Genomic DNA, 119,976 nt, shown 5'->3' on the forward strand with positions numbered 1-119,976 from the left:
GCTGTAAATAGACCATGCTATGTTTTCTCTGGGATTGTGCGCCAGACTATATCTTGGTGAGATAGTGACTTCCCAGAGTCTTGTCATTGCCCTGAGGCTGCAAGGCCACCTGCAAACATTCCAAATGTGAGGCTCTACCATTTAAGCTTAGTTAAGCTAAATAGCCACCACCTGTGGCTTAATATTTAAGATACAGCCAAAACAGTGATATCAATCTTCTCGTCTAACTCTTGGCAAGAAAGTGAAAAAGAGTGGATTTTCCAAAATGTCAAACTGTCCCAGAGTAATGCAATATATATATACAACTGCCGCTCAGTCGTGGATCTTAAACTGACAGTCTTAAACTATCTGCTGTGTCTTCACAAGAACTAATTCTGTGTAAAACACTAGAAACGTAGAAACACACTGGCTCAAGATCCACAAAAAATCCTAGAACAATCACAGCAAGACGCCTCAGTTATGGAAAGCCATATCAAATGCTCAAGCAGCTTTCCGGACTCGGTTAAGTTTTACTACATTCTTAGATTTCAGGCAAGCCAGTTACAAGTCCTTAGTCTCACTAAAACTCTATTGTACTTTGAGTAAAACTGTCACAACTTTGCATGACTGAGAAACACAATGTGAATCAAACTTCATGAGTATGAATTTTCCCTAAAAGCTGCAGATGTGATCACCAACCACAGAACAAAAATAAACAGCTGTGAAACCTGATAGGACAAAATCTAGTGACATAAATTGTCATTTTTCCCACTATCCTGCCATGTCATGCGGTTTGGATTGAGCATTATGTAGGCCAGCAGTAATTACTGCTATATTAAGAGTGTGTGTGCTTGTGTATGTGTGTGTGTCTTTCAATTGAGAATGTAGCTTCACCTCTTTTGTCACAACCAACTGATTTATGTGAAGAAGAAAATAACTGCAGTCATCACCGTCTGGTTCACTGACATGGAGGACAGGATGACATGAGTAACCATTTATCCTTGTCATTCCACCACAATAAAAAACTTTATTTAGATGGTACTTTTATAAAGCAGAATTACAAAGTGCCTCAGTGTGATTATAAAAGAGCACAACACAAAATAAGAAAGGATAAAAGGAAACACAGATAAATCAAAGTTTGTACTTACTGCTAGGCTGCTTATGAACTATCTGACTGGGATTTCTTTTCATTGGGATTTTAATGAGGTATTAGGTATTAATTTTGTTTTGTTTTGTTCTCACTTTTCTGATATAAAGCTCCAACATCCATGGTATGAGCTATCATACAGCTTTATATGCTCAAGCTATAGTGTCAGGAAATCAAACCCAGACAACAAAAACAAAAGTAATAATTTTGGTTTGGTAAATTCTTACATTAAAAAGATTGCTGCTTGGAAGCAAACTCAACATTCAGTCTCAATTGCAGTTTCCTCCCAGCACACAAATGCACCATTCTGGAATTCTTTCCATACTTGCATCTGCCTTACCATTTAATAATAATGTAACATTTTTGAAAAGAAAACCAGACTTGATGTTAAATGTGATGGATTGCTTCTTTGAGCATGTTTCTGTTCTCTGCATGATGTTTTCATTTCAGACCACATTGAAATGAGAGGCTTCCTGGACATTATGAAAAGGGATTCAAACAAATAGAAGCAATTTGGCTGTATTTAAGATGTATAACATATATAGTTCAAAATACTAAAGAGTTTTGCTGCTTTGCAGTCTTACTTGGTGTGGTTTGACGAGTTGCTTATCATAATTAATGTTAACTAATATTAACATTGCTGTGTCAGTTCACTGACATTATGACTCTGTGAAAATGAAGCTGTGAAATCAAGTTCCCTCCCATGAACCTGCCCAACTCATGTGTGAATCAAATAACTAGTTAAAACCAAATTCATCAGAAATATAAGCACTTGAACATGCAGTATATCAGTCTGATAGGACTACCTAAAACTACAGAAACCATCTTTGGGAAAACATTTATTTGATGTGTACATTTTTCTTTTAGTTTGTGTGGTTTGTGTCCCATCTCTTAACATGGAAGGAGACGGGTTTATGACCTATACCGGAGCCAGCCACCAGGGGGCAATCATAATGTTTCAGCTTTACTGTTGGGGACCCTGACTCTTATGACATACAGTCACTGGCTTTGCATGACTCAGAAAAACATTTCAGTGGTTTTATCACAAAAGAGGAAGCAAAGACAGCATACGTTACCACAGGACATTAATTCCTCTTCATTTCCCAGAATTCTCAAGTCACAAATACAGCAACATTGTGGCAGAGAGTAAGTAGTTATCATTAGCCATCCAAAGCTGCTGGTCATACCAGACCGAATAAAGCTGTAGCAGCTGACCTCCTGGTTGTATTGAATTTTGCAACTATTTGTTGTTGTTCTTGTGAGAGATGTTGTGTATTTGTTCTTTCAAAAGTTACAAAGTATATGCCTGTGCCCTTCCAGTTGGAGGTACATTTCTTTGACCCCCAGGTGACTACTAACTCTCCTTTTACCTCCACTGTGGGAAAATCTGCCTTTGATTTAGTTCATATCAGTATCTAATACCCTGAGGAACACTGAGAGATTCTCCTAAGCTTCAGTCTGGTACAGTAAAAGCCTTGAGACAGTCTGCTGATTAGAAAAGAGCTGCTTAGGAGCCTCCTGATTGGCCACAGGGCAGGGATTGGAAATGAGGAGATGGTTACTTTGGCTCTGGGGGATTTAATGAGTGTGTTTCACCTGCATGGGGAGGAAGTGCTTGTGTGTCTGTCTGTGTGTGTGTTTGGCTGGCACACTTGGCCAGATTTGCGGCGGGGGGGGTCATGGCCAATGTAGGACTCAGACATGGAGTTGGCATCTTGGCTCAGGCAGACAAAACGGTTGTCTGGTCAGTGTGCTGATCCTTTACACAGAGTGCAGTTAATTGGATGCCTGTCTCAGTGTTAATAAACATGTCTGTCCCCATGCAGCTGTCCATGCATGTGTCCCTGTGTGTGTGTATGTATCTGAAAGTACATCCAGCACTAGCTCCATCTGCTGTGAAGCTTCAGCCATGTGGGGCACCTGATGTGTGTCACAGCAGAATTTTCTTATTAAAGTCACTCCTGTCACAGAAACTTTAAACTAAGGTGAAGTTAGCAGAATGTGGTCTTTGAAGATGTGGCCTTTGGAGGACTGGATTGGGTCAGACCAGTTATTTGCTTTTTATATAAGTCTGAAAGGAAATTCCTTTCTAAGCTCTTAGTAAATATATCTAGTTTTAATCTAGTGATGACTAAAATGGGTACCACCATGAAAAGTTGAGGAATTAATAGCAATGAACCGTATACCACAGATGTCACTGTATCATCTCATACAATAAGATTAAATACAGTATCGAACCTTCGTAGGTATGGCTTTGTTTTATACACACAGGGAATTAGTAGTATGGTTATGCAGTGTAGAGTGAATGGGATGCTCAGCCTACCCAAACCAGTCTAATTGTATTAGCATAATGTGTTGTACTTTGAAGTATACTTTGTTGTTTTCGTTAAACATAATTGTATGGGCTTACACTTAATTAAACAGCATTTAGATCAAATGGTCAGATATACCAACCATTTTAGCATCATTTCCTTTGCTCTTTAATCAAAAGAGGATACAGCGATTACTCACAAGCTAATGTTATATTTGTCAGTTGCTAGATACATTATATAGACAAAAGTATCCAGACAGTCCTCGTTATGGGCTGTTTTTCAGGGGTTGGGCTCGGTCCCTTACTTCCAGTGAAGGGAAATCTTAATGTGTCAGCATACCAAGACATTTTGGACAATGCTATGCTTCCAACGTGCCAACAACCTTTTTGTCCAGCATCACTGCCTGACCCCATTGTTGCTCTATTGCATGAATGGCCATAAATTCCCACAGAAACACTCCAAAATGTTGTGGAAAGCCTTCCCAGAAGAGTGGAAGCTGTTACAGCTGCAAAGCTGTCTGTGTATTTAGAATGCAATGTCATTCATCCCCTGTTGGTGTAAAGGTCAGGCAGTCCAATGCTTCTGTCTTTATAGTGTAGTTCAGTTAGTTAGGCAAATTGAATTTAGTAATGAAAATCACACTCCAGCCATGTTTGCAGATATGAAGAGCTAATGCAGCCCACCAGCAAATGTATACAAAAAGGCAGCATTTAAATGTGTCAAACAGACATTTCATATTGAAATCAGACTTAGAAGCATTGAAAGACCTTAAATATCAGTTGTTGTGAATCAACAAAAACAAAGGTTTTGTTGTATGAATGGATTTCTTGCTGTTACAACCGTCATTATAACAAATATGATAACAATGCTGATGATTTTGTTTTGACTCCTGATGATTTCACCTGAAGTATTACAAAGTGTTTCAAACTTGTTCCCTGCTCTTTGCCATAACAAATATGAGGTTCATATTAACCCCAAGACATTTAACCTGGCAAAAAGGCCCCCCTTCCCAACACACCTTCTAATCATGCTAAGCCTTGGAAACCTGCACTGGCACTGTGACGTGGTCTGTCAGGCCATGGGGTGACCAGGTTTAACGTTGTACTTTATGGTAGGAGGTATTAAATGAGTCAGACTCGGACTGTAGTATTAGTGTGCTGGTTGACGATTAGGTAAGTGGATGAGAGTTCAGCGAGAGCAGGGAGTCTGGGGATTAGCTTTAAAGCCACCATAACTAGCCCTGCAGGCACACATATAGCTGCAAAAACAAACACACACACACACACACACAAACAAACACTCACCCAGCCATCCCTGTGCTGATAGGATTTTACTTATTTATCTATTCTGGTTAAGAGTCCTCTGTTATTCTGGATAAAAGTCTGCTTTGCATAACAATCCCCTGTATTTATCCAACTGAGAGCACACACGCTCCTCTCATAAACATCCTGATGACTCATGAATGACCTCCAGTTCCTGTAAATCAGCATGGAGATTATTGTAGGTTCACTAACTTCAAGCTCCCTTACTCCAAAAGGGATGAGCACACATAGTGGTGGGTTTGTTCAAAAGCAGGCCAGGGTGAAGAGCTTCAGTTTTCCAGTTCTAATCTGTTTACCACTGCTCTTGGAAACAGTGGAACAACTACTTTATTCTTTTGCTGTCCATCACAATGTAATTAAATTAAATCTAGTTTGTGTAAAAGTATTGACTTCACAGAAAACAATCTGATGAGACAAAATAAAAAAAATTGGAAAATCATTGTTGATGGAAAATCATGGGGAAAAGCAGAAAATGAGAAAAATAAAGAGCTCCCTTTAAACACAAGAGTGTTTCATCACTCCAAAATATGCCCAATAAACTAAAGCTATTGTTCTTACAGTATTTTTCTCTGGGTTTCTCGAAAGTAGGAAATTCAGCTACTTCTACTGGGGAAATTTCACTGCAAGCTGTAAAAATTTCTCAGTACTTTATTGTTTCCGATTTGCAGTTATTTGTTGCTGCCGGACACACTTGTGCGACAAAGTTAGTGCATCCGTGTGTCATAGACTATAATAAGTCATCGCTGTGTACAACAAGCTCATATTCAACAAGGTCATATTCAGTGACATTAAACGGTAACCAACAGAAATTGTAATTACAGCCTATAAACTGGGAACTTCCAGCTTTTAAGGGAATACAGTGCTTATTTCCAATGGGGGTGGCAATGCAGAAGATTTGCTGGCAAGCTGAGCTTTCTTTAATTTCCTTTATAATTTTCCTCTTACTTTTGATTCACCTCTTCCTGTGAGGCAGACGTGTCACCATACTGACAACACAACGTCATTTAGGCAAATGTGCAGCGTGGTTGTAGCTTTACTTTGTGATTCAGTATGACAAGCTTGGTTTGTCTTTTTTAGGAGGTACAAAACAAGTAAGGTTTACTTTGCATAGCTCTTCACCGCTAGCCTGTGTCAGAGGAGTTCACAAAAAAGGGCCCATAGGATCTGTCTCACAAATCAGCAAGTTCCAAAACAAAACGATTTAAGGCAGCATACAGAAAACAAGAAAATAAGGAGAAATTGAACTGAACACTTTACGTACAGGCCAGCCCTCAGCCTCACTGTACCCGCTGGTGCATTTGAGCAATTGTATTTTAAAGTGATCTCTTAAAATTTTATTCATGACTTTGCAGTTCATTGAGAAGGATTAGTGTAAAACTTTATGGTGTCCACTCAGGAGGTTTTTCTGCACACAGAAAAGAGGCAAGAAAACTGGAAACACACACACACATATAGTTTCATGAAACATAGTCTATTGACCGAGAGCCAAAGTCAAATTAACAGCCAAGCATGGGACAGTGTTATGTCCAATCCCTCCAAGGTCTCTGCTGTGGCGTCAGCGACACGCTGGGTCTGTCAGTGGGGGAAACAGAGTTTAGAATAAGGCTGACTGGGCGAGTGACCACAAACACAGTGCTCCCTGTGAAATTCCGCTGTCAATAGGGGCTTTTTCCAGGCCTGGTGCACCACAACCCTCCGGAGACCCTGTGTTTACTGTATTTGCAGAGACTAGGAGAGAGAAAGAGACAGAGTTGTACTGCTTAAAAAATTCCCACTCACTGTACTTAGAAAATTATGTTAGAAACAAATGCAGCCATGACAATATAATGGGCAGTATTTTTACTGTACAGTACGAGTAAAAAAAGTGCATCTGTTGGCTATTTACTATGACAAAATCCTGAGCATAGCTGAAGCCTTAAAGGCCTCCAAGACAGGAGGTGATGGATTTCACAGTTCTGTTTTTTTTCTGTTATAAACAGAAAGGAAAAAATGATGCTCACCACAGTTATGTGAGCTAAGTTGAAGACAACAGAACTGAAAAATGAATGAATGTTGAGGGTCACTGAGCGACTTACGTGCAGACTACAGCTTATTGCATTCAAACAGTTTATATCCCCATAAAGCCTCCTTTGATTTCACCTACTATGTCCCCACCCTTATTCTGAGGAGGTAAAAAAGGCATTTTGGGAACTTTAAAAGCAATCTCCTAGAGTAATTCATTTTTTAAAGCCTGTATTTAAGATGTGAGTTTGTCTTTATGAAAAACAATATTTTCACCCTCTCAGATTGGTCAACCCTGCTTTCAATGAACACACGTGCAGCAAATGATGTGATTCATGCCTGAGTTTGTTAGAGGCTGAAACAAACAAGACTTTGTGTGTGTTCCATGTCATACTTGCCACTGCCCTGCGAGCCTCAGTTCACATAAATATTTGTACAAAACCGGAGCGCCATCTAGTGGTAAAAATTAGTATCTCTCCTGTATGGAGAGGCCGAAGAATAAGTCAGCATTTGCCACTTCAAGCTGTTTCAGCCTTAATTCATTAATTTAAAGGAGGAAGAAGGATCATTACAAGATAATCTTGGTTTCATACTAGATTTTATTCAATAGTTTAAAAACATGATTGAAAATTAAATCAGCACATAAATAAAAAAGACCAGAAAAATTGTGGGTGTCATTCATCATCAGGAACTGCCCATGTGATCACTTGATTTGTTTTTGGTTTAACTAATTTTAAGGACATGTTGAGAGGTTCTTCTTGCTTTATGGCTATTTTTATGTGAAAGGTTTATTTAAGTGCAAGGCCTTATGGGAATATGAGTTCCCGTATGGGGTGGTAATTGGGACGGTAATGGTAATTTAAGTTGAAACACTCCTGGCCTATTATGTCTTGTATAACCAGCTTAATAACCAGGTGTCAGGTGCTTCCTAATTCATACACTGATATCTCTTACAAATGCCTCACATTGCAAAGCGTAATCAACACTGTGCTGTAAGATGTCCTTGGCGTGAAAAGGTTGACAAATGAATAACAGCCAAAGGAAACAGAAGACCTTTCTTAAATCCTACTACTGTGTTTTTCCTTTTGTATTTACTGTTAACTGGAGGTTGAAAAAGCAGAAGGAGACGTCTGTGTCTGACAGTGAGTCAGAATTTAGATGAGAAATGCTAACCAGCACGGTAACCTTTAAGTTCTTTTCATAAGTCATGTACACAGAGCTTTACCACCACCCAAATGAAGTTTCTCTGACCTTAGCACACAATAAGCATAGCTCCATCCATCCATCCATCCATCCATTTTCTATACCGCTTATCCGTCAGGGTCGCGGGGGAGCTGGAGCCTATCCCAGCTGACTACGGGCGAGGGGCGGGGTACACCCTGGACTGGTCGCCAGTCAATCGCAGGGCCAACACACAAAGACAGACAACCACACACTCTCACCTAGGAGCAATATAGAGTAGCCAATTAACCTAATGTGCATGTTTTTGGTATTGTGGGAGGAAGCCGGAGAACCCGGAGAAAACCCACACAGGCACAGGGAGAACATGCAAACTCCACACAGAAGGGCCCAGACCGGGATTCGAACCTGGAACCCTCTTGCTATAGGCGACAGTGCTAACCACTGCACCACCGTGCTGCCCTCCACCCATCTACTAGGTAGAAAAACTTGCCTTTTCATGAGAGACCTTCACACGCTGCACTGCATCTCAATAAATGTGTCGGAGAAGGTCTAGCTGGGTGCTTCAGATATTGTTTTGGAGATAAACCAGTTTACTTCCACCTTTCAAATATACATGTACTGATTAAAGAAAAAACATGTCAATTATGTCACAGCATTTTAAAGGGGAATAGCACATTATTATTATGCATTTGTATGCTTAGCCCATTAAATCAGAGTGATACTTCATATTGAATTGGTTGGTTGGTTTATGTAACTGCTACAACCCTCAATTAGGGGTGGGTGATCTGTCCAAAACCAAATGTCAAACTGACAGTCCACAATCTCAGTCCTTTTTTCCCCCTGTCATTTTGAAATACTTTGTAGACTCAGAAGACTTAGAAGACTTCGAATAGCCTACAACTTCTCTATTTGCACCATTAAAACAAAATACTTCATTAGACAATCAAGGTAGTTCATTTGATGGCACCAGCTTATCATCAGTCATACTGCGCTGCATTACTTATAATACCTCATGCAAGGAGGAGCCCAATGAAGTAATTTGTCCGTCTGGTTGGCTACATTGCTCTGTTGGTATGTACATGTAGCACAGATCTACCAGCCAGCGAGGCGCCCCTTTCATGATCGATCACATTCTAAAATCGCTCATCCCGAAAATCAGTGAAGGGGTTCCTCCTGGAGTTCTGTGAAGGTTGCAACTTGTGGAAGTTCCTCAAGCTCTTTTGCATTGCGGTAACACGTTGTACCTTTTGGTTTGACATGATGCAGTTGTCACTGCTCGTTAGTAAAAAATGTGTTGACAAATCAAGACAAGCACAAGGACAGATAAGTCAGTAATTTGAAGACAAACACCCACACATGGCTCAAGCAAGGACGCTGGAACGGGCGAGATGCTATCGATAAAGCTGTCAGCAGAGCTTTTCTCCGCCGCGAGGCTCAACGATAGGCTAACCTTCACAGGTGAGATGTGCAGGGCAGACGGCTAAATGGACACTGGGAGAGGAGAGTTGTGTAGGCATTTTTTAATGTTTCGATATTTCCTCTGTGAAAAGGTAAGACAGCCCATCTGAACAGTCAAGGCGACAGCTTAGAATACATTTTCAAATTGACAAATATGAACATTTGAAACAACTGACAGAGACATCAGATTATAGCAGGCTTGTACCTGCACTGACGTGTCTTTGACAATACTAATAGCTGATGCTCTATGAAATCTGTAGAGTCAGAAGGACAAAACAACAATGACATGAGGTCTATGTCTATTGTATTGCACATACAGAGAAAAATGCTTATTCAAGTTTGCTTACAATGATTAACAAATATCCCCAAGAGAACCCTTGATAGAAGAAAAGCCAAAACAAAGTGTGACTGTGATTAGCTGAAACTGGATAGATAGAAGAGAAACCAAGAAAAAGAGAGAGAGAGAAAAGAAATTCGTATTTAAAAGAAAACATTTTCTTGATGTGGTGAGCTGTGGCTCAGTAAGGCCTCACACTGATGGTTTCAGTTTGGTTCCCTCCATGATCATACTGCTTGAGAATTGTGTGACAGGAGCGGTGAATGAAAACAAAGCTCATCAAGCTGTAGACGACCGTTAGGCTGGACAAAAACAGAAAATCCAGAACTCTGAGATTTCTACCAGGACACACAAACAATGCAAGCTACATTCAAGAAGCAGGTTTTGAGCCTTAACCTCTGAACTGCCTGACTATCTGTTTTGGGAATTAACCCAAATCTGACACAAACATGACCTGTGAGTAACAGCGATGCAAAGAGGCAGTGCAGTGGGATTTTTGCATATCTCCTCTCTGGGACAGAATACACGCGGTCTGAATTCATCTATAAGAAATGTCTTGTAGGCTCAAGTTGTGCAAATTCAATACTGTTCACAAATTGATCGTTAAAAAGGGTCCAATATTTTCACAAAAAAGTATTCAAGTTGTTCAGTTTGTCTTTTTGCAGATTAACAAGAGTCTACAGGTCTGCTAACATGCTAGTACTCAAATACATCAAATATTAAATATATATTTTTATTTCCGAGTCATCCCGCTAGCACAGGCCTCCTTCCACCTCCCACTGCTTTCAAACAGAAACATCCCGGTGCTATAAATTCAGTGGTATTTAACAAAAGCATTGAGCAATGGTTAAATATCACAATAAAGTATTCAGTTACTCGTCTTAACAGCATTTTATTGCTTCCGTACATATAAACTGAAGTCCTCCTCTAGAGTCCTCCAACTGCATCCATTGAGTCATGTTGCCTTGCATGCCAACACACTCCTCAAAAAAGCTGCCATGTAGTTAAACCTATAATGTCCAAGAATTAAAATTCGAAACTTAATCTTAAATATGAAAGTAAATCACATGTCAATGTGATCCACGGGAACTGTGGATTTCTCTGATTTGTCACGTGCGATATGGGATGTAACCAAACAGTGCAATTTAAGCCGCAGTGTGAATGTAGCCACAGCGTTTCTACCACTCAGACTTTCAGACCTAACAGCCACAAGCCACCAGCATAAATTCAAGGATAGCTTGTTTGTGGCCGACAAACCGGCTGCGGCTGGTGACAAAGCAGGATGTTCTTTTCCATTGAGAGACAAACATCAGAGCATGAACAATGATTAGTCAGAGTTACTGCAGCTATACTTTAATACAAAGGCAAAACGCTGGTACTGCTCTACCAATTCATCCGGCAGCTGTTTAAAAATCATAAAAGCTGTTGATGTTTCTGCTCAAGTGAGCCAGCAGAAGACAATCACAAAATGTTTGGAGAGTTGTTACTAACAGTGTCACTCCTTTTGCCCTCCGGACAAAACACAAGTCTGATGTCCATGCAGTAGTACAGTGCTAACAGTATGTTAGTATAACACAGCTAAAAATGGTTTAATTTGCTTTGTTTTGTCAGGAAGAAAAGAAAAAAAAAGTGAGCACTATCACTCATCCAAGCAGGTGTGACTTACAGCTGATTAAAGGACACTCCCATGATTTAGTATTTTATTTCCAGAAACTTGAGAGATAGATAAAAAATTTCCATAATGCATCAGGAGAGCGTCTTAAGTTAGAGCCTCGCTCACTGCTAATGCCCATACCTTTAAAGCTCAGCACCTTTAGTTTCCAGTGAAATAACATCGATGACATTACCACAATGTCATTAGGGTAACTTTCTTAGCCCCAATAAAGTTCCCACTGTTCCATAGATGACAGAATGGTTTTCACAGGCTGGGTAGGACGAACCATGTCACGTACATGTCTAAATGAGTGGAGTGTCCCTTAAGGCAAGATGTTTGATATTAACACTAAAACTCCTACCTCCTGTAGGATGTCAGTACTGCCACGCCCACTGAGCATCAACAGCCGAGTCTGCAGCTTTCTGCGGCCTTCAGCTGTTTTCAGTTCACCACTCCTCATAAATTCTAATCCCACATACGTAATTTGTAGGCAGCCATTTCACATAAACTGTACACAGATGAAAGTTCAACGTCCATCATCATCATCAACATATTTTTCTTTGAATTTCCTGAACCACATCAAGCTTGAAAAGGTGAGTGAATATTGGATTTACATTCATCAAGTAGCGAGATAAATGACAAACAGCCCTAAGCATCTGAGCCAAGTACATCAGGGCTGTGTCGCCACCCCATAGTGGTCTGGGCATCTTTAAGTGGTCAGTAATGCAGCTTTAAAGACCATGGGAATTTTCTTTCCCCAGATAGCCTGATGTGGTGGACTGCAAAGCTAATAATTATACAGGGGGGGAGAAACAATCTTGTCTCTGTGAGCTACATCAAATTGAAACATATCATATGGGCCACACACACACACACACACACACATACGGTTTTGTCTGCAAGATTCATGTGATCATTTTAAAAAAAGGCAGCAGTTACAGCTTGGATTGATCTAAGAGTTCCTGAATCTAAAAATAAAATCCAGAAGTCTTAGCCTAGCAATAAAACTAGCATCTTTCAGGACTTTAACCCTTTTTTGTTTCATCTTGTAGAAGGCACACAAACTACCACAAAAGTATTGTAATAATCTTCAAATGTGCAAAAAAAGCTCAGTTTACATTACTTCCTCAATACGAGAAAGGAAAAAGGAAAAGAAAAAAGGTGTTCAGTATGTCATTCTCTGCCGGCCCCTCCTGTTTCTGCGGAGGAGAAAAGGACTGCAGTGCAGAGTCCGGGGGCCTCGTCGCAGACATGTGCTTCTTCAGAACCAACACAACACCTCTGCATTTCATCCAATGGCACTTGGTTAGCATTAGTGTTGATACAAGAGCAGAGGCAGAGTCTGCATGTGCAGCATGATGTGCATATTCTGCATGTGACTGAAAGCCCTCACACCAGCATGTTGAGTCCCACAGGACACAGGGACATAAAGACTGGGTTCACTTGGAGAACAACCCAGCAGACCCAGGAAATACAATGACACATGATAGATGAACAAAAGCAGCACTTTTGAGTTTCTCCCTCATGTTTTTGCTCCTAAGTAGTTTTGTATCTCCACAGTTTGATTTTATTTCAGCAACAGTAGCTGTTCTCAAAAAGCTAACCAGTTATCCAGCAGCAATGAACCACCTCTGGTCCTTTTGTGTGTGCCTCTGTCCTCACTGCCCACTGCACCACACCTCCATCCATCCTCTGTGTCCTCATTATTCAGATGCAGGTGACGAGGTGGTGGTGGGTTGGGCTTGGAGGGCTTGTGGGTTGACAATGACCTGAATGACAAAGTCCTTCTGGATCTTAGTATCTTGCAGCCGAGTCTTGTCCGTGAGCAGCTTCCCGGAGAAGAACCAACGCTGGTGGGCAGCATCAATGTCATCCTGGGCCTGCAGCTGCTTCTTCAGTTGCCCTATGGTGTCGGCCATGCTGGCGCTGAGGCGCAGGTCCTTGCCTGTGGAGAGCCGTACCTGCAGGGAACAGGAAGTGTGAAAATTAACTGTGACTGAAAGTGAAAAACACAGATGTAAGCAAAATGCACCTTTCAAGGATAAAGCAAGATGGTAAAATGTCCGAGATTTCTGTCATGACCACAAAATGATAAAATACTTAAATATGTGTATTCTTATAAAATTAACATGGGATATATTTACATAACATATAACTATGCGATATTTATATTGTGTTATTGACTGTGATAAAGTTACTATCCACTAATCAGGTGTAGAGAAACGCTAACATCAGCGTTTAGCAGGTAGGACTTAGTTAAACTTATGTCAATGTGATTAGCTTCATAGGTTTTTGATTAAAAAAATTTTTGGAAAAGGTACCGAATTTCAATACCATCCAATTCTGGTTGCCGTTCACTCAAAACCAAAAATGTAATCCTCATGGTGGCACAAGTGAAAAAAAAAAAAAAAAAAAAGACAGGTGATCAGTAAGTAATGTTAGGATTGATCTGCTAGGAACCATGAATGTCAAAAAACTGCACAGCAATACATTCAATTACTCCAGTTACTCACTTATACATGCTGTTTGATGTGTGTGGATTAATACAGAGACACTTGACTCCAAACAAAATGAAAAAACAAAAAAGTGTCACGGCACCTTGAGCTGGAATTCTTTCTTGGGTGCTACAGGGGGTTCGGGGCTGTCGCTGGGGTCCTCTTCGCTGCGCTCTGAGATAAGGTTCACCGGTGGAGCCAAACAGTAGACGGGCAGCTGGTAGCGGTTCCCGAGTTCGTCGTAACACTCTGTGAGAGTACCTGAAGACAGGTGTGGAGGAGCACCGGTCAAGCTGCCATGTAAATGCACTAATAGAAAAAAATAATTTTCTCTTGTGTGGACTGTCCTCACCGTGTGGCAGCGTGATGCTGGCTCCGTCCACTATGGCCTGAGCCAGCTCGTGGTCGTTACATTCCAGGGCCACAGCTGCAGCTTTAAGGGCATCCCAGATCTCCTTGCGGCCCTCGAAGGCTGGCGCTGTGTCCCAGAACTCGTCTCGCTTGCTCCTTAGCTGGCCCTCTGTCATCGGGTAGTCGCTCTTCCACTTGGGACGATCTTTCTTCAGGGGCTCGTTACGTGCTGCGTTCAGAGAGTAAAGCAAGGGAGGATCGGTACAGTCAGTGAAAAGGTTTGTGATTTCTTTCGGTTTGAAATAATGCACAACAAGCGTGGTACAGTAGTGATGCCTGGAAACTCTTTGAGCATGAGCAGACTGAATGCCTTTGCTGACACGACGGAACCTTTCTGGTCTATGTACTGATCAAAAGAGACACAATAAGAGTCCAAGAAAGAACAAACTTGCTCTGATTAATGAATACGTTCCAATATCATTCACATCCTGTGCTTTCTTCTCTTGAACAGAGACACCATCAGAAAGAAACACTAGACGCCACAGAGACACAACATCCCACTCTGGCCCACTACGACATTCGAATCTAAAATTAGGTCATTCACAGTTTGCAATATGTATGAAGCATCTGTGGCCTATGGCTGTCTTGGCTTGTAACCTTACCTGTGTTTCCCACTATGCAATATTAACACAAAGCACACCTAGGTCAGGAGGGCACTCATATCAGTGAGAGCCTGAGCATCACATGTAAGCACATAATAAACTAGCATCAGGACAGTGAACTAACACCACCATGACCACCATTCAGCAGGTAAACATCTCAGCTTTCACTATGATTACCTGCCAAAGACGCCACAGTTTTATCATACCAGCAATTGTCCGAGAGCTGATGAAACACTTCCCAATGTGAGTAGTACATTAATAGAATGTGTTGTAATGAAATCCTGTGGTACAATAGTAAATGTTGCCAACTGTCAGATATTTCAATTTATGTTGTCGAAAAGCAAACAGGTTCTAAATAAGCCTAAGCTTTTCCACACGCCTGACAGGCACAGAAGTCAGTCACTGAGGAATGGAGGGATGGAAAATGAAGATGAGCATAAAGGAGACGGCACACATCCAAGAGCTTGCATTTCTTCCAAACAAATTATTTATAGTGCAGGCAACTTAGAAGGAGTAATTTGGAGGACATGTGGTGGTGTAAGATTAACACTTGGAGCGGAGTGAATCCCACAGTGAGGCAAAGGGGCTTCCTCATTACCAATAGTAGCAACACAGAGGCAGATTTGATGTGATTATTTTATTTCATCTTAACTCTGAACACCTGTTCTGATTTCTGGCAGTTCAACTTGCTTCCAGTTTGTAGCTATTTTCAATTTTAAACAAGTGACTAGACTAATTCAGATAGTTAATAGCAGCTGTCTTCACTAGAGCTGGACTGATAAACAGACCAGATATCATCTTATCATTGATATGCTGGCATTAGTGTATTTGCTGGCTGATTTGAACTCATTTAGAAACAGTGCCTCTATTAGACAGTCTGTCCTCCAGATAGCACCGAGAAGTTGATTCAGTCAGTATGCATCTCGTCACAATGAATTAAAAAAAAAACTAAAAAGGAACCCATCCATCCATCAACATACCCGCTTTATCAGGGTCGAGGGGGGGCTGGAGCCTGTCCCAGCTGACTATGGGCAAGAAATGGGGTTCACCCTGGACTCTTCGCCAGTCAATTGCAGGGCTGACACACAAAGACAGATGACCACACATGCACACACTCACACCTAGGAGCAATGTAGAGTAGCCAGTTAACCTAATGTGCATGTTTTGGGGAATTGTGGGAGGAAGCCGGAGTACCCGGAGAAAACCCATGCAGGCACAGGGAGAACATGCAAACTTTGTACAGAAGGGCCCAGACTGGGACTCAAACCTAGAACCCTCTTGCTGTTGAGGCAACAGTGCTAACAACCACACCACCCTACAAATGTTTTTTAATTGTTTTCTCCCTAAATGTATAACAGCATTAGCCTCAAAAACCCAGTATCAAAGAGGCTACAGTCTTGACATTTGGGTAACTGATGACCCATATCTCCAATCTTTATGCTAAAATCAAATGAAGCTAATCAGCTGCTGGTTGCAGCTTCATATTTAGTGAACACATGAGTAGTATCTACCTTCTGACTTAATCATGGGCAAGAAATGGAATGCCTTTAAAAGGTATGGCTCAAACCATTCCTTTAAATAACTCCCCCCTTGTTCATTTTACTGTGTGATTCCACATGCAGTTTGGTGCACATGGTTTCCTATACAGCACATTTTTTCTTTCTATCTTTTCTCACATATACATATGTGACGTGAATAAATGCGGTATCACCTGTGATATCATTAAAGAAAATTATTTCATAGTGCTGTTTTATGAGGTACCCTGTGATTCCCGATGCAGCAACTAATGACTCCTTTTCCTAAGAGTAGGTCTGACGCAACTGAACTCAGACTGGTTATCTCTTAGCGACACATTGAGTCAACATGACATCTACATAGGGTGTTTTCTGAACAGCTGACATGCTAGACAGCAAAAGACTTTTTGTGAAACTTGAAGTTTGACAAAAACCATCAGAAGGGAATTAGTTAAGAAGCAACACAAATCAGCAAAGCTCTCTCTTATTGCTTTAGGTGAACTTTAATTGAGTATTTTTTGAGTGTTCTCGAAGTAAGTAAAACATGAGCTGGACTCTTTGCAAAAGAAAATCCGCAACAGCTGCCAAAAAAACGAGATAAGACAGCCTTTACTGTCATTGTCACCAAGACGATGAAATTGTGTCAGATGTATTAAGACAACACTGCACAAACAAGGGGTTAGAAATAAAATGTAAAAAAAGTTTTTACATTTCACTGAAATAACTATGTAAGCAGTAACAAAAGTTAAGTGCTTGAAGAAATGGCCCCTGCTGTATCAAATCTGACTCACACAAAAACAGAGAGGTGAAGCAATGCATTGCTGACACATGAAGCAATATCAGGGTGTTTTCATCCAGCTGGCCTCATAAAAGCATGTGCCTTACTGTGACGAGGTTATTGTGGAGTGTGTTGCATTTATGAGCGTGAATGAAATGCACCATAAACAAAGTTTCTCTCTGCTGTACGTCAGGACACAGGTGGCTGTTAAGGGATTAGCTGCATGTGGGAAACGTTCAGCCGCAACACGTAACATTGCTTTGGCCCTGTAAAGACATTTAACAGCCCCTTATATTCCCCTGACATGAGGGAAATAATAAGCGTTGGATGTTTTCTCTGTTCCCCTTTAAAAGCAGACATCAGTAAACACAGCACTGGAGAAGATCAACAGCGGATACAAGGGAAGGGGAGTCTCTTTAACCGGACACACACTGAATCCATGTATGAGTGTATTTCCTCTGCACACACACTCCCACATACAGTCAAACACATACACATGAGCTCATTGGTACAGTTGTTATCTTATGAACACAATGGTGAGTTCAGTTCTCTGCAAATACAGATAAAACCACTGACAAAGTCCTGTTCAGCATCTATTATGCTACTTTTGAAAATATTCTCATCAGACCAGGAGCAAATGAAACTGATTCAATCACAGGCTGCACAAAATATTTCACAGAATAAACCCTTTTACCAGCAACCCTACCAGGGACTGCCTGACTTGTAATTATCCTCTGGAGCCGAGTGAACACCTCCACAGATTGGAGGCCCATCATTTTAAGGTTTCATCCAGGCAGTGCCCTGTGTCTGGAATCAGTCAAGGATCTTTGTTGTACATCTACATATTTCCTAATGCTTTTCACTGAATACTGCCAAAAAAAGGGTAAAAATATGCTAAAAAAAGATGCACCCACGTGATGTTAAAAACAGCATGAAGGAAACCAAAGAATGCAAAGACAGCTATTTTCTTTACAGGTAGGCCTACAACTCAAGGCAGAAATGGAGTTGTGTTCTACTGAAGTATATTCTGGTGTTGGAGATGCAAATGAGGCTTTGTATCCCTCTTGCGAAATGAGGCTCCGGTAAAAGCTACACATTATAATACAATAAACTGAGTTATTTCCCTCAAACAAAATGAGGACAAAATATTTACTGGCTGGTGAGAAGTGAAATCAGTAATCCCATATTGTGAAAAACCGTGTAATACAACAAGAGCCTTTGAGCTCTTCCCCTCATGTGTGTGTCTGTCTGTACGAGGGCGTGTCGAGCAGACTGGAGTCCCAGCAGAGAGGCCAGTCAATGACGCGGCAGGACATGATGTGACTTGTCCTTTCTGATCGAAGCCCAGCGTAGTAGGGAGTGTCTCTTTATACCAATCATGCAGGGAAATTACCATGAGCCACTGCCAAGGTTTGGGGGAATCTTGGCTATGATGGCTTTAACTTTAAATAGTCAATCCATTGGCCACTTTAGAGGGTAACCATGAAAGACACATTGTTTTGAAGGTCATATTTTGCTTGTAAAAACTTGTATCAGATGTTCATTTTGGAATACGACCATGTAGCTAGAGGTCAAAAACTCTAATTTAACTTCCCTGATACTAATGTACAAAGTTGGAGTCAACCTTAAAAATGTCCTGTCTTTGTGACGTAAACAGAAGAAAATTTCTGCTGAAGAAAGCCCGAAAAACTTTCCGTCAGTACAGATGGAAGAAATGAAGAGGACAGAACCTGCATCCAAATAACAGAAACTTAAGATTCATAAACAATTTGCTATAAAGGGAACTTTATTGCTCTGGCTATGATGACTGTGACTGCTTGAGTGTGTGGTAGAACTGACCAACTTAGTGACCTTAGGGTTCTTGAGGTCATTTCCCACCCTACTTGAGTCTCCAACAACATTCCTGTATGTACTTAAAGCCTGTAACCATTCAATAAAGAGTAAACATTTTCATAGCCAGTCATAAATTTAAAAAATATCATGCTAAATATCAAATTTGACATTGTTGCCTGGGATCAAAACTATGCAAAAATTCAGAGGGTCTGCCAGTTGAGCTATGCAGTGCCTGTGACATTTGGTTTAGTCTGACTGTAAATATAACATTCACTCTTGCTAAGTGCTGAAGCAGCAATCCAACTTCTATCTGTCACTATCAAACACAAGTGCAAAGGAACAAATGTGGCAGTTTGCCAGTGCTTTTCTGTCGATGAATGGTTTCCTCCGGGAAGATAAGTACCTAGTGGACCTGGACGTACGTCCCTGATGCGAGTAAACTGGCATATCAGCAGCTTTGGAAATCGCTGCTACCACCGCCTCCATGTTGCCATTTACAGTAACCACAATCCCCTGCTTGGTTGCTAACTCCACCTTAAAACTGCAGTGTGATATGGTGTTCACAAGGGTACCATAACACCACTTTAAAGATAGCAGTTGGCCCAACAAGCGCAACGTTGTGGGATTAAGTGTGAGGCTTGAAATTGCTGGGTGAGAAAATTGTTGGCCTTGTTATTGGCGCAATGTCAGGCACACGTAGGTGTAGTGTAGGTGAATTTTGCTGTAATCAGCACTGAGAGTGGGTCCAATAGCAGAGTTTGCCTGAATGCTACACACAGCACACACATACAGGCTCTGAATCTGCCTTGACATGTGAGATCAGATACATTTTTTTACTACCCATCCAAAATGCAAACCATTCATTGTTCTCCTGCTTTATTTGTTGTTGTGTACTTTATTAAAGCAGATATTTAAGTGGTAGAAAATGATCACTATCCAACTAACCCACACAGGCGAAGGCTTTGGTCCAAGCACGTTGATAGGCAGTTTTGTATAGAGAAGATATTAAGTTTTCTGTGAATGAAAATAAATACCTGAGCACAGAGCAAGATCACCCAGACTGATGTAGTGAACAGTGTCCCCACGTAGCAGTAGCAAGTTTCCACGCAGACAGCAAAGGTGAGCAAGAAGGTGAAACCCAATCACAGGAAGTCACCTGAGATGCATCCGAGTCTGATGCAGGAGTCAAATATGCCTGGATACAGTGAGTCTCTAAGCCACTTTTTTGTGCATTTTTCTATACATTTTTAAAGGGTAAGTGTAAGTCAGTGTTCATACTCATGTGGTTAAGTGGATCTGGACAGTTATCAGATGTCTAATGCTATCCATAGGCAAAGCACAATACACACTGGGTAATACACACTGAACTGGCAAAGGACGGCAAAACCGTTATGATTTCATAATCATTTAACGATGATAAAAGTACATCAGGCGAAGCTGTAAGTGCTGGTGTAACAAGAACAAGAACAGTCTTGAAATTACAAACACACACTGTCGTCTCACCTCCTCGGCCACCGTTCCTGGACGAGCCTCGGCTCTGTGTGTCTTCCCAGCCATCCCAGTATCTCCCCACACATCCTCCCATGGTTGGAGGGCTGTAGATCGTTTCCACACGTCCTCCTAGCTGAACAGAGGGCCCATTACGGGCAAGGAAGATGAACTACGTCCGACGAAGAGGACTGCTCCCAGGTCCAACGTTGCAAACCTGATAGACCTGATTGGGCATCCGTAGTGGTAAAGACGGGAGCGCCTGATGTTTTGTCGCGTTGAGTTGATCTATACCTGTAAGATCGTGGCTCAATGTGAGTCTTCTCTCTTTAAGTATCAGCACTGATCGTATTTAACACGAGCTCACAAGATTCAAAGCGCCTGGCCCGCATTAACGTTATAAGAGTTTGATAGCTAAACCAGCATACCACCACCTTATCTGCCAAACAGTTTTTAGTTGTAAATGTAGCGTTATCGAACAACGATAACTTGCCTGTTAAGTTGGGTCAGTCACAAATGTTGATGTACGGCTGTCCAAACAGCACGCACCTTCATCGCTAACAAGCTAACAGGGCCAACCAGCTAGCTACCTCAACATCAGGAAACACAAACTTCGGCGCACTTGCGATCATTTTCCCCTACACTGAGTTTTTTACAGACGCAATGGATAATTACACTGCCCCGCAGACCTCGGTGTACCACTTCAACTGGTTGACGCTGTCTGCAAACTGTTTTCCTTTTAACTCCCCCCCGGCGCTACTTCCTTTTCTGCTGGTAAAAGGTAACTAGCGTTAAAGCTAACGCCACCAAACTTTTTTACGCCTGCGCGAAAGCACGCAGGCAGGTGTTGGGTTCTCTTACATCTCGACTAAAACAGTTATGAATGGACGACGCTGCAAAATAAATAAATATATATAAAGACTCCGACGAAGGTAACTCATAGTTAATATGTATGGCTATTGTGTTTTGATGCAATTAATAATTAATTTGAAATAGATAACAGTACAAAAGCGCGATGTTGTGCCTCAGGAATATTACATCGAATTCCACTTTTGCAAGGTTGTACTCTTGGTTGTACTCTACAGTTCTTGGGAATTCGGACAGCACTTGAAGGCAGCACCAAAAAACTAAATATTGTGGTTTTAATTGCAACATTTTGCAGACAACGTGCACTTAACACATACTTCTGCAATTTAACATTGCGGTGTTCCTAAACGGTCACATTTTATGAACGTTTGTGTAAATGTAATTACTTTTGCGTTTCACTATTAACTTTTTGCGCATGCGTGGTTTCAGTTGAGTAAGAGGCACGATGGCTGCGGATAGTGCCTTGCTGCTGTCTCTGGTGGAAGAATATGTCTCGGGACTACAGGACAGCAAGGCCAAAGATACAGCAACAGGTATGCAAGCCTTTATCATATATTCCTTGACACCTTTCTAGAACTGTTTGCTCCGGAAGAACGCAGTGGAGTCCGCTAAGCAGCCGTTTCAAGGATGCGCAACACTGCATGATGGTTAACTAGCTAAGTTAGCGCCACAACATCCTGTGTGGGGTGACAACTAGAGGATACAAAAACACTCGCATTTGACACTGATCTGGTTGTTTCATCATGTTGCCAGGACAAACTGAATGCATTCCTAGCTTTTTATTGAATTGTCATTCGACTAGTGGTGAGACTTTTGATGCCAGTTCAGTGTGATTTCGCCGCATGTCTTTTGCTAGCTGCAGCGTTTGTCTCCGAATGAAAGCATCCTGTCAATGAACTCTACCTTTGGACTCCGCCGATGCTGCTAGTTAATCTACTGCGAAAGTACAAGCACATCATTTAGTTTTGCGCATGTGTCATGTGTGTTTTCTGTGTGTGTTTGTAGTTGATTAGCCGAGTTACAAATAGCTGAACTTGTCTCTCTGTTCAGGTGTCAAAGATGGACAGTTTACAATATTACAGCTAGTGGAAGCATTGGGGTAAGATATTAGCAATTTTTCTGTTATCACAGTAGTGACATGAACACGACAAGAGCACGACTATTCTCTAATTTTATTTTTTTACTTTATCTGACGTGATCTTATGACATTAACATCTAATGACATTAACATTTTAATTTCCTCCCCTAAAGACTGAACCTGACCAGCTCTCAGCCTCACACTCGAGCCAGAGGAGTTCAGCTTCTTTCTGAAGTTTTACAGGAGTGCTATGGAGTTCTTACGGAGAGAGAAGGTGCACATCTTCTCTCATATTTTGTAGAAAATCTGTCCTCTTCATCTCTTAGGGATGATGTTTTATTAGCTTGTCTGCCTGTCTCTTTTCTCCACAGTGGAAGTGCTCATTGCCTTCTATGAAAACCGTCTAAAAGACCATTACGTTGTCACACCGCCTGTTTTACAGGGGCTCAAAGCCCTGGTAAGTGTTTGTCTGTGACAGATTTTCATTGACAGCAACATCTGATACATCCTGCCTAAGATGTGATGATGGTGACTAACATGCACACTGCATATTGTGTGTGTTTACGCTTCATACGCATTTTCCAGACAAAATGTACAGTGTTGCCTCCTGGCTCAGCGGTATCCATGCTGAGGTCGTTGTTCCAGGATGTTCATGTTCAGGTGAGACTTGATACTGTGTTATAATGTTAAATGTAAATGTTAAAGTTGTAGCAGACAAGATTTTACCTTAACATATACCTGAGGAAGTTTGTTATTGTAAGAGGACCCCAAGTGCTTTGTGTGAGGGATAATTCCAACAAAGGGTTTAATCCAATAGTCAAGTCGCTGCACTTAATCTTATTGCATAGTTTATCTGTGAGTAACAGTAAGTAGCGCATCAACAGAAAAAACACACGAATAAATGAACAACAGCAATGTGTTATTTACAGAGTGAACGCATCAACTGCCTCTTGAATCCTGATATGCAAGCACACACCCATGCAATATTTGACCACAGACAGAGCTGAGAGTGTGTGAAGATGTTTTACTTGTTTCTCTCACGTTTGAGAAGCACTTCCTCATCCATTATGCTTTTTAGGTTGAGCAACCTAAATAGTTTTAAAATAAAGCTCATCTGGTTTGTTTTTCTTCAGTCTCTGATGCTTCCAGAGAGAGCTTGTGTCTACAATATGCTCATCAACCTCATGGAGACCAGAGAAGACGGTAAGAGACAGCAGGTTTGAGTCAGACTTACAGTGACTCAGTTAGCTAAGTAAAGCACCAACAGTGCCTCACGTTGACTGAGAGCTCTGCTGGAAGAAAATATAATGTTGTGTGTAGACTTGTTGTGTGTACACTTTTGTAGTCAAGTTGCCAAACTTCGAGTCAGAGTCCAGTTTTGAGTTCCCAGTATTCGAGTCCGAATCAAGTCCAAGTCATTTAAGAAAAATCTGAGTCGAGTCAAGTCCAATCCAAATATATTATTGTATAATTATTATATAATATTGAACTAAACATAGATATTAGTCTGAGTCAAGTCACAAGTCCTTAAAATTAGGGCTCAAGTCGGACTCGAGTCAGAGTCCTGGTTTTGATACTACAAGCCTGGTTTGATATGTAGATTGATCTGATCAATAGAGACTCCTTTGGAAAGTCAGATATTGCATCGGTTGCCTGACTAATCACTATGATCATTTCAAACCGCAGGGCGAGTAGACTCTTACCAGCCTTGGAATAAATGAGTTGTCACATCTTCTGTTTTGTTTGGCAGTTGAACAATTTTGCATGTTTTGCGTAGACCTGCTGTGTGGGATCCAAACTAAAGGCTGACAATGAAGTGTTTGCATGTGGCTGCCAGTAATTGTTAGAAACACACCAATATAAAGGGTGACACATAGTGATCTCAACAAGGTCCCCTCATTTTATACAGTGGTATGAAAAAGTTTGGGCACCCCTGATCATTTTCAGGATTTTCCTTTATAAATCATTGGTTGTTCGGATCAGCAATTTCAGTTAAATATATCATATAGCAGACAAACACAGTGATATTTCAGAAGTGAAATGAAGTTTATAGGATTAACAGAAAGTGTGCAACAATTACTTAAACAACATTAGGCAGGTGCATAAATTTGGGCACCCTTGTTGTTTTATTGATTTGAGTACCTTTAGCACTAATTATTGGAACACAAAGTTTGTTTGGTAAGCTCATTGACCCTTGACCTACATACACAGGTGAATCCGATCATGAGAAAGGGTATTTCAGGTGGCCAGTAGCAAGTTGTTCTCCCTTTTGCATCTTCTCTGAGGAGTGGCAACATGGGAGCCTCAAAACAACTCTCAAATGACCTGAAAACAAAGATTGTCCAACATCATGGTTTAGGGGAAGGATACAAAAAGCTGGCTCAGAGATTTAAGCTGTCAGTTTCCACTGTGAGGAACATAGTGAGGAAATGGAAGACCACAGGCACAGTCCTAGTTAAGGCCCGGAGTGGCAGGCCAAGAAAAATCTCTGATAAGCAGAGGCGAGGAATGGTGAGAACGGTCAAACTCAACCCACAGACCAGCTCCAAAGACCTACAACATGATCTTGCTGCAGATGGTGTCACTGTGCATCGTTCAACTATTCAGCGCACTTTGCACAAGGAGATGCTGTATGGGAGAGTAATGCGGCGGAAGCCTTTTCTACGCACATGCCACAAACAGAGTTGCTTGAGGTATGCTAAAGCACATTTGGACAAGCCAGCTTCCTTTTGGAATAAGGTGCTGTGGACTGATGAATGTAAAATTGAGTTATTTGGACATAACAAGGGGCGGTATGCATGGCGGAAGAAGAACACAGCATTCCAAGACAAACACTTGCTACCCACAGTAAAATTTGGTGGTGGTTCCATCATGCTGTGGGGCTGTGTGGCCAGTGCAGGTACTGGCAATCTTGTAAAAGTTGATGGTCGCATGGATTCCAGTCAGTATCAGCAGATTCTTGCCAACAATGTTCAAGAATCAGTGACAAAGTTGAAGTTGCGCCGGGGCTGGATACTTCAACAAGACAACGACCCCAAACACTGCTCAAACTCTACAAAGGCATTCATGCAGAGGAACAACTACAACGTTCTGGAATGGCCATCTCAGTCCCCAGACCTGAACATTATTGAAAATCTGTGGTGTGATTTAAAGCGGGCTGTCCATGCTCGGAAACCATCAAACCTGACTGAACTGGAGATTTTTTGTAAAGAAGAATGGTCAAAAATACCTTCAACCAGACTCCAGACCCTCATTGGAAGCTATAGGAAGCGTTTAGAGGCTGTTATTTCTGCAAAAGGAGGATCTACGAAATATTGATGTCATTTTTCTGTTGGGGTGCCCAAATTTATGCACCTGCCTAATGTTGTTTAAGTAATTATTGCACACTTTCTGTTAATCCTATAAACTTCATTTCACTTCTGAAATATCACTGTGTTTGTCTGCTATATGATATATTTAACTGAAATTGCTGATCCGAACAACCAATGATTTATAAAGGAAAATCCTGAAAATGATCAGGGGTGCCCAAACTTTTTCATACCACTGTACTAGCATAGACATAAACCTGATTATAGCACTTAATGATATATTGTATATTTATTGATTAGATAACATAAAATATTGATTTAAGAGAAATTAGGCTAAATAATGGTGCTTGCTGGTAATAGATTTAAGTAATATTCAGTAATGTCAGGTCAAAATTTGAGCAAAATTGTGTTTTCCTGTGTGACTCCTTCACAGAACTGAAGGGTTTGGGCGCAGACTTTGTGTTTGGTTTTGTCCAGTCAATGGATGGAGAGAGGGATCCCCGCAACCTCCTGTTAGCTTTCCAGGTTGCCAAGAACATAATCTACAGAGGTTATGATTTAGGTGAGAGCACATGCAGGATCTTTGTCTCCTGTTCTTTTCTTTGTCCCTCTCCGACCTTTTCTCTGACCAATCCATCCACAGTTGAAGCATGACTCTATTTAGCCTCCTACTAATTTCCTGTTTGCTGTCTCAGGTAAATTCACAGAGGAGCTGTTCGAAGTGACGTCCTGCTATTTCCCTATCGACTTCACCCCCGTAAGTCCCTGTTTACTCAGCTGCTTTTGCCTGAGAACTGACGAAAGCAGAGAGGGCAGCAGACAAAATTGTCATCACTGACTTCCTGTGACCTCAGGGGAACTGTGTAGAAAACAACAATACAATGTCCGCCTCTTCTTCTGCTCATGCACATTTCCCAACTCTGCCATCCTTTGTTTTTCGGGGGAAAACCAGTACATTGCCACAATTTTGCTCATATGATGCATGGTCTTGTGTGACATGAGCACAGTAACATTGTCTTCCCAGATAAAAATGAAACAAGCTGTTCAAGGACTTGATACACCTTTCACATTGTGTTTCAGTCTTTTGTTCTGAATTATGGCAGTAAGAGAGGTCTTGTGTGTTCAAATCCAACCAAAAAGCGAAGCGTCAAACAATAAACCATTTATTACTATTTAAGTTTAAGATAATATTCTAAAATTAATATTCTATTCAATGTGGAAGAGTCTCACTGAATTTCCAAATAATGATCTCATGGAAACTCAGAAACTGTTTCCACTTTTACATGCTTGTATCCAAATAATTTTTAATCTCAGTTGACGCTTAAATGTGCATCAGTGCTTGATTGATTGTTGGCTAGTGTTAGTTATTTGATGAATTGCAGACTTGTTTGACTGGACTTTAATCCTGAACTCTGTGGAGTTCTCAGATTGTCTGCAGAATACAGTTCCTTGCTGTTGTGGCTGAAGAGAACATGTTGGACAAAGAGTCTTCACTTTACCTGCAGGGCCTCTTGCTAGTGCATTTATGATTTCTGTTTCTTTTTCCTCACTCTTACACACCACTCACCTAACTGCCTCAGCCTCCCAATGACCCACATGGCATCACCAGAGAGGAGCTCGTTCTGACGCTGAGGGACGTCCTCACCGGGACGCCGCAGTTTGCTGAGGTACCGACTACCAACTCGACATTTTTCTTTTCGCTGCCATGGGGATGTTGTGACTTGAGAAGAATTTGATAACGTAAGCTTTCTGTGAGGGCTCAAAGAGAGTTTTTACGTTTTGCTGCAGTTTCTGTTACCTCTCATCATCGAAAAGTTGGACTCTGATGTTCTGAGTGCGAAGCTGGACTCGCTGCAGACTCTGGTAAGAAATCTCATCTCCACTCTTTGCTAAAATGTGCCATATACAAGTCCGGTGGGTTGACTATGAATGTGCCTGCTCATATCCTTAGTGTGTAATGATATATTGTAACTGTTGCTGTAAAAGCTGCATCTGATTTCTTATTTCACCACACCTGATATTTTCCAGGCTGCTTGTGTGTCACAATACGAACACAAGGACTTGGCAGAGTTCCTTGAGGGACTGTGGGCGTCGCTGCGCAGAGAGGTTTGTTTGATTGATTTGTTATTTATTTATTTTTTATTTATTTAGTAACGTCAGTGAAAAAAATGTTTTTTCAGTTATTTCACTCTTAAAATCTTAAAAGAAGCATCTCCAAGGCTGCATTCATATCAACACACTCTGCATCTGTATATATCTATATAACCTCTCATATTACAATAATAATGTGAGTCACAGTCTCCTAACAATGGACCTGATGATAGTTCATCAGAAATGAGGTTGTATTGAGAGAAAGGAAATGACCCAAAATACAAAGCTTTATGGGAAGAAAGTCTAAATGCAGTTTTCTCACGCTTGGAAAACCAAGAAAAACAAAACAAAGTGAAATCTGGCCCGTGGTGATCTTCATCAGTATTAACAGCTGTTTGTGCTCTGGGCACTGAAACTACATGAAATCTAAATGTCAGTGCCATAAATATGTCAAAATAAACTCCATTGCAGTTGAATCCTTTAGACCAAAGTAAACTAACCACTGATATTGATATAAGTTAAGTTAAGTTTAGTTAATCTGAAGGACAAACGATTATAAAATGTTCCCCTCTTGTTGTTTCACTGCAGGTGTTTCAGACATCTAGTGAGAAGATTGAGTCTGCTGGCCTCGCTGCTCTTACCGCAATCACTTCCTGTCTGTCACGCTCAGTCCTCAACTCTGACTCTGAAGACTCCCTCTGCAGCTTCCTGGATCTTGTTCTCAAAGGTGAATTGTAAATAAATACACATTCTGTTGGGAGAAAGCATAAACTGCAGGAGTGTTTAAAACATCCACACAAAGGACACATTTCCATGAGAGAGATACAGGTGATATTTTCCCCTGCAGAGTGGCAGTAAGGCGGTAAGAGAGAGAGAGTGCATATGTTAAAATAGTAGAAGTGAATGTGTCAGGGCTGTGGTAATGGGAGGGTGTACTGCTGCTCAAGAAGATGGCCAAGAAATTATGCCTTTCAGCGATTGTTCAGGCCTTTCATTTTAACCAGCTGCCTGTACAGTTAACATGTCACGTCAACAGTGTAGCAGATGCAAAGTTTCCTTTTGCCAAAGAGTCGTTATAGTTGGAGAAATGCATTTTGCTAAAATATAGACTTTTATATTCAGTTCATCTACGTGTAAGTGATTGTGAGGTTGCTGCTGTGGTTTGACTATCGTTGGCCAATACCAGTCGGTGTATTTTAGACTGAACTAATTGAAACTTTGGCTGATATATAAATAGTTTGATCCTTTCCTCAAATCCCTAACTGAAACCAGGCAATGAAACCTTAATGTAGCAGCACAAAACTGTGAAACATGGCCAGTCATCTTGTGTTTTACACAAAGTGTGATGTTGTTCCAGACTGCAAACATCACCTGTGTGAGCCGGACCTGAAGCTCGTGTGGCCCAGCGCCAAGCTGCTACAGGCCGCCTGCAGCGCCTCCATCAGGGCGAGCCACATCATAACTTCCGCTGTTATGCCCTCCATCATTGAGCAGTACAACAGCAGAACGCAGGCAAGCAATTAAAAATGACCGAATTCCACATTGTTTAGTGTACTATGAGCAAGTCTGATGGCTGTTGGATGATAGGGAGATGGGAGTTTCTCACTAGAAATCATTCACTGGAATCATACATGTCAATATAGTGAAAACCTCCAATTTGCTAGGAGCTACATTCATTACCAACTCTCAACTGCATTTATAACATGAATCTGGACAGAAGTTGATGTAAACTTGACTGGCTGGCAGAGACATGCAGCTGCAGAGCTGTAATTTAGTTTTCTCTTGGTACAGTGTTCCCACAGACGAACGTTACTGGAGGTGGTGCAGCGATTCATCCAATCAGTTAAAACCCAGCAGTCTTCAGAGAACGGCAAGTGTTGTTTATTGTTGTCTTACTGCAGGGCATCTTAATCACTCAAGACCCCTCATGTTTTACATCCCTTTCTTACAGCCTATTTCACTTTAACACCAGTTCATAATGACACAAGTCTTTGGATCCCATTTGAATCTGCATTTCCTTTCTTGATGTAATTATTTCCTGATAATAAAATCTTCTTGAAAGATTACCACCAATAACACGAATCGCTGCTCTGCTGTGCTGCAGATCCTGGTAAAATCTGCACATCTGAGACGTGTTAGTTTTATAGCTCATCTGTTCAATGCCGCTGTGCTGCTGGTGGTGCAGGGAGTGTGGTGTTTGAATTAAGTCGAGATAAAACGTCCCGTATGATGAGGACAATAAAAAACCTGCTGTGGTCTAACGTCTTTTGGCATAAAGGAAAATTATTATCTTCTTTTTATTTTAAAATACTGTGTGTTTTAGGTGTTTAAGTTGTATGTAACCATGGAGGATAAAGACACAAAACCCCAAATTTTAACTCATGTTTCTGTTTTCTCCTTGTGTATCGCCCCTCCACATTAGAAGAGAGTGTGCTTTTAGCCTTGCGTTCCGCTCTGTGCTGCATCGTGTTTGCGGCTCTGATGGAGAGTAATGCCAGTCTGCAGATCACAGCCGCGTCTGTGCTCACCTCGCTAGCTCAACACACAGGTGAGGTGAACACACAGCTGACAGCAGAGTGTGGCACTCGGCACTGTTTCCAGTATGACAGATGTACTGTGTCTCTCAGCTCTCCTGTCGGACTCTGATATTGAACTGGCTGTAGCTCACCTGACCAAACTGTTGCTGACAGAGGAGGACGACAGAGTCAGGTCAGCTCACGTTGAACATCTGTATCTCCTCTCCTTATGTTTTCTGTACTATACTCAGATCAGTTAAGTATAGCTCCCTTTGTTTTTCTTTTGCTTTTGGCAAAAATCTGAATCAGGATCTCTGAACTAAGCATCAGTTGTAGCTCTCTGTGTCTTCGTCCTGTTTTTGCCTCCAGTCTTGCTGTGGTGGAGTGTGTCGGAGCCTTAGCAGAGCTGCACCCGGCAGCCTTTATCACTAAAATGATCCCAAGGCTGAAGCAGGAGATGTTTTCTGGTAAGTCAAACACACATATGTGGTAACTCTATACAGATTCTAATATTTGTATGAAACAATATTAATAATCATCATTGTAATTTTTCACGTTTTTTATATGCCAATTTTTGATGCTGATCAGCGGAAATGTTACAGTAACATTCAGTCAGAAGACCAAGACATCAGCAATAAACCTTACAAAGTGTCTCCTCTGCTCAGAGTCTATGGATCAAGACAACAACGGAGAAGCTTCTGAGAAACATTCCCATCATGCAGTGCGCCAGCGGTGTTTGTCAGCTCTGGCTGCGATGTCCATCCAACCCAGTGTTGTACAGGAGAGCACACCTGTCCTCATGGAGGTCCTCAGCTCAGCACACACAGGTGGTCTGTTGTTTTCTGACTTCACATGCAGGCTCATTTCTTTTCATACCTGATTGTTGGACGTCAGCAGTCTATATAATCTGTGAAAAAGCAAAGAGCCATTCACCTTTAGAGAGATTTCAAAATTTTCTCATAAGTTGCCGCAGAGACGTCACAATCTCGCCATATCTTGACAGAAGCATTTGCAGTGTGAACTTTTGAGCTGTACGGACCAGATGTTTTCTTTGTCCATCATTTTAGCCGACAGACAGGTTAACTGACAGACCAAACTCAGAGGTTATGCATTTACGAGGGCGTGAAGTGAAATGATGAACAGAGCAGTCACTTTTCCGATGATGGAAGATATTGAGTTAACGTGAGCCTGGTGTGGACCACATAAGAACGCTGATCCAGATAATCCACTTATTATTTGTCTGTCTCCAAATACAGAAACTGATGGTCAAATAGGACAAGACATTACCCATCAGATGCTGACATCTAAGTGTCAGGCCTGTTAGCTCGTGTCAAATTACATGCGTCAGTTATTATTGTATACGTGTTTGGTGTTGTGCAGGAATTGTCACACATGTACATGCTAAAGAAAGAACAAAAAGAAAAAACTCAAAAGGTGCCAGATGAATGCCAAAGCAATTTCTTGTTTTTGGTTTTCAGGTAGCGTAGGTTTTTCAGTGGAGGATGTGGTGTTGGCGTGTCGCAGCCTCCAAAGAATAGCAGAGCAGGTTCAGGACACTGAGGAGACCGGACGATGCTTCCATGACATCATCATCCCGCGCCTGCTGTCTCTGGCTCTGCAGGCAGCACTGCAGGGTGAGCTGTTCGTCATCTCAAATGATGATAATCTCTAGCATCCAGTCTCACCACTAACCTCACATTTTGACTCACAGTTCCACCACACTCATACCCAAATGTTAAGTTTAATGGCTCCTGCTTCATAACTGCTGCCCCGTCGGTTTGTCAAATTGAAAAGCTGAATTATTCTCGCTCAAATTCTCGTGAATTTGCAGGCGAGGACTCGTCTGGTGTTCGTAGTCCCCTTCTGGAGGAGGTGGTCCTGTCTGCCATGGTCCCTGTCATCAGTACTTCCTGCTCCAGGCTGCAGCCCACGTCAGTACAAACTCTCTGAAACCATGAGGATGGTATCTGTATGTTTGTGTAGATCTGAACTGGTCATAACTCTGAAATGTGAAGGCAGACTAAGCCGAGTTAAGTTCTCTAATTAGCTGAAGAAAACAGTGTTGGAACAGGGTTAAAGGTATCGTAGATGATCACAACTTTGTATCGTACACCTCATTACTTGTTCTTACAGCTGCTCTGTCATCGCACCGTACCCAACCGTATTCTGTTGGGAACAAGCTGCTCAGTTTTTTTGTTGTTTTAATTTTTAAATCTGCTCTGAAGCTTTTCTAAAAAAAAAAAAATAATAAAAAAATGCTCTTAGTTCCTGTCTGTTTCTCACATCTTCTTATTTTGTCGGTCTCCTTTTTCATGAGGTTTGTGTGGTTTCCTGTCTTTAGGTTGGCGGGACAGACGGCAGCACGGGCTGCGTCTCTCTTCCTGGATGGTGATGTTTCATTTTTGCCTGACAACTCCTTCCCTTCACACATGCAGCTGCTCAAGGTTTGTCTACTTCAGACTTTGTCACAAAAATACAACAGCAATGCAGAATTATTCTTTGTATACCTTGTATCATTTATATTTCACAGTCATAATTTACCTTTGGATTTGCGGTACTTTTGAATGTCTCTATTCCTTTAAAAGTGTTGCTATTGAGGCTTGTAATGTTTCCCCAGAGGCAGCAGGGGGACTCGTGGAGCCAGTCCCAGATGGTTTGTCTGCTCATGGGATGTGTGTGTTCATTACCTCGCAGTGTGAGTCTCCTCTTGAAAATGTAATCATTTCACTGAAAATAAAAAGTTGTTACTGTAGCGGTACTGAGCGTTGTGTGTTGTCCTCTAGGTGGAGGTGCCTCAGATGGATCACCTGCTGTCACAGCTGGAGGAGATGAGCTGCACCTGCAGCCACCCGCTGTCGTACACCTCGGCTGCAAAGTGCTTTGCTGGCCTGATTAATAAAAGAGCACAGGGTCAGTTTGTGTCTTTGCACTCTCCTTCTGCTGTTGGTTGAGGCTCACTGTGTCAACTAAGAGCAGCTGTGATGGTTCTTCTTCAGGTGATTCCCTTGACAGCCTCATCGAGAAGACGAGGAAGAGAGTGTGCAGTGAGTTGGACTCCGCGGCTTCAACCGTACGCACTCAGGCTTTCACCCTCATGATCTGGGTAAGAGTCACCTTGCGCTCAGTGCATCTGCTGCTGATTGTCTGCATCATTGGTTTTCAAATTGTACTGTCAAAATGTTTTGTCAGATAGTTAAGATAAGTTGACAAATGTATATGTTAATATAAGAAGCAGCAAGTTGCTCTTGTCTCCAGGTTGCCAAGGCTCTGCTTCTCAGATACCACCCCCTGTCCACAGCTCTGACTGACAAGGTAAACACAGGAACACACAGTCATTGTTGTAGGTCCTATTTATTCCTGCACACACTGGACACACAACTTGTGTTTTCGAACAATGTGATTCTTTCAGTTCACAGCTTTTCATGCAGCGTGATAAACTGCACACTTATCCACGCTTGCAGTTGAAATGATCCCAAACTGTGTATTTTTGCAGCTCTTCTCCCTCCTCGATGACTCTGAACTGGGTCCGATGGCAGCAGACGGCTTCTCGCTGCTGATGAGCGACTCTGCAGACGTCCTGAACCGTAGTTGCCATGCTGATGTTCGCATCATGTACCGCCAGCGCTTCTTCAGCGAGAATTCAGCCAAGTTGGTCCAAGGCTTCAACGCTGCACCGGAAGGTACGCCCCACTACTGTGTAGATTGATTATATAAACTAACTTAAATTCTGTTGATTCACTGTGTATAATTTGAAAATTGTATTTTTTTTGATTGTATTTTATTTATTTTTATGTTATAAAAGGCGCTTTAACAGATCAAATGCATGCTGTTCTCCATTACAAAAAGTAATATTCAGAGCACAGCAAGTTTATACCAAGATTCCTGGTCCGTCATAATTGAATATATAGGGAAAAACAGGAAATGCAACCTTCATATCCATTCTGCTCTCTGGTGGAAGGCTTTTGAATGCTGATAAGTGATAACTTGCGATGTGGGTGTTGATGTGCATATGTAGAGTCAGGACTTTCCACAGCTGCTTGCTCTTGCTGTAAAACTCAAAACAACCTCTGTAGGACGTGTGAAGTGTAAAATCTCCAAAAAAGTACAAATAGTCTCCAAATGAAGAGATGGGTTTTAGGTAACGTGTTCTCCGTCTGTCTCCTCTACAGAGAAGAAGCCCAACTACCTGAAGGCTCTGTCTAACATAGTCAACAAACTGCCCAAGCAGGTTCAAGTCACTGAACTACCAGCGGTGAGTAAAGAGCGGACTTCTGCCGCCACTACGAGTTCATTTTCACGTAGTACTAAAATGACTGTGACTTCTGCCTGACTGCTAAAACCCAGAAAATGGTCAGCAGTAATGTGAAGGGTTTTTTTGTCCCCGTCCAGCTCTTGTCTCTGCTGCTGGAGGCCTTGTCATGTCCTGACCGGGGCGTCCAGCTGTCCACCCTGGCCTGCCTGCAGCCCGTCCTCATGGACCCACCACCGGCACTCATACAGCAGCTCGAGGCTTTGGTCAGCAGGCTGCTGGCCCTCACCTCTAGTCCAGCCATGGTTAGTGAGATATCATGCATACTGTAGGTTTCATATATGTTTTCTGGACTGACCTTTGGTTGGTCTGAGTTTATGGTCAAACTGTTATTAGCAGCATGGGAGGACTCAAAACTACTGCAAACTCTATTAAATAAGAGCAGTACTAAAGCAATTACAAATACATGTGCGGCCTTAAAATATTCAGACTCATCAAAACAGTCATTAATGTAAAGAACCTTGCCCGAGAAGAAACTAACAAGCTCATTCCTCCTGTCAGAAGATGGAATACTGTGTCTTTATCAGTGTTGTGTTGCAGTCACTAGTTACTTCTCTCAGAAGGTATTCATTACTTTATCAGTTAAGCAAACAAACAAGTTAGTTACTTGTCTGCTTCAGTTCTCTTTTTACTGACACATTGCTGTATTATTTTAGTGCTGCTGTGGCGGTGATTCATCCACCATCACCATAGTGATATGTGTAATTAATACTCATGACCAGCAGGGGGTAACAGTGACCTGTAAGCTTCATCTCTCGAATCATCTGCAGTTGTCCCTTGCTGTATTTTCACAATAGATAACAGTGAAAAAGTCACAACCCCTTTTAAAATTCAGTAATTGTAATGCTTTGTTTGATTTGAAAAAGTAATAAAATACGTCTTTAAGTTACAGACAAAAGTGGTTGTAAATGGTCAGATGAAGCTGCTCATTGTACAGCATGATATATCCATTAGCCAGAGCTCTGAGCGTTATTTTGTTTGTCTCTTGCAGGATGTGAGGATTGCCTCATTGCGGTGCATTCATGCTGTTTCCCACTTCCCCACACATGAGGTAAAACTTCAAACCCTCCATGTTTTTAGATGTTGGTAAATTGTAAATATTCAAAATCTCAAACCTGGGGTTTCTTTCTGGCTCAAGTAAAAATAAACTTCATTTTTCATTTAAAGACCACCTCTTTAATGAATCCATTTGGAGGTTTTTTTTTATATCATGAAGAAGAAATAATTTATTGTCTGTACAGAAGAGGAATCTAATCTCCGGTGTGTAGATTGTATGAGTTTAAAACTCCACAATTTTGGATTTTCTCAACTGAATATTTTTTATGAAATGTGCCTGCAGTGAAAAATAGTGGTTTACCATTGAAACACTGCGAATGTGACCCATTTGTTTAATTATTACTGTGTTACGGTTGTTATGGACACTGGAGGAAAGTCTTCATAAGAAACTGAGAACAAAAATTCAGTGATTCTGAGTAACTGTAATAACTACACATCTGACCCCAGAGTGAATACTGTCCCCCTCAGAGACACTATCAGACCCCTCTCCCAACCGAAACCTTTAGAGTCCACCGCACTCAAATTTACCTTTTAATAACTCTGGCTGTATAACATACCTGTCATTGTAACAGCATTCTGTTCATCTAAAACCGTTACAGTCAAAAACATAAATAAAGCTTCTGTAAATATTTTTGAGGTGCTGCCGTTCCGGGCCCGAGTGCTGCGAGCTCTGGCCCGACCTCTGGACGACAGGAAGAGGCTGGTGAGGAGCGAGGCGGTTCAGGCGAGAACAGAGTGGTAAGAATCAGAGACGAGCTGAAAAATCAGACTCGAAACACATGGGAACTCCCACGTTAAAAGGAGCCGGTTACTTCACTGTGTATTCACAGTCGGTTTTCACGACCAGGTGTTTCTTTCTTGTTTTCCTCATAGGTTCCTGTTAGGAAGTCCTGGGGGGAGGTGATTTTGCTCCTCAGACACAACCCAAGTCTTCCCTAAACTAGGAAGAATACAGATGCGGGAAAGTCAAAGTCCAGGACCGGGTACTGAGGATCTAAGCTGTGCAGTCCACACAACAGCTTCCCTGAGCAGAAATGCTTCTGTTGTAACTGTCTGTCTCTTCATGGAGGAACAAATAAGGAGTGCATGGACTGACTGTGAAGCTTTATCCAAGTTAAAAGAGTGAAAATGATCAGTTTGTTTAATATGTAACACGCACACGTTATGTTGTCTTTCTCACTATGTTTTGGAGTAAATCTACCATTAGATTGCGTGGAGGCATTTTGGTGATTGTGCATTTCCAGTCATGTCTTAAGAGCCCAAACGTTCTTTTAGGTGTCCTTCTCAAATGTATTCAAAGGTATTTTTTAATATTTAGTGTAGTTTCTTGATGAATAACTAAATATTATCAGCTGACCTGTCAGTTAGTCAACTAATTAATCCAAAAATTGATACTTTTTTGCAAGGTTTTTGCAAACCTGATCACAAAGTTAAATATAATTAAGTTCCGTGGCTCTTGGCTCTTGTTGAATGCACTTTGACTGTATGTACTTCTTTACAAAGAGAGAAAGCAAACACAGCACATTCATTCAGTGCAAAGTCTCTGTCAAGCTCATTTTCTATAAATGATGATCCTGAACTGCGCTGGCGACATTTCCTTTTTTTTTTTTTTTCTTTTTTTTTTGTGTGTATTTGAATTATTCAGAGAATTTAGGCTGCTGGAAACATCAAACATATCTGAGCAGCACTGAACCCGGCAAGCACTGACAGCCTTTTATCTTCTCATGTGAATGAATGTTTAACTGAGCAGTAATGTCATGCGTTTGATTTGTGTCACTCTGATGTGCCAGCTGGGTGGGTTTGTTGAGGCGTGGGAAAATGTGGACTTACCAGATGTCCCGGTAAACCTCCACTGACGTGAGGAATTTTAAGATTCATTTCACATAATTAAATATCTATGTTGATCTTAGTGTACATTGAATTATGATTGTAAGTTATGAGAACGGTGTCAAACACCTTCCATGTATTGTCTCATTTGAACAACTACTGATGCTATATCATAGTTGAGTCATTTGTTGGCTAACTTTGGACCTCACATCAACTTATGCCAAGGAAATAGACAGTATTTAAAATGTCTAACTTAATGTGTCATTAAAACTTTTCTTTGTAATTACACATAAACCGCTGAATGTCATTTTTGAATATAACACCACATAAAAATATAAACATGTCAAATATCAAACACATTTTATTTAAAAAAACAAAACAAAACTGGAGCACAGCTCCTATTGGTTACAAATGATATCACAGCTGTACATCATGTTTCTATGGCAACTACAGACCTCATCCATCATCAAGTTACTGGTATGAACATGTTGGGGTGGGAATTAAAATTCACAGTGCCCGACTGACGTATTTAAAGTGCCTCATTTTAAAGGCTGAACAACCAAACAAAGGCACACAACAATTTCTTTATTTTTGTCAAAGATTTAAGATGATAAAAATGAGTGCAGGAGTTTTCTTTCTGTCTCCACCTAAACTGGCAAGTAAGGAAAGAGTCAAGTCATTTTTTTAAGACAATTGAATCAAACTCCTGTTTTTTTTTTTGTTGTTGTTGTTCTTCTTCTTCTTCTTCAGCACCATCGGTTCACAGCAGTAGTTCTCACACACTCTCCAAAACACAACAGCAGAATATTTCAGGTATAAACATGCAGAGTAATAAATCTTAACACTTTTTTTTTTAAATCTCTCAGTACATTCTTTGGAACAAAATCAAAAATGAATTTTGAAAATATGGTTTCATCCCATGACCTTCCCCCCGCACATTAAGAAACACTTGGATATGTCCTCAGCCAAAGATAAAAAAAAAAAAAGTTGTTGGACAATGTTTAAAACCAAGACAGAAAACAAAAAACAAATCGCTTGCAGGTATGGTACTAGCTTTTGTATTTTCTCTTCAGTGAACCACAAGCACATAAATGCTGGCACATTAAAACAGTGTAAACAGATGAGACCTCTGAGAAGTCGCTCTACGTTTTATGTTCTCAGCCAACAAGTCAAAATTTGGAGGAAAATCGTCTGAACTGCTTTACAGAAAGAAACGGGAAGAAGTTGTAAAGTTTCGGGTGGGGGTGGTGAAAGCCAAATGGAAAACAAAACACTGTCAGATTTCCTAATTTTGGAATTTGGAAAATGTATTTGGAAATTTAATCTGAATTCAACAGCATTTTTTTCCAGCGCTATTAGTTATGCCATTGTTAAGACATCTGGATTTGTGAAGATCAACAGGTCATTGGGTTTTATGTCTTGACATAATGTTCATAAATAACATTCACCAAAAATAAGGTTTCCAGAGTTACAAAAACAACCAAAACCCACCCCTCTGTGATTCAACAAATTCAGGTTGTTCTGTCTCGAAAACCTTCTTCTCAAACAAATCAATAAAGGATCTTTGAACAAAAAAGAAAGGCAACGTCTTAAACACAGTCAGAGGTACCTCAGATATCAGTCAGCTGTGCTTGTTTGTTTTGGATGCAGCGGTAGAGGAAAAATATTCATGTAAGAATTGCTGATCCTGCTTATGATTTTAAAATTAACAGCTCATTTCCATCAAACAGAATCAAAACTGTGCCACACCAATATGAAATGCATTAACAATAGAACTGGAACAAGATGGCAACTACCATTAATAGTAAAGTTTACGATGTGCTGTGCTGATGTTTGAATCCGCAACGTACCTTTAAGATGATGTGAATGCAAGCTATGTCTTATGCACTGTCCATCCTACACATTTGTCAAAAGATGCTGTGGGGTCGGTGCAACTCTTTGTCAAGTCTTTACAAATGGGAGGAGGAGAAAGAGGTTTGGTCTCGACAACGATGCTGGCCTGCAGCACCAGTGGCAGGGTGGAGTCGGCTGGTGGCGAGGTCTACAGTTAGACCTGCTGTACAAGGTCTCCAGGTGGGATATGGTAACTGATCCACAGAGGATGAGTCACTATTAGTTGTATCCATGTGGTTCCCACTTGTAGCAGCGCAAACATGAATGCAACCAAAAAGGAAAAAACACACAAACAAAAAAAAAAAACCCTTTTGTACAGCCACAAGGCTTTTTTTTCTTATCAAATAGCAGCAGACTAAAATCGGATGAGCTGGGAGCTTCCCTTCATGTGCTGTCCCTACATGGTTACAACAATATGAAATGAGTCGCATTGCTTACGGTCTAAGTAAATGCAGATTAAAAGTTGTACATGGTCTTGTTCTGTCTTTCTTTTTTTTTTTTGGTATGGGTTTAGAGTAAAAGGGTGAAGATCAGATGGCCATGGGGTCTCTTCTGGTGAAGGTGCAGTCCCACATGATGCCGTCTTCGTTTGGAAGATGGCTGGAGGGCAAGAGGACCCGCGTGAACCAGTGACTGAGGAACAGAAGGACACATAGCCTGAACTACAGCAGGAAACAGCAAAGGACTGTTTCAAACATGTAGCGTGGTGTGTTAGGTGTGTGTTTTGGTTTTTTGGGTTCTTTTTTCCAAATGCACATTCACATAAAAGAATGCATGCATGTAATCCAGCATAATTTTATCACATCCGCCTCACTGTTTACTGTTCAGTGACTCTACAACACGCTGGAGATGTACCGTGTTACTGTTAATGCAAAACACAACATTCTCTGCTGCTGAAACAGATACATCATCTGGTTTCACCACAGTTGCCACGCGTGTTTCCAAATCAACCACAAATGAAATCTTTCATGAACTTCAGGGAACCATTCAGGGAAATGAAACTGGAAACTAGAAAGTGAACTCACCTCCTTTTTTCCACACCAAACAGTAACTTCCAATTGTTCAGTCTACCATGATGATATGGATTTTTGAACACCTGCGTGAGAGGGAGACAATTTTTAACAGTCTTAAAATTTAACACCGTACTCACTCTGCCCAGTAAAAGAAGTCATAAAACCCTCAGCAGTCTGATTTCATGAGGTGACAGTTCGTACCTTGCCCACCTCCCGCAGTCTTTTGGTCTCTTTGCGGTTGATGTGCCGCTCCACGCTCGTCTCTCCTCTGCTGATGAGTGTGACGTGCCACAGGGTGAGTCCTCCCAGAGCTACTGCCACTGAGCTGCATGGAGGGGGAGGACACACACACACACACACATGACAACCTGACCTGTCTATGTGATGCCGTCAACCTCTGTCTGATATTTAAACAGGGGGAAATATACATGATGAAGTGTTCCTTACCTGGTCAGAACCCACAGGAAGATGATACACTTGTGAGCGGTGGACTCTCTAAAGGTTTCGGTTGGAGGAGGGGTCTGATAGTATCTCTGAAGGGGACAGTATTCACACTGGGATCAGATGTGCACTTATTATAGATTCAGGTCTGATACGAGGATGTTTTTAGCTCATTGCTTATCTCATTTTGGCTCGGGAACAAAAGGCCTCTTACAATATGGGTCATTTACAAGTCTAACATCATGGATCCTGCTCCTGTTTAAGTGATCTTTGGGCATGGAGGACTTTCAAACTAATTGGTATGTCTGTTTGGCAGCTGGCACACAATCATCTCTGAGATAAGACCATCCAGGATCAGATAAATATGAGCTCAGAAAGCAAAGATCCTTTTTCGCGTCTCCTGTTTCGTATGTTATTTGCCACCTGAGCTTGAGGAGCATCTGCAAAGTGCCAAAGTAGGAAGCGTTTCATCTTAGCTCCTCAACTTAACTGGACACGAGCAACGCCTGGAGGAACCTCGAGAAAACACTCAATTATTCTAGTTACGTCTCATTTGTGGCGGTTACGAGGTGGTGGTGTTAGCCCTACATGTCCAAGAACAACATAGTTTATCTGTCCTCACCTCTATAGCACTATAAGCATCCAGAAACAAGTTCCTGCTGCTGATGCTGCAGTAGATGCAGCCCAGCGTCATGTACAGGCAGAAGGAGAAGAAGTAGCGGTGGTTGAAATGTCCCACACAGTTGTTCAACCAGGCTGGAAATATGTTCAGTTCAATTTAAACAAAGTGGAAAATTAAAAAAACAAACAAACAAACACTTAAATCAAAAGTAATGTATATATATATATATATATATATATATATATATATATATATATATATATATATATATGTATATGTTTTTCATGCATTCTCTTTCATGTTGCTTTTTAGAAGGATACGACAATGGTGGTCCATCTTCAAAACACATCTTTAATAAAACAGAGAGAGTTAAACATGAGGGATTAAATAGACAAAAACCTGAAAAGTCTGTAACAGAGACATCTTGTTTAATTATCTTACATGTTGCAGATGCTACAGTGGTGCGTCCTGGCTGGTTTGGCAGTGATGCATTTCTTACAGATGGACACTGAGGGAATATGAATTTTGTCCTAACAAAAATTAAAGGGACGTGTTATTGGCCGGTTGGAACAACAGGAATCAATTTAACCAAGTGTTTATTTGGTGGCAGAAAAAGGAGACAGAAACATTTTAGTCAGAAAATGCCAACGTAACATAATTGTAAGAAAATAGTACCAAAGCACAAGCAATTCTGGTGAAAATCACTTCAGACAACCACCATGCAAACTGATTTAGACTCCTTTATTTGCTACAAATCTGTCTACACCTTGTCAATATTTTCCAATCAACCTGTGAGGACTTTGGTACCTTGGGCGGGTGTCCAGGGGAGGTGGTGGTGGCCTTGTAGTAATGGAAGACCACCATGACGAGAAGCCAGTGGCCACAGCAGAGGTGCCAGACAGCCCAGTGAACAGGGTAAGCGCTGAGGATCGTGGGTAAGACGAACAGGTAGACGATGATCACAACTGATGTTGTTAGCAGTATGACTAGACAGACAAACACCTGAGAGAGAAAGAGAGGAGAGGGTGAGGATGATGGTTTGAAGGTGCAGAAACATCTGGAATGGAAATCAACTTACCACTCCAAACCAGCGGGTCACATTGTCCACAATCCAGTAGACGGGTTCAAAGGCACAGTCCAGCAGAGTATCCGAGTTGGTGAGGCTGTTGAAGTACAGTGACTTGAGCAGCAGTTTGCTGTAGCTCCACAGCTCCGAAAGCCTGTCGGTGATCCCGGGCTTCGAACCCAGGCCTCGGCTCCCTCTCTGTGGGCGGCACAGCCGGCACCAGCGCAGCGCTAGTCGCATGGCCCGGGAGAGCTGCCACCTCCAGCTGCTGCCCAAACGCATGCCACCGCCACCCGCTCTCCTACACGCTCTGCCTTCCAGACACACACAAACACAAAGACACACACACCAACAGTTGGAAACGCAGGCCGCGTAAAAAAGCAGCTCTTCATAGCGCAGCCTAAGGACCGCCGAGCTTTCCATGGTCGCCTCGGGCCTTCCACACGGGAAGTCCGAGTTGCAAGGGCTTCAGGTGTATTTAAAAACTGAACTAACAAGAAGACAAGTGAGCCAAGCCAAGATACAAGAGCAGAGGCAGGAGGCAGCACAATTAGAAAGCACGAGTCATGCAAGTTCGCTGACAGCATCCCTCCTGTGACTCAGGTCCATCCACAAAAACAAAGACAGGGGCCATCAGCAACAAGTTCCGCCCATCGGCTGCTACAAATACACGTCTCCTGTTAATAATTCACTGCAAATCCACAACTCCTGGCCAAAAACCTCTTAGGAACATCCAGGGGAGATGCAGAGTGGTAACCCTATAAGAGGGAAATGCAAAGGGATGAATGTCTTAAGAAGGTAATAAAGTGGCTACTTGATCCAGGGCATCTTTTCAGGAAAGAGAGTATCAGGTTCACAGATAAGGCTTCTTCAGGTTCGCCAAAATAGCACCGGAGATGCTAATTCAGGACAGACAGTAAAAATAAGGCTTGGAAACAGTCAGCCCTCTTTCTTTGAGATCAGCTACTATTTGACATATTTACCACTACAAACTGTTTTATATTATTATTTCTCACCCACAGTAAGAAGCCTGGAAGTGCAACAAGTGATCTAACAAAAACCTGTCGAGAAACACTGTGACGCATGTCCCATCTGTCAAGGTAACACATGATGACACAGATCAAGGTTGTCCATTCATTAAGAGGTCCAGCATGCCACATTAATAATTCACGACCACATTAATTGGATAACATTACTGTAATTACACAACTGCATGGAAGCCCATCTTGGGTAAAGAGTTTGGAAAGATTAAAAAAAGTCATGGTTTCATAATCAATTAATCTGCAGATCATTTTCTAAATTAATTACTCACTTTGAATGAAATATGTGTTTACAAATTGCAAGCAAAATATTCTGCACATCCCACCTTTAAGACGTTACTTAAATATTTTTTTGTCAAAGTCAAAATTATAGGATGTCTATATTCAAATCTGTAGTTTGTCTTGTGGATGAGTGTGTTGTTGTGATTTCCACTTGCTTTTGTTTCTTTTCACACAGGAAAAAATAATAATAACAATAATGCATCACTGAAGGCCACATGAGAACGTTCACTGATTGGTTAGATATTGTTAGATAAGGATGGAGACGTGAAAATAAAACCAGAAAAAAGGGTCCTGAAGGAGTTCCTATCCGCCCAAATATCAAGAAGGATACGTACCATCACAGAGAGTCCAGATCAGACTTTGATTTGTCGTCCGGCTGGCTGTTAGCAGCTGCTGATTTAACTCCCTCACATCCCAGAATGCAAATCCCAGCTGGCTACAGGCACAAACTGCAGAGGCCTCATTTGAGTGGGTTCAGATCACACTACTACTACAAAGCGTGACTGGACTAAAACCACTTCCTCTAAAGCGGTCTCAGGGAGAGTGTTTTGGTCCAATAAAACTGTGTTCAAATCTGCCAAATCAAATTGCACTTAGGGGGGAACACAAACCAACACGCTGTTCCACACGGCTTTGAAAACACCCTCAGTGTCATAATTTTAGCCTCACATCATGTTCATAATTTTTGTTTTTGTCATTCCAAACATTTTTGAATTTTTTTTTTCTGGCAGAAATGGTGGGCTTCCTCACAAATGAGACCTTTTGTCTTCACTCTTATTTGCGACTGTGCAGACCAGATCAATATTATGATGTGAGAGAAAATAAATCTGAAAAATGCACCAGCCTCTGGAGACACACACAGCAACACCTCTGCCTGCTGCACAGACAGGCAGACGGCAGACTAAAGAGAACCTTTAAAGGCGTAATATTCATTTCCATGTTCTGCACGAGGCAGAGACAGTAGGAACATGAGAGACTGGCACACAGCGGGGCACCCCAGTCTCTGTGACAACCCGCTGCCCTAAATCTGGGAGATCACTGCCTGTGTGTCTCACCGTAATAAGCTTTACTTCACACTGCTGGCTCACCATCTCCAAGTGCCAGAAGAGGAAGATGTGTGTGTTGATTTCAAAAACGTAGACAAACTTCAGACCTCAACAAGAGGCTGGTTCAGTATGACAGATTTCAGTACTCAATATGAGCTATCATCATTTATCGTTTCTCAATGATAATAATAATATCTGTCCCTAAGTCGTTGATGGAAAATGACTGCAGATGAGTTTACATTCATAAAATCAGTCGAAAACACAAGGCATCTCAGACTTAGATGCTTTTCTTTGCCATATAAAACACTAGAAGTCACTCTGGTACTTCGCGATCAGTATTTGCCACAAATTTTGAGATTCTATATACAGTACAGATGTTAAAACGAACCCAACTCGTTTTTTCCCCTTCGTTTTTCTTTCCAGGGAATTGAAATAAAAGGTCTAAGTCTTCAAGTCTTTCTTTGCAAGTCTAAAAGTCTTCAATTCGGTCATTACAAATAAACCAGATTACATCATTCACCTCTATCCATTACATTATATGCTGTGTAAACAATGTTTTTGTCATTCCACAGAGGATGTCACTTTTTTCGAAATGAAGTATGAAGAATTCAACAGACGAGACAAATCAAATTATGTCCATATTAACATAGTTCACACTGACTGAATTCTACTACCAGATGTAAGCATTCCTCCAATTAGCCGCTATATGTCATGCTTTATCGTTAGCGAACAGCTAGCTGCCTCCAGCACCCTTCATCCTGTCCATTTCAGGAGTCAAATAAATTGATACAGAAACTCTACACCAACTGCGATCAAACTTACGCTGACATACTGTACCTGATCAGGTGAACTGGGCGGACAAGCCTTCAGTACTACGGTTAGGTCATGGTCAGGGTAAAACGTTAGCTTGAGCCTCGGTTGACTGCTGCAGCAAAGAACGGTCGTACTGACAAAGATTGTCTATTGAACAACGTTTCCTCGAAGCAACAAAAAATAGGGAGATAAAACTCATCTTCCCGTCAGCTGGCCACTGGGTTAAGTGTTGTCAAGCAAAATGCAGCAGTGGGATAAACAACCTCCAGTTTTGCCAGTTTGGCTCCACGTATCTCAACAGACAACGGAAAATTTAGTTCCCGAAAATTAAGTCTGAAGTGGGACCTCGTCTGCTTCTTCTCTTTGGAAGCTGCTTGCCTCGGAGCGCGCAATGAGTCCTGGGAAATAGAGTTGTATTTTGATATAGTAATTCATAAAAATGTTCGTCAACCTACGCTGTTGTTGTTCCAAATGTGAAAATAACCCCGTATTTCGTATTCATAATGAAATAATAATGAAATGAAAACAAAAAAGACTTAACAGACTGCCAATATGAGACCAAAAACAGTGCTGTCTCAAAACTTTGGATATTCAGGAAGTACTGAGGTGTCACATGACGGTCGAAAAATGGCTGCGGTGCAGTGGTAAGATGCTCTTTTCTATTTTAAAAACACTCCGTATGACCAACATAAATCTGTTAAATCGTGTTTATCTATATTGTGCTCATTTTGAGAATGTACACGTTGTGCAAATGTGCATATCACGAGCTTAACTATCATTTAGCGTGTCAAATAAAATGTCAACTTACTTGCAGGTTTTCAGCATAACATTTCCAAATATTGTTATGGCTGTGGCCTTTAATCAAGCGTCTTCTTTGGCTGTCGTCTTTTAAAGATTATGGGAATGCTATGAGTTATTCAACAGGTTTTGTAGCACTGTTATTCAGGTAGTCTAGGTAGAGGTAGGTAAATATAATACTTCTGAGGAAGCCGAGTATTTCATTCCTTAGAGTAATAATAATAACTCATATCTTTGTCATGAGCTGATGTTTGCCTCCCATGATGACAACCAAAGACCTTCATCTTTGTGCTTAAAGCAAGACCTCAGATCTTAGTATGACTTAAATCAGTGCCTCTTCTAAAAACTGAGGCACTCCAAATCATACTCCCTAAAAGCAGATATAAGCCCACATGGTGATGCGAAGGCTCTCTATAGAAACAGCTGAACCTGGTCTGGTCTATCTCTTGTCTATCAAGGCGTTCCCGTGGCCGCAACTATGAGGCAGAGCTCCAGAGATGTCGTCCTGAGGCTGCTCTGGTTGACTTTGGAGAGTACCACCCTCTCAAACCCATCATGGTAGACCACATGTTGTTATCACTGTCTTCCTACTGTCCAGTCTCATCACAAACACCACTGTCAGCTCTGACTTCCCACTCTCCACCCAGGTGACGGATACAAAGTCCCGCCGTGGAGCTCGTAAAGGCAGCACCTCCTCATCTTCCTCTTCCTCCTCCTCGGCACCTGCGGACCCCCTCAGCTCCATGCTGGATGGGACCGACCCTCTCTCCATGTTTGCTGCGGCTTCAGCCAGCGAGGCTCCAGCCGTGTCACACAGTGCCTCCACAGGGGTCAGGTCCCGCTGCATGCAGACCAGTTGATATTTAATACACACATTAAAAGTAGAGAGAAGACATTAACCAAACTTGTTCTTTAATAGAGATTTTGTGCTTCCAGGACCTTGGCAGAAAGAAGAGGGAGAAAGAGGAAGAAGCGGTGGGACCAGATTTTGAGCCCTGGTCATCAAAACGAGGAGAAATCCTGGCCAGGTTCACCACCACTGAAAAACTCTCAATTGTGAGTCATCCTCCATCATAACAGCAAGCAGAAAGTTGTTCTGTTACTATAAGCTAAAGAAGTTTGTTTAATCAGCCTTGCTTTGTAAGACAAATGTTTCCTATTTCTTTGTCCTCATAGAACCTTTTCATGGGCTCTGATAAAGGTAAGACTCATTAAGCTTCACTTAATGGCACAAACATGTACACAAAAGAGATGTATGATCATTTGAAGCTGTATCTGCACCACTGGAAAAAGATTAAATCTGCTCTCATTAATATATTGCTGTTGTGAGTGGATTAAACAAATAAATGAAAGTGTTTAAAGGGGTCACTCGGGTGACAAGCCTACGAAAACAATCGCTCCACTGTAGTTCATCTCAGCTTTATGGAGCTTTTCAGCATCTTTCATCTCATTGCAGCTAAAGGAGGAGTTTATGGAGGCCAAAACAGAACTAAAAGGACACAAAATATTTGACTTTAATTCACTAGATGTAAATGAACAACATTTTGCTAATATGTTAGCCTTATTGATAACTTAATGAGGTGATAATACATCAGTTTTATCTTTATGGTCTCTTGTGCTGTCCAAAATGGCAAAATACTCAATCATTGCCACTTTAAATAATCTTAAAAAAAAAACACTACAGAGGCTGTAGTTTTCACGATGACCAAGATAAAAAAAAAAAAAAAAAAAACACTCCTGTTGCCATTGTAGGAAAAGCACCAAGTCCAGGATCAGCTGTTTCAGAGAAAGTTCGTACCCGTCTGGAGGAGCTGGATGATCTGGAGGAGGTATGTTTTTCTCTATCAAACAACAGATGGAAACAGGCTTGTATGTGTCTTAACTGTATGTGTGGTCCTGTTTAGCTGAATGTTCGCCACCTGTCTGCGTGGCTGCTTAAATAAGCTGCAGAATTCATCAACAGAATAAAGTTTTATTGAAGCTGAGTAAGCAGAGTGAATGTGTGTTTGTGTGTGTGTGTGTGCAGGGTTCCCAGAGAGAGCTGCTGAACCTCTCCCAGCAGGACTACGCCAACCGCATCGAGGAGCTGAACCAGTCCCTGAAGGAGGCCTGGGCCGCTGACCAGAAGGTCAAAGCCCTGAAGATAGTCATCCAGGTAAGTCCCAGCAATTCAAAACGCTCAACATAATGACAATGAAACCCTCTTGAATTCTGCGTGAAATCACTTGGTCTGATCTGTGGTCTGCCTTCCAGTGCTCCAAACTTCTGTCCGACACCTCTGTGATCCAGTTCTACCCCAGCAAGTTTGTCCTCATCACTGATATCCTCGACACTTTCGGTGTGTAGCCTTGCCTTGTGTTGTCTTTGTTCGGTGAAAAACAAATCAGGTTTTCTGATTGAAGCCTCACTTGTTTGTAGGGCGGCTGGTGTACGACAGAATCTATACCATGTGTTCAGACCCAAGACCCCTACCAGGTACGGTTGGGATGGTGTGTTTGTTCCCAGATCTCGTTGCATTTCATTTGAGCCTGTTGAAGCACTCGAGGTTATTGCATTTAGACTTGTTGCCTTTTCAGACTCGTTCACAGTGGAAGATGTGAACGATACAGCCAAGGAGACGTGCCTCAACTGGTTCTTCAAGATCGCCTCCATCAGAGAGCTTCTGCCCAGACTGTATCCTTCACCGCCATCACTGCTTAAATCTGTTCTCGAAAACACTTTACAGATGATCAAGACTAAATCCAGATCTAGTCTCTTTCTGTCTTTTGATTAGTTGCAAACATTTTTCTTTATCTGAGCATTAGTTTTACATTTAGAAGAACGCATAGACCATCTTGGAATAACTTGATTCACTCTTTTCGAGTCTTAACTGGACCTGGATTGGAAAAGGTTGTCATCAGAGACGCACTCCTAACCTCATGTATAAGTCTGACTCTTTGACCTCTGTGAACAGATACGTGGAAGCTGCTATTCTCAAGTGCAACCGCTTCATGAACAAATCGTACGTTTTTAACGGCTTTGTGACTCTAAATCTCTGATATAGTGAATAGTTTCAGTCATTTTTAAAATACCATGCCTTTACTGGTTCCAAAGATCTTCAGAATGACATTTTTGATTAGTTTTAGAAGAAGCAAATAACACCGGCTGCTTTCACCTTCCACAGCGGCATTCAGGAGACGCTCCCTCGGTTGACAGCCATGATCAGAGGGATCGGAGACCCCCTGGTGGCAGCGTACACCAGAGCTTACCTCTGCAGGGTGAGACCTGCTCACTTCTTACCTTTTATCCTGTATATTTGTTTGTCTTTCTCACCTGTCTCCGTTTCTGAACCTCTTCTCATCTCTTTCTTCACCGTCTTCACTTTTCCTATCTGGACAGCTGCATTTCCCTCCAGATTGACTTAAATTCTTGTTTTCTAATTTGATTCGCTTATGGGGAAAAGGAATAACATTTTCTGTGTTTCTTTGCAATTATTCCTTTGCATATACTTTGTATTATAGCATAATGTTCTCAATTTTATCTTGACATTTTAAATGTTTCCCAGTTATTCAGAGAACACTTCACTTTTTAGCATTGTTATTGTTTAAGGAAAAACAAGGTCTGGGGCCAAAGATAACAGATAACAAAGATAACTCTCTCTCTTCCCCCAGGTGGGCATGGAGGTTGCCCCGCACCTGAAAGACTGCCTGAACCGCAACTTCTTTGACCTGCTCAGCACCTTCCGACAGATCAGCGGGGAGAGCGTCCAGAACCAGCTGGTCCTGCAGAAGGTGGAGGTGCCCGAGTACCTGACGCTTTATTCACCCGCCATCAACTGGATCCTGCAGTGCATCGCCTACAGAGCTCCAGAGGCACGCAGTCACACGCACATTTTACATAGAGTTTATTTAGCTTTAGTTTTATTTCATTTCCGTGCAGGAGTCTGGCTCAGTCTAAACTGCTGTCTGTGTATGCATTTCAGCCTTTGCTGACAGAGATGATGGAGCGATGCAAGAAGCTGGGGAACAAGTGAGTGCTTTCAGAAACATAGCAAAGCTGATGTGATGTGTCAATTTGTAGCTTACTTGCTGTCCATGAAAGATAAGATTCTACAAGAGGTGCATCAGGTCTCAGTGGACGAATCTCTGGTAAACAAGAAACATATTTCTGTTACGCAAAATGATTCTTCTTTAGCTTTATTCTTATTGTGAGTTCTGGAATAATTTTGTTTGTGTCACATCAAATTATTCAGATAATTTCTTTTCAGGAGTCACCAGTCATAAAGCTTTGGAAAAACTAAATGAAAAATGAAAAAAAGACACAGAAGGCGTTCACAGGATAATACACTGTCAAAAAAAACAAAAGTTTTACTCAACTTTTACTCGGTCGTTTTGCAAAGATCCAACATGGTTTTTGTTTCCCACAGTGCCTTGCTGCTGAATTCAGTCATGAGGGCGTTCAGGCCTGAGTTTGTTGCGGCCAGAGCCACCGACTTCATTGGTATGATCAAGGACTGTGACGAGGCCGGCTTCCCCAAGGTCAGAGGACATGAACATTCACAATGTGAGGATCCAGTTAATGTAAATGTATGAATATTAAAAAAAAGCTCAATTGCCGTTTCCTCCCCAGCATCTGTTGTTTGGGTCTCTGGGTCGCAGTCTGACGTGTGCCGACCCTCCAGAGTCCGAGAGGCTGACGATCCTGAATGAAGCCTGGAAGGTCATCACCAAAGTCCGCAATCCTCAGGTACTGTGAGAGCCACGCAGCTCTCTCACAGACGTTTATTTCTCTTTAAAAAAAATTTTAAGTCATGACTGCGCATGTGATTGTGGTTTTTAGGATTACGTCAACTGTGCTGAGATCTGGGTGGAGTTCACCTGCCGACACTTCACAGTGAGTACAGCGCAGGAGAGATGGGGGTGGCTGCCTCTCTTTATATTAGCTGGGATTTAAAGCTTCTCCTTCTTTTGTTTATTCTCCTGCTTTCAGAAACGTGAGGTCAACACCATTCTGGCCGACGTCATCAAGCACATGACCCCCGACCGGGCGTTTGAGGACGCATATCCTCAGGTTAGCAGCTCATTGGCTAACAAGACAGCACATCCTGTTTGAAACTGAAGCTCTTTCTTCCTCTGCTCTGTAGCGACTCATTTTGTTTTGTTCTGTGTCCAGCTGCAGTCAGTGATCAGCAAGATCCTCATATACTTTCACAACTTCTCCGTCCTCTTCTCAATGGTGAGTACCCACCAGTTCGTTGAAACAACCGCTCCCTGGAGGCCTGAAATAACCGGCGATGAGTGACTTCCATGGTGCCACAGTTTCCCAATGTTCCCCAATGTTTCTGTTTCCCAGGAGCGTTTCCTGCCGTTCCTGGACATGTTTCAGAAGGACAGTGTGAGGGTGGAGGTTTGCAGATCCATCATGGAGGTCTTCATCAAGTGAGAGTTTGATGAAATAAGTGAAAAACAAGGCACACATTTTGCAAACGAATGTGTTAGTTTAAAATGTTTGTCTTCAGACACCAGGTGGAGCCCACCAGAGACCCGGTCATCCTCAACGCTATGTTGCACATCTGCAAGACCATGCACGACTCTGTCAAGTAAGCTGTGTGTGTGTGTGTCTCTGCGTTTTTGTGTTATATATACCTGTAATTAATTTCATAGTAATTGTCTTTTGCTTTTTAGTCTTTTTTATTAATTCTAGTCTATGTTTGTGATTTTGAGCACTTAGTTTTCCCCAGTTCATGTCGATTGTTGATAAGGACAGATGTTTCACCTGAGGGCTGCTCTGCTGATCAACAGCCCTGGCTCAGTCACCTGTCTGCTCTCTGCGTTGCAGTGCTCTCACTCTTGAGGATGAGAAGAGATCTTTGGCTCTGCTGATTATCGGCTTCATCCGCATGGTGAGTGGTGGTAATGGAGAAACATGCCAAACAGTCCACATCATGAAAGTGTTTTAATGGTTTTTGGACGACAGTGGAGCTCTTTGGCACAGAAAGGCATATCAGGCTGTGAATACACACACAGCACTTATTAGTAGGATCTTGGTGTCTTTTATGGGACTTGATGACAATAAGGAATGAGAATTTTCTCTTAAACCGTTTACTCCACTGGGAGATTTTTCTTTTGTTTCTTCACATTAGTAAATTACCTTCTTAATCTTTCCAATTTCTCCTCATGAAACTTGTTTATCCTACTGATGTAAATTTCTTTTGAGCTTGAAATGTTTTGAAAGTGTTTTTATTTTTGACCAGGAGACAGTTAGTCCTGTATTTTCCAACCAAAATGACACAATCCTCCATACTGTCGCCGCGTAAAAGAAGCTCTGTTTTCCCACTTCTTGTTCAGGTTTCCTTTGGTCGTGACTTCGAGCAGCAGTTGAGTTTCTGTGTGGAGGCCAGAGCCACCTTCAGTAACCTGGAGCCAGTGCTGGTGCAGCTCATCCACGTCAGTATACATCAGTGTGTTTCATTTGTGTGTGAGTGAGATTCGTGCAGCGCGTTCTCAATGTTTGCCTTCTCGTTTCCAGACGGTGAACCAGCTGGCGATGGAGACCAGTAGGGTGATGAGAGGGAGTCATTCCCGAAAAACGGCGGCTTTCGTAAGGGTGAGTCAATTACGCACGTAGTCTGATCCCTGCGGGCCTTCTCCCACAGAAAGAGGTTTCAGCGATGCCTCAGAATCAGGGGGAAGAAAGTGAGCCCGGCGTTGGCTGCTGATGTCTCATACCAATTCAATGAGTGCTTTGTTTCCCTCTCCTCCAGGCGTGCGCTGCCTACAGTTTCATCACCATCCCGTCCCTCAGCAGCATCTTCAGTCGTCTCAGCCTCTATCTGCTCTCTGGTCAGGTGGCGTTGGCAAACCAGTGTCTCTCCCAGGGTGAGCAGCTGCCTCCTTTCGGGTTTTAAACAATGATTAAAACATTCAGGTCACAGTCAACATTCAAAAGCGGAGGTGATGGCAAGTTGGATTTTTTCTTTGTCTCAGCACCTGACATTCTCGTTGTTTTTCCTCTCTTCTTCCCTTGCATCCTTCCCTCTTTCCTTTTTTGTTTTTTTTTTGTTTTTGCTTTTTTCTCTCTCTGATCTCCTTCCTTCATCAACATTACTTTTTCATACACCCATCTCATTACCTTCCTACCTCTGTTTCCTAACTTTCCATCCTTCTTCTCTCCCTTTTCCCACCTCCCATCCTTGTTTTCACACCTCCAGCGGATGCTTTCCTAAAGGCAGCAGTCAGTATTCTTCCGGAGGTTCCTCGCTCCATCAGTGTGGAGGGGAAGCTTCGCTCGTCGGAGAGCTTCCTGCTTGACTTCATCAACAACTTCCTGGCTACACTGCTGGTTGTCCCGGTAACACAGTCCATCCACTCCTCAGCCTTACAGTGCAGAGGGATGAGGAAAATCATCCAAACTGAAAACATTTAAGGCCTCCTCATCTCTCTGTTTAGTCAAAGGAGGAAGCAAACAGGATAATCTCCCTAAAACGTCCTCGATGGTTACATAAATGTTTGTGTGCTTGTAGGACCATCCAGAGCACGGCGTGCTCTACCTCGTCCGCGGTTTGCTCAACATGGTCCAGGATTACACCTGGGAGGACAACAGCGACGCTAAGGTGCGGGTTTACATCAGTGCTCTGCCCCTGCTGGCCGCCATGAGCCAGGAAAGCTACCTCTACGCCATCCCTAAAGGTCTGCACACATGAAAACATCTATGGTACACTGCAGGCCAAACCTCTGCTCATATTTCATATTTTTTCTCTTAAAGATAAAATCCAGATTTATGGATTAAATTTAATTTCTCTACACATTTAAAAGTTTTTAAGTGTTGCATGACAAGAGCTTTTACTCATTTTTCCTCCCATTTCCTGTTCCCAGTGGACTCCAATGAGACACTTTATGGAGGAGACCCCAAATTTCTATCGGAGATCAACAAGCTGTGCGAGACTCTGATCGGACAGATCCTGGACCACCTGAAGGCACTGGGTCGGGACGAGGTGTGTGGTGCTTTTCCTCCCCTTGCACTCTTTCATTTTTTTGTCGGCAGTGCTTTCCCCTCACAAGCAGCGTTGTATTCACACGTTCTTCTTGTCCCCTTTGCAGCAGAGCACACGGCGTCAGAGCACTTTAGCCTTTTCCCTGTTTGGCGTCCTGCTGGCTCACGGTGACCTGAGGAACAACAAGCTGAGCCAGCTGGCCGTCAACCTGTGGAACCTCAGCCACAAACACGGATACTGTGAGACTCGTGTCTCAGTGAGTTCTCACACACACACACACCTGTAATTGTTTAAATGTTTGTTGTACTCACTGCAGCTTACAGTCTCATTTATCTCAAAGAGCGGTGAACATGCTTCATGTGAGTGCAGCCGCAGTGATTTCCTCTCGTTTCTGCTTCAGGTCCGGACTCTGGAGTACATCAAACACCAGGCTCAGCAGCCTGAAATGACTCACCTGACAGATGCAGTCCAGAGGCTGGCACTGCAGTCCCGCACCTGAACTTCAGCAATCTTTGTAAAATATCTGCGACAAGTTTGTGTAAATAAAAGATAGCAAAAAGAAGGAAAAAGATGCCTTAATGTATTTGTGTGAACATTTGAAGGGTTGCAGATGGATAAAAAGCACTTTGTGTACCTTATTTGACATCAGTTTGGACCGATGTAAAGAAAAAAAAACAAACAATATTGATAAGTTGCAGACAACTAAAAATATTGATATTTTGACACAAAGAGGAAAAGAAAGCCATATCAGTAATAACATGTTGTCCTCTGTGCATTTGTAGAAATAAACATTAATCCTGCCATGTATTTAAATCATTCAGATTCACTATTTTCTTTCACTAACTATTTAAAATACACCTCATGATGCAATAAAAACAAACAGGACAACGTTAGTTTTAAGACATTCTCAAACTCTTCTCAGTTGTTGTTTATTTACTCAGTTACTTAATCATCAAAAAGGCAAACACTCCCCTTTAGTTCTCAAAGGGAAATAATGATGAAAAACAAAAACAAACAGCTGTAATGGTGGACTCAGAGACAGACAGGATTTTGGTCACATACCTTTTTCTTCACACCGCCAGATAATCAAACTCTTACAAAACTGACTTTTAGGTTAGCAAACAAAATGATCTCTGCACCCAAACAACAAAATAAAGCTTTGATGGTTGACTGAATAATAAATGTTGCGTAATACGAACAGTGAAACGTGCTCTCCGTTTACTGTTTAACTGGATGATCTCTTTGGAAAATGTGTGCTGTTGAGGAACCCTAAAAGTCAATTTTGCCCGGATTTCCCTTTACATGTTTGACCTCATTAGCTGAACTGGGAGGTCTGCAAGAAGAGTCGCTCCTCCTTAACAAACAGGACGTTTCATCACAATCAAACACAATACGGTTAAAGCTGAGTCATTTTAATTTATTTTAATTTGTTTGCAGTGTTTTGGGTTTTTCTTTTTCCAGTCTCTTGTGGCTGCTGCCGTTAACTCTGTCTGCCACATCGCTGGTGTCCTCTCATCTTCAACACGGCAACATAAGATGGAGTCAGAGCAGAGCGTGTACACTGACAACACAACACTATTCTATCTGTCCCTCTGTAGCACTACGACACTGAGCCAGCTGGTCTCATATGGTTTGCAAAAATGGCCAACGCTAAATTAGCAATTTATGAAAGATAAACATGTAAATAAAGCCATAAAATGAACCAGTAACCTGTTTATGTAATTAATTCATTTTCATTGAATTATTTTTTTTTTTTGGTTTATTGATTTCTTTTTCATTAATACAGGAACCTTAGAATAATACTCCCCAAAAATGATTTTTCTCAGGCAACATACTGGTACATTTACATGATTATCTATCATTATTTCTTATTTAGTATTGGTCATTTTGGTTGTTCTGTAAGTCCCACACAGATTTTTTTTTTTTTTTAAACAAGAAGTCAATAAAACATTACTCTACATTGGAAGACCTCTGGACTAGTTTCCTAGTATTAGACTGAATTCAACTTGATAGGAGAGATGTGACCCCTTTTAAGATGATCTGGAGCACAGGTTAGGGATTTTAAAAAGACAAAAATCCTAAAACAGCAGACTGGCAAGACCTGGTCTGAGTGAACCACGAGGACAAAAAGAAGCTGAAGACTGTAAATGATGTCTGGAGGAACAGGCAGATTGAGAGCGTTCTCTGAGGGAAGTTAACACTGATAAAACTGTAGCTGCTGCATGAATCACACTTCTGATTGTGCACTGGCTGAACTGACATCAGACCACTGATCCACCTCCAAGAAGAACTGTTTAACTGGAGTATAAAAAGAGACAACAGAGTGGGACAATAGACACAGCCAGAAGCCGGTTTAGCATTTTATAACATGAAAAGCAAGATTCACTCCAAACAGGCCAGGTTTCACAGCGTCCCATTTTGCTCTTCTAATAAAGATCACTGTACAGACATGGAAGGTAACCCCAACTTTGACTTTTTATTTTACATAGCAACACGTAGACAGCCAGAGCCAACAACCAGCAAAACACAAGTGCCTCAAACGCCTCATTGCCAGACATGTTTTTACGACTTCACAAGTTAAACAAAGAAAACGGAAAAATTGGATTTCTCCCATGAGTTTATCTTGGAAATGCAAACAAGCTCAGCAGCAGTTCAGCAAGTGCACAGTAAAAGTGTGGCCTCCGCACTGGAGCTGTTTGTATACATACAACCGAACGAGCAGAAATGTTAACCACCACTATGACCTGTGGAGGACACGCTGAGCAGAACAGGTTTGTTTGCTTGATGACCTCTGGGAAAAAAAAAAAAAAAAAAAGAAAAACAACTTCTTGTTGTATTTTTGTCCATACAGCTAATAGACAAATGAGAACCTGAAAGGTGGGGCTGACTGCAAGGAGCAATTTAAATTACTACTGAAGAAGATACTTAACAAAGTCATTGAAAAGTGCCAAAAAGAGCAACACTGTGGCTCTGATTAGGCTCCATGTGGCTGTCTGACAAATTAAACAATTGGATAATTGTAGTGAGTTGACTAAAACCTCTTACAATGATGTCCTCAACGCCATTATGAAGAGGAGATTTCATGTGTGATGCTATCCTCTCCAATGCGAGACTCTAACTCTCATCTCCTGAGAGCAGGTTTTCACAGGGACAGGACAGTTTGTTACGTTTAAAAATCGTACACCCTAAACAGAGAGCAAGAGTCCCAAACTAACAAAAATAAAATAATATAATGTTACAATAAGTCAGCACAGGAAGAGTTTGCAGTTTGGCGCAGTCAGTCCCGGCAGCGCCAAGTGGGATGTTTTGGCGGACTGATAAGTGCTCTGATTTTAGACTGGATGGGTGGGGGAGGGGTTTTTTGGAAACAGCACGCCTCTGAAAACACAGAGCAGCACCTCGCCCCACCCTCGTTGTGGAGGTGAAGTATGGAGGCATCGTAGTCTTCCTCTTTTTTGTGTTCATTTGTTCTCTTTGTCCGGGGCCTGGTTCAGTCCAGCTCTATGGGGCTGCTGTCCTCCTGGGCTTCTTCAACTGCGTCATCATCCTCACCAGAACCCATCAAGCTGTTCAGCAGGTTTCCTGCAAGATGCAAAATTACTTTCATTACTTTGTACAGAAATTTCTTTATCAGAAAGTTTTAAAATATCACATTCAGCATTTTAACAGTATAGTATAACATTTTGGCAAGCGCACTGCTTCAATTTCTTGTCAAGAAATACTGTAGTTCAGATTGATATCAGAGTCAGGAGGTCGTTAGCTTAGCTTAGCTTAAAGACTGGAAAAAGGGGGAAACAGCTAGCAAGGCTCTGCCTACTAGCACCTGTTAAGCTCACTACAACAGCATTACACACTCAGCTCTTTGCTGGATATCCGCCTGACAGCAAGACTTCAGGAAGTCACTGCTTCTGGCCAATGTTCAGCTCTATAACTGCTGTGTAGACATGAGTTGTATCTATACTCCATCTGATTCTCACAAAGAAAGGTAATGAGCATATTTCCCAAATGTTAAACTAATTCTTTCACATCTAGAATCATATCGTGATTATCGTGACGAGACTCACATCCACACTAAAACAATTTTGTTTTAAAACGGTTTCACAACAAAAATGATCTCTGTCCAGAATGTTTTGAGCACAGTTTCAGATCTGGTCTACTCACCTAACAGTCCACCGTATGATGGAGACTGTTTGGGTGGAACTCCAAAGAAAAGCTGTCCTATTCTGTCGAGATACTGAAGAGGCAGGAAGATGTCCAAAGGAGAAGGAATAAGAAGACAGAGAGACATTGCTGGGTGTTAGACAGTTTACAAAATTATGGCCAAAGACAGTTAGACAGTCTAAAATATTCCAACACTACATAAACAGGACATCATATATAACACACAGTCACACGGTCGTCTTTTTGATTAACTTAACCAGAATAAGGTCAAATAATGGAAGCATTTGTACATATGGTGAATTCCAGCCACAGTCACACTGATGCGACATTTAATACATGGGAAGAAATAACTGAGCATTCAGCCATTTTTTTTAGCACTCACCTCATTATACATGGGGTCCCTCTTCAGGGAAGGTTGATATTGCTCGCATAACACTGTGAAAACTGTTAATTTACCACTGGAGAAATCAAGACAAGAAACACTGAACATTATTATCCTCAGTCTGTCAAATTGATTTTTAACAACTGCTGTTCTGCACTGAAGAAGATGTCATCTAATGCTAACTTGAGGTTATTACATGCTCATGCCCCTGAAGGAGAATAAAACTTACTGAGGTCATAATTAAAATATATATGAGTAAATCTATAGTTTTTTGTGCAATCTTTCCTCACCCTTCCACTGCCAGCAGCAGAAACCAGATAAAGTTTAGTAGAGGCTGGACAAAGGGAGGTCCCTTCTCTATGGACGGGTGTTTCTCTGTGTATGTGCTGAACACCACGGAAGCGCTGTTTTTGTTCTTTAAGCAGAGGAACCTGGAAGGTGGAGGTACAGAGAAGGAACGGACATAAACAGAAGACAGAGGGACAGACGAGAAAAAGAGAAATCAAACACAGGAGACGTCAGACAGAAAACTGATACGACTGCCGGCCAACGGGAGGATGCATCGACACCAGTTTCTCCACTGCACAAACAGATTCTGAATTCTGATTACATTTACTGAACAGGCTAAAGTTGCCCTCATTTCCATTTCTTTACCGTTGTCACTTTGAGGGTTGTGGAGTTTTCTGCTCAACTATAAGGGGAGGGTAACTTAAGCTTTACTCACTGTAGGACGGCCTGCGCCACAAACATGTCGACCTCGCTGCGGAAGCCTCGTGATGCTGAATACTCCACCAGCATCTGTGCACAGCCCTCCCCGTCAGACGAATGCAGGAAGTGGTAACGAGACTCACTGTAGTTTTGTTCTGGACACACACACACACAAAAACAACAACATAATAATCAATGTTTAAATTGATATTAAACACCACTTATGCTATACAGATGAGAGACTTCATCCAGCAGTATGGCAGCTGGGATGCACCAATCTAGGGAGCAAAAGGAACAAAAATGGCACATTCCTGGAGCATCAACAGGAGTTAAAGCTGAGAAAGAGGCCTGTAACCTATTGTTGACGGGCATCATTGTTGTTATCCATACTAAATAATTAATCGATTACCTTTCCATAAGGTGACAGCCAGCAGCTGATGTAGTTTCGGGTGCCCCAACTTGCCAGATCCTCCTGTGGACCATTTCAAGGCTCTGGACACAAATGCTACTCTCTCAGGGGAGTTCTGGTCCATCAGGCTAAACAGCTTGGCCAGACTTTCTGCTCAACGCGAACAAACACACACACACACACACACACAAACAACCCCACCACATCAGAGAATGTTTCTTCTAATTTAAAATGGCTGAATTGTGCTGTCCTACTGAAAAGCAAACTTGACAATTTAATGACGCTTATAACTGATATATTATTTTTATGCAGACTTGAGATATCCTCAACAGTTCAGTACAGAATCAATGCCAATCAATAGTGGATCTGTATATTTGTCTGCTATACATACATACATACACAAAGTCCAGTCCATCATCCACTGTGATCTGGTCATGCCAGGTGTCAAATACGTCTCACTGCATTAACAGACTGGTACCTTTTAAATCAGGGCATGCTATAAATATCGAAGACATTGTGAATACATAATCTTTAACAGTGGCACTTTTTTGCAAAGGTTACATTCTTCCTCTGAAGCATTATTTACTTCCGTAAAAAGATAACTTTTATTGCTCTTAGTATTGCAAGTATTTTTGAGAATTAAAGGTACGGTGTTTATGTAGAACAAAAGTGACAACACATGGGGAAAATGTCCAGCACAGCTGTTGTTAATGTGACTTTCTCTTTCACAACTATCCACTCTTAAACATCTCATTACAAAATGTATAGGTTAGTCTCGTAGATGATCTGGTATCATTTAAAAGCTGAAGGCTGGCACTTACCTAATATTTCATCTTCAACTTTTGTCTCCGATTTCTCCAACACCTCCAGAACCAGCATGGACAGGTCTGCTGCACTGTTTTGCTAGATGCGAAAACACAACCAACTCTATTTTTTAATATCTTCACTCTTTAAAATCTTCAAAGAAATTTGAAATTCAAATCTAATGTAACTTGCATGTACCTGGTTATAGCTGAAGAAGAGTAGAGCACCATTATACATCAACTCCCTGGCCTCAGCATGTTTAGCCTGTGACATGTACCTGATAGAAGACAGGAGTGTCAGCATCACACTTGAGATTATACAACCCGCTTATCAGGAGAGACACAAGATTTGTTTGCATGGCCCAAAATTGCATGTGGCTACAAGGTAAGATTCATATGAAACAAGCTGTCAATGTCAAAATACTACAGAGACCACAAGGTGGTTGCAGTAGTTGTCTGTATGAGAAGAATGTATGAGAGGATTTCAGGAGTTAATACTGCAATCATGACTGTTAGTCACGAGAAAGAGCAAGTCAAAGACGAGGAAGGGTACCAAACTCACTCTGTAATATGGGGAAGCTTTGGCTTTAAGTGGATAGTATTCAAAAGAAATCACCTTATTTGGTAAACTATGCTCAAGGCAGACAGCCAGTTTGGCAGAACAACTAATCTGGTCATTACCCCTAAAGGCATCCAGGTTTTCTCACTGTAATGGAGAAGGCAGTCATGTACACCAACTACTGTGTCAATGTTCCTTAATGAAACAGGCACTGAAATACAGACCATAACTAATACTGACTAGACTTAAACTAGATTCTGTAAATCTGGGTAATGGCCATGTAAGCATAATCGACAGACAATAAAGACTGAATAAATATAATAGGCAGTAGTCAAAAACATGTCTAACCATCATTAACGTCAGAACAGACTGCGGCGGTGCAGAATGCGGCTAGCTAATCTAGCTAAATGCTAGCACAGCTGGACAGCTTCACTACTCGTTTAGGAAATGACAGCGTTGAACAAAGCAGTTGTCCACTATAGTCTCTTAATTTACAGGTGACCTTAACAATGACGCATAAACACAGGCTGTCTAACGGTCCAGTAACTCCGATTAGGCTAATATCGGTTGTGTTGCTAAACACGTAGCTAAGATAGCTAACTAGCCATACTTATCTGTCCCATTTTGTGACTGCGTTAGATCGACACTACAGCTGTCCACACAAACAGTCCGACCAGCATGAGTGGGTAGGTCTACGGTGAAATTCACCCAATCATGAACCACCAGGAATAGCAGCAAGGTTGACAGTCGAATGATCTGGAACAGACAGGCCCCAAAGCCAAATGGCAATTACAACTGCACATACGAACAAGAAACGAAGTCTTACCTAAAAAACAAAGTCCTGTACATCTGATGTGCTTCATAGTAATCCCCCTTTTCTACACTGGCTCGCAGTTTTCCTTCGACCCTCTGTACGCCTCCACGGTTTCTGGCACTGGAGCACCTCAGAGACTCCTGTTCCGACATTGTCGTTACTCCGCAGCAGCGCTCAAGCTATAAGTGTTGACAGAGGGAAACCGGAAAGCTTTAAACAAAACAGACCCTCTTCGCTTGCCGTAGCCGGTATGTTATGGTTATCTCTTTAGGGAGATAATAGAAACATGGACAGAACTTATGAAACCCTGTTACCGACTGAGAACCCCGAAGGCAGCATGGTTAGAGAAATGCTGAGGGAAATAATACTTAGTTGGCGATTAGCTAAAGAGATGGCTTCATGAGGTTTTTCAATAGTCTGCACTTCAAGCCAAATATTATTGATTTGCTATTTTCCATTATAGAGTGAATATGCCTGGCAGAACAGTGCTTCACTTTATGCCATCTAAAATCACAAAGACACTTTATTAAAAATTACTCAAAAATTAATTAAGTCACCATTTTAAAAAAACGTGAAATCTGGAAAGAAGTAATTTATTGATTTATTTATTAAAATTAAAATGATATGAAAGTGTAGTCAAAGGTCATCCTCGATAATATGAAGTATTATCCAATTACATACTTTTTCAAATGTGAAATTGGCTCGTTATAGTTTTTTTGTAATCTTATTATGTAATCCCGATTACATGTAATCCATTACCCGACCCCGGAGCTTTACTTGACTGTTTTCTTTCTGCGCAACATTAAAGCTATTTCAGCTACATACATATACTCCATTACAAGTAAAAGCATTAAATATTGAGCCAAATTTTCTCATTATAAACAAAATGTGCCAGTATTATAAGTACTATAAATGCCCCGATCAGATAGAGCTTGATTTGCCAACCTGTAGCTCTTGCCTCGTGTAGTATAACTAATTGGACACTAGATGGAGACAGAGTCTGTGCAGGGGGGTGTATGGCGTGTCATGTGCTGTAGGCTTCTACTTAAATTTATTTTCAGTTTCTTCAAGTTAAATACTGTTAGTATTATAGTCAAGACAGAGTTGGGCCTGAAACGTGGGCATAATGTCTGCTGTACTGTCTCCTGTTACAAAGGAAGAGTAATAAACTGGTTAGAAAGGTGTTGTGAAGGAAGTGGGTCTGTGCGTCCCAGGCAGAGGAGGGTTTTCCGGTTAAAGTTTCCTTTGTGATTCGGAAGTGGTAGTGTGATGCCAAAGCCGTTTATCCTTATTGACACAACGCACAAGTGGCGACCATGAAAAGTAAGCAATAATACATAAATTAAATAGATATCTTTACGACACTGGCTAGCGTCTCCATCAGGTAAAACCGCAACCTGACAGACAGGAACTACGCTAAACAGCTAGCTAGTGGTTAGAGTTAATGGCTGGCAGAAATAGCATGCTAACAGTGGCTAGCTAAGTTGGGGTGTCTGACTGTCTGCAGTCAACAGGGATGCCGACCAGGTTTGATATGTAGCCTGCGCTAGCAATAAGTGTCTTACACTAGCTATATAGTATTCCACGTTCATTATGTCATTCGTTTGCGATTTTACTCAGAAACTTCGCTTAAATCTGCGTTTATATTGTTCTGGGTATCTCCCACCCAGACAAGCTAACAATAGCTTAGCAGGTCTGTGTTTTTGACAGTGACAGCTGTAGGGTGCTGCCCCATGACATGTGTGGAGAGGCCTCAGGCACCGTGGATTCGTCCCGCATATGTTATCAGTTTTGATGATTCTTTTTAAGCTCTTTTACACCATAGTGGCCTTAAGCACGTGCTGGTTACACTGATACTGCTGCTTAATATCAAAACAGGCTTAGAATTAGAAACCCTTTACAATAGAGTAAAGGGTTTCTCAAGGAACGAGATATCAAGATATCAGTCCTACTCTATTGAAGCTTTACCTTTGCTTTTTTTTCAGCAGAACCATTCAAAGCTCTGTCCTGCTGAAATGGGAAAACCCCCCTTCAAGATTTAGTAATACAGGTAAGCAACATGCCGAGTTCATCAAGCCTAGTTTGTGACAGGAAAGATGGGAACCACATCCTTTACCTTGGTGCAGATAACTGAAAATGTGTTTTAATTCTTGGTAATGTTTTCGTGTATGATGGTGAAACAGATCAGCTGCCGGGATGTGTTGCGATTTGCATCTGAAAGGCTAGTGTGGGCGTGAAGAGAGGAATGCTGTAGTACTTTGCGTCTCTCTTCGTTGCATTGCTCAAGAATAGTATACGCTGCATGTTAGAACAGCAGCTCTCTCTTGGGAAAGTGGGGATGAAGCAACTGATGTTGTTGTATAATAATATCCAGGTCACTTTAAAGTCCGCCTGTGAAGCCTCACTATTTACACTGTAAAGATATAAAACCACACATAACATTCTGGTGTCTTGTTGTCTGGAGATAAGCATCTCAATGACGGAGACCATATGTTGTCTTGAAGCCGCTACAAACATCGTTTTGCTCATCACATTGCATTAGCTTGCACTGTTTTCAATTAAATGATGTGTCCTACTGTGGTTGCTAGTAATGCATTATTCAGTGTTAGTGAGGGCACAGGCTAATTTCTCTCCAGAAATTAGTTTTGCCACAATGCAGCAGTTTGACCTTATATTTTTTTAATCAATACTGCTTTTTAGCACTGCTGAATTTCACTGTTATTCTGTATCCTTCTCTTTCCAAACCATTTTTCTCAGTCTGATTGGAAAGGCTTGTCACTCCCTGAGCGAGACCTGTTTGACTGTTAACACCAGTAACATGTGATTTCACGATTGTACTATGAACAGGCTAAAATGTGCATGCTAAACACATGTCTGCAGGCTTTTGCTGCTGAGATAGAGCTCCTCTTGGGAGTGTGTGAGTTAGATAGCAGACATACACAAGAATTCGCTCACTGATGCTGTCACGACGATGTAATGGCCTTGATTGGAGGATATCAGGTGATGTTACATGGGTGGTCAAAGATTTCTAAGACTTATGCAATGATATTTGTTTTGTTAGAACTTTTACATTCTGACATAAGGTATGAAAAATATTATTTTTGTATTGATATCTAAGGTATCAGGTATAGTATTTGCACTGGTATCGAAATAGTTCAAATGATACCCTGTCCTACATGCCAGACATGAGAAATCCTTCTTATGTATTCTCTTTAATCCTGCTTTAAAAGCACAAAATTCAAAATATTGACTGTAGGGAGCCCAGCCCACTGTGTTTTGATATGTCTGCAGATATTCTAACCTCTGTTTCAGTTTGAAAAAAGAACTATGTTCTATTCAAACAAGCGTTGAAAAAGGTCTTAAGTGTTAAATTTGGTACGATAAAACTTGCAGATATCCTGAGGCCAGCAACATCAAATGCAAACTTAGTGCGGTTTGTGTGCTGCTAATCAGACATGTGTGCAGTGGTATTTGATTGTGAGAGAGAAGAGTGACATCTCAGACAACACTACCTCATTGTTTTCAGGCTCGCTATGCAGCAATGACAGAACCCCCATCAGAACCCCACGGCTAGGAAACACATATTTGCAGAGAGAGACAGAGAGAGAGCTCAACACACAGCACAGTGGCAGGCCAACCATTGGTGATGTGCTGCCCGAGTTACAGGGCCTGTTCAGCCCAGAGGAGTGTTTCATGAAGGAACAGAACCAGTTACACAGGGCTTGCTCCTGTAAATCAGGAAAATCTGTTCTACAAAGCAGGTGTAAATAAATTTGACTTGGGTTACAATGGATACAGGTAACTGAAAGCTGGTCCGATCTCAGACATGTTTGTGATCAGGCTTATGCTCATGTTGTGCTTCACTCAGCTTAACCAGTTTGTATTACAGATGTACCTGCCAGTCTGAAACGCAGTGTTCCTCCCAAGCAGTCACTCATTACTACATCAATGTTTGTACACAATTGGTGGCATTTTAATGTATTTAAATAGTGTGGGGTGGTAATTCAGTTCTAGTATTACATTTTTTTAAAATATGCTATTGTTTTAAAATGTCTATTTAAGACATAAAGAATTTGATCTCTCAAAATCAAAAAAGAGTTGAGTACAGTTCATTGTTTTGAGTCTCAGCTTATGTTTGATTTTGCATACAAGGGTATTTAAACATTGCAGGAAAGGTGTTATGTTGCTCGTAAAAGCCAAGTAGCCGAAGCTAAACTAAATGCAAAACATGTATTTTGTTGTTGGCCTTGTTGGCTCTTGCACACGTACATTGATTTAGTGTAGTGTAATTTAGTATATTCCTTTCAATACTTTTGTCATCACATATGTATGTGTAAAATGTGCTTAAACCTTCTCTTTAAGTCTCTGTTTTGAGGCCATTTAACTCTGATTCAGGTTGTTAGGCTCAGTAAAGTCAAGCTTTTCACAGTAAGCCCCATCTCAACATTCAACTCAACTTCAGCTTTACTTTAAGTTCACTCCCAAATGGGGGAATTTTGTCTTGTAGCCAGATGCAACACTGAACACACACTGTCACAAATATACACATCTCTGAGGACAAGTTGTTAGATGTGTTGAATGTATGGAAATCGCTTTGAGGTTGTTAAGAAGGAGAAAAAAAATTCATGAAAGAGTAAAAAAGTCTTTGTAAAACAACGGCCACAGCAACAGTTGCAAAAGCTTAAACATGCAAATTCTTCCATGATGGCTGATTGAATCCTCTAGCCTACAGCCTTGCATTCTTCTTCTTGCCCCAGTTGTTTGTGTATGTCTGTGAGGGAGACAGTCAGAGAGGAAAAGAGATGCATTCAGTTTCCTGGGACTGGCTTTTTGACTAGTGGAGGCCTGTAAATGTGCCCCAGGTATCATTTGTCTTTTTTTAATATCATGGCTGTGTTCAGTACTCAACTCTGATTGGCCAATATACACGATCTGATGTGGTAAATCTCTAAATACTTGTCACTTTTTTACTGATGAACTGATAGAACCAACCCATCCTGGGAAAGGTTTCTGAGGTAAATGAAACAAGTGTGGTGGTGGGGGCACACTGCTTAAGATGGAATTAGATGCAACAGCTTATTTTCCTAGTAACATCTCTTTCATTTTTCCATGAACTGGCAAATGACTGGGAAGGCACCATACAATGAAAATAAATTATGGTGCCTGTAAAATGTTATTGACTGTGGTGCTGTGATGACCTGATATTTGCTATTTTGCATCAACACTAGCCAGGGAGCTTATGTGCTCAATAGCAAGATCATAAGCTGCTTACCTGTCAGATAATAAAATGTCACCTCTGCATCAGTGCTGAAGTCTTCTGAGTCTGAAGCCCTAAAGATTATGAAATGCTACACTCATGTTCGAAATGAGATATTCAGAAAAGCTAAACCAAATTCCACAGCATGTGCTGGATGATTTTTTGGTTTTTTTTTTTAGCATTTTATTTTGTGCAAAGAACAAGTGAAGTATTACTGACCTTAAAATTAACAAATCCAGTTTATTCTTGGTAGCTGTTGGTCTAACTTCACATCTTTTGATGAGTCATCAAACTGTTAATGTCCTATTTTTACTACAGGTCTCTCCATCACCCTGGCAACGCTACACCTACAGAAAAGGGAGGAGCTGAGTCCCAGCAGCATGGAAGTCACGGGGACATCAGGCTTGGTCCCGAGCCCACAGAGCGAGGCAGTGGCCAGTGAGCTTCAGGAGCTGTCCCTCCAGCCTGCGCCCGACCCAGTGCCTCTGCAGGAGAGAAAGAATGGTGAGACCATGTTGCAAACATACTTTTTACTACATCAGTCACTGCATTTAATCCCACCTTTTGGTATTTGGTTTTGGATACTCTGGTCATCTGAGCAACCATGCAAGTAAAATACATTGCATTGCGAGTAAAATGGTCTCTGGTCCACACTCACCTTCTTCCCTAGTCTTTATTTGGTGGTCAAACAATATTGTGCTTCTTCATTAGCCATCATCTGGCGAGGAGCAGGAAAGACACTACCTGTCTAGTTTGCTTCTCAGCAGGTTAATCTGTTCTTGCAAAAGGGGTGTCATTCAGTGGTCTGTCTTAACCCAGTGTCCCATACAATTTTTCGCTTGAGCTCCTGGGTGAATTTAGTGGCAACACATCACTCCACAGACATTATCAGGAAACACTCTTGCTTGAATATTTTGTTGGAGCACTACTCATCCTTCACAGAGGTGGCCTATATCCAACATAAATTCCTCCCAACTGAAAGGCACACGCAGAATATGTTATGTAAGTTGAGGCTAAGCAGAAAGTCGTGGAAAGGCACTTATCCAAGCAACACAAGTTAAATGTCAGATGTGTCTAAACGTCTAGTTCATTTGTTAGCGGAGAGCTTACCTCACCGTAGAGGGTGAGACGTGGGGGTTTAAGTGCATAGTTGTGTGTGTGTGTGTGTGTTCAAGGCTGTGTGCGGTCAAGTCTACAAAAAGGAAGGGAGTGAAGAAGCTGCTGTACCTTACTGGCTTGCTCCTCTGTGCTAGCCTCCTGTTACAGTAGGTTAGAATGTGCTGCATGATTGCGGGGTAAGACCCTGTGGGCCTTTAGGTGTCTGGAGTTAGCCTAGAGCTTAGAGCACTTGGCTCTCTGTGCAACATGACATGCAGCAGCAGCTTCCATCAGCTTGAATCATGGTGGAAAAGTTGACTTTGCTGCATTTATCTGTTTGGTTTGTTTAGGTTCACGCAGCCAGGTTACAAGTACACAATAGCTTATAAAGGAAAGTTACAAGCAGTGATATGGTGTGTTTATTGGACTGGGTTTTGTTAACATGGCTAACATGAGTTTTTGGTCAAAGGTTTAAATAAATTCAACTCAAGTCTTTGTAAGTTAAGTATAATAACCTTTATAATAAGAAATAATAACTGAATATGGCCACATGGAGCTGAACTGAATAATTGATCTGTCATTTATAGTCATTTTCCAGCAGTAATGCCAAACATTTCATTCTGGCTTCACAAATGTGTGCATTTGATGCCTTTTCTGTATATAATAAATGAAGGTATGTATGCAAATTGAATTGTCTTGCTGTAAGATGCGGTACTGGTTAACTTGCCTTGTGAACTCACTATCTTTGAACAGCAGGTGGTGGACAATCATTAGTTTAGATCACAGTTAGTCCATGGTTTATGTTTATGGGTTTTTTGTTTGTTTGTTTTTTTTGTTTTAACTGTTGCTTAAAAATATAAACATCTGTGTCCTTATACCCTTAAAACCTGGTTCGAAATTGTTTCCTGTTGTAAGTTCCCATTGCGTCATGACATCTAAAAAAAACCACACCACAACTGGCTTGGAAAAAACATCAAAACAAGCATTTTGGTTGACTTACAACTATGTAGAACCATGTGAGATCAGAAAGCATCTTTCTCAACTGACCAAGCTCAGCTAAAGGTAAGCTGTGAACCCTCAGTTTTAGATCATACAATTGCCGGCTCATAAAAGTAGGTGCACTTTGGCATGTGCTACGCAATGTCTTCAGTAAAACAAAGCTTACAAATTGTTCTGCCACCAAGCCAGGTACCGTCTGTTGGATAAGGAGAGATATCACAACACCGATCAGAGCTGTTATAGGGTAAATGTTACGTACACATACACACACCTTGCGTTATCTGAAAAGTCAGCTACATTGGCTATTGTTCCCAGCTAGGTGTTGGGTCTCCTGGTTTCATGGAGACACAGTTGGTTAACTCTTAATTTGTCAGGAGAGGCAGATTAGCCAAAGCTGGACCAGTAAATGATTTATCATCTTTAGGAGGTTCGAACAGTGGCACTGTGGAATAAATAACATATCCAATAAAACTCAATGGTAATAAAAGAAGTTAAGGTACAGTACAGTGAACATTAACCATACACTAGACTACAATAGAGGTAATCAAAAGAGCCGAAACTTTATTTATGGTTCATGAACAATATTTCAAGCAATGTTTACATCATTTCAGAAATGTTTAAGAATAGTCCTGTGACAAGAAGTTACAGGACCATGTTTACCTCACAGAAACACACAAAGGCTCACACAGCCTTAGGACACCACTCCCAAATTTAAACAACCCTTGCTCTTGTTGGCCTGTTCCTTAAACACTTCATTCTGCTAGCCAGAAGCAGACATGTTGCTGCAGGCACTGCTGTAGCTTGTCTTACATGAAGATGCTTTCAGGGGACTGAAAAGATGTGTTGCATGTGACTGTGTACATTTGTGGCATTGAAAACAGAGTGGAATGCCCTCATAGTAAAGCTTATCTGTGCTTTATCGCTGACAACAGGTTATGCAATAAGTTTATTGCACAAGGTTCCTTCCTCTGTCATCAACAAACACAGGGAGATTTATTGATATACGTGTATGTGTGTGTATATATAGAGAAAGGTGTTTTTCAGGATGAGGACCAGAGACAGATGTTTTAGGTCCACATGCACTAATGTGTATATGTGTATATATGTGTGTGTGTGTGTGTGAGTGAGAAAATCAGCTTCGATTCAAGATAGAAATGCTGACAACAGAAAGGTCTTGGAATTCCCATTTCCTGTCTTCCCAGTCACAAATTTGCCTCTGAATAGTTGCACAGCAAACAAGGGAAGGTCACGCTATGATAAAGTGGCTGAGATCATTCAAAATTTTGAGGAGCTAGTTTGGGTGTGCGAGTGTGGGTTGCAGCGGCAGAAATAGGAGGAGGAGGAGGAAAGGGGAGAAGAGAGGAGGGGGAGGTCATGTCTGAAATTTTAGTATTGCATAACTTTTCAGTGAGGGAACTGAAGGAAAGCGAGGGAAAATGGAAAGCAAGAAAAGAGGGGACGTGTTACTTTTTCTTGAGGCTTTCATGAGGCTTGGCACCAGCTTGTTTTTTTTTTGTTTGTTTGTTTTGTTTTGTTTTTTTTTTACTTCCAAACTGAATGAGAGGGTGTAAAGGAGTGACCAAAAGTTAGTATTTTTCAAGAAGTCCATCAGAACAGGAGTGAGATGTAGTGCAGAGATCGAAAACCATCGGGTGGACCTTGTTGTTAACCGAGGAGCAGTAAGGGACAGACGCACAGACCTGCACACGCCCTCTCTGCCGGGGCGTGCACACACTTGCAGACAGACAGTCAAGAGAATGGGAATGTGAGGTGCACTGCTACCTGTGGAGTACCAGCTGACGGTGAGGGGAAAATGGGTTTAATGTGGCTTTTTCTCTTCCTGGACTTCTCTTCAGCCTTCTGCTGTTGTTGTGTTTTTCATTTTGCACACTCTTAATTGTGTTTGTGTCAGGAGTATGAATCACTAATCTTGCCGGGAGGGTGAAGCTTCCCTTCAGCATGGTGCAGAGGGATATGACTATCCCGTCAGGTAAAGTCCAACTGACTGTGCAGTCTTCTGCTTTCACATCCTCGTGTGTTTTCTTGAAAATGATGACAGTGATTGAAAGGTACAATTAAAGTAAGGTGATCTTTGCTGAGTGCAGGTGTGCTATGGGCTGTTGCATGTGTTAGTAAATGTTAAGTGTATTGACACTGCAGTCTCATGTGTTGGCTGCCCTGCGTTGATAGTTGCAAATATGGACTTACTAAATTAAGCTTTGTTTTTTTTTCTGGAGATATGTACAGTTACTATCAAAACCTGGTAGCATGTGGGATCACGAGCTGGTTCACTGGAAACTTATTATAACATATTTTAACTGCAGCTAAAATGGAAAGAAAATGTATTATGTATTACAGGAGTAGGAGTTGTAGTAAACTTTTAGGTGATACCAGATTGTTTAGTGATGGAGACTTTACTTTCATGAATCTGACTTAGTGGCAAAAAGACCATACAGTATGTAGTGCATAACTGTCGTTTTCAGGGCGTTTACCTCAGAGGTTCCCCAAAACAAAAGGGAACAGGCAGCGCAATGAGGCCAGGTTTACAGGGTCCCTCCTGAGCTGAACTGGGAGGGTGAGCGTGTTGAGCGGGTCAAAAGGTGTGGTTAGTGAATTGGGCTTTTCTCAGGATGTGACATCCCACCCCCTTTCACTCAGTGCTGCTGTTAACTGCCTGACCAGGGCACCGCTGCTCCCCGAGGACTGACTCTAGGCCAGGGGCCAGTATCCAGACAGCTGGCAGAACTGGAGGTTAGCTGAGGAAGGAGGAACGGAGAAAACAGCCCAGGCTCACTGAGCTGGAGGGGGAAAGTAGGTTAGAGGCGTCACAGACTCTGCTCCAGATTTAGGTGGAAATGACCCACTCTTTTCAGTCAGAACAGATTGTTCCAGATCATAACACACACTACTACTGCTGAAGCTAGAAGGTGGCTTGAGAGTCTGCAGGGTTTTTTGTTTTTTTGTTTTTTTTGTTGTTGTTGTTCCTGCATCACTACTGCAGCTGATTTCACTTAATCAAACCAACTGGTTGCTATAATGTGAAGCTTACATTGAAAACTGCAGACTCAAAAACACAGGGAAGTTAAAATGAATTAGTCCAGAGTATGAATAGCACACAGTGCCGGGAAGATGTTGTGTCTGTTTTCATTCTTATCACAATGAAGAAAATGTCATGACTGTTAAAAGGAAATACTGATCCTTGAACAGGATAACAGCTAGGTTACCAATGAGAATTTGTGTTTGAAAAAAGTGGAAGCATGATTGGATACCTTTTGAAAGTGATCTAAATGAACAAAGTGTTACTCTGAGTTTGTGGCTAAATGAAGAATGTGGAGCTGGCAAACTCCGGATTTGTCTGATTTCATCATCCAAGACTGTAAACAAATAGAGATAAAGATCACGTCCCTCTTTCGTCCCCACCCTGGTATAATGGCAATAGGTGGGCTGTAGCTTATGCCAGGGTAAGTGCCATCAGTGTGATTAATAATGTCTTACAGGTGCCAGAAATGATCAGTTTGCCATCTGAAATTAGAAATGCTAATGTAATCTGAACCCACACAGACAGATGCATTGCTGCTGGCCGGCATTTAAGATGCGATAGCAAGATATGTAGCCTGGCTGAGGCTAGCCTAGCCCAGCAGTGATTCAAGGAGGCTGACAGTACTGTTATGTAACAGATTGGGAGGCAGCCAGCAGCAGAGGCCCCACAGCACTCAGTCAGGCAGAGAGTAGGAGGAGAGAGAAAAAATGAGAGAGAAAAATGAGACAGCAAGACTGATAGATGGCAAGACAACAGGAGGGATAAGCATGGACAGAAGGGAAGAGAATCAAGACATGTAAAATTAGAGTAGTGGAATTAAAAACTAAGACCATGAAAAGTTCTGTGAAATTGGACATGGGGAAAGGTTGGGGGTTATGTTTCAGTCTAATCCAAACACACAGCTGCAGCAAACACAGTCCAGCTGCGTGGCTCCTCTTCTCTCTGCCAGTGAAATAATCTCCATGTTCCCAAGACAGTCAAAAACATGAAAAGAAGGAATAAAGCAATTCCAGGTGATAAAATGACACTGAAGACTTAAATTGATGACATCAAAATTATTACTTAGCATACGATTATAATGACAACACTAACGTGTGTTGGGAGGTATTAAAATGCAGCACAAGTGAAACAGACTGAATCCAAACATCAGGAGACCAAATCTCGTAGTTTAGGGTGATTGTAAACAGCTTTCAGTCTAATAAACATGCAGACAGAAACATATTTATGCAACTGAGCAAGTTTAAGTAAGTGTGTCAAGCACACACCCACAGACTACGCATGACTCACCAGCACACACACACACACACACTTCACACTTCACAACTCATGTCACTGTTGGGACCTGAACATGCACTTACAGGCTTTGGTAGCCTTCCATTTTCACAGTGTGTCCTGACAGCACGGCATTTCAACAAGAACTAACACACTCACATCGCTGATTTGTGATCCAGTAAATTCCTGTTAGATAATGAGAAGTGAGAGAGCCTTGTTCATATCTGTAGCCTAAAGGTAAAGAAAAGCGCTTTATCAGCTTCCTCAGTCTGCTCGTAGCAACAGGAACATGGAGCCTGCACACCCACAGGTACAAGCCCACTCATGTAGCTCAGTGATCTTTACAGACGCGCGCACACACACAGACGTGCGCACACACATCTTATAACCCGCACTGCTTCGGAACATGCATCCTCACGACAGCAGTAAAACATGCAGTATGGAGCTGCTGACCATGCAAACAAGTTTTCCCCACGCTTCACTGTGTGACTTTAAAGGTCCGTAAACACTTGTTTAAATACTTGTTTTGATACATGCAGCCTATGTTGTGATGTGTGGTTTGGGCCCAGCTGCAGCACACACATATACTCATTAAAGCTGAAAATTCATGCAGAATGTTTTGAACGCTACGCTCAACATGTGTTACGCCTTAATTAGATTTTCAGAATCACAGCAGTAGTTCTCAGTTGCATTCCATGATAGCACAAACAGGAGAGCTACAGCACGTTTGTGAAGGGGGAGATGAAAACATTTTACTTTTATCATAAAAGGTGGTTTTCTAACATACTCTAATACTCTGCTTTTAAAACCAACTCAACCCAACATTATCCTCTACAAACCCTCTACTTTTAAAATAAGCAAATGAGGGTTTTCAGATGTGTACTTAAACACACACACACAGGTAAAAGGCAACAAACAGAAGAAGTGTATCCTCTGGCTGTTTAGTTTGTGCCTCATCTCCAACACAACTCGCTCTGGTGTTTCTGAATAATAGAACAGCCATTAGCCTGTGACTCACCTTCTAACACTGAGTGAGGCACACTTATTGTTTGCTGATGAGTGTAGCAGAGGTCACTGTGAGCTGACGGGACTTTTGTTCCTTGGTTAGGGTGACTCAGATACCAAGCCATGAGCAGATGACAATTCAGAATGAGGTAGAAGCAGCATGGGCATTTTCTAGACGAACTCATATGGGAAACATATTCAGGCATTCATTAGTATTTTATGATTTGAGAAGGACAGGAGTAAAGCCAAATGGTTTAGTTTGATGTCCAAGTAAGTTTGAGAATCACCCTGTGTGTCTCAGACACGAACAGGAAACTTTGTTGTATACAGCATCAACAGTGTCACTAGATTCCAGGGGAAACTCCTGTGTCTTCAGCTTGTTACTGTCTTCCTTGTAGAACATGGCCACTGGTGTGTACCAGCTGTCAGACCAGACTAAAGAACACAGGACTGAAATGCTTGTGGATGTTAGGAACTCGTCATAGTCAATCTTAGTTCTCATACTCTTCCCAATGGTGTTGTGTTGTGCCTTTGTTTTCTACTTCAGTAATGTGGTAGCTTGGTGAAAACAAGCCAACTTTTAAGTTTTGAGTCCTGCGAAGGTGGTCTGTCACGGATTCTGCACAGGTTATCAGTCTGGTACATCAGACCTTCGAGTGAAAGTCAGATCTTCTTATCAGCAACAAAGCAGATCTGCAAATAGCACAATCTTTTTGGAAGCAGAGATACAGGACAAAGATGTGGAAAAGTGTAGCTGGCCTGGCGTGAAAGATTCTTTTTTACTAGTTTTATGTACAGAATGAAAAATAAAATAGAAACCAATGTCCCCGTTAAAGGTCAGTGTCTAATAACAACCCCATCAGTTTTGTCGCTGAAGCAAATTAACAGCCAGAATTTTGCTAGAAGTTACACACAGTAACAGAAAGAATGAAGGAAGTAGAGTCCTCTAAAACATGAAGGAAAACATTCGCAAGAACACACACACATTATCAGAGAAACTTTCTCATATCCAGTCCAATAAATCCTCTTTCTACAACACTCACATGCTGCTTACATGCATTCACCCTCATGTGTCCTCACTGGCTTTGACCACCTTTCTTTGCAGCCAGCATGCTCAGGAGTCTGTTGTTTTGAGACTGAAATGACAGCCAGTCATAGATGGGAAATGAAAGCAGTGTTGCCTCTGTAAGTGGGGCAGGAGGTTATGGGGTTCATTACAATAAGAAATGATTTTCAGATGTTGGAGTTATGTAACACTCTGTTACAAAGCCGTCATCGCCAGACAGGGAACACCACCCTCAGGCTCTGGTACCCTGTTTTTCCCTCTCCCCCTCTCTCTCAGCTTCTAATGCTCTCTGACAATCTCATTTGCTGAGCACAACTTCACCTTCCCTCCTCCTGTACCCCCCACCCCACCCCACCCCATTCTGGTTTACAGTGAGGGTTCTTGTCACCAGATGCTAACAGCTGCCAGCTGGGATATGCCTCCGTTTTTTCCTTTAACGCTTACATACGCACTTGTTTCTCCTTCAACAGCATACAATTAGACCACAGTTGGACTACTTTTTATTGACAAGATGTAATGGTTGACAGGTGCTACTCCAGACTGGTCATCGGCTGCTTAACAAAGAACCTTTGAGCATGTAGAAATTACTCTGTTACTTTGCCCAGTACCTTTTTTCTTTGCCCACAACAATACAACTGTTCATGTGGCTTTAATTTCCTAGTGTTCTATATCCATGTATGCATATTTTCTGAAGGCTCCGCTAATATTGATGTACTTGCTTTGTAGCTTATTGAAATTTTATTTTCCCTGTAGATTTCATTGAATTTAGATAATACATACAGTGAGTCTGATATTCGAACCCAAGACCCCACAGTATGTTAAAACATCAGTACATCAACATGGCTACATATTAGTAATAAAAAAGAACAAAGAGGTATCTCTTCTATTGGTTATGACAACATTGTACTCACCAAAGTATTTGGTGACATCTAGGAGCGTAAAAACATTGCTAAAAATAGGTCCAACAAAGATACGAACATGAGCGGCCAGGCGATCACAGAAGAGAGCATGACATTTTCCTGTGCAATGAGGGACTATTAGCTGCATTATATGTAAGAATAGTGCCCATGTTATAAAATAAAATATTGTTTAGACCCTGGACTTCTTAGAATAAAGTGAATGAGTGTCCTCAGTGTGAGCGACTTGGTTCGGATATCACCAACTAGATTTCTCAGGCTGTGACTCTTTGTAGTTCAGAAATGTCAGTAAGACATCTTGGGCCTGATGTCAGTGTTGAGTCACAGCCAAATGCAAACAGTGCTGGTAAATTCCACAGTAGAGTTGGCAGGAGGTGGGGGGAGTAAGGGGGACCAGGAAGTAAAGTGAAAAAAAAACACCTTCTGTTTTCTCTGCCAGAATGTTAATGGCTGCTCTGACCTGTGGTAGACTGGCACAGGGCCTGGTTATTCTCTCAGCAGGTCGGTTTGTTTGGTTCATTGTTTATCCATCTGTCTTGTCGGTAAACTTGATTGTGACTAGAATGTCACATGTTCATAACCCAGGAAATCCTGGGGAGCTGAATACTGCAAGTATGTTAGCAAAGTTTCTGTACAGAATAAAACAATCCTTTTGCTGATCCCTCAGTTTTATGAATATAAGCATTTTAAACCTTTTTTCTTTGAACAAAATATACCCATCTGTGCGTCGGTGCATCCAGCACAGTTGCTCTGTGATGTTACAGATATGTAGTTCAGTGCGTATCATTGGTTAATATTCTTTTAGTGAGCAATCAAAACACTTGCTGCCTGATGAGTTCATTGACTGAGATCTGGTTTTGACCATCAGATGCAGGACTTAACTTGTGCTGCAGCTGTGGTTTTCAGTGTCAACCATGGATAGTTTGATTTCTGAGAAGTTTCCTGTGTGGTTTACCAGAGTTACGCTTGTCCAGTCTTGTTTGTTAGTGATGACTGTGGGGAGGTTCGCAGAAAGTACTAATTGTTATGGGAAGGTTGTTGGAATGTGATGTGGTAATTGCTTTTAGCAGGTTGTGTCTCGAGGATATAAACTCTGTGACAAGAGGGTCTTGGTGTTCCACCACCTGGGTCGAAAGATAAAAATATTTGGGATGTAGTCACTTTACGTCCTCTCCATTTCTGAAGATAATAATAATAATAATAATTTGGAGGTCATGTTTTATTTTCAGAGTCATTTCACTATTTACGTATAGGTCTGATGTTTGAGATGTGACGGCAGGCAATCATCCAAAAAGAACAATGTACTGCCTTGCACACAGTTACACTTAGTGCCATTTTATAAGAGAAACAACCAATGTATTTCCTGTTTATGCCCCCAGTGGTCCAGGTCATGATGACCAGTTGGAAGCTCTAGGGGACATTTTCATTCATTTAAACATCCACAGGAAGTCTTGGAGTCACTACTTTGGCGAGACCTTTATACAGTAATTATAATCTGTCTGCTTGTACAAAAAGCAGTGTTTTTGTTTTAAATTCCCAGAAACGTTTGCGGCGACCGATAAAGACCCAGATAAGGATGCCCGAGGCCAAATAGTTTCATTGGAATGTTCCAGAAGGCAAAACAGTGACAGCTAATATTTTTTGCTAAAGGTTTACATCACTATCTACTTTAATGATTGTGACTAGAGTACTGTACACAGCAAGTACAAGTATCATCTAGTACCACTAGTATACATTATAAACACTGGTTACCATCCTGATAATAATTTATTAATACACATTATGCAGAACAGATTTCTAATACAATGGAATATTTCCTGACTTTTCCTCCCGCTCCATGATGTTCGTATTTGTGGTTTTGGGTGATGTATTTAAATTTGGGACACGTTCGTCTTTATGGGTGAACTATACCACCACCAAGTCAATAATTTGTCCAGTACTTTGGTTTTGAACCAAATTCCTGCAAGACTAATGAATTTCCATCATTTTCCTCACTTTCTTTTTAGTGCTAATTAGCAAATTTTAGACATGGTAGACATGGTAAACATTATATCTGCATGTAATTAATAATGTTATGGGCATGTTGCTGTGCTAGTTTTAGTTTGTGGAAGTCCTTCTCTACACTTCTCTACCCTGCAAACTTCTGCTTTAGCCTGACCTACCTCTGCTTTTCAAGATAACAAGGACGGTTATCAAATAGCTGTCATATAATCATATAATAATTTAGATGTTATTGTTAAGCTGTAAATTAACATCCTCGTAGCATTTTTATTCCATAGCAGTTAGGGCCCCATGTCTTGTATTGTGTAGAAAACACAGATGGAAATGTGAGTGACTGAAAATTGCATTTGCAGGAGAACTGAAGTGAAAATCTTAAAGGATTCAGGATTTTGAGCCATGAAGATGAAAATAAACAAACATGTTTGGCATGCTGTGTGTCAGTTTATGATGGGTGTGTTTCTGCGATTGGCTCAGCCCACACAGCAACGTCCTAATCCTAGTGCGTGTTGTCATCTCTGTGTTTCCTGCCCAGACTGTGAATCATAATAGCAGGTGGACTCTGATCACAGACTCATAACAGACAGTTTGTTCAAGGTGTCGCCTGTGTTTACAGGTGCACTGCGGTCATGTGTGTGTCACCTTTATGATACGAGTGTGCTGTAGTGGTCAGTCATGATGTCACACTGTGTGCCGAGTTTTCATATTTGATGCTTACACTCAGACCTTTGTTTTATTCATTGGTCAGTTCTTCTCTGTGCTATAGTGAGATGAAAGGTATGAAAACAATGTATCTCTCTTTGTGTCATGCCTCATGAAATATTGATTTAGTCCAAGCAAATGTGGCTTAAAACTTTACATGTATATTTGCAGGCCTCGATGTGTGCGTCTCAAAGTAACCTTACCCTGCGAGCGCACAGGTGATACCAAGCTGAATATAGCCTTATGGCCAGCTGGACTTGCTATTTAAAACATAGCGGGGGCGGGTGGCAGGGGTGCGTCCAGGGATGGGGTTTGCTATCATCATTCTGCAGGAGCCAGAGACAGTTTGGTGGTGTTTTCCAGTAGGATTAGGATGCACCAGCTTCACACAAGTCTCAGTCCTACTCAAAACATGCTTCATAGAGTCCTTGTCTGAGCGAGATGCCTTTCGTAAAAGACAGAGTGTTCAAACAAAAAAACATTTCACAATTTTACTGTGGTGATTGTGTATCAATCAATCACATCCCGGTATGAGATTCACTCAAGTGTCTTTGACAAGGGTCGATTATGTTGGCTGAGGTCTTCACTGAAAACACTCACTGCCCTTTCCAGCATGTCCAATAAAAATTACTCATAGACCGACTGAGTCACCGGTTTTGAGAGCGAGCCTGTGTCGTCTAGAAAGCGTTAAAGAACATATTGTGTCATTTTTCGTGCTGTGATTTGGTTCTGTGTGCTGTTTGTGTATATGTGTTGGATAGGGAGGAGGTTTTTGTATGTGGCAGCCCCCCTCAGCCTGTAACATTGAATGAATGGCAACAGCTGAGCAGGAGAACTTTGTCGGCAACGCTCCTACTTCTGTCTGTCTGTGTGTGTGTGTGTGTGTGTGTTTAAAGAGAGAGAGAGCGAGAGAGAGAGAGATTCAGGAGGAGCTGCAACCAGAGCAGTCTCTCTGGGCACTCTGGCAAGCTCACTGCTGTCCTCTCTTCCTCCGCCACTGGCCTCTTTTTAGTTTCGTCCCCTCAGCTCTCCCGTTCTTTTCATCCACGACTCGCCCTGTGGATTTCCCTCCCTCCATCTCTCTTGGAAACCTTTGCAGACTGGAGCAGTGCTGTCGTGACTCGCCGGCTGCCACTGCAAGGGAAGGAGAGAACAGAAGGAAGAAGAGAAAGAGAGGGAAGCTGAGACAGACCAATCGATTACTGTGATACAGACGAGAGAGGCACTGGAAGAGAAGAGGCGAGGCAGTAACAGCATTTTCCCGTGCAGGTTTAGGTTCAAAATGAGATTCTTTTTGACTTGTATGGGAGTTTTCCAAAGGATTTGATTCACGTTCCTCTCTTGGAAAGGACAGCTAATTAAAGGGACAGCTGGGGCAGTTTTGACACATACAGGACTCGTCTTTACTTCCTTTTCCAGCCAGAAGAGCCAACATTTGAGAGTTGTGAACAGGACCGCTTCTGAATGAGAAGTTCAATGTTTACAAAATAATTGATCTCCACTCTGACATTCTGAATGATAATGCTGGACACCAACCATTGCCTGTCCTTTGAACCCTCCCCCCCGGGCTCTCCTCCAATGCGAGAAGACATGGAGAAGGCAGGACTGACGTTGGATCATGACAGACATGTCTATCACAGCCTAAAAGAAGGTGGGCGATCAGTGCACAGTCAGTAGAGACACAAGATATCTGATATGATTTGTGTTTATATGACTCTGTCTGCAAGCTTATATCAGTGCTTTATGGCTTTATAAAAATAGTTTATGTGGCTTTGCTAAAGATAAGCAGTTTGGTTCGCTGGAATTTTCGCTAGGAGGAAACTCGATGTGGTTATATGTTCTCATCCTTGCACCTGATCAATAGAGTAAACTTGACCACTGTCTGTCTGTGTTAAAGTTACATGTTGCTTCAGTCGTGACTGAAGCAAGACATTTTCTTTCTCATAAAACAATTGCAAATTTGCATTTTTTTTTTTAACTTATTAGGAATTTTCTTCTTCCCTGCCATTGCTGTCACGTTCTTGGCTTGTTACCGCCCCCTGTACATCTGTGGAGTAGCATGAAACCATGTTTATCCCATCACCTCCTTGCACAATAACAAACATAACAAGGAGCCACCCATACAATCATTTCTACGAAACTACTTTTCAGAAACTCGACAGGGACCCTTTAAGTTATGACACAGCTGTATCTGCTAGCAAAGCAAAGCTAGATCAAATGTAAATGCGCACATTTTTGTATTTGGGTGTGCATATTACTGATAAAACGAGAGAAAAAGAAACAGTTTTGGGGCTTATAAAAATATTTTCCTCCACAGAAAGTGAAACATTAAGACAGCCAAAAGTAAATTAATATCAAAAACTGCAGATACAGCCTAATTTGAAATCGTTTATAATCAATGCAACAGTAAAATATGCTTCACTTTGTTTATAACACCAACTGAAATCAAAAGTTAGAGTCGTGTATGACCACAGATGAAAAAAGACATTCTTGTGAAGTTGCAATGATTTAAGATTCAGGAAGTCAGGAGAAAAGTGGGGGGAAAGAAGTTGTAAGGAATTTACAGTAGCATAACAACAGCTGACACTGTAACCATGCATACATGATACTACAGCTGTCAGCTGAGACGTCATTCCAGGTCTGCTTTTTTGCTAACTGTAGGTCCAGAGAATTAATTAAGAATTAAGAATCGCTTTAATGGCAGTATATATATATTTTTTAAATACACACACCGAATTTGTCTTTCTTTCCATTCTTAGTTGAACACACATGCAACACCCAGCAAATTACATGCACTGAAACACACAGGAGCAGTGGGCTGCTATTAAGCGCCCAGGGTGCAAACTGGTGTTTAAGTCCCTTGCTCAAGGGCTGATGTGTCCCTGAGCAAGGCACTTAAAGATGAGCATTTTTAATCGCTCCACCACACCCAAATCTTCTACCTCTAGGTCATGCCCCCCCCCCCTCCTTTTTTTTTCTTTTTTAAAGAATTGCTTTATTGAGAGTGATGGGAACAGCCAAAAAAGGTCATGAGAGTTGGGAATGTGATTCACCTTCCTTGAACTTTAAAATAATTAGTATTCACTGCAACCCTTCTTGTTGTCATTTGGCTTCCCAGCACAGTGCAGCAGTGTGAAAATGGAGCGAGTCCAAGGTGCAAATAGCCTTAACCTTGTATTGTTCTGCCCTGTAGTCTCTTTCCATTCTCACCAATGTGTGAAACATTTGCTGTGGTCAGGCGCTGCGTTCATCTCTCTGATCAACAGATGCAATCAAACTGTGCTACTGTGCAAATGATGAGCTCATGCCGGAGAACATTTAAAAGCCTTCCAACTTGAACATTTCCAACGGCATTGCCAAATGTTGGACATGTGTCGGTATGATCATGTCTGTTTCTGTCTTCATGTGCCCGTTTCCTCACCCAGTGTGGGCGTAGAGTGTTCTCTGTTCATGCATGTTGCTATGTTGGGTTAGCTGTGCCAAGTCTGGGGGTTCTTTGGGGACAGTGACCAACTCAGACATGTTTAATCAGATCTAATGACACATGAGCACTGCAGGATTAGCCTAGTTGGCTAGCAACAACTTGGCTCTACCTTGCTGTCCTCTTCCTTCCTCCCCTTGACCCTTAAACTTAACTTTTGTTAAGTTACCCAAGTTGTCTCAGGGTTTTTTATCAGTGTGTGCGTCCCTGTCTTTTTACTGTAAGGCTGGAAATTTTATTTTAGCATGTCATAATTCAAACAACTGCTACACAACTTTGTGTCATGTAGTTTGTAGCTACAAGATTGCTGTGCTGAGCTTGATAAACTCATTATTTGAGAGAGACTTCATCAGTTGCATTAAAAGGCTTGATATTTGGTTATGTGTTTATTTATCAGGTTAAAATAATAAATGTATGCTGGTTATGGCTTTTCTTTGATGCCAAACAAATATTCATACTTTTTGACATTACTTCCACTCAGTTCTGATCTGATCCGCATTTGTTATTGTTTGTGATATAGCAATTAAACATTGACTTAAAAGACATTTAAGATACACTATATGACATTGCATTCTAAATGCGTAGACAGCTTTGCAGCTATAACAGCTTCCCCTCCTCTGAAAAGGCTTTCCACAAGGTTTTGGAGTGTCTCTGTGGGAATTTTGCCCATTTATGCAATAACGCAACAGTGAGGTCAGGCACTGATGCTGGATAAAATCTCTGTTCATCCCAAAGGTGTTCTGTGGGGTTGAGGTCAGGGCTCTATGTGGGCCAGTCAAGTTCTTCCCCACCAAACTCATCCAACCATGCCTTTATGGACTTTGCTTGTGCACTGGGACACAGTCATGCTGGAATAGAAAAGGGTCTTCCCCCAGACTGTTGCCACAAAGTTGGAAGCATAGCATTGTCCAAAATTGTCCATTGTCTTGGTATGCTGAAGCATTAAGTTTTACCTTCACTGGAAGTAAGGGGTCGAGCCCAATCCCTGAAAAACAGCTCCATAAAGAGGAGCAGGTTGGTATAGTGGTTAAAACAAGCCATCCTATTAGGAAGAGAACACGGTCTCAAATCATTTAGCAAAGTGTCCTTGAGAAAACCAGCAGACTGTTGTTCACCGCTGCTGCTCTGCTTCATCTAAAAAGCTGTAAACGACGTAGCCGCATCTGCTGTCTTTCTGTGTCTCTCCCTCTGTGTTCCTTTGCTCTAACTTTTTATGACTGCAGAGACCTGTTTTGGCTGTGGCCTAGTATCCCAATAAAACTGCCCTGCCTTTTTGTCCTTTTCTTAAATTAACCAAAATGGCCCTCAAACCTGATTAAGATGTAGTATTTGGTATATGAGATTTTGGTATTTAGTGATCTTTTCTTCACATCAATTTATTAACAATCAAAAACCTCAACAAATCTTCAGCATCACTGCTGATTCCATGTACATGGACATATGCAACATTACTGTGAGAATATTTTTATATGCACTGCAGTTGCGTACTCTGCAATGAAATTGTTGTACACTGCTGCCACTGCTGTGCTTTCCTCTGAAGTCTATAACCTGCAAATGCAGAAACGACATTAAAACCCTATTTAAACATACACATGGCTAAGACATGGGGTCCATTTTTTGAGTCAATATCTAACTGTGTTAAATGGGGTGTCTCTTAATCCTTAGCCATAATTAAAGAAGTCTGGTTCGTGGTTGTACAAACTTTAAGAAATATGATTCTTGCAGATAGTTGATAATAGCAAGACTTATTACTAACTGTATGAAAACACACTCACTATCAGTGTATTCCTCACACTATGCCCCCCCCAAATTTTCTTAAGTATTTGGTTTCCATCTTCACGCATGTATTTCTAGATTGTTTAGTTGTTATGACTGCATGATATTTGTTTCCCCACATCAGCCTCCAGTTTCAACACCACTGCAGCTTTCCTCACTTAACACCTTCACCCGCATGTATGAGGTGTCACTGTGACACTTCTGCATTTCTTTACAAAAACAAATTGGTTTGACAATGGTGGCCGTAATTGTTTTTAACTCTTGGTATGTACAAACATCTTTGTTTAAGCAGTTTACTGGACTGATAACCTGGTGATAACAGCCATTACAAGCCTCTGTGCTCATTGAACTTAACAACAAGTGCTAGGACTTTCATTTCACTTCCTGCCTGACATTGGCAATAAATGGCAAAATGGAAAAGAAAGTGAAATAGAGAAGAAACACGTGAACTGGAGTGTCCTGTGAAAAAATGTAAAGAGGGAGCACAGAGATGTGAGGCTGCAATAGAAGGAAAGTGTAAGATTCTCTTTCCCAGAATAAATCTCTTCCCTGGAAGTGCCAAGTGGCTCTGCATCTTATCCTGCACTCTGCCATGGCACGGTCAGCGTGGCTGTCCTTCTGTATTTGTGTGTGCGCGTTCAGAAGACACGTGAGTCTCCTAAGTGCTTGCCCTTTTGTTTGGCACTGAGGGAGAATTAATCTTAGCAGCTGCACCGGTCAAACATATACATGAACTTGCCTGACTGTGTTTGGGTCTTTGTGTTTACGTTGCTGACTGTGAGCTGACATGTTATTGCTTCCAGAGGGGAGTCTCTAGCGCGAGTTCAATCCCCCAAGATGAAGTGCGTACACCCTCGTAAATATAACAGCTCGGATCTCCAACGAGGGTTTAGAGCCAAGGAGTGACATTTAGTTGCACAGGCTCTGACGTGAATTCACAGTGTTTCTTATCCAGGCCTGAATTGTTTGTCATAACAGAGGCCGACACAGCAGCAGCTACACACAGCAGCTAACGGGTTAGCTAGCCTGTGAGCGTCAATGATGTCACTTTCATTTAGTGGGAAGGAACAGGTGCTGCTTGTGTGGCAGGCACGACTTCATCCAGAAATGCTTGGGGAGCCTCAGTTGTGTGTTGCACTTTTTGCACGCACACACACACACACACACACACACACACACATACCTCTTCAACAGGACAGCTGGTACACATAAAACAAGAGTCTGGACCGAGTGGAGCTGAGCTGAATGCAAGTGTTGGCTAAAAGAGTATTTTATCTGATAAAGCACTCATCTACCTCTGATTTTATTAAACTCTGTAAACTGAACATGAGTGGTAAGTGTGTGTCATATCTACAGTTTTAAAATGGAAACATGCTGCCAAGAAGCACAGTGGAGGTTTATTACAGTAAAGCATATACTGTCATACCACCAACAAATGTATGCAGTGACAGCCCTGTAGCTGCTCTATATATTCTTGGCATGGTTGGTGTTATGTGTGTACTACTTGTCTGTATGACTGACTGAAGCTCACTTCCCTTAATTCTCACTGTGTTTCAGTGAAACTGTTTTTGCAACAAATGATGAAATGCACTTGCATGATCCTGCCCAAGTGTAAATTATTTATTGTCGTATTCTGTGAGAGTCTTTGTCTTGTTTTTAATTAAAGATTTAACAGTGAGAGTTAATAATCTTCCATCCCTAGGGTCAAGTCAAAAAATTTGGTTGAATCGAAAGCTCCAGTGTGTAGGATCTAATGGCATCTAGTGGTGAGGTTGCAGATTGCAACCAACAGAATACCCCCCGTCTCACCCCTCGGCATACAGGGGCCGCTTAAAATGCAAAAGACCTCTGTGGAGTAAGGGTTTTGTTTGTCCTTTCTGGGCTAGCTTAGAAACACGGTGTTGCAACGTGGCAGACTTCCCTTCCCTTCGTAGATATACAAGGCTTAACCTAAGTTAACAAAACCACAATATTTCTTTGTTGCAGGTGATTATGCACAAATGAAACACATGCTGGACATTTCAAAAACCAGGATGAGAATGACTGTTCTGCATAATGCGCAACAACTAAAATTATAGGTACACATCAGACATGGTCCAGCTCCTTTTGTCCTCTGCTCTGGTCCTTAAAACTCCCTCTCCCAGCCTCTGTGTTATGTAACAAGTGCTTCCTGTTTTGAAACGACGGCACAATCGTCCCATATTTGCTTTCCTTTTTTTTTATGAGAAATTAAGTCTTGTTTCAATCTGCACTCTAATTGTTTAATTTGTTTTCTTCCTCTGGTTTCTTTCTTCTTTGTTGCAGTGCTTGCTCTATCTCTCTTACTGAGTCTTTGTTTAATGCTGATTTCTTTTTTTTTTCACGCACATCTGTGCTCACTTGGCACACTCACAAAAAAAAAAAACCAGAAACAGGAAGTGTGTAGTAAGCCGCCCTCCTTGTACCTACCTCCTCTGTAGTTTGAAAGCATGAAAGACGAAGAGAGTAATGGGAGAATGAACTGGGTCCTCTTCATGTCTGTCCAAATGTGTCTGGGTTCTGGTGCGCCGTTATTTATCCAGTCGTGGTAGATTGACTACTCATCAGTGGACAATAAAAGACAATAAGAAGTAGACGCTTTAAGAGCTCAGATCTCCATCGCTGCAGTTGCGTACTCTCATCGACCGTCACTGACTTCGTTCTCCTCTTTTCTGTCCACTCGCCTCTTCTGTCTCCATGCAGTCCTCCAGCTCAAACTCCAACAGAGACGCACACGAGAGGAACTGGTCAGCCAAGGGATCATGCCACGTAAGTCTTTGCTTGAAGTCTGTGATTTTTCTCAATTCAAACTCTGCCAGCTTAAAATACTGTATTGTAAACTGTGTGATTAGTTCCATTTTAACATATGCACACTTATGGTACACTGTTACATCTCCAACTAGTCATGAACATGCTTAGTACACACTACAGACAACAACCAGGACAGTGTGTCTGTGTGTTTGAGCTGAGGTTGAAGTGTTAACTCCGTCCTGATACTACAGCATCAGACGGCAAGTCAAACCTTGTCAGAGATTAATGGGTTTGTTACAGAATACTACCTGTGGCTAAATGTGTGTGGCAGATTGATTCACAAGCACACATGTCTGATGATTCTCATCTTCTGTTCTGGATATCTTTGTTAATTGTATCTTTATGAGGACTCTTTTAAGTACTCAGTCTTAATTGTATCATTATGTGTGACATCAAACTATCTTCCTTCAACATGATAAGTTGAGTGTGTGTTTTTTTGCTGAAAATGTCAGTCCTTATCTGCATGTGTTATCTGTGTCTGTGTGTTCTGCATGTCATATTTAGCAGTGTATTTGCGGCACTTTGTGTTATCAAATAGGACAGCTTCCTCTTCTTCTGTATCCACTTCCTGTTTCAGAGTTCCGCACATCACAAGAGGCGGAGACACATTTCTTTTATATTTTCCTCTGTGTAGAAAGTAGCTGATTGCAGAAAATGTCAGGCTTTATTTAAAAAGACTCTTCTTAATTTCAGTATTAAGCCTTGTATAGGATATAAGGTAGTTTACCATGACCAAGTAATTGTAGAATAAAAACAACTGATCTCCAGATAGAAGTAGGTAACTTGGTGAGGCCGTGTTGAGACAGAGAGATACTAAGGATGTGGTAAATATTTTAGATCAGAAGGGGAGATGCAACTGTCCAAAATGAAAATGTGCGAGTAGAAACTATTTCTTTGTTGGATCCCTCGCCACTCATTGTCGACTGACAGATAAAGAAGCCAAAATGTGCTGTGTGTCCTTGAAACCTGAACTGTTTCCAGCTGTCGGCTAGTGGCTAATACACAACCTTGGTTGATTTAGATGGTAGTTCAGTCTGCTACAAATGCACTTCAAGTAACTAAGCTGGCTCAATGTGCTTTAAAAGTCTGGGTTAGACATGAGAGAATGCACTGGAATGGACACTCAGTCAGACCAGGTACTTGTTTTTCCGTAGGCAGCATGGAGTCCATTTAGTAGTTACAGTAAATCTGTCTCTGTCCTCCTTATGCAACAGGCCTCATGCCAGACCGCTGAATTGGGATCAGCATGTACCGACATGTACATTACTCTCAGTCTGCTCTTCTGTGGAGACACAAAGGCACAAGATACACAAGGAGGGAGAAAGCGAAGGCATGGCTTTATAAGCGATTCATCACAGATTGTCTTTGCGCTCAAGGATTTTCTAGAAAAAGCACTTATTTTGATTGTTGCCTCAAGAGGCAGCAAGGTAGTGCAAGGGCTGTTTAGCTGTTGAGGCCCCTGGCGAATTACATTACATGACACTTAAGATCATAGGAACAGCTAAGGGGCAAGGAGGGAACTTCACGATTTATCGAATTTCAGTGCAATCGTGTCATGATGCTGCAAACAAATTTTGTTAGTGTTCTTACAAAACTCTGTGGCACAATTCTGATAAATTCAGTTTTCACTGAAAACTGTCAATATAATTGATTGAAGTCTATGTATGTTACAGTTGAAAACATTTGATTCTGAATATACAGTTTCCAAATTGTGCATGTCAGTAAAATATTCTTAATGATCTTGTAATGTGCTTTCACCCACATTGTCTAGCTGCAGAGGTGACAGTGAGTGCTGGGAACTGATAGAGGGTCAGTTTCTGCTGCGGTGTCAAATCCTAACACTGGTTTTACAGCTGTAGGTGGTGTGAATGAGCAACTTTCCAACCTCCGTCTCTCTCAGTAACCACCATCTAGGTGTTGTTGAGCCAAGCACCTCCTCCCACCTGCTGTTCATATCAGTCCTGTCAATGTGAGGCAGGGTGATTCTGGACAAGGCAATAATTTGGCTGTAACAATGTTACTGTGCCTGGAGGTCAGTCATGTTTTTACAGTGACACGGTGTAGTGATTCTACAAAAAGTTATAGTATGTCTGACCTACTTGTTGATAGATTTGACTGCTTCAAAGATAAATATTGAACAACAGGTTCTCAGCCCCTGAGATATTGTGGAGATTATAGGGCCGCTGGTTTTGGAAGTCCTCAAGTTGTTTTCCCACTAATGAAAACAGATTGTGAGAAGGCTGCGTGAGGTCCTTGAATTGACTGATCACTTTTGATGTGGCCAATCGCTCATCTGTTTTCTGGCACTCGGTTGTCCAACACTAATACAGGTGTTATTTTTATTGTTTCTGCTAACTGCACTAGTTTAATATAATGATCTGTTCTGCCGTCATGAAGGCCAGCTGTGCAGACATTCATTTAAATCATAATTCAATACTGAAACAGAATAAAATGTCATTTAGAGGGTAGACATTATGAAATGGATTGCATGGAGACACAGTCCAAGCAGAAAGCTTCTAAATATCGCTGTGAAAGCTGGAATACTGCGAGATGTTAATAAATTAACAATTATACGTCATTGGAAAGTTCACAAAAACATTAGATAATGTCAGATGATGTCTGCCAAACCCTTATTTCATGTGTAATAAGGGTTCATGTGTGTAAGAAACTTTTCTTCACAAGTTCTCCAGTTTCAGCAGATGATGGCAACAGGATCCACTGACCAGTTGTTGGTTTTGTTGTGATCTTGACCGTTGGTTATGTCACAACTGGTATGTAGGTCTTCTGCTTTGAACAGCAGGGGTTGTGACATGAGAAATGCCTCCCTGACAACCACCCATCCACCCCCACTCACTCATCTGTGGCACAAATACAGCTGACGCCCTGCTGTAGCCAGACTGTCCAGAATGGCAGAGATTTCACCAGCTCTTGACCAATCAGACGTGTTGCATCATTGCAACTGCCACTGTACTCCCAATATCCTTCCCCTATTCTCCGCTATCTTTATTTGTGCCGTTGCTCTAATTTAAAACATATTACAAATCCTTTATTTGGATTGTTTGGTCATGTTATTGAATTGGAAACTGCTCTCTTGACCCAATAACTTGATGGAACCAATTATAGATTTTCTTTTAGATCTAAACTTCCAATTAGGAATAATAGACAGAATAAAATGTGTCAAACAATTTCTTGATGAAAGACAAAATTTTACAGGACCTAGGCTATGTAAAGAGATAGAAAGAATTAGCGCAATGATGAATATTCTACCAGTCTACACTCTTACTCCTTTTCAACAATCCAGACTGGTTATCAAGAACTGATGTCTCTCCGAGCTGCTGTCCCTCTCTCAGATTTACTTCAACACAGACAGCTGACTTTTAAACAGTTTGGGCAGTCTTCTGTCTCCAAATCTCTGCAAATATATCAGTGCATGTCAGTAGCATTAATTCATAAAACTATTCCGCATCACGAGTATTTGCCATGCAGAAAGGTTTTGCTGCATTACAGGATTTATGTGTGTTGGCAACCAACATCTGTCCTCAGTTCAGACTAAGAGAAAGAACACATGGAAAAACTGTATGGAACAATATGATCAGCCAAGCTCTCAGAAGACAGTATGGTTATAATTAGGCTTATGAAACTGCTGAGTAAAGGTTTGGGAAAGCATGGATACAGTCATGTGGCTCCATGAGGTTTGTCTGCATATTTGCTCCCTTGAAACTTACTAAACCTAAGCCACCGTCATTGGCTACAACACTTCCTGCAGCTGCTTAAATGATAACATGGCTTGGATCCCACCAGCACAGTAACCAAAGAACAACACCAAAGAAATCAGCAGCAGTTGTAATTTTCTTCGCGATAACCGTGGTGGCTTTGAGTGCAGAACAATCGTGCTTTATTGGTGCACACGCAGCTTGCTGCACCGTCATCGAAGTGTGTGGTTCAGAACTGCTGACCTTCTCAACCTGCAGCCACTTCTGCTTTGAGCCTGTCTTCCCCTAAAGTTTACTCTGTTCTCACATTGTCACAGGAGCATCAAGACTCTCATCAGAGTCTGTGTGAGGTGCATTCTCATCTCATCTCTCTCTTTCTCCCTCTCTCTGGTCTCCCGCCTCCATCCATCTCTCCCTGCAGCACTGAAGAGCCCAGCAGCCTTTCACGAACAGCGGAGGAGTTTGGAGCGAGCAAGGGTGAGCGTCTTAAAGTACAGTGATTTTCCTTCTTTCTCTTTCTGGACTGGCTTTGTTGAAGCTACGTGGGGGGAAAACATTTACAGTGTATGCTGACAGGAAGTCACAAATCAAAACTTAAGGTGCCATATAAATAGTAGTACTTTTCAGAGAAGGAGCTGCTATTAGCATGTTTTTTAATAACCAGAATTCAGCTCTACTTCTCGCCACCACCTGGAACTCCCATCATACAAAGTTGCTCAGTGACAATTCATAATCTGTAGTGATTAATGATTTATACGAAGAAATAGTAATTTAACCAATAAGTGTTTTATGGATGCTTTTAGTTGTAGCATTGTTAACATTACCAATGAGAACCATGTTTGCCCAACAAAGAAAAAAGTACCAATTACCAGCTGTAGAAACTTCCCCCTAAAAAAAATTAAATGAGGGCCATGTGACAGGTGGTCTCTCGGAAGTGTGGTGCTGAAACACTACAGCAACACAAAAACACAGCACAGCGACACAAACAACACATCTGTGTACTGAATCGTAACAAGTGTCCATTAAACTTCCCTTCACTCTTTTTTGTTTCTTGTCCTTTTGCTGGTGATCCTCCTTCTTACGCGGCTGCCTCTCCGTGATGTGTTCTCCCAGACCGAAGACTATCTGAAGAGGAAGATCCGGTGTCGTCCTGAGCGCTCTGAGTTGGTCAGGATGCACATTCTGGAGGGTGGGTTCTTTCCCTTCAAATGGAACTGGGTTTTGAGACTCAGAAGAGTCCTCTTACTGATGTTGAAAGTGTCTAACGAAAGCTTGAAGTTAAGTGAAATATGTGGAATTTTATGTAAAAAAGGAACTGTACAATAAAGAAAACAGAACCAGTTCCATGTGATCAAGCTAATGTTTAGGTCCCTAGTTTATACATAGAGTTAAATGACTTAGAGTTAAAATGTAATGATTGCAAATAATTGCATAAGCACTGTACAACGCGTTAGCCTGATTGATCCACATGCATCCACTGTTGAGTTATTTTAGAACCCCCTCTGAAATACAGCCTTTCCCACGCTCTGTTGTCTCTGCCTGTTTCATGACGGGACATGTTTATTGTTGCATTTTATTATTTCATATGTCAGCTTGACTTGATGCTGTCCCTTAACTCTTTCTAAACTGGCAGCTGCTGTGGTTTTAGTTTGGTTTTTAAATTGACTTTGACTTCAAACCCAGGAAATACCAAAAAGACTTAGAAACTCAACTTCCTGATTTTATTAACATGCTGAAAATAATTGAATGGATTATATTTCAGTTTACATCTTGTTGTGATCACAAAGCACCTACCTGGTGTTGTCTTCTTTATGCCACATAACAAAATGGGTCACTTGATGAATGAATATGCATGTAATGCTGTGTCCTCCACAGAGACGTCGGCAGAGCCGTCCCTGCAGGCCAAGCAGCTGCAGCTGAAGCGAGCGCGACTGGCTGACGACCTCAATGACAAAATCTCCCACAGACCTGGTCCCATCGAACTGGTTCACAAGAACATCCTGTCTGTCAGCTGCCCTGTGCACTCACCACTGGGTAACTACACGCATACACACACACCCCTTCACACATTCAAACAGTCAATGTTTAAATGTCCTCAGACATTCATATCTAAAAACAACATTCATTTGCTGCAGCAGAGATGGACAAAAAAAAACAACCTCATAGTGACATTTGCAATCATTAAGAGAGTTTATCCTCTCCTTAGCAGTCACTCTTCAGTCTGACTGCTGGGTTTTCGTGCTTGTTTTGAAGCAGGATGTAATTTGTTGCGTCTTAATAAAACATGGATGAGCTTAGCTACAGTGACTTCCTTGCTTCGGTTGCATTTCTAGTATTAATGAAACTGCAAAAATAAAAGGTGTGTGTGGTTAAGCAGACCAAGAAAGCAGTAGATATTGACAGTGAAAGTGAGCGAGGCAGATGAAAGGTTAGTAATTAAGCTGTACAGTTTAGCAGTGAATTTAAATTTTATGGCCTTTGTCATACAGACTCATCTCTTCCTCAACCAAATAGATGAGGTGATCCTCTCTTCCCTTAGTCCAAAACTCTGCCATTTCGACCAGCTGACTGTAACTGACTTAACCGGCTTTGCTGCGACCTGATCGACTGTCGAAACAGGTGACGCGCCTCACGTTCAGCCTCTGATAACTTGACATGCCTGGTCGCAAGTGTCGCCATCAGTCTGCTCGAGTCAAGCCCGAGACAGTTCAGACTGCTGCAACTTTCTGAAACGGTTTCATCTCGTCATGAATGGTCTGAAGTTTCCTTTACAGTCACACACAGAAAAGCACAAGGACAATGAGGAGCTATGAGTAACCACATAGCACAGTGTGTTTACACATACATTCAAACAAGCATGCTGATAGGGATGTTCCCACACACACAGACACTCTTGCGCGACATATCAGAAACGCACTTGCATTAATTCACATCGGATGTAAGGACAAACACTGGACTTTTTGAGCTGCATCCAGACCAAAGTGAATTTTTTTCGCCTCAATGAATTTTTTGGAGCCATGCAGCTTAGGGATGACTGCAGGTGTTGCACTCAAGTTAAAACTCGCTCACCTCTATTATTTCCATTGTGCCATTATGCTGCCTCTAAAATCTGATTTCCGTTCAGTCTGAACACACCTTTAGCTGCATAATTACAGCATCCACGTATCTACACGCTCCTGTAATACAATATATTTAACTAAACCACAACCTTTGCCTAGGAAATGACACAACAGCTTTGTTAAGACATCGTCCAGTTTTGAAACATGGAAGGTATACAGTATTGTATAACTTCTCTAAAATTAGTCAGCACTGTTTAGCAATATGCCAAACTAAGTGGTGAGTGTATTTGACTGTGTAACACACTGTGAGGAAGCCAGGAATTGAATAGTTTTACCCTCTGAAGCTTCACAAATTCATGAGCCATTTTCACTGGTTCACTGGCCACAGAAGTTTATAACAGACCACCATGACTGTATTTGTTTTCTGTCACAGATTCTCCAAAGGGGACTGGAGGAGAGAGCTCATCTTTAGATGAAGACAGCAGTGATGCTCTGTCACCAGACCAGCCAACCAGTCACGACTCTCCTCTGAGTGCCGTCCCTCAGCTGTCCCCGTCGGACGTGCTCACCCAAAACGGGGACATGTCCCCCTCACAGGTACAATCGCCAGGATGTCATTTGAAATCAAATCATTGAGAGACAACTTACTCGATGAAATAGAATTCAGATGAGATGAAATTCCCATGTTGATAAAAAGCAAGTAATGACAAACATGATCACACCATTAACCAAAGTGATATCTTCTCAGTTCCTTACACAGTCTCCTCCACCACCTCCACCACCCCCTTCCCAGGTGAATGGCTCAGACTCCTCCCCATTCCCGAAAATGACAAATGGGATGACGGGGACCTCTGTTAACTCCCGCACCTCTGCTGGACAGGTCAAGGTATGGAAATGCTGGTTAATTTCCTCCCCAGAACAGTGAAATATTTCTCTGTTTCAAGTTGATTATGAATAAATCTGACCTTAATCTCTATTTGTGGAGCAGCTATAAGTGGCTAAACCCTCCCTCGTCTCTTCATTTCCTTGCTCCCTCCTCCCCGACCCCATTTCTCACGGTTTCTGTCAGCAGTCTCAGGCTAAGTCGACTTCAGAACGGCCTCCACAGAGACCTAAGAAACCAAAGGACAACAAACCCAAGGTCAGCAAGCTCTTGGTTTCATTTTCATTTAAAGAGGCCCAACACAGGATTTATGGAGCACAGAATGTTCATCTTTAGTGGTCAAATCTGGGAGGTTGTCAGCACATGGTGCTTGGTGTTTGTCAGATTTACCCAGAAGCTGGAGTTCATAACTCATTTAGTCCATCCAGTTGTTCTTCCTGTGTTGTTGGTGTCAGTTCTCAGAATTTTAGAACCAGGGCCTCTTTCTAGATTCTGTACTGGGAAAGTTAAAGAGGAATCATTATAGAAGAGGAAGAGGTGCGATTATCTGCTACCACAGCATCCACAATGCAGCGAAATACAGACTCTTTCTCTGAACTGGAATTTGCTCTTTGACAGTAGTTATGTTATCACTGCTGATCTTTCCACCCATGTGTAGGTCAAGAAGCTGAAGTACCATCAGTACATCCCTCCCGACCAGAAGGCAGACAAAGAGCGTCCACCCCAGATGGACTCGTCCTATGCGAAGCTCCTCCAACAGCAGCAGCTCTTCCTGCAGCTGCAGATCCTCAGCCAGCAACAGCAGCACTACAACTACCACACCATCCTGCCTGCCCCTCCCAAGTTAGTGTCAAGCATAACTATGTGTGTGTGTGTGTGTGTGTGTGTGTGTGCACATGTGTGTAAGTGAGGATGACTGACTGCAGTGGTTATATGAGAAGGCTCAAGTTAGTTTGCCTGCAGGCAGTTCATTATTACTTCCTGTCTTTTCCCAACCTCTTCTGCCACCACATTAGTGGTTATTTTAGCTGAGTCTATAGCATAAAGCAGAAGTAATGTTTGAAAATAAGAGTGCCTCCCAGATTAGCTCCTGTGGTTAGACGATGGAAATGTGTGACTTATGGAATGTACCGAATTCTCAGATTTTAAATGATGCAATAAAACTTGAAATGCTAATAATGAAACCTGTGTTATGGTTTCTGGTTTTGCAGCTAAACTAAAATAAAATAATAACAATGAAACTAGTATCTTTGGTTTGTACAGATGAGTATATTATATATATGATTAGGGAAAAGTAGCTGGATAATTGATTTTCAAATACCCTATACAGCAAGTGACTGCACCACCACATCAAAGGACAAATGATAGTCATACTTCACTGTTTTCTGTCTTCCCTCAGGCCACCTAGTGAGCAGTCTCCCACAGCCAACTCTGGTCCTTCCCCCTCCCGCAGCGTTCCCACGACAACCACCCCCACCCCCTCCAGTCAGAGCGGGGCTGCCCGCCAGAGCCAAACTGCAGTGGGAGGAGCCAAACCAGGCACTCTGCCAGCCAACCTGGATGAGTTCAAAGTAAGACTGCGTCCACACTGACACATTTTTGTTTCAAAACAAACTCCCTCTCTGTTCACACTAACATCCTGAAAACACACCTCACATGACTAATCACGTACGCTGGTCATGAACATGCCAGTGTGAACAGGAAGAAGATTTTCTGCTCTGCCGTTGGTTGCTTAGCTGTAAAGTACTTTGGACGAGGCAGCGGATAATAGTGAGAAAATAAAATGCGAAATTTAACTCATAACAGCTGCTAGCACAGACAATAAGCTCAGCAGCTGCTGACAGTCAAGGGTGATGTTGTTTGTTTTCTTCCTGAAAATGGTCTTGTGATGGGGGTGTGATGAATCAGGGAAGCATACATTGTGACTTCTAAGATTTAACCTGGAAGTACTGGTGCCTGTGTCATTGTGTTTTACCCATACACAAAACACAGTCATGGAGTTTTCAAACTAAAACAAAAAACTTTCATAGTACTTGTTTCAAATGACCATGTGAGTGTTAAAACTCTCTTGCTGACTTAACAGAAAGGATCCCGTCTGTAAATGTTCACCAAGATTCGAGTTTACGCAGCAAGATTGTTTAGATGCATAAAGCACGTAATGTCAGATCTTGCTATACTTTCACACCCTCCAAAAGTCCAACTAAACCAGTGATTCCCAACCTTTAGCGGTGACTTTAGAAGGACATTTGGACATAGCTCAGATTATTTAAGCTGAAAAATTTTGGCCCGGAGAGGTAAAATACTTCAAAATATTCCACAATTAAAATTATATATATCATACATTTCTGTCTCATCATACAGTTTTTTAGAATTTTGTGACCTGCTTAGATTAATCTTGAGACCTTTTGGTTCCTGAGTTCCTGGAACTGCTTCACTAAATGATGTTGCACAGAATTCAACACTTTTTGTTTCTGTCTTTTACGTATCAGTTACTCCATTCCCTTTCATTCTGAGTCAGTGCTTGCTACCAAAAGGTACCTCTCTGGTTTCTCATCCTCCAGGTCGCCGAGTTGAAACAGGAACTGAAATTGCGTGGTCTGACTGTCTCAGGCACCAAGAACGATCTGATCGAGAGGCTCCGCAACTACCAGGAGCAAAATGGCGGAACCGCAGCAGTTGTAAAAAATGGCATGTCTCAGCCCAGCCAGCAGGGCATGACCTCAGCTGTTAGCGCTGTTACAACCTCTCCAACCACAACTACCACCCCTGACCACCAATCAGGAGAGGGTGGCTTTAAGTTAGCTTTGTCATCATTGGCTCATGTGGTTCCAGGGCGGGTCATGCGATTTGGGAGCACCAGTTCCAGCCCTCCAGTGTCACCTACTCCATCTGAGAGGTCGCTGGCTGGGATGAGTCCAGACGAGACGAGCTGTAACGGAGACATGTTTGGAGAGATGGTGAGATCAGTATGTGAAGCAAATATAGTTAAATTGCTTTTTGTAAAGCACTCTGGTAAATAATTTACCATTCTCTTCTGTTTTTTCGGCATCCTTCAGGTGAGCTCTCCCCTGACCCAACTCACCCTCCACCCATCTCCTCAACACCCATCAAATGTCTCCCCCCTCTCACAGCCTCTCTCTAAAGTCAAAGAAGAGATCCAGAGCTCGTGCAGCCTCTCCAGGCCTTCACCAGCCACATGCCAGCCTCCAGAGCCCCTGCCTGGAGCAGCAACAGACCTCATGGACAAGGACCAGATGCTCCAGGAGAAGGACAAGCAGATCGAGGAGCTGACCAGGATGCTGAGGCAGAAGCAGAGGCTGGTGGAGACCCTCAGGTCCCAGCTGGAGCAGGGCAAGATGGCAGGTGGAATAGTGTCAGAGAAGGAAGGGACTGAGAGTAGCAGAACACTTTCAGAGGTTAAACCTCAAACTCTGATAAAAGCCTCTGCCATTCAGCCTCCCACTCTCCCTAACGGCACTGTGGTGAAGGTGAAGAAGGAGGTGGAGCCTGAGGAGGGGATGGATGGAATAACAGAGGAGGCCCAGGCAAAGAAAGCGGCGCAGCCGATGCAGTGCTCTCAGGAGACTCTCCTCAGGCTGCAGCAGATTCATCGGCTACAGGTCCAGCAAGCTGAACAGCAGAAACAGACACTGCAGCAGAGTCAGGTGCAACCGCCAAAAGTGGAAGAGGCTAAATCAAACCCTCAAAAATTACAACAGCAGAAGAAAGAAGCCCATATCCTGCTCCATCAGCAGCAACAACTACAGCAGCTTATCATACAGCAAACCCAACAGAAACAGCTCCAGGCCCAGCAGAAGTTAGCACAGCAAAAACTCGCCCAACAGAAACTCAGCCAACAGAAGCTGGTGCAGCAGAACCAGCTCAGACAAACTCAAGGGCAAGTTCAACAAAGCCAGCAGAAGAACCAGGTTCAGCTGAAACAGGTTCAAGTGCAGATCCAGAAGCCTGCAGTGAACCCAACCCAGCAGAGGAAGCAGCTGAGGGCTCAGCAGAGGCAGCAGCAGAGGCAGCAGACGACAGCTGTCACCACACAACAGGTAACATACCAGCATCTCCAGATAATAAAACCTACTTGACCACTTGCACATTCAACAACAGTACCGTCAGCCCTCTGAAGGTGGTGGATAATGAGCTGAAATTTTCATTATTTCATTTCATAAAATCTTAATGTCACTGAGACAGAGAAACATACTGTTTGGTTTCCAGGTGACTCCGGTCTTCATCAACCAACAAAATGGCACTCAGATCCACACTCAGGCCATTTCGTTAGACCTCCTCAAGGCAAATGGCACTCCAACGCTGGTCACCGACAGCAACGGCAACCACTACCTGATCGCTCTCACCAGTAACACCACAGACGGACAGAACGGAGTGTCCTCATTGGCCAAAACCAACGGACGCATCACGCTGCAGGTACACTAAAACTGGCATTCTTTGATGGACTGTACAGGGTTAACAATGTGTGATTAAATATTTATTTCTGCTTGTTTTCCTCTTTTAGAGATTGCAGTCGACTCCAACCAAACTCCCCAGCTCTGACAGCCAATCAAAAGAGCAGCCAGAGGCTGAGCCTGTGAGCCAGCCAATTAAAAAGGTACACCAGAGACTCTGTATATGTCAATATGACACATGCTTTGTTATTGTACATGTTAATTTATTTAATGTTTATTTGTATATAGACAAGTATATAGCATGAACTAATTCCAGATATAACTGAGGACATTTCTATCACCTCAGAATGTACAAGACAGGTTATTACTTTGTACTGGTTGTACAAAGTACATTAGAACCAAAAACAAAGTCACTCAGTAGGGCAGATTGACAGTTAGTCATAGGGTTGGTGGTTTGATCCTGGCCATTTTCTACAAATGTCCTTTAGTTAGACACTGAACTCTAAATTGCTCAGGTTGTATGTGTACATTGGAGGAAAAAAAATAAATGTAACTGCAGTGCATCAGGACAGTCTGCATCTTCTGAGCAGTAACATCTTTCTGCCACTAGGTGTCACTACTAACACTGTTTAAAATCATCAAAATCAAACAGACTTCAGGCAGAAATGAAATGTGAAACAGCAGCCTGTTCTTCAGAAAGACCCAACAAGCCAGTCACAGTTAATACTTAACATATTCATCATGCTGTTGAGCAAGTCTAAATATTTTTTGCTGCTCTCTTCACTCAGGGACAGAAGGCGGGGCTGCACCTGGACACCAATGGCGTGCCGCAAGCCAGCTTGTCAGTCACTGCTCCGCCCAACCTGCAGCCTTTCTTTGACGACATGTCAGACAGTGAAAGCCAAAACAACTTCTCATCTCTTAAGGTGACTCCTCCTTCTCCTCCTCCTCCTTCTCTTCCTCCTCATAGCTCCCTCCATCAGGTCATGTTGTAAACTTCATTAACTTTTTTTGCTTGTTTCTTCTCTGTTCTTTTCATTCCATCCGGGCAGAGAGAGGAGGTGTGTCCGCCTTACGACCGGCACACACTGTTCACCCCTCCCTCTCCCAAACCCAACATCTCCCTTCCTACTCAGCGCTCCAAAGTATGTCCTCCAGCATGTCTTTCTTTCCACCTCTCCTTTGTTATTCTGTTTATGTCTGTTTCTCCATTTTCCATCTTAGCTTCTCACGCTAGGCTGTGTGCTCACTTTAATGAGCTTAAAAGGCACTTGGGAAAATTTTAGACAGAGAGGTTGCACTGGCGTTGATTTACTTTGTTTAACTGTGAATATTTATAACATTTGTTGTAATATTAAAGGTATTTCAGGAATTATTTTTTTCTACATGTGTATTTTTGGAATTGCCTGCTTTCCACAGTCTGCATTATGTGCTTTCACTTCTTCTTCTTCTTCTTCTTCTTCTTCTTCTTCTTCTTCTTCTTCTTCTTCTTCTTCTTCTTCTTCTTCTTCTTCTTGCTGTAAGCATTATAGAAAACCTGTGTGTATTTTCCACATTATGGTTGCAATTAGATATGAGATTGCTGCATGTAGAAAAAGTGGCTGGAGGTCAGTCAAGTATTTCCAGTCAAGGGAAAGTGAGAATCACAAATCATGACACACTGTATTTTTGTCTGCTCAGATTTCACAAAGTATTTCTACTATTGCTTTAGATTCCAAGTGACTAATACCAGAAGTTGTTTGAGTTTGATTTGCATACAGACAAAAACCAAAACCAGACAGCAGAACTAAAACAGATGTTTATGATGAGTGGTTTCGAAGGTGTCTGGTGTGACTTAAGGACACACCAAATTTTTTTTTTCTTTTACTGCTTTGGCTGTTAAAAAAAGACAAGACATTTGCATTAGCTACATTTTGCATCAGGTTTTCAAGCATCAACATGCAAAACACACTACCTTGGCCAACAAGTATGTTAATAACTCATTTGTCTGCACACAAGGCGCAGTGTGAAAAACACGTTAACTGAGCTTGTGCATATCAGCAGCTTCAGTGCTCCATCTGACTCTGCACAGGATGCCAAAAGGCACAGTACTGAGCGCAGGTTGCCCACATTCTGGCAGTGCGGGGCCCACTGAAACTCGCTTTAGAAAGACTCGTAGTACAAAAGAAAATAGACCTGAAGTGTTGTTTGTAAAAGTCATGAAACCACTGGTATTGCCAAAAAAAAATGCTGCTCTCTGCGTGTAAATTTGCTATAATATTGTCATCTAATCTGTGCAGTTAACCACAGAGTTATGACTACTAATACATGCCAAGTTTGCAGCTGTGTTTTCAGATGGAGTGTTTGTTAGTTTGTTGTGGAGAAGTCAATAGCGCTGTGTGTTAACGTGTGTGTTCGACGGCTGACTGATAACATCATCTTTCTCTTAGCAGGAGAATGCCCTGAACAGTCAGCAGATGGACGACCTGTTTGACATCCTGCTCAAGAGTGGAGGTAACAAGCTGTGTTACAAAAATTAATGACGGGAAGACATGAGTAGTCCGTCCTGTCCAGTTCTGTAGTGATGACATTTTTCTCTCTGTCCTCTTTCAGAAATCCCCGGCTTCAAGGCCAACCCGGACCCTTCCCTTGCCCCTCTCCACTCTGACCCGCCCTCCCCATCTTCTCTCCCATCCCAGCTCCACCTGTCCCCTCCCACCCCTAAGGAGCCCCTCGTCTCCCCTCAGCCTTCTGTGGGAGAGCCCTGCACAGGCAGCGGACGCCTGGAAGACTTCCTGGAAAGCACCACAGGTGCCCCGCTGCTGGGTGTGGAGCCCGACGGTGACCTGACGCTGATCGACGACCTTCACAGCCAAATGCTGAGCACGCCCAGCATCCTGGACCACCCTCCCTCCCCCATGGACACGTCCGACCTGGGTTTCTCCACGCACTCTACAGGGCTGGACTTTGGCGACCCCACCTTGGACAGCATGGACTGGCTGGATATCTCCATGGTGGGGAGTGCCAGCGGAGGGAGAGGAGGCAGCGAAGGGGGGAGAGGAGGAAGCGGAGGAGCTGGCGACGGGGGGACTAGTCTGGCCCCGCTGGCACCACACACTCCGCCGAGCGTCTTCTCGACTGATTTTCTGGACAGCACGGACCTGCAGCTGCACTGGGAGTCGTGTCTGTAGCCCCCGCACACGTGGACACGCGCTGGCTCACACTGTGTACAGGCTCCATCTTTATTTCATGCACATACAGAAACCTTTTCTATGCTGTCTCTACCACTGCAGGGGTCACTGGCACATGCACACACACATTTACACAGTTTGCTCTGTCATTCACTGGCTGTTACTGTATGCAAGGTGGGGTGAAATGAGAAAGAGACGTAGAAATTACATTCATAGAGAGGACTTGAACTTGGTGGGACTGAAGTGGACTTGTTGAATTTTAATTCTATGGGGATCCCTACAGAAAACTGTTCATTTCCTGTGTCTGGATCTGGTTAAAGTGAACCAGTCGGAAACCTACTGTAGGTCACTGTAATACAACATTTCGGTGGCGTTTACTCGGGCTCTTCAATATAGCAGAGTGTGTGTGTGTCAGTGCCTCCTAAACTTTGCACTTATGCTGAATCTGATTGGTTTAAAGCGGGCGTTCGGGTTAACAGCTGAACCTTAGGGCTGCCCGGTGAGGCTGAGCGAAAGCCGCTGTGTGTTACATTGGTCAGCTGAGCCGTTGGTGGTGTGAAAAACAAAGGCAGCTGTTGGTGACGACGTCGCCTCACTGTGGCATCCTGAACCCCACCCACACTAGTCAAAAAAAACACAACCGTCATTGGTTGACAGTTGCTATTGGAATGAACCATATCGGTGGCAACAGTTTGAATTGAAGCCTCATTGGAGGTTGCGTATTATTGGTAACATTATGGTAGACCACTATGTATTGCTGTATATGGGGTGTATATTATCAATTGTCCATATGACTATTTTTCTTTGCTGGTTGCTTTAGAGTCGAGCCAGCCGGCTGGGGAACTTAGGGTTGAGGGCGGGGCTTCCAAAGTTCTTGGACCTTGTCATTTTTTAAAGAAAAAAAAGTTAAAAAAATAAACATACTATAAAAACTCGAAGGATGTGTCTGTTTTCCTTCTGCATTACCACAGCAGTCAGACATCTCAAATATATCCTGGTTAGTTTACAAAGAGCAACATCTGAGCTTTATTCATAATGATTTATCGTTTATCACTGTGATTAAATCGTCAGTCATCCTGTTAGTTTGTGATTGAAGTAACACTGGTGATATGGAGATAGACCACAAGATGGCGCCATTGTGAAGAATTCAGCTGTCTTGAACTTTTCTTTAGAAGCCATTTGTATGTATACAAGTGTTTTCACTGTTCACTAATGTCCCAGTATAGATAACTGACAAAAGAAGATTGTGCCTTAAGTTAAATATTGAGAAACTATAAATGATACAACTGCTATTTAGCATTTATTTCTAAACAAATCATCAACATCAATCAAAAATTATTCATATTAATTCAGATTTTTTTTTTCCACCAACCAAAATGTGGTTCAGACTTGTTCAAACATCAGGTTCAAGTGTGTCAGACACTTTGAAGTCTGATGTCTGATTCCTTTCACTGTAAAAAAAAAAACCACTCATACATTTTAAGTGCACTACATGGACAAAAGTATTGGGATGCCTGACCATTACACCAACAGGGACTATAATAGCACCACATTCTAAACACACAGACAGCTTTGCAGCTATAACAGCTTCCACTCTTCTGGGAAGGCTTTCCACAAGATTTTGGAGTGTTTCTGTGGGAATTTTAGCCCATTCCTGCAGCAGAGCAGGCACTGATGTCGGACCAAAAGTCCTGGCTCACAATCTCAGTTCCAGTTCATCCAAAAGGTGTTGGATGGGGTTGAGGTCAGGGTTCTGTGTGGGCCAGTCAAGTTCTCCCACACCAAACTCATCCAACCATGTCCTTATGGATTTTGCTTTGTGCACTGGGACACAGTCATGCTGGAATAGAAAAGGGTCTTCCCCCAAACTGTTGCCACAAAGTTGGAGGCCCTTTTGTCTTTACTTTTGTCTATATAGTGTAAGTTCTGCACTGAAATGTAATCAGTTAACACATCTAAGTTTGATCAGGAAAATGCTCTTAAATTACTAAAAGTTGAAAGCAATACAGAAAAATGTTCCCTTTGACTGTTCTACTGTTTTATCAATAGATGACTATTACTTATGCATGAAGTAAGCTGCGGCTGTCTGTAATGCTGCAACTATTTTTATTATGGATGGATCATACACACTCAAAGTCAAATAATTATCCTCAAAATAAATTTCCATCTAACTTTATGACATAAGTTCAGTGTAAAGGGTCACATTTAAGGCTGTGTTGTTGAATCAATGTAAATAAGTTAAATAACTTAGTGTGATGAAGGCGGACTTCTACCTAAACCTTATGTGTTTATTCAAGTGTATCATTCAAATATATACATAAAAGTAATGCATTCCAAAGCAGTTATTCTGTCTCCGGTAATAAATCACACTTAAGTCACTAATTGTCTCTCACTCAGCATGACAGAAAAGCACTGCATTAAATGTGACCTTTTACTTTTTATGTAATAAAATTGGATGGAAATCTTAGAAGTAATTAAAGCAGTTAAATGTTTATGGCATAATTATTTTGTGTCTGCATAAAAGCATCAAACACCAGAAACAAACACATGCACATTGGTGCCCTCCTCTTCATCCTCAGCACACTGACCGCTGGTAAACACACACCGGAGTTTCTTATGAATCAAGGTTTTGTATTTTTAAAGTCAAGTCAGTTCATGCTTTGATAGCGTTTCCTTTCCTTTGTGTCTCCTCTGCTAACTGATCACAGTAATGGATGCGATTGAGATGTGTATTGACATGTACAACTACAGACAAAAACGCACTTACGGTCTTTAAAAAACACAATAACTTCAGAATCAAGTGTTGCTGTTATTTTCCACTGGCAGTTCATACACTTGTAACTTGTTATAACACTCTCAGAGGAGGATAAAATCTTGTGGCTGACAGACACACACACACACACAGTTATACACCTCTATGGTGTCGTCACTCTCTGCTGTTGTGTTGCATTATTTTTTACACCTGCACTCTGGCGCTCAGCACAACTGCAGAGCATTGCACCGACATGTTCACAGCACATCAGTTCATGGTAAAAGACAAACGTTCAGAGCGAGGAGGTTATTTGTTTCATTAACTGCACATGAGTTATTGGGGTGAGCCATTGTCTAGTGTTGAACAAGAACAAGGAGCTGCTAAATAAACTATTAGAGTCAACAAATGAGGGAAGTGAAGATCCTGTGCACTTCAGCACGTTCCACCCCATATCCCCTGTATATGGCAAATAGCACCTCTCTTTTTATGTTATAAAAAAACCCAGATAAAACAGAAATCTGGTGTAAGAGATTTTAAAAAAAGACCCCCTCCCCTGTCCTCCCCCTTAACAAAAATTCTTGGTCACCCTTTTTTGGGGAGCTGCTGGCTAAACACTCAGACTAAATTTTTTTCATAGGTCAGTTGCATTATGGGAAATGTAGGTGCCAGGTTTTGACAAAAATGTAGAAGAAGAAAGATCAGACCTTTGGCTGCATTGATTGGCCTCAACCTTTTCTTTTCAAACTATCCGTCATGGGTTCCACAATAGAAACACAAGGATAAATATGTGGAACTGGCCATACTTTAACCACGTTGTCACCTTTACATATCTTCTACAGGTACACTAGAGTACAAGTAAAAATAAAAAAGGTATCATTGATCTAAAACATCACACGGAAATGTCAGGGTTGGACTAAAACAACAAGGGCGTCTTTCTAGTACCACCATTTTGCTCCAGTACAGTCCAGCAGGACTCGATGAAAAGAGGCTAATTTCTACCCACAGAGAAGAATTAAGTGTGGGGTTGGAGTGTTGGTAATTACAGAGCTCTTGTTTTGAACAGTGAGGGTAAAGTGACCTCTTCATCACCTCCTCCTCGTTTTTGCCACACGGGTCTGAATCGAGCTCTAATGCCCCGCTTGACTCGCTCACTCCCTTCCTCCAGCCTTTCAAGTTTCCCCTCAGCCAGCACCTCATCATCTCTCAAAGACTCTGATGAGCCTTCGGTATTCCACGCTTTCACACACACACACACACACATACACACACACATGCTGAGTCCAACAGACGCAGATATCCAATGCACAGCACGCAAACATGCAGTCAGCTTTGTACGCTCTTACAGATTCACTTCACACACACACACACAGGTCACAGCAGCTCCCCAGTGCAGGATCAGTACCATCATTCTCCCTCTCTCTCATAGACAGAACAGATAAAAGTCCCGAGGCCACGCCACTAATTAACTACAGCGAGCTCCAAAGGGGCCGCAGCGCCACGAGGGCTACAGATCTCCTCTGTATTCCACATCCCGCTGACAAGAGGCCACCACCCTGCAGCCAGCAGACACGCATGGTTATTAATCACACGTGCTCAGAAAACCTTTTATCACCAAATCGTGAACGTTGCAAGAATTAAAGAAGATGCTCAAAAAGACTGCCAACTTTGCTGTGAAATCGAGTCAAGGGTGCTCAAAGGGGTGCTGGAGAAGATCTTTTTCTCCACGACATATTTTAGCATTTAACATGGATTTTCATTGGGCTACTTCATTTAAACGAATGGTCAAACTATTGCTGAGAGTCAGATAAAAGGAGGATTAGCTTAGCGTAGCATAAAGACAGGAAACACCAGCACCTTTAAAGCTTAGTAATTAACACATTGCATCTGAAATATAAAAATGACAAGCTGTGTTTTTACCCAGAGTTACGCAGCATTTCTCAGCAAACAGTCAGGTGTAGTGTCATCCTTTCTGTTGCGGAAAAACTAGTCAGTACAAATTATTATTCCAACAGAGTTTTGTTGTACGACTCAAAACCTATCTGGAGGGAATCTTTAAAGTTAAACTTAAGTGAAAGGCATAACAGAAATTTGTTTTAGTGTTGCATTTCTATGTCAGTGGGATCTAATGTGATGGTGTATAAATAGCCCACCACTTTTAATCACATTTCTCCTGTCTTGCTATGCGTTTGAAGCTTTTTGAGTCATTTAACGCCTTCAGCATTTTATGAGCTTTGGACATGTGGGAAAGGACAAAGTCAGGTGATCTTTGTCATCATTGGTAACAATAATCAGTGTTATCATAGTCTGGTTCAGCTTAGGTCCTATTAATATCTAGGTTGTTGCTAAACCCAACTGTGAACTGTGCCTTTAACTTTGACATTTGGTTTCTTCACTGTCTCCTGGGTGAAAGTCTTATGTTTGACCCGTCTGTCCACCCTGACCCCCTCTTGATGCAGACGTTCCTGCTCTTTATACTACGACACCTGACGCAAAAAGCAAAAAACACACTGTGATGACATGCAAAATAACTTAAGACACTGGGATGTTATTCATCAGCCTGGTTTCGCCATTTGGCGAATTGACGATTTGATAATTGATCATTAAACAGTTTAAGTTTAAAATGCTGCAGTTTTATTTAGTGGTAGACATTGTCCTTTGCTATTTAATGCTGTTCATGTACAGTTTTGCATCTTCTGTGCACTGCAGGAGCAATCAGATCCTGTTAGCCATTACTGAGCAAAAAGTTGCACAAAACCAAAGCCGAACATGCATGTTTTCATAACTGTTACAACCAAACCACTCTGTGCAAATGTTTCTCGTCGTGTCTCCGTTTCCTTTTTTTTGTTGTGTGAAGTTGTGTGATGTGAGAGGAGCCGTCAGGTTCGGGTGGATCCTGCTGCGACTGAGGAGCCTTTGATAGCAGGGGATGTGAAGGCTGACATTTGCACGGGCGGGGGAGGGGGTTCAGGGAGGGAAGCGGGAGGCAAAGAGGAAGGAGGGCGCTGAGAGAATAGCAGGAGTGTTTTGTTCTACACCTGTTTGTTTGAAAGACAAGAGAGTACGTGGGCAAAAAAGACCGAGAGCGAGAAGGGCGTGCAGACGACACAAAGTCACTTTGAGCTCGGAAACTAAACTCCTCTGATCCATGATTAAAATTCTGAGTAATTACAGCCTCATATTAATTGTCAGGCAATTTGTGGTGAGGCTAAAAGGGGGAAGGAATGCCATGAACAGCTTACAGTAAACAACAGTCATTTCAAGCAACCTTTTTATTTAGGATTTTAAAGTCAAACAGAAATGCTGCCACAGACACTCGCTGTCTTTGGAAGTAACTTGACAGTAATGTGAATACCTTCAGTGGTGTGTAAAACTGCAATAATTTGTGTTTTCAAGCAGAAGAGCTCTCCGAAATGTCCCACATCCTGCTTGTTTGACAAAAGTTTAGAGAACTAAGCCTGCCTCCGTGCAGCGTCTCTGTTAAAACTAAATGCACCAGTTCATTTCCCGCAGGCCAAAGGATTTCTATGACAAGATGGGAAAACGCCATTAAGACTGAAAAAGAGAATTCAGACTCAATATAAAATAAGTGGACTTCTGAAAAAGAGATGGTGACATGTCAACCTGGGTGGTATCATGCTGGCCTTTAGGAGGTGCGGCTAACCTTTTAACATAACCTTGGGACAACTAAACTGTGTGAGCGAGTTACGCAATGCGCACACGTTGGCCTGCTTTAGAGCTTTTCGTTTTGAACTGGTTGGAGGGAGGGATGATGAAGCAGAGAGTAAAATGTCGCAACGCTGTAGATCAGGTGAGTCATCGTCTGCAGAAAAGTCTGGCGCGGGAAAAAGCGTGTTTGACTGTGAACGCTGAAGCATGAATGTCGAGTTCAGCACAGTCGCCTGAAGCGTCAGCTTCAGTCTAGATCAATTGATCTTCATTAGCATACAAAAGGCGTCAGACAGTTTGACATGTAGCCTGGGCCCGCTGGAGCTGACGAGAGCCACAAGACCGATGGGAGACAAGCCGATCACAGGTTTGATCAGCTTGCTCAGAAAAGCACTGAAACTCGTCATAACTTTGTCGGTGGAAAATGTTTCGCAGAGGCCCAATTCTGCGTCTCTGTAGGTCATTTCATTACAGCAGCCGGGTTTGGTGTGTTCGTTCACCAGCACGCCGTGCCTGTGTTAGCGGTTTGATACGGGATCGGAGCGTAATACTAAATGGAAATGATGAGTGCACAACATGAAAGTGAGTTCATCACAATGGAAGCATCAATTAATTGACCAGTTCAGTCCAAACAGCCTTGAGCTCAGTTTAATTGGAGGGAAGCGTTAGTTCAGACAGAGACGTGATCAGACCGATTGTACTGGGAATCAGTTACATTAATTAGAACAGGGCTATTACTGGGACTGTGGCGGAGGTGGAAAGTACATTTACTGAAGTACTGTACTAATGCACAGTTTTGGGGCACTTATGCTATATTTGAGCCTTTGGATTTTCTGCTGTTTTATACTTCTACTTGCCTACAGTTTTCATTTTTTACTTCACTACTACAACTTTAGCCACTTTGCAGATTAACATTAATACAAAATATAATCAGTTGTAAAATGACAAATTAAGATAAAAGTTTATCGATCCCAAAGGAGAATTTCAAAAACTACCCAGCAGATAAACCACCCTAGCCAATTTATGTGTTCATCAAAATGATGAACACATAAATGCATCAATAATATAATGCACACTATTCTATCTAATGAGTGCAGTTAGAAGAGAGCTGTCAGATTCCTTTGGTTCCTCTTTTTATACTTTTGGCCATCAGTGGCTATTGGTATAACATATCCTCTGAATGCAGCAGCATCAGTTGGAATATAACGCAAAAATAAAGCATAAAATTGTTACCCAAACTGTCAAAAACAGTCCACTGACAGTTGAGTAGTTTTCCAGTGCAGCGATGCACAACTAAACCACATGACCCTTAACCCTCCATTTGACTCTAGTTAGGGACATGTGTTGCGTCACACCCCACTTCTGTCCCCTTGTTTTCTGTCTGCCTCCTAACCACCAAATGTAAAGAAAGACAAAATGCCAGACATGGGAAAGGATCTTAAAAAAAGACAGAGAAACCATGAAAATGAGCTTCAATTATTTTGCTGAAATTAATTTCAACTTTCAAGATGAAAACTGAAGAAGAAAAACACAGGTGATGTAATAAGACCAACTACTGGATGATAATGTGTGTGTAAAAGTGATTGTTTCAGGCCCAGTGGGAAAAAGATGGCTCCGGCCTGAGAGTGATGATGGGTCAGGGCTATTGTTACAATGCAGCCAATATAATTCAACCCCAACATCCCTGAGAGACTCTGGGTGATTAACTGAGAAAAGAGGGGGGAAAAAAAAGAAGAGAGGAGCGCAAACGAGATGAGGGGAAGGCGATACTGATGTAGATATAAATAAAAACAAGTCGCAGCGGTGAGAGCAAAGGAGGGCGAAGACGAGAGCAGAGCCAGAAGAAAAGGGAGAGCCAGTGGAGACCCCAGAGAGGAGGGGAGAGGAGGGGAGAGGAGGGGAGAGGAGCTGCAGCGCTGTGGTGTGTTCCTCACTGTGATTAACTCCAGAGAAAGAAGCCTGCTGGAGGACTTACCGAAATAGCTGCTCCCTATTAAAATCAACTACAGCGACTGCCACTCACCTGGCTGCTGCTTAGCAATGCAAAGGTGCACGACAAGACGGTGCATTACAGCATCTATAGGAAGCCCGATGAGCAGTCAGAAGTTTGCTCTTGTTCACGTGAGATGGTGAACGCGAAGGTGACCATTTCATTTACAGGTGTTACGTGTAGAATATGATTCATCTTGACTCATTAGTATCGTTTCTGCGTAAAACAGACCGCCTCTGTTCAGCCGTCGTTGGCCTCTAAGCTCCATTTTACACAAGAGAAACAGGTTTTCCAGAGTCCGTTTGTGAAGCATTTTATTAGTTATCATCTGTGCGTCAAGGAACTACGAGGCTTGTAGAAATGGTCTTAAAGAATAGCTTTCTGAGTTTTATTTTTTAGACAGTGACAAAGCTTTGCTAAGTAGAATTAGAATTCATTTAAATTATCAATACAGCAGTTAATAAATCAAATAAAGACTTTTGAAATTCTAGCTTCTCTTGCTCGTTTCCCCAAACAAAACTTCCAAAACCAAACTGTAGTCGTTCCTCCTGTTCATACAGAACCTTCCAAGGTCTGAGTTACATATCACAAAACTAATTTGCGCCTTCATTTCAGACTTTTTAGTGCAAAAGTCCTTCTTTCTGTCTCCCATGGCAGTTTTTTTTCGTGCTGAGCCACAGTGGACTGATAACATAAGCAGAGGATTGCTACATGACATGTAGTAAAAAATGAAAAAATACAATATCTCTGGTTCTGTGGGGTCAGTGTGGTGCTAAACCGATGGATTAGCAAACTCTTTTAAAGGGCCAGGTTACAGTCAGCCTTCCTCATAAGCCTCGTTTAGTCATATTAACAAAAAACTGGGCAGTGGGTTACTTATTTACTTCCCCTGCTCTTGAGTTTACTACCATGTAAATGCACAACTGGTTTTCTAACTGGCTTTTTACATGTGCACAACAAAACATTGGAGCAAAAGTATCGCTGTTACAGAAATACATTACATGCAGTGAAACACCCACGTGATCAGAATAATAATAAAACTGAAGGTAACAGGAAATAGCCTCAACAAGTTTAAATCATTTGATACACCATATGCATATTACGTTATAGTATTTATATGTATTGCATAGTATTGAGTGTGTTGAATAAAGTTGTATGTATGTCAGGATCTGTAACTGAATTTTAATATTTATTGTATTTTGAACTTGAAGTTTCATTAGTTGTATTAGTGTTTTGTCAGCATGTCTGGGGGAGTGATATTAAATTTCTACTTTATCATTTTCCACTTAAAATAACATTGTCACCTGTAATTTCCACATTTGCTTGTTTCCTTTCTAATCCAAAATGCCAATTTTATATAGCTGCACAATCACATCAAACAAAAAACTTCCACCTCCACCAGAGCAGGACACCATCGCCCCATCTGTGTCGCCTTCACACAAAACAACATTTTCCTGCTCTGTCAAAAAAGACGCTCCCTGATTGGCTGGTATAACAGGTAGCGCGTTGACACCTCGACCTTTCACAGCTATAGGTTAGAAAAGTCTCCGGCTGAGTAGAAATCGATGGCTTGACTTCATCAATGGATTTTATGTCTCTTGTTGTAAGGTTGAGTTGTTCAACTTTTTTCCCCTCTGACATTCAAAATGAAACTTTACTTGATCCACGGGTGGAAACATAGAAACTCGAGCAGTGTCTAATACAAGACAAGAAAAAAGAAAGACGAAAGGGGCATGTCATAAAAGGCTATTATTTAGGGTGGGGTGGGTCTGGGGGGGGGTTAGGGGGTCCAGACACAAGTATGTATGTGGTGAATCTACATTATAGTGCAGCGATACAGTGAAATCTGTCAGAACGGTCATTCTGTACACGTTTTCAGCTGTATTTGTCTCTGTTTGATCCATCCATTATCTGTCCATCTGCCTTTCTATCTATCTCTTTGTCCATCCCTTTATCTTCCTGTGTGCCCCCTCATCTGGTCATCACTGTGTTACACACACTCAAACAACAATATAGACTTGTTGCAGACCTGTAAAGCATCTGTCATACAGTTAACACTTCAGTTATCATCTTTCACAGCATCTCCACAGCACAACTTATCTTCCACATGTCGCCATGTTTTTTTGCGAGGTATGACACATACAGAAAAATTGACCGTTCAAGAAATGCCTTGTATGACATAATTATATTTAGCATGTTGTTGCCACTTACTTTCCATTATTATGGGTCTCATTTTCCAATCCCAGTTAGGTCAATAGATTAAGTTACATGAAATTAATATATATAAAAATATACACAGTAAAATTACGTCAGGTATTTGTGGTGTGTTTTTGTCACAAAGAAAAAGCAGCATAACAAAAAAAACGTGGCTGTGAAAGCTGTGGAGGTGGAAAGAGAAGCAGGGCGGGACAGACACAAAGACTGTGGGGAAATGAGATTCATTACAAATCTCTTTAGAAATGATGCCATTAATGGACGAGGCAGCGTCAGGGCTGATCGTATCTGCTGAGGAGAGTCGAGACCGCAGAGAGAGGCCCTTCAAATTGCTAATCAAAGCTGGCCGGGAAGACTGACAGCTATTCTCACTGGGTGTCAGCACAGAGCTCATTCACTCCTATAAGTCACTGTGTGTGGAGTTGTAATAGGCCCAAATGAAGCTGGATATTTGCATCTCCTTTGATTTGGTAAAGGTCACTGCTGACAGGGAGGCCCAGAGGGGACTGTGCAGAATGACACACACAGACATGCACACACACATGCATGCACACACACACACACACACACACACACGGTACCCTGATTGGAGACAATACTGTTACACTCTTTGCTCTTTGTGTCTAAATCATCCAAACTGACACACTTAGCCTAATTTCTTCCTTCTTCTTTGGTGCTCTTTGTACTTTTCACTTTCCTAAAGCATACAATAACAGTGTTTGTGTGTGTCAGGGGATATTATGGGTGGTAGTCCTGCGCTCTGATTCAGGCCCTCTGGGCTCTGCTGCCCTCTTTGTCTTTGCTTTTCTAATTGGCTGACTGAGTGCAGCCAAACAGTCATAGGAACGTTACTAATCATTCACCTAACCGACTCTAATAACTCCGCTGTCCCTCGCTGTCTCTCTGTCTTGTTCCACAACTTTTTCTGTGTGTTCTGAGAATGTAGAGGACGGCGTGAAGGCCATGTTGGACAGCCAGACTTTTATCTCATGTTTTCTCATCATTTATGGAGACAAATTCATTGAAAAACAATACTTACGTCAAGACTTGTTGAAAACCTGACGCAACTCAGAAGTTTTGTGTACTCTTTGCAAGGTGAACTATAATATTCAATTCATTCTCAGTATCTTGGCTCAAACATAATCCAACGCTTTTCTAAAAATAAAGATATGCGCTCATCCGGATGTTTACATACACCAACCTTTACTTCAATAGCAGGGTAAATGCACTCAGCACAAACAATCAATATCACAGTTGTTTTATGGATTATGCATGCATCCATTCTGTTTGCTCTGCCTGGTATTAGCCAACAAGCGAGAGAGATGCAAGCCAGTCAGTGATCAACACGGAGCTGGGTAACCCTTAACTTAAAGGTCATGTCAGATTAATTAATACTTCCAACCTGATAATAGCAGAATAATAAAACAACACTCATGATGTGCTATGCTGATGATGAAGTCTAGAAAGCTGAATTATTGCTGTTCTTTGGCTCCATGCAGCCTATTTTCAACAAAGCAGTTGGAGAACATGTTATTTTAACAAGGTAATTTGTATTCTTACATGTTTTAAAACATGTCTGGAGAGGAGCTTTAATAATTTACTTGATAATGCCTCCTCTTCTTAGTCTATGTGGCTTTTGCATCTTAATAATCTACTCCGGTTGCTCGTGTTTCACTCAAAAAAAAAGAGGAGATAGAAAGAGATATAATGTTGCCTTTTCTGTGCTCAGCCGTCATTACTATGTATGAGACACTGAGCAATAATTGTCTGTTTGTGGACAGAGAAGTTACTGATGACTTTGTTGTGCTTTATCATTTAAACTAATTTACATGAAACCTTAAGCAGATCAGCAAATCCTGTGCAGCACTATGTTAATATAATGGATTTTCCTCATTTCTAACAGTGTGCTACATGCACGGGAAATACACAAACTGCAACATTCACCTTTTGGTGCATAATGACCATGAAGCAATGTGTCACCTCAGGTCCCCTTGTTAAAGCAGCAGCCGACGTATGACCTTACATGTACCGTGCTGTGTTAATGCATGAGGGAGCAGACAGCGACGGAGGGAGGGAGAGATTTAACTTATTCTTCAGGCAAACAAAATGGAGTCGGAGCAAACATTTCCCAACGTCACATCTCATATCAACAAATCAAAGCCCACCACCCCAAGGAGAGCTGTGAAGTCAGCAACATTTACTCTGGTCAAAACATGTGGAGCGCTAAATGTCTTTGACTCTGAACATTGTGTCAGTCTGTCAGGTTCTCCGCTGTGTTGCTGTGTGGATGGATTCAGTCCTGCAGCTTCAGAAACTCACTCATTAGCTTTGTGATGTGAACTCGCAATGTGGGCTGACAGGCTGAACACACACAAACACACACACACACACACACACACTTATCCAATGCACATATACATACACGCATAGGCTGCATGAGATAACAGACCAAAGGATTGACAACTGACGCCTCAAAATCAACTGTTTACCGTACGCCAGTTGAAGAGCGATAAGAGAATGAACCTCACACGCACAAACATCACTGTGATGCAGCATCACCACAACAGTACAAGTCATGTATGTGTGTGTGTGTGTGTGTGTGCGCGCCTGCGCGTGTGGTCTCGTATTCCTGTTGTTGAGGGGACAAAACTCTGTTTACACAGTCACATTGTGGGGACCTGCCTTACCTATGGGGGCCAAACCCAAGTCTTCACAATGTAAATCACTAAATATTAGGATGAAGACTTGCTCTAAGGTTAGGTTTAGGTTAGAATTGGGTTAGGATTAGGCAAGCAATGTTTATTGTTATGGTTAGGTGGTGGTTAAGCTGCCAGGAAAGTCTACGTGCCCAAAAGTGACGGAAACACGACTATGTGTGTGTGTAAATGAATGCAGGCACACACGTATACTCCGCTGCACAAAAATTACCTGACACACACACACACACAACCCCACATCCCACCCCCCGATCAATGCCTCACAACGTAATTTGTAATTACCTTTTCCAGCTCTCTGGAGTAGAAATTCTTTATATGAGAATGTGATCCAATGAGACCTGAACAAATGAGAGCGCACACACATTCACACATGCACAGGCAAGAAAAACCAAGACTCCAGTGTGCACTCGTGACCATATAAATGCAGATAAAGCATTGCCTGAATTAACATATGTAATTGGTATTCATTAAAAGACCCTTGCATGAGCAAAACGCTTTATCAAAATGAACCCAATGGAATACTAACACTGGAGTTTTACAGACAAATGAAACGAGCCTTCTTGCACACAGTATTCACAAAATATTACAGTATATTTATATTTAAGTATGACTAAATCACTAAAATGTGAACCCTCAGATACTGATATACATTAAGATCATCAGACGGCTGACGGTTTCTGTGTATGTTTGGTAAAAGCAGTGAATGACTGGAGGAGAAATCACCTCTAAATTTATTATCATTCATCGTGGCTTATGGGAAGTGTGCATGATGACAGAGGTTACATATCATCTCCTCTGTGGTCTCATTTGTTTACAGTCATTCTCATTCATTGAATTCAATCAGTCAATGCACTGCAAAACATATAAATGTATCTCTCAGGATGGTCCCACAAGTCCTTAACAGTCGCTGAATACATTAGTCCACACACACAGGCGTGATGCAGTTGCATGACATTACGCTCAACAAGCGGAGATCGATGGGCTGATTTTTGTGATCCATAAGCTTCCTGTTTGAAGTGTGTGGTCAGTCTGTTTGTCCCCGAGGAGCTGACCTTATAATCCTCTGACCCAAAGCCCTGCACCCTGTCAGACCAGTGCAGAGATACATCTGCCAACCAAGTGTGTGTGTGTGTGTGTCTGTGGGTCTCTACTGCGTTACTTGTTCCTTCACTATTGCTTCTACTATAGTTCGACCTTTTTGCTGATAAATTATCTGTTTTTGAAAATTCTTCAGTTTCAGTTTTCAGGCTCAAGTTTTGGTTTTGGTTTGCTGAGCTCCTACAAATATTTTGACATGACAAAGATTCTTATACTGCATGCCTACATGAACATTATTCTGCCTTTTAAATGCAAAATCCAATCTTTTACAGCAGACTTGTTAAAATAGGACATTTACAATAACTAAAAGGCACATAAAATAGAATTTATGTAACCTTCATTATTTATACTGTGTTCATCCACACACACACACACTGAGACTCAGGTGTGTTAGTCACCTGTGAATATGTGGAAGGTATTTGGTCATAAACTGTACTACAGGGGAAGGGGTCACCAAAAATGATAACAATTTCATCTGAGGGTAATATGAATGTCCATAAAATTTTATAGCAATTCATCCAATAGAGATATTTCAGTCTGGGCCAAAGCAGTGGACAGACCAAACAGTACTGCCATTCCTCGAGCCGTGCCACTTGAATGGCTAAAAAATTAACAAATTAAAATATTTATATATCATAGCATAAGAAAAAAAATATATATATATATTTTCTAGGTGACAGAAAGGCTTCAGGCTTCTTTTGTATTTTGTAAACGTATCTACTGACTGTAAAAGTTTAAAGGTGATTCCTCATTTCACCTCCTCCTTTTTATTTCCCAGGATCCCCTGAGAAGAACCACATCAAAGCCTCGCCTGGATCAACTCATTAAGGGCTTTCTCACAGCACCGCATGGCTCTTCAGCTTCAAGTGGAGTACTCACTGTCTAATGCACATACACTGAAAACATTCTACACTAACATACACATCAACCACAAAGACTAAACCAATGCGCCGTTCCGTTCAGAAAAACCAGTTTAGAAGTTTTAGGATAAGTGGCTGGGAATATTTTAAAACTGTTTTAAGAGATCAGAACTGTACCTCAATTGTCTTGTAAGCTGCTCTTGAGCTTTATTTGAATGCAGATTATAAAAGTTGCAAAATCTTAGCTTAGCTATAACAATGAGCAGGCTGTCTAATGAAGATCACTGGATATGAAGATCAGGAAAAAGTAAATGAATTTAAATTCTACTATACATACATTTGGACCTAGTTTCTCTCAACCTTCCTTGCCAATTATGAATTCAGTTGGTGATTGCAATTCCCACAGTGCCTTAGATAAGGAATATATTTAAGGTTTGTGGGGAAAGACTAATACTAGAAAAGTAGTTGGTCATAATAAGAGCAAGAGAAGGAGTGTTTTTTTTTTCTTTTAATTTGCAAAAACTGCTAAATTTGTGTGTCACACATTACAGACTACCTCGCCTCTTGGCGTCTGCGGTGGTTTTCGCCCTGCATGATACGCGTGAAGAAACAAGGACTTGACACCAACACCTGACATTTGGCATTGATGATTCAGATCACTGACTCCTCCTCTGCTGACTAACTCTGTCACAGCTGTAGGAAATATGGCGATGATATGCCATCCATGTTTTAATCTGTTTAGGAAAAGTTGCACAAAAAGGACCACAAACAACAACGTACCGGCTGGCTGATGTAAACATGTGTTTTAGGATTAATATTTTCCCAATAACAGTTACCAGTGAAATCACACAAAGCCAAAATATGAATATTCATAGATGCTGTGAAGTCATCAGATGAAATATTCAACGCGTTCGGGATATTCAAAGTGTCTCCTAATGAAGGGGGCAACACTGCTCTGGTAAATCTGAGACCTGCAGGCACTTCATGAATCTAGTTCAAGATGAGCATAAATTCAACTGGATGATTTAGAATTCATGTGGTGACAACAGCCTCTCTGCATTAAAATCCAACCAGCACACACGCACATCATCATCATCATCATCTTCATCTTCATCTTTCCTTTAAACGCTACACAAAAACACGCCGTGCTTTCTCATTCAGACACCTTGACCTCTATTTTCCCGAAGATGCTAAGCTGGCAAAAGCAGGAATGCAAAAGTGACATTTTCATCAGAAACGACTCATCTTTTATGCCTTCACCGTTTAGGGTGAGAAGGCAATTTGTGCATTTAAACTATGAATGCTGCCTCAATTATTGTACACGGCCACAAAACAAGACAGTACTATACACAAAACATACAGCTAATGAAAAAAAAGTTAAGGCATCGGCACAGTCACAATATATTTTGTTTTTTTTCCTTTCACACAGACCTCCAGCTGACATTCCTTCTTACAGTGTGACACTCAACAAAACAAGAGCATTCAATAAAAATATGTCCACTTCCAAACGTTTCACGGACAGGTAATGCAGTCATAGGACTATTATAGCGAGAGAAACACGTGTGAAATGAAAGCCAGAAAGAGCTTTGTTTTCTGTCTCTTTAACAATAAATAT

General features: G+C 41.8%; 6 protein-coding genes across 15 annotated transcripts; 3 read left to right on the forward strand and 3 right to left on the reverse strand.

Annotated features, from left to right (window-relative positions):
• Window positions 1-9,448: 9,448 nt before the first annotated feature.
• Window positions 9,449-21,314, reverse strand: ubtd1b (ubiquitin domain containing 1b). The gene is made up of 4 exons (XM_046377415.1): window positions 20,529-21,314; window positions 14,240-14,467; window positions 13,991-14,148; window positions 9,449-13,353 (listed from the first exon to the last, which is right to left on the reverse strand). Exons 1-4 carry the CDS (start codon window positions 20,608-20,610, stop codon window positions 13,096-13,098), a joined length of 726 nt encoding a protein of 241 aa, XP_046233371.1. The 5' UTR covers window positions 20,611-21,314; the 3' UTR covers window positions 9,449-13,095.
• Window positions 21,315-21,666: 352 nt separating this feature from the next.
• Window positions 21,667-37,853, forward strand: mms19 (MMS19 homolog, cytosolic iron-sulfur assembly component). The gene is made up of 31 exons (XM_046377407.1): window positions 21,667-21,913; window positions 22,431-22,479; window positions 22,632-22,732; window positions 22,830-22,915; window positions 23,044-23,118; window positions 23,592-23,661; window positions 26,200-26,328; window positions 26,462-26,523; window positions 27,347-27,433; window positions 27,555-27,629; window positions 27,795-27,872; window positions 28,446-28,584; window positions 29,215-29,369; window positions 29,649-29,727; window positions 30,280-30,405; window positions 30,485-30,566; window positions 30,743-30,840; window positions 31,039-31,200; window positions 31,852-32,007; window positions 32,205-32,304; window positions 32,715-32,817; window positions 32,991-33,068; window positions 33,157-33,283; window positions 33,370-33,476; window positions 33,629-33,685; window positions 33,867-34,053; window positions 34,543-34,625; window positions 34,763-34,927; window positions 35,674-35,733; window positions 36,376-36,476; window positions 36,612-37,853. The coding sequence occupies exons 1-31, from the start codon at window positions 21,826-21,828 to the stop codon at window positions 36,640-36,642; spliced, it is 3,096 nt and encodes a 1,031-aa protein (XP_046233363.1). The 5' UTR covers window positions 21,667-21,825; the 3' UTR covers window positions 36,643-37,853.
• A 436-nt stretch (window positions 37,854-38,289) lies between these two features.
• Window positions 38,290-46,116, reverse strand: zdhhc16b (zinc finger DHHC-type palmitoyltransferase 16b). Of its 2 annotated transcripts, none has more exons than XM_046377412.1 (10): window positions 45,806-46,116; window positions 42,613-42,910; window positions 42,342-42,536; window positions 41,976-42,064; window positions 41,855-41,883; window positions 41,535-41,668; window positions 40,919-41,004; window positions 40,673-40,796; window positions 40,484-40,554; window positions 38,290-40,091 (listed from the first exon to the last, which is right to left on the reverse strand). In XM_046377412.1, the coding sequence occupies exons 2-10, from the start codon at window positions 42,880-42,882 to the stop codon at window positions 39,989-39,991; spliced, it is 1,101 nt and encodes a 366-aa protein (XP_046233368.1). In that variant the 5' UTR covers window positions 42,883-42,910; window positions 45,806-46,116; the 3' UTR covers window positions 38,290-39,988. The 2 variants fall into 2 exon arrangements, with proteins under 2 accessions (XP_046233368.1, XP_046233367.1); XM_046377411.1 differs by having other exon boundaries at window positions 42,613-42,914.
• Window positions 46,117-46,269: 153 nt separating this feature from the next.
• vps35l (VPS35 endosomal protein sorting factor like) lies at window positions 46,270-55,120 on the forward strand. Of its 2 annotated transcripts, none has more exons than XM_046377409.1 (30): window positions 46,270-46,425; window positions 47,038-47,137; window positions 47,227-47,409; window positions 47,516-47,635; window positions 47,756-47,780; window positions 48,332-48,408; window positions 48,606-48,734; window positions 48,833-48,917; window positions 48,998-49,054; window positions 49,156-49,252; window positions 49,533-49,580; window positions 49,743-49,836; window positions 50,230-50,430; window positions 50,541-50,587; window positions 50,985-51,096; window positions 51,188-51,304; window positions 51,398-51,451; window positions 51,548-51,628; window positions 51,731-51,793; window positions 51,911-51,996; window positions 52,077-52,157; window positions 52,397-52,460; window positions 52,906-53,004; window positions 53,087-53,164; window positions 53,322-53,436; window positions 53,769-53,908; window positions 54,081-54,246; window positions 54,433-54,551; window positions 54,661-54,807; window positions 54,952-55,120. In XM_046377409.1, the coding sequence occupies exons 1-30, from the start codon at window positions 46,334-46,336 to the stop codon at window positions 55,048-55,050; spliced, it is 2,976 nt and encodes a 991-aa protein (XP_046233365.1). In that variant the 5' UTR covers window positions 46,270-46,333; the 3' UTR covers window positions 55,051-55,120. The 2 variants fall into 2 exon arrangements, with proteins under 2 accessions (XP_046233365.1, XP_046233364.1); XM_046377408.1 differs by having other exon boundaries at window positions 46,271-46,425; window positions 54,658-54,807.
• Window positions 55,121-56,292: 1,172 nt separating this feature from the next.
• Window positions 56,293-62,600, reverse strand: get4 (guided entry of tail-anchored proteins factor 4). Of its 2 annotated transcripts, none has more exons than XM_046377413.1 (9): window positions 62,400-62,600; window positions 61,214-61,292; window positions 61,033-61,114; window positions 60,212-60,361; window positions 59,819-59,957; window positions 59,385-59,525; window positions 59,095-59,170; window positions 58,713-58,785; window positions 56,293-58,133 (listed from the first exon to the last, which is right to left on the reverse strand). In XM_046377413.1, the coding sequence occupies exons 1-9, from the start codon at window positions 62,537-62,539 to the stop codon at window positions 58,042-58,044; spliced, it is 972 nt and encodes a 323-aa protein (XP_046233369.1). In that variant the 5' UTR covers window positions 62,540-62,600; the 3' UTR covers window positions 56,293-58,041. The 2 variants fall into 2 exon arrangements, with proteins under 2 accessions (XP_046233369.1, XP_046233370.1); XM_046377414.1 differs by lacking the exon at window positions 62,400-62,600 and adding an exon at window positions 61,922-62,351.
• A 1,296-nt stretch (window positions 62,601-63,896) lies between these two features.
• Window positions 63,897-104,002, forward strand: mrtfab (myocardin related transcription factor Ab). Of its 7 annotated transcripts, none has more exons than XM_046376469.1 (20): window positions 63,897-63,914; window positions 64,373-64,437; window positions 67,963-68,148; window positions 87,720-87,785; window positions 91,962-92,017; window positions 92,654-92,729; window positions 93,416-93,574; window positions 95,033-95,196; window positions 95,348-95,485; window positions 95,669-95,740; window positions 96,141-96,325; window positions 96,882-97,053; window positions 98,044-98,439; window positions 98,539-99,540; window positions 99,710-99,916; window positions 100,005-100,097; window positions 100,683-100,820; window positions 100,947-101,039; window positions 102,324-102,387; window positions 102,487-104,002. In XM_046376469.1, exons 1-20 carry the CDS (start codon window positions 63,904-63,906, stop codon window positions 103,062-103,064), a joined length of 3,921 nt encoding a protein of 1,306 aa, XP_046232425.1. In that variant the 5' UTR covers window positions 63,897-63,903; the 3' UTR covers window positions 103,065-104,002. The 7 variants fall into 7 exon arrangements, with proteins under 7 accessions (XP_046232425.1, XP_046232426.1, XP_046232427.1 ...); XM_046376470.1 differs by having other exon boundaries at window positions 102,327-102,387; XM_046376471.1 differs by having other exon boundaries at window positions 63,898-63,914; window positions 95,672-95,740.
• Window positions 104,003-119,976: the final 15,974 nt, after the last annotated feature.

The sequence above is a fragment of the Scatophagus argus genome, chromosome 21 (genome assembly GCF_020382885.2).
Source record: "Scatophagus argus isolate fScaArg1 chromosome 21, fScaArg1.pri, whole genome shotgun sequence".
Classification (NCBI taxonomy): Eukaryota; Metazoa; Chordata; class Actinopteri; family Scatophagidae; genus Scatophagus; species Scatophagus argus.

Bases quoted from the DNA above. Each gene is read 5' to 3' on its own strand.
- ubtd1b (XM_046377415.1), bottom strand. From the start codon at position 20,610: ATGGGAGGATGTGTGGGGAGATACTGGGATGGCTGGGAAGACACACAG. The intron at 14,468-20,528 runs GTGAGACGACAG...CTCTGAACGCAG, and splicing joins CAGGAACGGTGGCCGAGGAG to CACGTAACGAGCCCCTGAAG. The intron at 13,354-13,990 runs GTGCCGTGACAC...TGTTCCCTGCAG, and splicing joins AGAAAGAATTCCAGCTCAAG to GTACGGCTCTCCACAGGCAA.
- mms19 (XM_046377407.1), top strand. From the start codon at position 21,826: ATGGCTGCGGATAGTGCCTTGCTGCTGTCTCTGGTGGAAGAATATGTC. The intron at 32,305-32,714 runs GTCAGTACAAAC...TCCTGTCTTTAG, and splicing joins TGCTCCAGGCTGCAGCCCAC to GTTGGCGGGACAGACGGCAG. The intron at 34,626-34,762 runs GTGAGTAAAGAG...GTCCCCGTCCAG, and splicing joins AAGTCACTGAACTACCAGCG to CTCTTGTCTCTGCTGCTGGA.
- zdhhc16b (XM_046377412.1), bottom strand. From the start codon at position 42,882: ATGCGTTTGGGCAGCAGCTGGAGGTGGCAGCTCTCCCGGGCCATGCGA. The intron at 41,884-41,975 runs GTAAGATAATTA...GTTTTATTAAAG, and splicing joins CACTGTAGCATCTGCAACAT to ATGTGTTTTGAAGATGGACC. The intron at 41,005-41,534 runs GTGAGGACAGAT...TGTCCCCTTCAG, and splicing joins ATGCTTATAGTGCTATAGAG to AGATACTATCAGACCCCTCC.
- vps35l (XM_046377408.1), top strand. From the start codon at position 46,334: ATGAGACCAAAAACAGTGCTGTCTCAAAACTTTGGATATTCAGGAAGT. The intron at 50,431-50,540 runs GCACGCAGTCAC...TATGCATTTCAG, and splicing joins TCGCCTACAGAGCTCCAGAG to CCTTTGCTGACAGAGATGAT. The intron at 53,437-53,768 runs GTGAGCAGCTGC...TCACACCTCCAG, and splicing joins AAACCAGTGTCTCTCCCAGG to CGGATGCTTTCCTAAAGGCA.
- get4 (XM_046377413.1), bottom strand. From the start codon at position 62,539: ATGTCGGAACAGGAGTCTCTGAGGTGCTCCAGTGCCAGAAACCGTGGA. The intron at 61,115-61,213 runs GTACATGCAAGT...TTTCGCATCTAG, and splicing joins TCTTCTTCAGCTATAACCAG to CAAAACAGTGCAGCAGACCT. The intron at 59,958-60,211 runs GTAATCGATTAA...GTGTGTGTCCAG, and splicing joins GGCTGTCACCTTATGGAAAG to AACAAAACTACAGTGAGTCT.
- mrtfab (XM_046376469.1), top strand. The intron at 92,018-92,653 runs GTGAGCGTCTTA...GTGTTCTCCCAG, and splicing joins GGAGTTTGGAGCGAGCAAGG to ACCGAAGACTATCTGAAGAG. The intron at 102,388-102,486 runs GTAACAAGCTGT...GTCCTCTTTCAG, and splicing joins CATCCTGCTCAAGAGTGGAG to AAATCCCCGGCTTCAAGGCC.